Source organism: Pyrus communis, chromosome 3 (genome assembly GCF_041283825.1).
Source record: "Pyrus communis isolate YQ-2024b chromosome 3, ASM4128382v1, whole genome shotgun sequence".
Lineage (NCBI taxonomy): Eukaryota > Viridiplantae > Streptophyta > Magnoliopsida > Rosales > Rosaceae > Pyrus > Pyrus communis.
The window spans coordinates 2,531,080-2,673,814 of NC_142567.1; the positions used below are offsets into that span (position 1 = coordinate 2,531,080).

At 35.9% G+C, this 142,735-nt stretch overlaps 10 protein-coding genes, 2 long non-coding RNA genes and 2 pseudogenes across 49 annotated transcripts; 9 read left to right on the forward strand and 5 right to left on the reverse strand.

The window, feature by feature from the left end:
* Window positions 1-10,279: 10,279 nt before the first annotated feature.
* On the forward strand, window positions 10,280-13,982 carry LOC137715879 (heat stress transcription factor A-7a). Of its 8 annotated transcripts, none has more exons than XR_011065606.2 (5): window positions 10,323-10,665; window positions 10,855-11,150; window positions 12,160-13,323; window positions 13,434-13,527; window positions 13,638-13,982. XR_011065606.2 is itself a non-coding variant. In XM_068455237.2 (3 exons), exons 1-3 carry the CDS (start codon window positions 10,617-10,619, stop codon window positions 12,913-12,915), a joined length of 1,101 nt encoding a protein of 366 aa, XP_068311338.2. In that variant the 5' UTR covers window positions 10,280-10,616; the 3' UTR covers window positions 12,916-13,982. The 8 variants fall into 8 exon arrangements, 1 of the variants encoding a protein (XP_068311338.2); XR_015960451.1 differs by having other exon boundaries at window positions 10,350-10,665; window positions 13,430-13,538; XR_011065605.2 differs by having other exon boundaries at window positions 10,350-10,665; window positions 13,430-13,534.
* A 7,777-nt stretch (window positions 13,983-21,759) lies between these two features.
* LOC137716242 (protein indeterminate-domain 12) lies at window positions 21,760-25,519 on the forward strand. Its single transcript, XM_068455666.2, has 3 exons — window positions 21,760-22,100; window positions 22,361-22,760; window positions 24,414-25,519. The coding sequence occupies exons 1-3, from the start codon at window positions 21,926-21,928 to the stop codon at window positions 25,234-25,236; spliced, it is 1,398 nt and encodes a 465-aa protein (XP_068311767.2). The 5' UTR covers window positions 21,760-21,925; the 3' UTR covers window positions 25,237-25,519.
* Window positions 25,520-29,126: 3,607 nt separating this feature from the next.
* Window positions 29,127-35,186, reverse strand: LOC137715392 (lysine-specific demethylase JMJ31). 9 transcript variants are annotated; one of them, XM_068454707.2, is made up of 15 exons: window positions 35,027-35,186; window positions 34,832-34,909; window positions 34,327-34,410; window positions 34,060-34,224; window positions 33,818-33,886; window positions 33,592-33,718; window positions 33,175-33,247; window positions 32,895-33,011; window positions 32,667-32,786; window positions 32,537-32,555; window positions 32,141-32,225; window positions 31,683-32,011; window positions 30,766-30,881; window positions 30,583-30,676; window positions 29,127-29,602 (listed from the first exon to the last, which is right to left on the reverse strand). In XM_068454707.2, the coding sequence occupies exons 1-15, from the start codon at window positions 35,108-35,110 to the stop codon at window positions 29,525-29,527; spliced, it is 1,638 nt and encodes a 545-aa protein (XP_068310808.2). In that variant the 5' UTR covers window positions 35,111-35,186; the 3' UTR covers window positions 29,127-29,524. The 9 variants fall into 9 exon arrangements, with proteins under 9 accessions (XP_068310808.2, XP_088546719.1, XP_088546718.1 ...); XM_088690593.1 differs by having other exon boundaries at window positions 32,168-32,230; window positions 32,464-32,555; XM_088690592.1 differs by having other exon boundaries at window positions 32,141-32,230; window positions 32,464-32,555.
* Window positions 35,187-35,909: 723 nt separating this feature from the next.
* Window positions 35,910-37,309, forward strand: LOC137714709 (transmembrane emp24 domain-containing protein p24beta3-like). The gene is made up of 4 exons (XM_068453854.2): window positions 35,910-36,172; window positions 36,365-36,551; window positions 36,688-36,795; window positions 36,950-37,309. The coding sequence occupies exons 1-4, from the start codon at window positions 35,945-35,947 to the stop codon at window positions 37,081-37,083; spliced, it is 657 nt and encodes a 218-aa protein (XP_068309955.2). The 5' UTR covers window positions 35,910-35,944; the 3' UTR covers window positions 37,084-37,309.
* Window positions 37,310-43,328: 6,019 nt separating this feature from the next.
* On the forward strand, window positions 43,329-60,647 carry LOC137716159 (protein SPIRRIG). Of its 3 annotated transcripts, XM_068455566.2 has the most exons (19): window positions 43,329-43,922; window positions 45,055-45,124; window positions 45,502-45,587; window positions 46,222-46,357; window positions 46,438-46,494; window positions 46,619-46,795; window positions 47,238-47,429; window positions 47,568-47,633; window positions 47,909-48,023; window positions 48,153-49,309; window positions 49,581-50,280; window positions 50,363-50,465; window positions 50,675-51,780; window positions 51,944-53,594; window positions 53,707-56,754; window positions 57,121-57,429; window positions 57,634-57,940; window positions 58,254-58,400; window positions 58,886-60,647. In XM_068455566.2, exons 1-19 carry the CDS (start codon window positions 43,726-43,728, stop codon window positions 60,059-60,061), a joined length of 10,800 nt encoding a protein of 3,599 aa, XP_068311667.2. In that variant the 5' UTR covers window positions 43,329-43,725; the 3' UTR covers window positions 60,062-60,647. The 3 variants fall into 3 exon arrangements, with proteins under 3 accessions (XP_068311667.2, XP_088546725.1, XP_068311668.2); XM_088690599.1 differs by lacking the exon at window positions 45,502-45,587 and having other exon boundaries at window positions 43,351-43,922; XM_068455567.2 differs by lacking the exons at window positions 43,329-43,922; window positions 45,055-45,124; window positions 45,502-45,587; window positions 46,222-46,357; window positions 46,438-46,494 and having other exon boundaries at window positions 46,674-46,812.
* Window positions 60,648-73,565: 12,918 nt separating this feature from the next.
* LOC137715064 (uncharacterized) lies at window positions 73,566-81,253 on the forward strand. Its single transcript, XR_015960454.1, has 3 exons — window positions 73,566-73,746; window positions 74,163-74,350; window positions 80,787-81,253. It is a non-coding gene; the product is annotated as an uncharacterized LOC137715064 (long non-coding RNA).
* On the reverse strand, window positions 74,669-81,021 carry LOC137715063 (calcium-transporting ATPase 12, plasma membrane-type). The gene is made up of 2 exons (XM_068454286.2): window positions 80,777-81,021; window positions 74,669-78,311 (listed from the first exon to the last, which is right to left on the reverse strand). The coding sequence occupies exons 1-2, from the start codon at window positions 81,019-81,021 to the stop codon at window positions 75,185-75,187; spliced, it is 3,372 nt and encodes a 1,123-aa protein (XP_068310387.2). The 3' UTR covers window positions 74,669-75,184.
* On the forward strand, window positions 77,367-78,632 carry LOC148697740 (uncharacterized). The gene is made up of 2 exons (XR_015960453.1): window positions 77,367-77,508; window positions 77,658-78,632. It is a non-coding gene; the product is annotated as an uncharacterized LOC148697740 (long non-coding RNA).
* A 4,715-nt stretch (window positions 81,254-85,968) lies between the features above and the next one.
* LOC137715837 (uncharacterized) lies at window positions 85,969-90,651 on the reverse strand. 6 transcript variants are annotated; one of them, XM_088690604.1, is made up of 2 exons: window positions 89,798-90,651; window positions 85,969-86,616 (listed from the first exon to the last, which is right to left on the reverse strand). In XM_088690604.1, the coding sequence occupies exon 1, from the start codon at window positions 90,506-90,508 to the stop codon at window positions 89,885-89,887; it is 624 nt and encodes a 207-aa protein (XP_088546730.1). In that variant the 5' UTR covers window positions 90,509-90,651; the 3' UTR covers window positions 85,969-86,616; window positions 89,798-89,884. The 6 variants fall into 6 exon arrangements, with proteins under 6 accessions (XP_088546730.1, XP_088546727.1, XP_088546728.1 ...); XM_088690601.1 differs by having other exon boundaries at window positions 85,969-86,683; window positions 89,798-90,626; XM_088690602.1 differs by lacking the exon at window positions 85,969-86,616 and adding an exon at window positions 86,703-86,846 and having other exon boundaries at window positions 89,798-90,626.
* A 416-nt stretch (window positions 90,652-91,067) lies between these two features.
* Window positions 91,068-92,395, reverse strand: LOC137716433 (uncharacterized). The gene is made up of 4 exons (XM_068455892.2): window positions 92,175-92,395; window positions 91,831-91,988; window positions 91,656-91,733; window positions 91,068-91,407 (listed from the first exon to the last, which is right to left on the reverse strand). The coding sequence occupies exons 1-4, from the start codon at window positions 92,248-92,250 to the stop codon at window positions 91,273-91,275; spliced, it is 447 nt and encodes a 148-aa protein (XP_068311993.1). The 5' UTR covers window positions 92,251-92,395; the 3' UTR covers window positions 91,068-91,272.
* Window positions 92,396-108,027: 15,632 nt separating this feature from the next.
* On the forward strand, window positions 108,028-113,537 carry LOC137715696 (peptidyl-prolyl cis-trans isomerase CYP63). 15 transcript variants are annotated; one of them, XM_088690610.1, is made up of 15 exons: window positions 108,028-108,301; window positions 108,897-108,984; window positions 109,113-109,167; window positions 109,531-109,619; window positions 109,989-110,013; window positions 110,125-110,163; window positions 110,247-110,364; window positions 110,514-110,686; window positions 110,778-111,105; window positions 111,204-111,346; window positions 111,534-111,735; window positions 111,856-111,903; window positions 111,946-112,251; window positions 112,330-112,410; window positions 112,916-113,537. In XM_088690610.1, exons 2-15 carry the CDS (start codon window positions 108,907-108,909, stop codon window positions 113,262-113,264), a joined length of 2,034 nt encoding a protein of 677 aa, XP_088546736.1. In that variant the 5' UTR covers window positions 108,028-108,301; window positions 108,897-108,906; the 3' UTR covers window positions 113,265-113,537. The 15 variants fall into 15 exon arrangements, with proteins under 15 accessions (XP_088546736.1, XP_088546738.1, XP_088546740.1 ...); XM_088690612.1 differs by having other exon boundaries at window positions 112,922-113,537; XM_088690614.1 differs by having other exon boundaries at window positions 111,859-111,903; window positions 112,922-113,537.
* LOC137715698 (2-methyl-6-phytyl-1,4-hydroquinone methyltransferase, chloroplastic-like) lies at window positions 113,471-115,263 on the reverse strand (annotated as a pseudogene). The gene is made up of 3 exons (XR_015960456.1): window positions 114,715-115,263; window positions 114,128-114,434; window positions 113,471-113,732 (listed from the first exon to the last, which is right to left on the reverse strand). The product of XR_015960456.1 is annotated as a 2-methyl-6-phytyl-1,4-hydroquinone methyltransferase, chloroplastic-like (transcript).
* Window positions 115,264-128,710: 13,447 nt separating this feature from the next.
* On the forward strand, window positions 128,711-132,679 carry LOC137714627 (ammonium transporter 2 member 5 pseudogene; annotated as a pseudogene).
* Window positions 132,680-135,181: 2,502 nt separating this feature from the next.
* Window positions 135,182-137,722, forward strand: LOC137715847 (guanine nucleotide-binding protein subunit gamma 1). Its single transcript, XM_068455197.2, has 4 exons — window positions 135,182-135,481; window positions 137,098-137,150; window positions 137,347-137,391; window positions 137,491-137,722. Exons 1-4 carry the CDS (start codon window positions 135,320-135,322, stop codon window positions 137,573-137,575), a joined length of 345 nt encoding a protein of 114 aa, XP_068311298.2. The 5' UTR covers window positions 135,182-135,319; the 3' UTR covers window positions 137,576-137,722.
* The last annotated feature ends 5,013 nt before the right edge of the window (window positions 137,723-142,735 follow it).

The window sequence follows — 142,735 nt, forward strand, 5'->3', positions numbered from 1 at the left end:
CAACTGCCTCCGCAGTGGGGCTTTCCATATCACAATTGCAAATATTACTTGGATGCTTATGTCATGAATCATGGTACCCGATCTCAGTAATCGACATTCATTGCACAACATTAGTTTTCCGAAATAGTATACAACTTTTGGAACATTTATGATCATATCCTTCCATCATAGTACCTCGCAAGTCGAGAGCCGATCCCAACAAAAATAAAATCTTCCGAGCAATATGCGATGTTTGTACTGCCTGCCATTAGATTGCCACCAAAATTCTTCCTGCCAGCAAATTATGGATCAGTTTTCTTCATTCGGAAATCATCATTGCGATTGATATCCGGAAGAAGGTTCAAAATTAGAAAAACTAAAGAAAACGTTTTAAAAATTTTGAATTTTAACCAAAATGACAAAAATGTGTTGTAAGTAAATAGTACCGGAAGTAACTTTTTAGAGTAAAAAATTTATTAATGTTAAAAGTGAACAGTACCATAAGTGTTTCGTTAAGACTCCCTTTAAAATTCTCTTCACTTTAGAGCCTAACAGTGAAATTTTGAGCTTAAGAACATGCATAAACAGTAAAATTTCACTTTATTCGCTTTTGAAACGTGAGAATTGAGATGAGCAGAGAGGAATGGGGGAGTTGTGAGAGTAGATGTGGTGGGTTGGGTCTTTATAAAGATCAGATATGGACACGTGGTGTGACGTGAGTAGTTGAAAATCTTATTGGAAATTTGAGTAGAGATTCTTAATGGATAATCACACGTGGCTCAACGAGAGCCGTTAAAAATTTTATAGAAAATCTGAGACGATAATGACACGTGAAGAATAAAGGAAAGATTGCATAAAACATAGGGAAATAAAAGAAAAAGTTTCATCTCCCTGTTAAAAGCGCAACTTTAAGGCCTCGTTTGATGGATTGGATGAGATAGGTTGCGATTAATTAAAATGGGTTTGAGTCTAGTCCGTTATTTGTTGAATAAAAATGTGAGATGAACAAAACTAGATATGACGAGTTATGAATCTACAATAAAATGGATTATCTAATATATTCTTATACATAGATTACAAGTCTTGTATTACTAATATCTGTCAATCCAATCTTATTTCTAAAACTCAATCCTTCCCAGCCCACCAAACGGCCTTAGGGTTTTATACATTTTAATAAGAAAACCCTAGTAGCTGATGCTTAATAACCAAAGTGGGCCGGCACTAGATTGGGCTGGAGAACAAGAGAAGCCCATGAAACATCCTCTTGGAGTAGGCCAGCTCATTGAATTAACTAGTTGGTAGATGATCCATAATACCTGGGAGATTTTGATGTTTATAATTTTGTTCGTGTCTCCTTTACGTTGTCGTCTCACAAGGTGAAGTGAATGAGAGAGGACAAAGTTGCAAGTGGCCCTCTACTATAGCGGTAGAGATGAGTTTTGTCTTTACATTACTATGTGAATTCGAATTTTGTCAGTTCTTTAATCTAACATCTAATCTAACAAAATTATTATTTGACCCAAAAAAAATGAGAGGACAAAGTTGCAAAGAAAATTTGAAAATCCCTTTGATAATACTACTGTTGATAAATTATAGTAGAAAATGTGCAAAATCTAAAGAAGATGTAAAATTACATGATTTTATTATAATTATAGAAGATGTAAACTTACCACACACATTCCACCAAACAAAAAAAAACAAAAAACAAAAAAAAAAAAAAAAAAAAAAAAAAAAAAAAAAAAAAAAAAAACTTACCACACACTAGTATAATTATTAGTCTTACTATTCTCATCACACTCCCTTTAATTTTTCTTGAATACTTGCCTTTAGACGTCTTCTATTGGCCCTGTGTTTGTTTGTTGCAAAGCAGTGTATGTTTTAGCTGGTTCAATTATCAAGATGTCTCGAGTAGGTTCAACAACCCCAACAATTAAAGAAATAACGACGTGTTAGCTGGTTCACTGATTTTTATATATATATATTATTAACCATGTAAACCCAAATGGCATGATCTGTGCAGTGATGCATGATCATGCCATTTGGCTTTACATGATTAATATATGTGTGTACGTATTTAGGGGTTTAATTTGGTTTTTCTCTGTTTGGTTGTCCTTTTATTTTTGATCGTGGAAGATTATCCTATTTTTATGTTACTAGTGATAAAATTTTGTTGTTGTACATATATGGAAGCTAAGAGGAGTTAATCGTTATGAATAACGATTTTTGTTCGTTATTTCACATGATCGGTTTCAGTATATACACATGAAGGAGCTAATTAAGATTATTTTTGCATATGTTGAAATTAATTCGGTTAGTAGTGATACTACTTGGTGGTACCGTTGCAGGCATGCATCTTAAAAATTAAAAAAATTAAAAAAAAAAAAAATCTCCTTCACTAAAATCATGCTTTTCTTTGTTTTTGCAGCCCACAATTCAAATGAAACAATACTCGACTTCATGGCATAGTTGATAAACAACTCTTTGTATTGAAAGGCTTTGAAGGGTTGTGGATTGCTTGCACAAATGAGAGCTCCAGCAGGTTCTACAATGCAGTGATCAGAAGGCGTGATAAAAAAAACATCAGATGTCCGGGCATTACTTGAACTCGTCACTCCCCGATGTACCCTCTGGTTGGCTCTTGGCCGAACGATAGTGAACATGTTCAGTGGCACTCAACTGAAACATCTAGTGTTGCTTTGCCGAGCCATTGTTTTACGCATTCGGTGTTAGCTTTCCAAACAATTCACAAATTTAGAGTTTGTCAAAAGTGGAAAATTACGGATGATTTTGTTGCCATAGTTGCTTTTCCAGAGCTTGGTTTTTGTCCCCCGTCTTTGCACTACCTTTTTCTTCTTCAGCAATTTAATAAGCTTTTTCTTCTTGAGGGTTTGGAGGGGGTGAGTCGTGAGTCGTGAGTCTGCGTGCGAGGATGCAAACATCGATGCATAATTCAGATATTTATGTCTCATGTTGTAATTGTGAAGTTAATCAAGATGGAACTTCAAACTCGTGTAGGCAGAAGAAACACAAGACCAAATTAGGATGAAAAACTGTGGTGTTAGGCTAGTCAACTCATGAAACTCCTAAATGTCAGTCAGATTTGGACTTGGTACCTCAGATTTGGACTTGGTACCTAAAAACCTAGGACCAATATTGCCACCTGCCTGCTAGGTAGGTCAAATATGCAATCACAAGCCAGAAGGTCACATGGCCGGCCCTGAGATTCTGGTGTCCAAGGCGAGCTTCCGAGAGGGGTCCTTGAGTTTCCAAATACAATAAAAGAGAAAAAGCCTCTCAGACATCTATGAAACAAGGAGTCTCTTGACACTTGTCCCTAGTTGTAAAGCCAAATGCAATCACAACCCTAGCTAAATTCCTAATTATATGTGATTTGCATGATCTTCCTATGATCTTCGCTAAGTAACACGTGCGTTACGAGGCAATCAAGGAAACAATGTCTAACGTAAGGCAGGTGATTCACTCCTAGTTAACGCAATCGTTAGTCTAAAGTCTCCAACACTATGCATGATTGAAATGTAAACCCAATCCATAATTAGGGTATTCAACCTACCTATCATATTTGTACATTTCTCTATCAGTCATGTACTTAATTATCTTTTCATTATGTAATGTTGGATGATAATCGAGACTATTTATTTTCAACGTTATCTTACAATTGCTTCATGATAGAAAACAACAAAATGAAAAATTGTTCAAACTTTTATTAACAGTTCAATAATTCATTTTATAATCAAAGATATTGGATTTGTCTAATTAGTTGATTACAATAAGAAAATGACTAAATGATATCTGATTTACTTATTTGTAAATAAAATGACATAGATCAAAGTTTTCAAACCATGAATAATAATAATAATATGGTGGCAGACAATCTAAACAGAAGATAGCTAACACGTTTTGTATATGACCTAAATCAAAAACATCATACCATGCATGTTGAAAATAAGGGGGGGTCAAAAGTAGAAAAAACAAAGTTGCTATCATACACTCGTTGTAATTTTCGCCTGATTAAGACTCATTCTAAATTTGAATGATAAACCCATTCATTATTGGATCTCCCTAATTAATTTATCATTTTACTCAAAATATCTAGCAATGTGGTCCTATAGTTTCAACAAGACCGAGTGGAAAAGGATAATGCTAAATTTAAACTAAATTTTGTAAATCAAATGATGTAGTTGTTGATGATTAAATTATTAATTAAGTGCGGACTAACTTCCTTATATCATAATGGTGACACATCATTTAGTTTAAAATTTTGATCTTCCTAATAAATTTAAAAAAATGAAAACTAATAAAAATGGCTTAAAAACTTTAAGGTTAAATGAAAATGACAAAATAAATGGTAAAATAAATAGTATCATGATTGACTTCCCTTTTAAAAAATTGTTTGCATACCCAATTTTTGGTTTCTCTAAATGACCAATTCTTTAAAAAAAATTGTGTCAATTCAACAACAAACAAAAATCATTTCGACAAAAAAGAACAACAAACAAAATTGAATGTGGAAGAGGCTCCTGTGTCCTGTGGTCAAACAAACATCGATGCATAATGCAGATATATTTCCCATGTTGTAATTGTGAAGTCAATCAAGATGGACATTAGTACTGCAACTTCAAAATCGTGGAGGAAACAGAAGACCAAATTACGATGGAAAAGTGTTAAGACTTAGGCTGGTCAACTCATGAACTCCTAAATGGCAATCAGATATGGATTTGGTACCAAAAAACCAAGGACCAAATCGTGCCACCTGTCCACTAGGTAGGTCAAATGCAATCACTCAGGATCCTCGCCAGATCTTCGAATTCTAAGATCATCCGATCATATCTGTTCATCGTATATTATGCGGTCAATTTTCGTCAAGTACTATTTATATTTAATTTTCAATAAAAAAATTTACAATAATTTCTAACCGCACAATGTACAATGAATGAATGTGATTTAAGGATCATCGGGATCTTCACAAAGAGGATCCAGCAAGGATCCTCACTCAAATGCAATCACAAACCAGACTGGTCAAAACCCTAAACCTAAAATCCAAATGAGAATCCTCTCCGAATTCTCTTTGTGAGGATTTCGAAGATTCTTAAATTATGTATGTTTATCGTATATTGTGCAGTTAGTTTTCGTCAGGTACTATTCATGTTTAATTTTAAATAAAAATTACAAATAATTCATGATCACACAATATACGATGAACGGACACGATTTGAAGATTCTTAAAATCCTCACAAGAGGATCCGGAGAAAATCTTCATTCCTAAATTCCTAGTAAGTACCTGTACCAAGCACTGCGTACTTGCATTTGGGAAGTCTCTTAACTTGTCCCCTACTTGTAAAGCCAAATGTAATAAATTCCTAATTATATATCATTTGCATGATCTTCCTATAATCTTGTCTATGTAACACGTGCATTATGTGGCAATCAAGGAAACAACGGCCAACGTAAGGCAGATGATTCACTTCTAGAACCCAATCTTTAGTCTAAAGTCTCCATGCATGATTGAAATATAAACCCAATCCATAAATAGAGTATTTTGCCTACCTATCAATTGTACTTTTCTCAATCTGTCATGTACTTTCTTTAGTCTAAAGTCATGTTGCATAATAGTCGAAATCGTTTTCAATGTTATCTTACAATTGCTTCATGATATAAAACAACCAAATGGAAAATTGTCCAACCTTTTTATTAACAGTGGTAATTCATTTTATAATCAAAGATATTGGATTCCTCTAGTTAGTTGATTACAGTAAAAAAAAAATGACTTAAAGTTAACGATACTTGATTTAGTTAACATTTGTAAATAAGATAACTTGGGTTAAAAATTGCATACCATTCATAATAATAAGATGGTGGCAGACGAAATAAAGAAAAGATAGCTAACATGCCTTATGAATCATGATTTGTAACGGATGACATAAATCAAAATCATCGTTCCTTACATGATGCAAACATGTGATCAAAAATAAAAAAAGAAAACAACTAGCATACACTCAATCGTAATTTTCGCCTGATTAAGACTCAAACCTTATTTCAAAATCATAAACTCATTCATTATTGCATCTCCCTTATTAATTTATCATTTCACTCAAAATATCTAGCAATGTGGTCCTATAATTTCAACAAGACCGAGTGAGTGAGAATCAAAGAACAATTTGCATTATCTTACAAAAAAAAATATTGCCGACGCTTAACTTTTTATCGGATAATCAAATGCAACTTGTCCTTAGTGCGTGGCTTGCGATCATGCATATTATATTGTGCCGGGGAAAACTGTTGGCTCTGTGCTGCCTATCCCATGACCCCACTTTTCCTAGACTTGTGCCGAGATGGTGGTGTGTCGACTTCATGGGCCACCACGTATGACTATTCTCATGACTAATTAACCCTATTTTTTAATGTGGTTAAATTAGTTTGCACTAATGTATTATCCTAAGTATATTTTAACAGCTAAATAGTTGATACGTGTCAAGTAAGATTCATCCACGCACCATTTATTTGGAGACCCAAAGAGGATATTTTACTTGGCTAAAAATCAAAAGTTGGTGTCTTGGTGACTCGGTCATGCTCGATTGAGTGGGAGGGATTCTCTTTAGATTTAGAAGATTACTTCATTGACCACCAAAGTAAGAAATTATATAACTTTGAATTAAAACCTAATTGGGGAAAGGTGGATATTTAGCCATGTGAAAAGGGTTTAGAGTTATACTAATCTCGAAATAGCTCGAAACGTATACTAAGAGTACGAGATAGCTTGATATTTAAGTTAAAAAAGTTATTTTTATTTTAAGTTATACTACGAGTACGAGATAGCTCGAAACGTATTGATTAAGTGAAAAGGGTTTAGAGTTTATGATTTGATTTTTTCTATTTAAACACTCCATCTCATTTAAGTTCACCTCAATTTCTATCTACAGTTCATATAAAAACTTAAAATCTAACTTTTTTTAAGTTCATCACATTTGTTCAAAGGATACCCTTAAACACCCCACACCACACCCAACAACACAGCAACAGACGGCTACGGATCTGCTGTGCTGAGTTGAACAAGAATTTTGTATAAATCTATCATCTTCCTTTGAAAGATGATACAAAAACCTAGCAGCCACCCTGTAACCCCAAGTCTCCCAACCACCCAACCCTAGCACGCGTCACCACATGCCTCAACCTGCCTTCCCCACCGTATGCCACCATTGTCTGCCTCCCTCCATCACTTCACCCAACCCTGGTTCAAACTCAGGTGTGGATTAAAGTTCTACAACGAAGTAAAAGCAAAGCTCATATCAACCATGAAAATCAACCACCCGCCATCGAAACCAAAGTCCAATGACCAGTTCTTTATTGAAATCATTAACCATTAATCTATAAGTTTTAAGTTTATAAACTGAAATCATAAGAATATTGCTAGAGGAAAAGTATATTGTACGCAGAAAAATCGGAGAGAGAGATTAGGGTTTGTGAGGTGTAGGGAGAACATGTCCTCTTTTGTTCTCATACAATTAAAAATAAAAAAAAAAAATTAAGAGAGGAGGTGGAGTGAAATAAAAAAAAATAAAATAAAACTCTTACACTTAGTGAGGAAAAACATTATCTTTCAACATATAAGCTTATTTTCTTAATTGAACTATAATTATATCTTATTTTTCCATTATTTTGTTTGGGCTATTTAATGGAGTTTGTCCTCTTAGAGTCGACATCTATTTTATAAGAAGAAAAAAAAAACCACAACAAAGTTGATAAAACGAAAAACGACAAAATAACTTGAGAAGATAAGATTTGTTAATGTACAAAGTATAAATATTTAAATCAACGGCTAATGATACAAAACATTCTCAACGCAATTGCACATCACTAATCGTCCTACAAATAATTTAGAAGTGCTTCGTCGTCCCTAAGTAGTCCCTACACCCTACCAACCAATCCAACCGTATTTTTCATTTTTTCAACTCCAAAACCCTCTTTCGAGAATTATTTTATTTTGTGATATTTATCTTCGAATAATATTGGATATTCCACAGAGAGTATCCATTTTACTCACTCTTTTAGGTCGCCCATTAAAATCATGACATGTGCGTACTAATTTTTGCAATATTCTCTATTGTCCTATCATCCAAACATAAAATAAAACCAAAAAAAAAAAAAAAAAACAAACACATCTTCTTTCCCTTCAAATATATAAGAGCATTTTCAATGAGCTCCCTAGATCAGCTTTTAATTAAAATTTAGGGAGGATTTGAAAAATGGTGATGCTAGAAAGATCATCTTTTTTAACAATATTTGTAGACCACAAGTTGTGACTGTCGATGGCTGAATTCCTTCTTTAAATCATTAAAATCATCTCCAATTACACTCCCTATTCACCACCTAAATAGAGATCGTCTAATAGATCCTAAATCTAGAGAATGAGAAAGGATATTCTAAGACTCCTAGCATTAATTATTGTTGATTAATGTTTAATGCTATTTCAAAATTTTACTTTTATTCTTTTCTTATTTTTATTTGCAAACAAAATTTATAGAAAGTATAAGATTGAAGTAAAAGGGAATTAAGACATTTATTGCTTCTCTTAAACTAGAAAGTATGATTAGGGTAAAAAAATTTAGTGCTCCTAATTTTTTTTTTTTTAGTTTTTTTTTTTTAGCTAAATTTAACTAATAAAAACATGCAAGTGATCCTTTACCACAGTGATGAGAATGTGTTGTATCCTTGCATGACGGCGTAAGTTCGAATCTCGTCAGTGGCTAATCTAACATCTAACTTACTAATGCTATCGCTGGACTAAAAAAAACTACTAAAAACATGATTGGAGATGCTCTAACCAAATATCATCTCCTTCTTCCCCCGATCTAGTGTTGCCATGAAAAATACACCATGGCTAATGTCAGCCCTATCCTCATCCCCTCTCCAGCCTCTTGCCTCCTTTGCTTCCTCTCCAATCCCTGTCTTGTCCATTGTCCCCACCCCAAATCCCTATTTTCTCCAGCGACCCAACCTTCAATCCCTTTCTTCTTCTGTCAGCCCACCGACTATTAATCACTTTTTCCACTGATGAACCCAACCCCACTCTTATCCAGCGAGGCCACCCCAAACTCTCTTCTTTGGTGATGGTACTTGAAATCATTATCTTCGACGATGTCAGCTCGAAGGTGAACTGTCATGGGAGGGTGAACTGTCATGGGAGAGAGGGAGAGAACGATAGAGAGATAAGAGCATTTTCAAATAAGATGTCAAAATATTAAAATTAGCATTAGCAGTAAAAAAAATGTAGCAACAATGTTATTCAACCGAAAAGTCAAATATGATGTTTTCCAACGTAAAAACCAAACTTAATGTGATAATATGGATTGGCATCCCTTACTCCTACTCTCAAAATTGACAGCAACGTCAAAAAAAAAAAAAAAGTTATTAAATGCATTTTATTAATTTTATTATTGTTTTTGTTTTAAAAACATTTATTATAATTTATACTAGTTTTTCTTATTTTGTGTGTGTGTGTGTGTATATATATATATATATATATTTTTTTTTAAGATAAACCATAGTGGTTTTATTCATGATGAATTCAGGTTTTTCTTATCATTTGTATTTTACTTTTTGAAGATAAATGAAAGTGATTTTATTCATCGTGAATTCATAATAAAATAGTAGCAGTTTTATTTGACATATCATATGGTTTACATTTAATTTAGGGAAGTGTTATTGGCACTTCAAAAATCTCATTCTACACTCCTCATAAATATAATTTTCTTTCTTAATATAGAAAATTTGAAATGTAGAATGAAATTTGAAGTACTAATAACAATTCCCTTAATATATGAATCGTTTATCCTCCATCCAATAATGTTTTTCCCTGTGATGTCACCCAATTGTGGGTGGGGTCCATGATTCAACCAATGAGACTTCAGAAATGTACACAACCGATAGCTTATCGCTCGCCCATGGGGGCCATGCCTCCACCATACTCCATGGAACTTTCATTCCAGAACTTTCCTAAGGACCACTCTCTCTCTCTCTCTCCCGGTCTCCCCCCTCTCTCTCTCTCTCTCAAAACTTCTTGCCCAAATGGAGAAAGAGTTAATGTGCAAATCAGAAAAGAGTGTGCTATTTACACACATTTTAAATTTATTATTCATATATGTTTTTAATATGCGATTGTTGATTTGATTGAATTAAAAAAAATTAAAAGATGAAAATTAACAAGAGATACATAAAAAGTAAACAATACATGAAAAGTAAACAATAGTATTAAATAGAACACATCCATTAGAAATTTCATAACTTTCCCGAAACATTTTAAGATTTGATTAGATCACTATTTAACCCCATCAGTTTTCGCAGCAGCATCTTCTGTGACAAAACCTGCCAACTATATACAATGGCTTTCAACCACTTTCCCGAAGAAGAAAGAAGAAATCCAAAGTCTCAAACTTTGCAGCTCTCTCTCTCTGCCCCCCTATCTCCTCCCTCTCTCTCTCTCTCTCTCCCCCCTCTTTCTCTCTTCCTTCCACTTTCATAACTGATTCTTGCCCTGATTCAGCTCAAATCTTCCTTTCCCTGATCAGAAATCTCGAAAAGTGTCCGCCTTTGAGCTCCTCCTACTCGGAAGCAGGAATCTCATGACAACTGCAGCTCTGCCTTTTTTCTTGCATTTCAACAGCAAACCATGTCAGTTTTTAGACTCTTAATCTCTTTATTAATCTTCTTTCTTGCTTAATTGATTATCAAAATCGGATTTTGGATCCGACCCAGAATTCGATTTCGAAAAAAAGTAGTGGAAATTGGTGCGACATTCAAAACCCACCAAGATTTTGTTCGTATTTCTGCGATTTTTAGCCATGAATTATTTGTACCCAGTGAAGGAAGAGTACCCGGGATCGAGTTCGTCGCAACCAGGTCCGGGTTTCGACCAGATGGTGATGACGATCCCGCCGCCGCAGCCGATGGAGGGCCTGAACGACATGGGCCCTCCGCCGTTTCTGAACAAGACGTACGACATGGTGGACGACTCGGGGTCGAACGGGGTCGTCTCGTGGAGCAGAGGAGGGGCTAGCTTTGTTGTTTGGGATCCACATACTTTTGTGATGAGCCTCCTACCCAAGTACTTCAAGCACAATAATTTCTCAAGCTTTGTGAGGCAGCTCAACACTTACGTAAGTGTGTTTTCACCCCCAAGCTGAAATCTTTACAAATTGGTTAGTGAAAATTTCGATCCTTTTTCCATCAAGTTTTGCAGACCTTCAAAGTTTTAATGTGTGTGAAAATAATCGAAATGCGATGATTTTTAACACTCCTCTTTTAGCCTCGTGCAAAAAATTGTAAAATATTCAATTTAGAGCGCAGACGGCTAAGAAGTAAATGTGAAAATCGTGTGTGGATGATCATTGTTCTACTGAACGTCGTTCATCCGAGTCCCCTGTAATTTTCTTTCCCATATTTTTCAACCCAATTAAGAAAATCCTCCCCTAATCCTAAATGTTCTTGATCATCTGAGTTTTTTATTATTTTTATTTGATTATTTATTCTTGGAAAAAAAAAAAGAGTTTTTCCTTTTGAATCTGCTTAGAAGAAGAGCTACTTCATTTGGGTGTTATTGAAGTTTCACTGTACTGGTTGTTTTCATTTCTTCAATTTTCATATGGTCATGGATGTTACTTGCTGCTTTTCCCCCATCCCTCTCTTTACTTTTTCAATTTGTGCTCCTTTCCTCTGTGCTGTCCTTTTGGGTGGTGATTTTCTCTGTCCTTTTTCTCTTTCTGCACTCCTCTCTCGTTTTTCAGCCTTGGTATTGAATAAATCAAAGAAGAATCAAGTGACGAAAACAAGGAGAAGGAGTGCATGAGGAGACGGCGGGAGTATGAAAGTCGCTACCTTTTTTCTAATGTTTCTATGTTCTGTATTCTCATTAGTCGCCCATCTTTCTTGATTTCTACTGGTGTCAAATTTCAAAAAGTTAGTAATACAATACTCAGCACTATCTAAGCTCCTTGCGCAGTGCGCATATATAATATATATTTGGTGTGTATCAAATATTTGATAGGCATTGGTTGAAGGGGTTAAAGGAGAAGATTTAGTAGATTTATGAATCTGATTCGGCAAGTAGGGTTTGTAATGTCATTGGTTCTTGGTAATTTTGGTCCTAATGTAATTTAACTTCTGCAGGGTTTTAGAAAGGTTGATCCTAACAGATGGGAGTTTGCCAATGAAGGATTTGTAAGGGGTCAGAAGCATCTTTTGAAGAACATTAAAAGAAGGAAAGCACCTTCTCAGCCTTTTCCGGCACAGCAAGCTGTTGGACCTTGCATGGAATTAGGCCACTTTGGGATAGATGGAGAAGTTGATCGTTTGCGGCATGACAAGCAGGTTCTAATGATGGAACTAGTGAAGCTTAGGCAGCAGCAGCAGAGTACTAGAGCCTCCCTTCAGGCCATGGAGCAAAGGTTACAGGGGACAGAACTAAAGCAGCAGCAGATGATGTCTTTCTTGGCAAGGGCAATGCAGAACCCGGCTTTTATACAGCAGCTAGTCCAACAGAAGGAGAAAAAAAAGGAGCTTGAAGAGGCAATGACTAAGAAAAGGAGGAGGCCGATTGATCAAGGACTTAGTGGTGTTGGTGGTGGCGAATCAAACCAGGTTAAAAGGGAGCCTCCTGAATTAGGAGATTGTGAGTATGAAATGTCGGAGCTTGAAGCACTTGCGATGGAAATGCAAGGATTAGGTAAGGTGGGAAAGGAACAGGAGGAAGTGGTAGAGCCACTAGATAGCGGGGATAAAGAGCTTGATGAAGGATTTTGGGAAGAACTATTGAGTGAGAGGTTTGAGGGAGACTCAACCATTCCGAGTGCTGACGTAGGCGAAGATGAAGATGTTATTATCTTGGCTGATCGCTTAGGTTACTTTGGTTCATGGCCAAAGTAGACTAGCTAGCTGCACTTCTTTTGCATTGCTCTCTCTCTCTCTCTCTCTCTCTCTCTCTCTCCCCTCTTCAGTTTTCACTGCCTCATTGACCATTACTTTCAAAACAAGGCTAAAACCTTCAACAGTTGTTTTCATAGTCTCGCATTTTGTCTCTTGGGTCTCTCTTCATGTGCCATTAGGCCATAACTTTCTTCTGAATTTCTTGGTATTGACAGGATAGGGGGATTAGCAGCGGTTATTTGTGGAAAAGAAACCATCTTTGTTTCTGGTGTTTCTAACCCAGCACATGATAATTGATTGCCTCCTTTTCATCTTCTAATAATTTCCTCTCTTCTTTCTTTATCCTGGTTTAGGTTGCAGGCATTGATCGGACAGAATTCGGTAACTACGATCGTTATTTATCGCAAGGTTGTTGTTTATTAATCTATGAAAACCACTGTTCTATGTACCATAAATAAAATAATTATCTATCTCTTGCCTGTTGTAATCTATTTATGGCCTCTCTTAAATGAAGGTAGATTGTTGAGAAACTGTTGAACTTGAAAAGGAGTTGCTGCAAAAGCTCCAAGAAACCCTAACACATGTTGTTTTTGGGTCCAAGTGACTGCATTGGTAGTTTGTCAGTATGATATTTTCTGTTACTGAAATGTTGTTTTAATTAATTAGATGTAAAGAGAGCTAGGTAGCAATGAACTTCATAATGTTACGTTTGTACCGTGTAGATCGTAGATTGGTTCATGTCGGATACGGTTCTCTTCTCAGTCACTTCATCAGCTGTGGACTCTCAAAAACTGGTACAGTATGCTCTTTAAAACATCACCTTTAAAATGTGTTCCTTACCCCATTGGTGTCTTACAGATGAAGACAGATACAAGTACGAAAGTACTTCTACGAAAAGCACGAATTTGATCACTTTGTAAGACTAATGCAACTTTGATCTGAAAGATTTGTAATGTAGATGGCAGTGTCATCTCAACAGTTCAAGTATATTCTTGTAACATCCTGACTCTAACACATAAAAACCAGACTAACATTTTGACAGGGAATCTGAAGTTTGGATTACTTAAGAAGGATAGAAAGTTAAGTTCCATAACTTGTACTTGAAAGTTTCTATGGAACAAGATGGGAAGTTTGAAGTTTCTAACTTCTCCTCTGTGTTCCTATGTTAGTCCACGAGGCATGTTCTCGTGGACTGATCACCCTTAAAGCATGAAAATAAAAGCTTTTGCGCTCGATTTTTAATTTTGCTGGAAGGAGAAATAAAGTATTTTCCTGCTCTTGAAATTCCTAGGCCATCGCCAATTCATGAGATCTACATGCTTTCTCTAGTGCATGTCTAAGACTTCTTAGAAATGCTAAAAGTGTCTTTTGATGATCAAAGACATTTCTGACTACGTTGTACATAAAAATTTAAAGAGGTATTTTTTTGGTCTTGATAACACTTTGAGTGAGAGTGAGTCAAGTGTATTTTATAAAAAGCGGTAAAGCTGTGGGTGCTTTGTTCTATTTTCAAGTTTGGTGAAATACGTTAAGTGTGGACTACACGTGAAAAGTGAGCAAACACAATCTTAAACGAAAAACTTTACAAAATTGAGCAATTAGACCATCCTCAACCCATAAATACTAAACCCAACGTCCTTTTCCCCCGTAAGATGCAGTCTTTTTCACCTTCTACATACTCTCTTAGTTTTAATATGTTACAATCTAATAACTAAGAGTGTGCAAAAATCATTTTCCATTCCTCAAGCACTTACTCTAACACTATGTTTGGATGAAGAAATTTAAGATCACTAATGAATTTTCAAAATGACAAAATTGAAATGACGGGATTTTATTTTCTAAAATTTGTGAATTTTCTTTTTTGGTTAACCTAAAATAACTATGGAATTGAATACATAATTTGTTATATTTAAACGCTCAATCATAGAAATTGATAAATGACGCCTTTCTATATTCTAAAATCGATCTCCTTGAGCTTGGACAGTTGGGCAGCTTCTATGAGGAAGGCGGCGCAAAGGAGGCTCGAGGGCTTGTTAAGGAAGGCAGCAGGGGCCGACGAAGGGGGGGAAAACGAAAGGCGTTTTCTGGTTTTACATGAAATTTAAACTTGGGAATTGGAGGTCCCAAATTCCAAGTTTTTTTTTTTCACGCGAAAATTCTAAATTTTTATGGTCAATTTATAAATTCTGACTTTTACCCGAATTCTAAGCTTATTTACTTCATCCAAATATAGTGTAAAGCCTTCCATAAGATACAACTCCAATGGTATTATTGTCACTTCACCTTGGTTTCTCCATTTTTTTTTTTTCTCTCCTTTCATTGTTGAGGGGCCAACCATTAATTTCACAAAGGATGTCCATCACTCAAGCCCATGAATGATCGTTTGGGCCTGTAATTCAGTGAAGTTTCAGCCCATACTGTTAGGCCCAGAAATTCTTAGCGTTCTTGGGGCTTGAGGTCATCAATTTTCAGATTTCATTGTGTCTGGAATTTTAGGCATATCCCATATTCTGTTGGAGGCAAATCATGTAGGGCACGGCATTAGCTGTTATATGAGCAAGTCAGAAGTCAAAAATATGAGATACTTGCAAGTCTGGAGAAGATTAGTGAAATGCAAGCATGTAAATTTATGGATTTCTTCTCAACAGAAAAAAGAGTGTTAGAGGATTAAATCCAATATAATACATTGTTAAATATAATAAGCCATTTCATGTTCACTCCAAAACATGAATGAGTACTTTAGGGTTAATTTACTTGTTAGTCTGTTAGACCGACTCATAAATTATTAATTTATGTGTTATAAGTTTATTTTTTAGGGTTGCCCAATATATTTTTATTGTCCTTACATGTCTATCAATTTTGGATCAATTTTGGGATCGTTCATGCTGGGAAGTTTGTTCCTGGTTACTCTCAGGGTTTTGACACTCTATCATTTCTGCTATGGGATCGACCAATCCCTAGCAAGATGCATACTATTCTTCTTGTGCATTGGTCTCATATATACTTGGTTTCCTTGGATTAAACTTACTACCAATGGTTTGTCTAAAGGAAGTCCTGGTTCTGCTGCTTGTGAAGAAGTTTTTAGGGATTGCCATGGTCAACTTCTTGGTGGTTTCTGCCACGGGATTGATCATCACAAATAATTATTGGCAATTATTATTGGTGTAGAGTTTGCATATCAATGGAGTTGGCTTTACCTTTGATTGGAAAGTGGCTCTTCTAGTGTTATTTCTGCTCTCCAATCGCCTGATTATGATTATCATTGGCCTCTTCCTATGCAATGGTCTACTTGTTTAGACCACATTTGGAAGATGACTCCTCCCACATATATCACGAAGAAAATGTTGTTACGAATAATTTTACTAATATGGGCTTATCTTCTCCAACTTTGATATGGCATGATTCCCCTCCATTAGCGGCTCGTGCTACTTTGTATTCAGACTATGTTGACTTTCCTGGTTTCTGCTTCAAATTAATTTGCATCTCGGCATGCAAGTTTGTCTCACTTTTTTTTTTTTAATCATGTGATGTTGCTTGATCTATTTTGCAGGTTTAGACCCTTAGGTTTGGATGTAGAGGGTTAGGTTTCATGTCCCCCAACCCCCGCCAACTAGGTGTAACTTCTTACCGTTGAATATTAATAAAATTTTCTTAAAAAAAATTTCTTCGTACCGTTGAAGTTTTCTTTAAAAAAAAAAAAAAATAAAAAAAAAAAAAAAGAAAAGAAAAGAAAAGAATTCACATTCTATAACATTGATGGATATGGAGTAACTAAATAGATACAATATAATATATATATATTAAATAAATGCATGTTTTATAACATGAATAATTTGATAACACTGTCTAACAATTACACCGAAAAATTAGGGTTTAGTGAATCACTGATAAATTAGTTCGTCTAATTAGGATTGGATTGCTTAGCAGAGAAAGTAAAGTGTCATGTCAAATACACACACACACATTTATATATATTGAATAAGAATAAGATAGAGATATATAAGGCGTTCCTGCCAAAACTTGCATGTGAGAGTGAGAATCTGGTAACAGAAAGAACCCGTGAGCAAGGAATGGGCCCCACGGTGTTACCTTTCTTCCCCATTCATCAAAATTTGCCTTCTCTCTGCATGCAATGCAGAACAGAACAAAGTTATATAAAATAAATTCAAATTAGAATCAGCAAGATGATATATGATGAGCAACTCATATAAAATGAGTTATGAATTTACAGTTATGTTCGACTTAATTTAACAATACAATGTCAAGTGATAAGAAACTTATATATAATGTTGTTTTATTTGAACGTAAGATCACCATAGCAGTAAACTTATTTTATGTAAGTTCTTCTTCACAAGATATTGAGATTGCTATCTATCAGAATTTTATGTTTAATTCAATTACTTGAAAGGGTAGTTTTTTTTACGTCTCCACGCTTCTAGGGTTTCTGATTTCTCAAACTTGGCTCATTGCTTGTTATAAGTTCCATATCAATCAATAGTAGTTTTATGCTTAATTAGCAAAATCCCAATTTTAATTGAAGGGTTGTCCATATACTCTTTAGATGAAATAAATAATTAATTTTTCCTATGTTGGTAATTACCTTGACATGACAATTACTGAGTTATGTTTCTCTTACTTCTCTCAACTAGGGGAGACTCAAGGTCTCATTACATAATGAGTTTATAAGACGAGAGCTGTATACAAAGAGAGATATTCTTAATTGTATATATGAAAAGTAAAATAAAAAGTGTTTCAAACTTAACAGTATATTATCAGAGACTAAGACTAAACCCCATGAAACATTTTAATTTGTTAATTGATAAATTGCCACCAACTTCAAGAAGCCTAGCTGACCCTAAGGAAAAAAATTTGACCTGTATTTGTCGATCTCCCCTATTTGTCAAATGTCCAATTTTAATTTTCTGTTAAAACCAAGTTCAGAAACAGTAAGATCACAATCAACCCAAACACTAAACAACAACAAAGAGACCTCAAAAGCCAGAACACAGCCAAAGGCAAGGATCTTCAGTTAGCACCAAAACGATTAGATCAGTTCCTATTTCCCCCACCCCCTATAGTTTTACACAAACTTTGGTTAACTTGGTGAGGAGGGAAACTGGTAGGGAAATAATTTTGGGCAATGTGTTTACAGAGAATAGTGCCTTCTTTTTATCTAGGTTAAGAATTTTGCCTTCTTAGGTTATGATGATGTTACAGTGCTATACTGAAATGGCTTCTTCTTTTTTCCCCAACTTTGGTTATGATTTATTAAATTTTTTTATCTTTATGTTTGTTTGTTTTTTTTCAGCCAATTGTACATCGCACTGTTTTTTCCTAAAGGTGTTAATCAGTGAAGCATAAATCTCATCTTATCCCAAAAGAAAAGAACATGAATCTCACTAAAAAGGCCCTGCATATTCAAAAGATTTAAAGATCAAAAGAAAACCCACATAGGATTCCAATTTCCAAAGGATTTATATGTGCAAAAAAAAATTAGAACAACGTGCAGTTCACAAATGGGTCCTGTGCCCTACACGCCTGGGGCTTAAGGGATTGGTTTTGCATGGTTGCTGCCCATGTTATTTAAGACACGCATGGCTTCAAAAGGAACAGAATCCCTTGCCAAGGACACTTTTAACCATGTGTATTGTAAATGTACAGGCAAAGGGTTTGCTGATTTTGGTAAAATGAAGGGGACAGAATGGGCAATTTGCTTGTGGCTTTAGATTTGGGTTTGGAATAAAGAAAGTTATAAGAGAAAAAGAGAAAAGAAGGTAGAGAGGGCCTTCTAAATTCCCCTCTGGTGGGGTTTGCTTGGGCACTTTTATATACACTAGGATCTGAGAGAATATTAACAAAAGAAAGACACACAAATGGGCAAGAAAATTCCTCAACTATATAATGACCACCAACAATTGAGTTGAATCAAATTCTAAACCCCCCAAATAATTCAATCACAACTTTGATCGAGTAATTGCATGTAGAAAAAGTTGTGTGTTTAAATCAACAAAAATCATTATATTTCTAAATAATTATATGTGGTTTCAATAATAAACAATAGTATTGGCGCTTTCATTCTAATATCTCAATTTAATAATCAGATTTAGCATTTGCTAAATATTGTCAATCAAGTTTGTCACTTCATGCATGCTCTGCACTACCATTCTTCATCTCTCCATATTGTAAAATGCATTTTATAATATCAAAATAATTCTCTTGGCCTTGGCCTAAACATCAGTTCGGGACGATAACCACCTTCTTTGCATATATACTGATTGAGCTAGTTGTCCCAATAACGTGTAAAGTATTCAATTAAAGAGCAGATACCCTAAAGAGAACTAAAATGGCAACCCATAACCAATGTTTAGACTCTTCTTAACCAAACTATTCTTATTAGCGCTTATAATATTAGGAAAGGGATCGATTTGGGAAATTGGGAGGAATGATTGAATAAAGGTAATCAACTATTCAATAGATGATACATTAATTAAGTCTAGTTTTAATGCTTTGTAATGTGCATAATAATAATATATATAATGTGGCATTGTATATACTGTAGATATAGTTGTAGTCAGTCAGTCAGTGGATCAATCATGGAAGTAGTGGGGTATTATAAAATACAAAAAATAAAGTTGAGAAAGGTCGGTCCATGCATCTCTATACATCTCTTTGCCTTTTTACCACCCTTGTCCCTTGCTTTGACAAAGCTTTTTAAGCTGCTTCTTATTCTCCTATAAGTCTTCCTGTAAACAAATATATCCCTCCTTTCAATATTCAAATCAAGGTCCTTTCGGGGTTTGGGTGTTTTATTACAGCAACAAAGTAAAAGACAGAAAGTGCCAGCGTCATACTTCCAAAAGAAAAACAAGCATTACTCAAAAATTAACTCATAAAAAAGATAGTGAGAAACAGATAAAAAAAATTACCCAAAATATTTTGAGTGGATTTGTGGTTCTTCCTCGTCTTTGCCTTGGCTGACTTCCTTTGCAGAATTTCTAGCTTTTTCCCTAGCTAGCTAGAGTTTTTCCTCTACTTGTGTGTTATTTCTTTTTCAATAAATTAGACACGTAAAATTAATATATTTACTTATTACACATCAATATTCAATATACAAGTGGATTTTATATAAGGAATCTTAACGAAACATTATTGGTATTGTTTACTTTTAATGTTAAAAATATTTTTACCTTTAAAAGTCATTCCTGATAATATTTACTTAGACCTTTATTTTGTCATTTTGACTAAAACTAAATTTTTTAAAGACTTTTCATTAGTTTTTCCTTTTATATATCATTTGTGTCGGTTTGCGTGTTTAATAATACTATTCTTTTTTTTTTATCTAATACAAAAAATTAAAAGATAAGCGATATTAGTTCTTCGGAGTAAAACAATATAAAACACAGAGCGTCTCCTCTCAAACCAACTATAAACGAAGAAACCTACACTCTCTCAGAGTCCACCACCTCTTGGGCCCTCCTCTATTTTAAAATAGGGTAACGCTAGAAAGATCAAATTTTTAAATCAAATTTTTATAAAACAAATGATATGGTTGTTAATGATTTAATTATTACTTAAGTGTTGATTAACATACTTATTTTCTATTAGTGACACATCGTTTAGTTTGAAATTTTAATTTAAAATTTTAGTCTCCCTAACATTATACTTTAAAATAACACCATCCTTTCTTTTTCATCTTTTTAAAAAATTTATTTTATTCCAAGAAAATTTAGTTTGACAAAAAAAAAAAATTAGAAATTTCCAAATTTTCCTACCCCGACCCTTGTTTTCCTTAGTCTCCCACTATAATCATCACACTACTGCAGAAGTAGTACTGTACACTATAAGCCTACAACAACCAGCTGCTTCTGAGTAGTACTGAAATATCCTCTTCATAATTTCCCGTCACTCTCTAACTTCAAATTTATAGAATCATATAAAGAAAAAAAAAAAGCAGATCGTTGCTAGAGAGAGAGAGAGAGAGAGAGAGAGAATTGTCTGTATTCTTTCCATGTTGGATTTGCATGGACAACAGCTCTTGATGATGATCTGAGAGAGAGAGAGAGAGAGAGAGAGAGGTTTGTATTGGTGGTGTTGCAGAGTTGCTCAGGGAAGCAATCCATGCCATGGCCTAGTTCTCCTAGCTAAGATAGTGACTTGGAGGGGAGATCGAATAACCCATCATCATCAGAATCAGCATCATCACTACTTCACGAGATTGAAAATATTTATAATTTTCTTTTTGCTTTTTGCATCCTAAAAAATGAATATTTTTTATTCATTTCCCTGCTAATTGTGTGTTCAAAGACGCAAATAAAAAGTGAAGAGTAATGCTATTTATATGATATTTTTGTACCAAATTTTCATAACATTTTAGGTGGTATTTGATGTGGATAGTCACATCATTTGAATTAATTAGATTTTTAAATTTAATTCATTATTTAATAAATTAATAATTAAGAAAAACTAGTTAATTAAATAATGATTGTGATATACAAGAAGTCTTTTTTATTCATTTCCTTGGATTTTGAAAATTTTTCAAATGATATGGATGTCCACATCAAATGTCACCTAAGATGATATAGAAATGTGGTATAAAAATAGGAGGCAGATTATCTGCCCTCCCATTTCTCGTGCCCTTCTGTTTTGTGTAGTCACGGTTAAGCCACATCAACATTTTATATTGTTTTTTTTTATAAAGATAATAAGATAAAAAGCAATAGTTATATAAAATATTGATGTAATTTAACCGTAATCATATAAATAAAAGGGTACGAAAAATGAGAAGGCAAAAAATCTGTCTCTATAAAATTATAGTATGAATAGGATTACTCAAAAGCGAATGCTAAAGTGTAACAGAAGTTCTCTCAGATTCTCTTATATCTAAAGATCTCTCTCTCTCTCTCTCTCTCTCTCTCTCACAGTCTCATCTCTCAGCTTATCCAGCTAGCTTTAATTTGTTTTTTTCTCTCTTTGGAGTTTTCCTTAGTCCAAAGAAGCTTGGACGCTAACCATGTTTCCTATCTCCATGTCCAATTCAACTTCTTTGTCTGAGGAAGGTAATAGTGTTTCTTCAGACTTTGCTGCTGCCTTAAACCCTCTTCTCCTGTCCACCAATATTTCTCCTCATCAGTATGATCAGCCACCTAACAAAATAAAAAAGAAAAGAAGCCTCCCCGGAAACCCAGGTATGTAATAATCTCTGGTTGTTTGATTCCAGGAATTCTAGGATTTGACTCTTGTCGATCATTTTACCGGTGTTTTCAGTCGTGCCACAGTAACTTAGAGGCTCTTTAATTATTTTCATTTTTTAATACAAACGATATTATCCACTAAATTCATTCATATGACTATGGGGAGAGAGACTCGAAATTGCAGAGGAAAGCAGAGCTCTAGCCAACTTGACTGCTTTTAGATTAAACTAATATCTTTGTTTCATGTGTTCCAGACCCAGATGCTGAAGTGATTGCATTATCCCCCAAAACCCTACTTGCCACAAACAGATTTGTGTGTGAGATTTGCAACAAGGGTTTTCAGAGAGATCAGAACCTTCAGCTTCATAGGAGAGGCCACAACCTTCCATGGAAGCTGAAGCAAAGGAACAGCAAGGATCAGATCAGAAAGAGAGCCTATGTATGCCCTGAGCCCTCATGTGTTCATCACCACCCTTCAAGAGCACTTGGTGACCTCACAGGGATCAAAAAGCACTTTTGCAGGAAGCATGGGGAGAAGAAGTGGAAGTGTGACAAGTGCTCCAAGATCTATGCTGTTCAATCTGATTGGAAGGCTCACACCAAAACCTGTGGTACAAGAGAATATAGATGTGACTGTGGAACCCTTTTCTCCAGGTGATTGATTAATTTCCCTTTCTTTTCTTTAAACCTTCAAAGTAATTATAAATTGTGTTTTTTCTTGAATTTTCATGAGTTTGGAACCCAATGTGATTCATACAAAACATTGGCCTTTTGTTTAAATTGGGAAGTCTCGTGTGATAATTAATTACTAAGACATCGTATAATTGTTTTTCCATGGGTTTTTTTTTTTTTTTTTTTTTTTTTTTTTTTTTTAAGGTTGTTTTTACACAAGAATAGTAATAAATTATGCCTGGAATATATATATCTGAAGGTTTGAATGCAGTGTGGCAGGTTGCACCAAAATGTACAGCATTAATATAAGCGACTGTTGCCTGAAACCTGCCTTCTGTAGATAGTGCTCGTGCTTGAAAATTTAAATATGTAGACTTTTTTATAAAAAGAACAAAAAATATGTAACCTTTTTGGTTTATATATGTTGTGTCCTCAAGTTCTTAGATGAAAATAATCCCGCTAGTTTTTTGAGATGGAGTTCGTGTATTCTTCCTTTCTTTCCCTTCTGGCATTTTTGCAATGGAGTGTCTGCATATGGTCTTGAGAACAATGATGGAGAACCTAAGAAAAAGTTAAAGAAGTTCAATTACTTTTGGGATATATTTCATGGTTGGGGAAAACCCGTGACCTTTTGTTTTATTTTTATTTTTCATTGTTTTTTCCATTTAAGCATCAAGCGTGTGGTATATATCAATTACTTGCAGAAGGCAGAGAGTCATCATGAAAACTGATGAATCTGCAAAGAATATCTGCTGCTGTCCTCCTTCCTCAGTAGCTTTCTTTTTCCTCATCAATGTGATATCTGATCTCCTGAGTTTTGTGTCTTAGTTTCATGCACGAGTCCCTTTTTTCAATAATTTTTTTTGGGTCTTCGTAATTCTATCCAGATTTCCATTTATCCATGCTTAATTATGTTTGCATGCAATACTAAACCCATCATCGAAGTATGGCATGCATCTTATAATTATATTTTTCTTTGGATTTTTGACGTTTTAGTTTTAGGATGTAGGATTATCTATCCTCCAATTTCCATCTCCTTCTCTTTTCTCCTCTCACGTATTGTTTTTTGTCTTATTGTCTGTATAAAAAAAAATTAATATTAGATGTTGATGTGGCTAAATCGTAACCGTTCAAATAGAAAAGAAGAAAAAGAGAGAGAATCCTTCTTCTAGTTTTAGTCCCTGTGATAATCTTATTCACAATTCCACATGCAAGTGTAGTATACATGTCCCAACAACCTTTTCGTTGTCTTCCACCTATGCACAGGAGTGACATTAAACAAATGTAAAGACATATTTGCACCATCTATGAACAATGTGCTTCTATTCTTTGCATGTGTGGCTTTGATCTTCCTTTTGTTTTATTAAATCCCTCCATATATTTTGACTCTCATCATTTCACTTTTTAATTCAAAACGAATTTATAGTTCAATTAAAGTACATTAGTTTCTGATGATCTGTTATAACTTATGAACTTTGTGATACAACTAAAAGTTAACAGGTTTTGAGTTCAATCGTCTTTGATTAGACCAGCGTATCATATATATTTTATCCTAATACATTATGTTATATAGTTTTTTAAACTCTCATAACAATTGAAACTTGCTCCTTTGGCTTGTGATCAAACATTTTATAGGAAGGATAGCTTCATAACTCACAGGGCGTTCTGTGATGCTTTGGCTGAAGAAAGTGCGAGACTCTCAGCAAACCAATTTGCTACAGCCGCCATCACCACCGCCACAATTACACCTCAAATCTCCCTCTTCCCTTTTCCAACCCACGGACAACAACACTTCACAAACCCAAACCCACCATTGCCACCCTTCACTACCATCTCCCTCACCCAATGGGACCCCCCACAACCTCATCAAAACCCTAACCCTAGCCCGAATCCCACCCAAAACTCCCCACTCCATCACCTCATCAAGCCCGAATCTCATCACCATTTCCCACCACCACCACAACAACCCTACAAGGGTTTGATTATCTCACCCTTCCAAAACCTCCATGTCAGCACACAACCCAACTCCAACCCCACTACGTCATCTGCCCACCTTTCAGCTACTGCACTCCTCCAGAAGGCTGCAACCGTTGGTGCAGCAGTAGCCTCTGGAGCCCAACAGGGACAGTCGGCGGGCTTGACCGTGGGAGAGTTTGGGACCGCGAGCCACATGATATCCACAGAGTATCTAGGCGGGTTCGCGTTCGGAGAGCTCGCGACATGGCGCAAGACTGACAGTCTGACAAGAGACTTTCTAGGTCTGAACGGGGATGGCACGGGGCATGATAATAATAACGTTCGCGGTGTTCACGTCAAGGACATGCTAACGTACGTCGGTGGCGTAGGGTTCCATCAGCCGCCGTACGAGCGTCTTCGTGGCCATGATTCGCTGCTGAAGCCCCAGGGTTTCGGGTTCGCTGAGACTACTACTGCTTCGGAAACGTGGGGAGACCGTTGACTGTTTGGGCAGAAATTTGACCGCAAGGGTAAGAAGGTAATTTGGAGTTCTATTATGACGGAAATAGCCCTGCATCCTCTGTCCCGGAAACCTAAAAATGTCGAAATTAAAATGAAGGCCTCTTGAGAATACCTGCATTGTGTAATTGCACTACTTTCCCCCTAGATTATCACACTTAGTTCTATCTTCTTTGAGACTTATAATTTCTGCATTTTGTTACTTTATATTTCTTCAAATTTGTTTGTTATAGATGACTTAATTAATGGTTTTCTTTATTTTCTTATTTTCGTGGGGACCTTCGATGATAAAAACAAAAAAGCAAAAAACCCTAAATATGAAAAGTACGTGCCCATAAGTTTTGAGAAAATTACATGAGGGACAAAGAATGCATGCAGTGTGCCAGTACTACGTGCATCATTGCATGCACTGAAATTCCCATTGAGCCCTTGTAATGTTTACCCACTCACTACAAGTAAATGACCAAAATAAAAATAAAAGACAATAAACGAGTGCAAAATTAAGAAGAGACGAAATGTAAGGAAGAAATGAAGTATACATGTCGTTAGAGGGCCATAGAAATTGACGTATGTACCCTTCGACACTTCAAGTCGACCCACAACAACGTTGACACTTCGACAGTGGTAGTCCCGTATGCATGCATATATCATTTGATTGGAGTAGGGTTCTCTCCCCTCTTTTTTTTCCCTCCTCTTCCCTCCCCTTCTATTTGAATGGTAACTGTTAAGTCACGTCAAACGCTTATATTAATTTTTTATAGAAAGAGAAAGACAAAATAGAAAACGTGAGAAGAGGAGATGGAAAGAGGAGAAGAGAGAATCCTAGTCCGATTTGATTAACCATAGACAGAGATGGAAATTCAAACTTTAAACTTCTTTAAACATATAAGAGAAATTCTACTGAAGTAAGAGCGACTATACATTGTTCATTGTTCTGGGAAGCTTGTCGGTCGGAGTTTATTCATGGCTTTTCTTGTGAGTCTGTGACTGCCCCCACTGCATATAGCCTTGTATATTAATATCGTGAACTGGCTTGAATAATATATAGCTTCAATAGGCCAATTAGTCAAGCAATGAATTATTGAATTTAACAAGTTGGTAAAGTACGTAGATCCGTGAATCTCTAGAGAAATCTAGAACTAATAATTATCGTCCGACAAATGCATCAACAAGTGGAAGTTGTTCAAAACAATTAAACAAATAAATAATATTCCATGAAGATAATTTTAAGACGTCAAATCATTTGATCCATTCCATATATGTGATGAATTTTATCATGATTTATGGAGTGTGGATTTTGGACCAATGGGAACAATTGGGAGATGAATTTCATGATCTTTTTTAATTTTTCACACATTTCTTTTTATTTTGATCGTTGGGTTGAATAAATCAAAAGAAAACAACGAATGTGATTAAACATGAGTATGTGAGAGGCAAAAAAGAGTATGTGTTTACCATTTCCATATAAATAATTGAGATTTTCTTTTCTTTTTGAAAAAGCCTAATGGAGAATTTGAAGAGCTTTTTAAAGACACTTTTTTTTTTTTGGGGTTTTGGATTAGTGAAAAATTGGGGCATTGCAAAGAAACATAGCCTTTTCTAAAGAGAGATAAGTGAGCCCTAGACTGTATAACCTGTTGTAAGCGTGAGTAGAGAAAGGCAAGCTGGGTGTGACGGTTTGTGTGAATCTGTGCTGGGTGTGGTGGTGGTCCGGGGACATGCATATATACTAGCTAGCTATAGCTAGTGGTACAATAAACCCAGCTAAAGAGAGAAGAAAAAGAGACACTAATTAGCAGCAGATGAACAAAAAGAAATGAAAGTTTGTAAAATGTCAACGGTTATGAAAAAGATGCTAAGCTCGATAGAACTTTGAAAATAATTATGAGTCTTCTTTTTTAGGTGACGGACTTGCTCTTTATTAATTTCTGTGCAACATCCCCACAGCCTTTGATTTTGGCAGCTCAACCTTGCAGCAAACCCTAGCTACCATATATATAATTGCACTAGTCATGTTTTTTGTTCATGGACCCGTTTGCTTATCGTCACATCTTGACCATTCATCCTATCATATATGTATAATTGCAGTCATGTATTTTGTACATGAACTATAGGGTTTAGGGGTTTGAATGATAAGGTCTTAATTAATCCTAAAAGAGGTGTCACTAGCTAATTGGTTTGATTTGCTTAAAATGATGAACACAGTTTGAATAAAGACCAAATAATCACATCGGATTAGGACATTATTTGATCAAGTTTGGAAGCCCTACGCTGATTCGATAAGAGTTTCATGACGTATATTGAAGCATATGTCCTATATCGGAAACCTCATGAAGTTAATCTTTTCTTATATGGAGTGATTCTATTATTAATTACACCAAAGTATTTTGTATAAATTCTGCACATATTGAATTTCACAATAATTAAGTTAGAGACATTATCGGTATAATTAGTAGTAGGTCACTAAACTATCTCTAAAACTTATATGTGTGATTAACAGTGGGTCACTGGTTTTCTCTCACATAAAAATTATTTCGAACATTTTTGACCAGATAAGGAATGAATATATCCTTGTTACAACTCAGTATATCCATCAAGAGAGAGAGAAAGTCCTAGGGATTAATGAAAGGAAGGTTTGGGTGGTTATGGTATATCCAAGCTTTTAGAAAGTTTTATAAATAAGTTGCAGGGTTAAGGTACAATATATGCCATTTGTCTTGTAAAAGGGATTGCAACTTTTTTATCTCTTCCTCAGCTTCCACAACCAGACAAACTAAAAGCTTCTCTCTTCTCTTCTATTCCCTCTCTCCCTCTCTCTTTCTTTCTTTCTTTCTTTCTCAGCATCCTTGCATTTGTCATAGTCCACCAGGGAATCTCACCACAACAAAAACCCCTCCTTTTCCCCCTTTAATTTGTCCTTCCAACCCTAATAATTACCAAAACCCCTTTTCCATGCTTTTCCATCCTTTTAGTTTTCCCCCTTGTACTGCAAATTTATATACAAATGAAATTAAGAGTTGCATAATTTCCATGACTTCTCTAATCTTTAACTTCCATTTTTTTGCTTGTGCAAGAAAATAATAACTTCTCTGCAATGGGGATATATCCATTCTCTTCTTTAATTTTTCATAAATCACGTGATTCATACAGAAGGTGAAAAAAGGAAGAGAATGAGTATAATACGTGACGTGTGAAAATGAAGAGAATGAGTACACTCTTGTTTCAGGTAAGTTTCGCTCGTTCAAAAATGATTGATATAGGAATCACACATTGGTACTTTTATTTTAGAAACCTGGCCCAAATGGTTGCTTTTTAAATTTTAATTGTTAAAATGATTAGTTTTTAGTATGTTATCAGTATCGGTCATTGACATGTTATCATCAATTTGTGGTCGTTATGTCAATAATGATAATCAAGATCATTTCAGCAATTAAAATTTGATTTTTGATCATTGTAGCTAATTTTCTTTCTTTTCTTTATACAACAGTATCGGGAGATAGGATTTGTGCTAAACCAATCATTAAGCCCGTCATAATTAGATTTGAACTCGCCGTTTATGATTGTCCATAAAATCTCTCACTTACAAGTGAAAAAAATTATCACTAATGTCAATATGGCATCAAATAGATACCCCTGCCAATTGCTTCTTGTCTGAATAAGAGAATGCCATGTAAGTTGGGGGATATTATAAAAAAAATAAAATAAAGGCCTCAACAGATTGTCCCTTAGAATTTTGTTAACTGGCCTCTATATATTTGCTTCTCTGCACTTTACGGTTTGGATGACCAGTTTATTCATGTTTTCAGCACGCTTGTGGTCCTTAACTAGTAGGTGTTCTTTTTCAACAACAATATTAGGAGAATTATTGCGAGATAGCGAAACACTGTTACTGTATTTAATCAATCCACATGTCACAAGACGAGTGAATATTTATGAAGATTATACCCTTAGCTTACAACTCGCCATCCACCAATATTCCAACACTTGTACGGATTATACCAAGTTGTGGTGTTCCAGTACCACCCAATAATTTTCCAAATTAAGCTTCGTCTTGCTAGACGCCGTCGTTTTTCAAATGAGGTAACAAAGCACAAAGTTGCAGAGCATATCTAACTACACAGAGTGTACCACCAATCATACTCTCTTACGCTTAAAGTTAGTGATGACTTGAGTTCTAGGAGCCTCTAAATGAACACTTGTAAAAGAAAAGTTCTGGTGATGAAATATGCATCGATTTGCTCCCCTCAAGATACTGCCGGGGACCAATTTCTTTACGAAGTTTCATCAGACCCCGGTTTTGGCCCCCTCCAATCCACTCCCAAATACTTATCCAATACATTCTTGTATGCCTGCAACAAAGAATAAAGTAGTAAGAGTTTGGAACAATGAGTTCAGTATCCATTGAGGATTCTGAATCGTGTAAAAGTGCGTTAATTTGTTAATGAGCAGCTAGTAACATTTTACACCGTACATACAAGTAGGACAAGAATGAAGCTGCACCTCAACGAAAAGTCTACGAAGGTTGTTTAATAGGGGGAAATATGGTTGTCAAGGAGAACAGATCGAATAATTCATGAGTAGAACCTAAATTTCTCAAACGAAGCGGGATTCTGGCTGTACAACTCTAATTAAAGGGAAAATTTATACATCCAAAACAATCCAGAAAAATTGCATACATAAGCAAACTTACATGGCAATAATATTAGCATGATATGAAATGCCAATATATTAGCGTGATAAGGTTCACTGCCCATCGAAAAATTTACAGTAAAATTGCAAACTAGAAATGCTAAGGTGGTGCATGTAAACAAAACAAAGAACTCGTTACGAACTTATGATCTTTGTTCCCTGCCCAGCTCTAGTCAAGACTAGATAATCTTAACAAATATAGGGTAACAGCACAGTGGCCGTCTCCACCGGGAACCACGTGAATTGACTGTAGCAGTCTATGAGATCAAGACTAACTAATTTTTTACCAATCACAAATTTGTACCGTCTTTTGCAACTCATACATGCCTGGCTATTATTATGATCCTTAACAGCAAACTTCTAGGTTAATCATTTTTTCATGGTAGTTCATACCATCATACCAAAGAGATATTTTTCTTAGTACTTCATATGGTAGATGAGCCCGTGAACATCTTATTTCCGGAATTGTCCCAGACCCAATTTATTCTTACGAACATTATTGAGTACCCATCTACCTAACATGAAGATATGGGAACAAATCAAGAATAATCTCTTTGCACATTTACACCACAATTTGACACCAGAAATATATGTTATCATGAGTGCCAGAAGACACGTTTCAACAAGAGCACAGCATTACCTGGAGTGCAAACAATTCTTTCCCCTTCAAAATTGCATCCATTGCTGCAAATTGGTCGTCAAATGCCCCATAGAAAGCCTGGTAAAATCTGTCCCTGAAATGATAAATAAGGATAGAAGGTTGTAGGTGAATACAGGTCCTTACCTTTTTTTACTAAAGAATTAATGACAAATTAGCATTTACCGTTCTTCCTTAGTGATCTGTTGATCCATTCTATCAAATTTACGAGTAAGTACTTCGGCTCCCACTGGTGAAAGCAAGTGCAGTATTAAAGCCTCCAAAGTTCTTGGGAAATTTTCCTGCAAAAGATTATATAGCAGTTGCACAAAAGGATGAGACTTTTATTTTAAAAAAAAAAACAAAATAATAGTGGTCGGTCATTTGATTTACTAATATATAGTTATCCCAAAGTGGCTCTCGTACTTTCACATACGTCCTCAACCTATTCCAAAACAACCAATGCATATTTTGCTCCCATCCCCCTATCTCTTAAAGCTTGCTTACTCCCCTTTCCCCTCACTGCCACTCGCCTAAACGGAATCCGCGCACCGCTGCCATGAAGGCATTACTAAATGGGATTACTAAATGGTATGAGACTCACTAAAATTATAGAGCGTAAGAGGATTAAAAGACAAACAGGAAGAGGGGAGTATCCTGCCCAGCTGCATTTTCGTAAAGAAATACAGAAACAAGATAAAAGCAGTCAAGCCTTCAAACATACTGGATTTAATGAAAAGAGAAACTATCAAGGATCACTTTTCCTTAGATGGGGCAAATTTCACTGGTCAAAGCATAGAAACACAATTATAAACTACAAGGAACCAGAATAGTAGGCAAAAACAGGGAATAAAGATGGTCCTTTGAATCTAAAAGAAATGAAGCTCCTCTAGATGACAAATTTCCTCTATACAAGTAAGATAACCTGCTTGCGATTAAGCTGTTACTGGTTGGCATGGAAGACGCACCAAACATTAACAGAAAGACTGATATATCACTTTCCTTTGCTAGTAACGAACAACTCTCATGAGCCGAGAGTAGCGTCACCTATAATAGTCTACGAGTTTAAGTTTTATAGTGAAAGTAAAAATGTTCAAACTCACCACCATGGCAAGAAATACATTTTTCAAAGTGATGGGATGAAGAGTCCAAAAAATTTTAGCAACTGGATCATCTTCCAAGCCAAACGAACTCGGTCTGACGACTTTGATGCATTCATCTTTCACACTAGCTGCAGGAGCAGTTGTTGAAGCAGATTGCACTGGTTGTCTTTGCTCAGCAGCATTAACATGACCATGAACTAAAGAAACAAGTTCATGAAGAGCAAGGATGGCAAGGGGTTCCAGTGCATGTGACATAAATCTTTGTTCTACTTCCTTCCCTTTAAGATCGTTTCCCTCACATGCCTGGTCCAAACCGTTGTCATTGTGATCTGGGAATCATATCAAGTTAGGGATGTCAGTAAACAGAGAATTTACAGGGCCATAAAGATTCACTACAAGTTTCTTTCACCAAGTAATCTTAATACATGATGATCATCAGTGAGCTCATAGAAACTGACTTATCTGTCCTTTTTTAAGTACTATACCAGTATGCCTGTTCATGTTCTCCATTTGAGCTAAAGAAGCTATAGGTAGCACTCGGTCCTGTCCTAAAGTAAAAAATTGAAAAAATAAAAATACTCATAGTGCTCCATTGAAAACTTCTGATTCAAATATATAAAAGGGTGGAAGAAAACGCAGTAGATTTGACCACCAAGTTTTCAAATAAGATAAACATAAAATGATAAAACATAAAACAATATAGAACCATATGTTTACTTATATGTTTCCATATTATAACTTGTTATTATGAAAATATACGCACAAATATAAGGATGTCTACCTCTGTGTGTTTGCGTGTGTGTGTGTGTGTGTGTGTGTGTGTGTGTGTGTGAGAGAGAGAGAGAGGTACATACCATTTCTCTATCTGTCAGTCTTTTAATACAGATTGGATAAGTAAATGGTGCATGAGAGAGAAACAAAATCAGGTTAGTTTGTTCCGGAAATGCTTTGCTTACTAACTAAAAAGGAAACAATACCACAAACCTTCTTAATATTATGCGCAGATAATATGCATCCATGTGTTCTGACATGTTTAATGTTACATTGGACCGCCACCAAAAGTTCACGGCAATGGTCAGATCATCACTGTCCACCTGGTGGAACCTGTAGCAAAAATCAATAACCACTATAAATAAAAAGGTTGCGCTAAAATCATATATTATCAGAAGATAAAAAGACTCCTAATGAACACTAATGGATATTAAATCTTACCAGCCTTCAGGAATGAAAAGTGCGTCGCCTGCCTGAAGAATAACCTTCTGAGAGTGCTCCATTAAACATTGTGCTCTTGGATAATTTGAAAAGTTTGGGTTTTCTAAGGGAACAGAACTGCCAAGTGGGCGTAAATTATAAGATTGAAAGACTGCAATTCATTATCTTTGTCGATAGCACAATAGATACAAATAACTAATACAAGCATAAAATTTTCATAATTAAATAATTATAAAAGTTAATTTAATTTGAATTCATATTATTAATACAAGTACTGTACCTATGATTTGATGCCTCCCCATATATTGGCATAGGGTATAACATAGGACTTGCTGAAGGAGGCCATAAAACCACTGTGAAAGATGCAAGCTTCTATCAGACAAATCAGAAAGAAAAACTCTATTTAGACATATTTTACATACAAACATAGTTGGGAACACTGAACAAAGTTCAGTTCTAACTTCACTCCAAGTTGTTATACAAATCAAATCACCCTTAAATTGGTGGCCCTCCAAGAATAAAACTAAAATATTCACCTTTGCAGGAATGCAAGTTAACAATAAAAGATAAAACCATTTCACTTTCTTGGCAGCTAATCATTCAGTGATATTGAGGACCGGTAACATGAAACCTATCTAACCACTCTGTAGTTGGACAAAGCATTATGCACTCAGAGGGCCAGAGAAAATGATTCGACCTTGTTTGCAGCCAGAGACTACACAGAGAAGATTATGGTGTGGATCATAGTGAGTGCTTGATCTAGCTTGAGCATTGTTCATCCACAGGTTGATAGCAACTAGTACTTTATCCTCCAAAAATGCAGGCTACAAAAAACAAGAAGTGGTTATTGGAAATCAAGGATGAGAAAAAAGGGAGTGGAATGCTGTACGATAAACAACAACTGTAACAAGAAATTCACGAACCGTTTGGATGTCCTCCCTCAAAGATCCCAGTTGAACCCTCTCTTCAGTTTCAGTATTGATTATTGGGACCTGAATTACACATAATAAAAGTTACTTCCCAAACATGTGACCCTTCAAAGAAAACTAATAAGTCTAACATATTAAATAAAGTATATCCAAATAATGACTAATCAAGCCATTAACAACATTAAAGAGAATAAAATATATTATATCCATTATCTTAAAGCCTTTGAAGGTTAAACCTGTGCTAAATAGATTTGGTGAGGAGCATCCTCATAGGGCTTACTGTCATACTCAGATGAAGCGTCCGGTAGCCCATGCCGATCTGATTTAACACAGGAACCATCCTCCGAATGATGCATGCGTTTCTTACATAGACCAATAAATGCAGAAAATGGCAGCGGTACCTACAGACGGAAGGGGTAGTAAACTAGTTAGGGCTAATGAGATCCAGAAGAGAGTAAAATTCAAAGTTCGAGACCATTCACAATGGCCATACAAATGACTACCCTCTCATGGCTTCTAATATCACCATAGAAGACAGGTGCCGAATCAGATAGCATAGCCTCCACAACACACAATCCGACTCGTTCCTAATTTTCCATTCACAGAAACCATATCAAGCACAAACTTCAATTCAATGAAAGCAAAGAAATCGACGATCTACGCAACAATCAAATAAGTAAAGAATGAAACAAACTACTTGTTAATCCCTGAAAAACTACAGTCACCTCCCTGAGGCCTAATTCAGTAGCAGGAACGGATTAGCACACCAAAGGCTCGGAATTCGAAACAAAACTAGAATACATTATGCATAAGGACATCATTAAGCAAGCATTTGAGGTTGATCTTACTCACATAGTGTTGCTGCTGTGGTAAATTATTAAGAACTCGAAAGAAAGCAATTTAATTTTGACCAAATAATCCCTAATTTTCTCAAATTTACAACCAATCACTACACAGAACGAAGCGGAATTGACGAGAACAAAAAGGAAAAAATAAAGGGAAAAATACCTGCAAATAATCGAGACCGCCATTACATGGATTCCAATTGGAGAAAGCTTTCCAATCTTTGACGCAGCCGCTAAAAATCTAATGAGAAGAAGAGAGCAAGAACACGCAGAGCAAGCGAGAGTGAGCAATTGCTTGTGAATTAAGAAAGGCGGGAAGAAAATTGCAGCAAATTACGTGAAACTGTAACGAACTTACGGCGGGAACGTTCGTGGATTCGATCCCAGACGCGAAGTCTCTGGCCGAAGGAACTTCTTTCAAGCTTCGCAGAGACGACTCCATAGCTGTGCTGATTCGCTCTCCGACTCACTGAGCTAGGTGAACTAGTACAACATAGCAGGACAGGGAGAGAGAATGAATTTTTAGATAAATTGTAGCAAGGTCCTTAACTTTACTGAAATTAGAGCAATGATTCCTAAAGTAAAAATTCACAACAATTAGTCCCTTAATTCATCAAAATGTGCATCTATAGTCATTTTCGACAATTCCGTCAAAAGTTTCGTTAAAATAAGTCACGTGTCACGCACGTAAGGCTGAATCAAGAGGCAAATATGGAAACAAAATGAAAAAATTGTGCAATGCTCACTCAACTTTAACGTTATTGGAGCAATAGTTTCTAAATTTTTAACCAAATCGAAGAAATTGTCTTCCAACTTTAACCCAACTATAAGGATGGTCCTTCCACCATGACTTATTTTGACGAAAGTTCTAACGAAGGTGACAAAAATGATCATAGTTTCACGTTTTGAGGAATTAAGAAATTTATAATCATAGATTTTTAATTGATAGATCAACGCTCTAATTGGATTAAAATTGAAGAATGAATTTAAGTCGGGAAAGATTGCACGGTGGCGCTCAATGTTTCCACCTTTGCGCAAATACCCCATAAACCAAAATCCGTTACAATTAACAACGAAAACGTCAAGCCTTGTTGCAGATAGCGAACCTAGGCCCAATAGAAAGCCCAAACATGTGGTGATCAAAGTCATGGAGGGAACCAACGGACTTCATAACGAATTAACCGAATTTCAAGCCTCCTTATTTTCCCACTTCAGGAACACTCTCTCTCTCTCTCTCTCTCTCTCTCTCTCTCTCTCGATTCAGTGCAGATCAAACATGGAGAAACGAAAGCGATTTGAGACCGCCAAGATTTGCGTGGCGTACAGTTTTCTTATGAGCTTCATCGGCAATGGCAATGTTGCTACTGCTCTTTCAATCACCGTGACGGAGTTGGAATGCGTCTCGGAGCAAGTTCTGTACGAGGGAGACACGGTCTCCGGAAACTTTGTTGCAATCGACCACGACATCTTCTGGAGCTCCGACCACCCTGGTATCGATTTCACTGTACGCTTCTAATGCAGAACTTTTGTGTCAAACAATATGGCATGTTACGTTGTCAAACTGTAAATCAAAATGTGTCGAATAATTCACAAAAGATCTTTACATTTCCATTCGCGAAAATGATTAACTTTTAAGATTTGATTTGTGTTCGAATGGGAGGAGCAAGCAAATGCGACTTATGTGTGGTTTATGCAGGCCACAGCTCCAGGAGGCACTACTGTGTTTTCGCTGAAAGGAACGTCCGGGGATAAGTTCGCATTCAAGACACCGAAAAGCGGATTGTACAAGTTTTGTTTTCGCAATCCTGTTTCGACTCCTGAGACTGTTTCGTTCTACATTCATGTTGGCCACATCCCAAATGAGCATGACTTAGCCAAAGACGGTTAGTTCGTCGTGTTTTTTGTTCCGTTATAACGAAATATATACAGTATGAGTTCCTTGGCTGTTTTCGGTTTTTACCACATATGTAACAGGGAAAAACCGAGGTTATATTTTCATTTCTTGTAATTTTGGTGCAGAACATATGGACCCTTTGAATATTAAGATTGCTGAGCTGAGAGAAGCACTGGAAGCTGTCACAACAGAGCAAAAGTACCTTAAAGCACGAGATGCTAGGCATCGATATAGTATGTGTCATTTGCGCGAAAAACTTGCCTATCTCGGGATGTATATATACACATGTTTATATAGCACACATCACATGAAATTGAGCGCAACATTTTCTAACAACGTTTGTAATTGATCGTGTTATCTTCTGACGACGTTTTTGTGTGGTTGCAGCAAATGTTAGCACCAATAAACGAGTGATCTACTTCACACTTGCAGAGTACCTTGTGTTTGCTGGTGCAAGTGCTCTTCAAGTGTTGTACATCCGCAACCTGTTTAGCAAGTCTGTTGCCTATAACAGAGTTTGATTAGGTTTCCATTTTCCTTAATTGTCTTCTTATAAATTTATTATAGCGATTCAACGTAAGAAACAGAGTGCCGGCTGTCAACTACATGATGCCCTCTCCTCCTTCTTTATCCATGCTTGGGAGTGACAACGTACTACAAACTTACACAATTATCTACTTAAATAAGGCAACATTATTTATCTCTTTTTATTGGTAACTTTAATTAAACAAGGCAACATTACTAGCACTTCGAACACTTCTATCTGCAATTTTCCTTTTGTTTTCATGCTTAACTGATGGAATATGTGATACCAATTATAATCGAACCATATATTGTGTGTCGAAGTTCTATAAACGAGTTTTCATTCAGAGAAGTACAATAACTCACAATACAAAAATTAGGCGGTTCATTACTAATGGCACCGAGACATTTTGAAATCAAATTCTTCCACACTGGGATAGGTGTATCGAGCCTATGAACAATATGCTAGGTCAGATTTAGAAGCAGATGCAACAATCTATATATTGTAGATGGTCAAGTATTACGATAAGAGAACCTTGTAAATGTGAAACAGAGATGTTACGTGCAACGAGTGCATGCAAGTTTTTCTCCTATCTTAGACGCGAGATAACGATGCCTCAAATATTTATATTATGGATGCTAAACCAACTGCATTGTCCTGTGTACTTGTCATCTATTAGCAAATTAAGATCCAAGCATTTCCATTAGGCATGGATTAGTGGTGGTTTTATGCCATTTTCTCTTTGTTTCCATTGCGTTGGGAGAATTTTAGAACTCCAAAGGGGGGAGGCCCCACCCAACAGCTGAAAATTTTAAGCCCAATTCTAACCACTCTCCACATTATTTCTTACCAATCAGTCAACGGCCCAGATTTGTTTCATCAAGCAAATATTTTTAGTTTAGTGATATTGTATTGTGCAGGCAAAATTCCAAGGACTGAAACCTTATCCATTTATGATTTTTTTGGAGTCCAAATATTTGATATTCCAATATTATACCATACGAATTTCCAATTTAAAAACACAAAATTAAAAGTGAAATTATTATCAAATGGTCCTAAATATTAACTATATAACAATTTCTCGAACATGTTAAAATTAAAATTACAAAAATATGAGGTTTAGTTTCACTTGGAGTATTTCGACCTATAAAATGACATCATACATATTAGAAAGTAGACATATTCTAGCTAGTTTCACCTAACCAAAATAACATGTTTGAAAGAAAGAAAGAAAAAAATATGTTAACTACAATGTTGCAAATCGACCTGATCATGTTGGTTAGCATCAAATTCCTTTTAGTACGCTTGCCAAATATAATATTGATCATAAAAATCTCACACGATACATATTGCACTTGTAAGACGTGTGATTCTCACGTACTTCTAATATTATGCATCGCTCTTGTTTGAAAATTATTACGCATTATTTGAATTTAGTCTATTGTCTCTGATTTCCCACTTTTATGTATGCAAAATCTAAATACATATATTTAGGTATATGCAAGAAGAAGTGATAGTTTCTCCAGATCGAGATTTTGAGTCAGCAAACACAAAGATTCAGGCCGTTCAAGGAAGAGAAATACATGGATTCTTGATTTGTGTGAAGTGAGTAAGTGAGATGGGTTAATGGTGTCCATGGGACTTCAAATGAGTGATCCTCTAGATCTGCTGGCTCCAAACACTGAGAACCAGAAAGAAAAAAACTCAATTTAGTTTTTTCAATGGTATAATAAATAGATTTTGTTGTACCAATGTCATTGTAAATGTTGATTTTTATTGTTAGCTTATAGTTGACAACAGATATTAACATTTTATTATTATTATAACAAGATAGATTTTTATGTTGCGAACGTAATATTTGCATAATCAATGTAGAATGTTGTGTGTAACATCGTTCAACTAAATTATTACCGCTACCCTTTCAAAGCTTAAGGTTTTGATGTAAATATAAAGCTTCCACCTACTCTCTGTCAACATGGTAGTAGGAGCCGTAGGACATCATGCCTTCCTTAATTAACACTTTAAATCCGGTTTATTAAGTTGGAGACGTAAACATTTGATATGAACCGACATATATATTTAGTCACGCACTATTTAAAAGTGGCAAGTGTGGGGTCCACTTCAGTATTAATTTGGCAAAAGCATTAGTCTTCCCGAAATATACAAGCATATTGATCTTATTGCTTCACAAATTGGCGAGGTGAAGTTCTTGTTTGTTATGCGGAGTGATAATTTTGCTGCTCATTTGGTTGCTTCGTTTGTAGCTTACTCGGTTGCTTTATTTGTTGTTTTGTATGGTGACTCTTATTTATAAGACACTATTGGTCCTGTTTTTCCATTTAATATTCTTAGTGAACATGTAAACATTATTGTTAGAATTTAATAAAGTATATACTTCGACCAAAAAAAAAATAAAAAAAAAAAAGAAGAAAAGTATACAAGCATATTGTAATGGCCATATTAAGTTCCATGTACATGTGAGCATGAAACATGTCGGATCGATCTACTTTCCAACCTTATCATAAGTTGTTACAATATAATCATATATCGATTATAATGGTTTTACATTGTGACATCCCACATCGTTCAGGGGAGTGATCCTTATATGTATATTTCCATCTTTACCTTGCACGAGGCCTTTTGGGAGCTCACTGGCTTCGGGTTTCGTAGGAACTCCGAAGTTAAGCAAGAAAGGGGCTAGAGTTATCCCATGATGGGTGGTCACACTGGGAAGTTGCTTGTGAGTTCCCAAAAACAAAACCGTAAGGGAATGGTAAGTCCAAAGCCAACAATATCGTGCTACAGTGGTGGAGCGGGGCCGGGAAGTGGTCCCGCCCGGGCTGGGATGTGACAATTTGGTATCAGAGCCTAACCCTGGCCGCGTGTGTGCCGACGAGGATGTCGGGCCCCTAAGAGGGGTGGATTGTGACATCCCACATCGCCCAGGGGAATGATCCTTAAATGTATATTCTCATCCCTACCTAGCACGAGGCCTTTTGGGAGCTCACTGGCTTCGGGTTCCATCGGAACTCCGAAGTTAAGCGAGAAGGGGGCTAGAGTAATCCCATGATGGGTGACCTACTGGGAAGTTGCTCGCGAGTTCCCAAAAACAAAAGCGTGAGGGAATGGTAAGCCTAAAGCGGACAATATCGTGCTACGGTGGTGGAGCGGGCCCGAGAACTGATCCGCCCCGGGCGGGGATGTGACAAATTGGTATCAAAGCCTAACCCTGGCCATGGTATGCCAACGAGGACGTCGGGCCCCTAAGGGGGGTGGATTGTGACATCCCACATCGGGCAGGGGAGTGATCCTTATATGTATATTCCAATCTCTACCTTGCATGAAGCCTTTTGTGAGCTCACTGGCTTCGTGTTCCGTAAGAACTCCGAAGTTAAGCGAGAAAGGGGCTAGAGCAATCCTATGATGGGTGACCCACTGGGAAGTTGTTCATGAGTTCCCAAAAACAAAATCGTGAGGGAATGGTAAGCCCAAAGCAGACAATATCGTGCTACGGTGGTGGAGCGGGCCCAAGAACTGATCCGCCCTAGGGCGAGATGTGACATACATAGTATACCTCGAGTACTAAATAAAATTAGTAAGTTAATGTATAATGCATAATGTTAAAATTTAATGTCGACTTACCCCCAATGTAGTGTAATCGACTCGAAAAAGAAGCGATTTGATTATTATTGTGAATATTTTATTTTTTATATAAAAAAAAAAATAATAATAATATGTTCTTCGATTAATGTGGTCACAATCAAACAAGTAAATGAGTTTTGTTGTAAGTACAATTTTGTGTGAATTCTTTTCATTGAACACTTAAAACACGGTTGGTTATATGATGGGATATCTTATGTAATTGATCCAAACAAGTAATTTATCATCCACAAATAAATTGATATTATTTTTAAATTCCTTAAGATGACTTAGGTTCGATTATGGCCAAAGACGAAAGACTTAGGTTCGATTCTTGCCAAAGACGAATTTGAATCACACTATTGTTAGCTCATTGTGAGGCTAAACCCACCCCTCTCACTTAGTGTAGATAAGATTGTTTGTTCAAAAAAAAAAAATTATCTTTATAATTTTTATAACATCTTCTATGAAATTTCAAACCTATGGCCGGCTCGCCCCTTACTCATAGGGTTGGGTGACTGAGTTAGCACCTATTATCGCCTTTGTACACAACAAAGTTTTGTTGCGCTATCTAGCGTGTAAACTTGTCTCCTATCCCTCTTTTGGTTATTACAATTACTGGTCGTGTGTAACACATAGGCCAACCCCCTAACCTAATAAGAACAACTCTCCTTATGACGAAATGATGAACAAACAATTTGAGCATTTTATTAGTTATGGCTTTTGCCCTCACCAATACCCTTGCCTGTTATGCGCAAGGCCGGCCCTGAAAATGGGTCCTAGGCGAGCCTTCAAAGTGGGATCCTAGAGTTCTCTGACTCCCAACCCTTTGTACATAGAAATGTGTAAAAAAAAGTTACTAAATACATGAAAAATCTATTTCTACATCAAATATCATTAAAAATTAATATAAAAAAGAAAGAAAGATATACAAACATTACACAAATATTATCCGTCTCGCGTTTTTAGATGCAAATGCACTTATTAAGTTTACATAATCTAATTTTTCAACCAATTCAAATCGAAAGAGAAGTCCCTACCCAATATGCCAAATTCTAATCATTTTTCTATTGTTACAATGTTACTTATTATATTCAATAAGATATTCAATAAATGAATGTATAGTGGATTAGAGAGACACCATCTTACAACGAGGAAAAATACTAGAATGAAGAGGATAGTAATTTTCGCATACGAACTTAGGCGGATGAGACGGATTTGAATAATTTATTATATATTATATAAACTAATTAGTTTGAAAATTAAATAATGTCATTTTTCAAAAAGGTGGGAGTTTTAACCATTTATGTACATAATAAAGATATATGCGGTGTGATCTTAAAATAGGGTAATAAAACCTCATAAAAATAAACATAAAAGTGATATTTAAGAGAGAAGCAAAAAAGTAAAAATAAGATAGTGGGAACTTTTTAAAAGGGAGAATACGTGCAGCTATAAAAAAAAGATGATGGAACCATCTTAAGTAAAATCATGCAATTAAAATGATGTTGGGAACATGGTTGTCTTCTTCCTCACGCGAGGCTGACCTTACAACAAAAGATTTATAGATTCCGGCGTTTACATATAAACCAGCATAGCTCCCGTCTATCTCCATCCAGACCTGCCTAGTTCTGCCTAAAAATTGGGAGCCCTAGGCAGGCGCCTACTCCGGCTACCCTCAAGGCCCGCTCTAGATATGCGCCCTCCCTTACGTGCTAGTTCACCCCTTCTTAGACAATTAGTAATACAAGTTAACAATAGCAGTGGGGGATTGATATTGTAACCTCTTTCAACATTGAAAAGAGAAGTACTAGTAGACTAGTAATAGCTAATTGTTTTCATTTTGTGATTTGATGATTCTTTTTCTTTCGATAACAAAGTACCATATATGGGTGGGTATTTGAACCAACAAACAGCGAACACAATTAACAGAATGAAACAAAAAAACGAACCAAATTGATTGATTTTATTTGACTTAATTCTCAATTTAAAAGATGAATCGTACGAGAACGAACTGGACCCATCCATGATATATGCCTTTGCCATTAAGGCACAAACAATAGTGTTACATCAATAGTTAAATGCTTCCAACCATCAACAAAAGTATAATCGATCCTCCTTTTCCAAAAGCTCCCATTTGAACCTTTGATTTGCTTTAGCCGGAAGAGAGAGAGGCAGTCACGTCTGGCACGTTCATCTCATTACGCTACGTGGTAGCCTGGGAGACGTGGATCCCATGTTGACGTGGTCGATGATTGCATAGAAAAATTCAGGAGGAGTATCGTCGGATCTTGCAATATAGTTTAAAATTATTGTAATTTTTTTATATTTAAAATTGAATATAAACAGTAATTAATAAAAAATAACCACGTGATGTAAAATGAACAGATATAATTAGGAGATTCCAAAATCCTTACAAAGAAGATCCGATGAGGATTCTCTCTCTAGAAAAACAACATTATATTATTTTTAATTATTTTTTGAATATTGTATTCTAGAGAGAGAAAGTGTTAGAGAGAGAGAGAGAGAGTACGAACAAGGCCGTCCGAGAACAGGCACAGCCAACATTTTATATTTCATTTCAATTTGTCGCTTTTTCGCTTTTTCGCTTTTGTCCTCCAAAGTCCGCGACTCCGCGTTTTTCGCACACAAAATTTAAAAAAGAAAAAATCGGAAAAAAAATTGACCGAAATCCGGAAAAGAAAATCCGTCGCAGAGAAGAAAGAAACGCGCAAGAAACGAGCAGCGAAACGCCGAGGTCCATCGAGCTCGAAACGCCGGATCTTGCTGCTCCAATACGCGACCCGACTCCGAATCCGATCGCTCTCCGTTCGGGCGCATTGGTTTATTAGCTCCGTGGTTGTTTGATTTTTCCGGGAAAAATATATTTTCCTGGAACTTTTTTTGCGGTTTGGGAAAAATTGATTGCGAGGTTTCTGTGGCTGGATCAGATCCTTCTGGAGGAACTTGGATCTGGTGCGGCGGATGAGAGAGGAGGTGTATGTTTCAGGGATCGAAAAGGAAAACGATGAAATGGGGAACATTGCTTAAGGACTTAAGGGAGAAGGTCGGTCTCACTCATTCGCCGTCGTCTTCTTTATCTGCTTCAGCCTCCGCCGCCGCCGCTTCTTCGTCCTCGTCTCTCTCTGCCAATAACAATACTAATTCAGCTCTTCACGGCTCGTATTCTCCTTCAAGGTACTGCATTCCTTTTCTTTTTCTTTTTTTCGCTTGTTTAAATTATTGGGTTTTCGATTCTGGAGGTTAATATTGATAAAGTAGTAAGTTTCAGTGCGGCATTGGGTTTAATTTGTTTAGTAATTTCTTGTTAATTTGGGGTTTAATGGGTTTTAGGTGGGCGGTGGATTGAGTGTTTTGGTAATACTTCAATGGTGTTATGCACTCTAAGGAAGCTTTTAGTTTTTAATTTCTTTTTTTAATGAATGAGCTGTGATGGGGATTTGTTGACTAGCTTTGCAGCTTGGTGTATGATCAAATGCGAGATTGTTAGATTTGGCTCGTCTAGTCTCACCCAGTGGATGGTCTGTTGCCTCTGTCCATACAAATTTTGCGGCAACTGATGGTGTCAAAATGGATATATACGGCTTTTAATTCTATTGTGTTGGAGTGTTTTAGACTTTAGAGTGTAGCATGATGGTTGCATTGCCTTGGTACTGATTTCATTGACATCTCAGTCATGGCACTATGTTGGCAAGTCCCGAGTCATTATAGGTTATATGTGATCAGCTAACGCACCCGTCTTTGAATGTGTTCCTGTTTTAGCATATCCTGGTTTGGGTTAGATTTTAGTCATCAAACCTAGTGGCTTTAGCTCGTTTGTCTTTGATTGAAACCTTTGCATTCCAAACATTGTAATGCCTGAATGGTTTCAGAAAGGAAAATGCAATAGTCTAGGTCTGGCGGATAGAGAGGCTATCCTATTCATGCATGTATAATCTCTCTCTCTCTCTCTCTCTCTCTCTATATATATATATATATTATATTTATGCATGCAAATAGTTTGTACAAAACAATAGAGGTGAAGGATGTTGCTGTTAATTTCTGCTGGCGACTCAAAACGTGTTTGGATTAGCATAAGAAGTAGCAAAAAGTTAATGCAATCTTCTGGTACCAAAGTAAAGAGTTAATGCTATCTCTTTTAGCGGAATCATAACATAAATTTTGTAAGTGTCAACATCTAAATTTATGATTTGCGTTCTCATATAAATCTTCCACAAGGAAGCATGGTATTAGTTGTTTGTAGATTCTATATTTCAATTTGATACTGGAGCATTACAAGATCATTAACATCCAATGCCTGTGAAAGCAGAGACAAACATGAATTGGAATTGGACTTCAAGAGATTTTGGGAAGAGTTCCGGTCATCCAGCTCTGAAAAGGTTGTTTTCATTACTTATTCGATATATCATCTTTTTTAGTATTGTGATGCAGAATAAATAACGAAAAGTCCGGAGTTTCAAATGTATGATAGTCAATCCTCAAATAGGTTTTGAAAAAAATTTCCTCAAATAGTTACATCATGACCTATTTAAAAGCCTTTCCAGAAATCAGATCTGCAATTAACTTTCTAATAAACTGAAATCACCAGTGAATTCCCCAATAACCTCTCTAAATTAGGGTAAAACATTTCAAATCATTAACTTTTATTTTTAGGCAGGATCTTCATCATAGTGTATTTTTCTTTTATACATGTATGCAGTTATTTTTTGTAACTGGAAATCATGGGTTCTAATTTTTTTTTTAAATTATACTGCAGGAGAAAGAAGCAGCCTTGAATTTAACTGTAGATGTCTTTTGTAGATTAGTAAAGCAGCATGCCAATGTAGCTCAATTAGTTACCATGTATGAACGCTTCCCCTTTTCTGGTCTTCTGAATTGATTAGTACATAATTTCTTCGAAAAATGGGAAAAAATGTTGTTTTAATTTTACCTTGTAATATAGATGCAAGTTATGCATAAAATATTTCCTTTAAGAACAATTCATTATTCATTTGACGCTTATGTGTGTACCAAATTGGTTTTGTGGTGCCACTGCAAATCAAAATCGATCAGTTCCCAGCATAACCAGCCAACTTTGTGTTGCTAAAGCTGGGTTGGACAAGTATTGGTTGTTAACTCCACCTTATTTCTTCTGTCACTGGTGTCATTGAAAACATGTTTTTCCTCATATTATTTTTGTTGGATCCAATTACCAAAATCTGTTGTCATGTCGAGTTGGAGACGTTTATTTGATTTTAAATTTGAGTATGTACAGATGCATAATTTTGTTTTAATTTTTAAATTTTTATTTTTTTAACGTTAGAAAATGAATCCTGAAAAATGACTTTCGCTTGGTTTGGAACTTTTTGTATAAGTTAAACTCTGCCACTTCTACAACTGTTGGTTGCAATTTATCTTACCTTGAGTTTGTTGAGCTTATATCCTGGAAAGAGGGAAAAATTCCAGTTTGTTGACTAACAAGTTTTGATGAACACAGGTTAGTTGAAACACATATATTCTCATTTGTCCTGGGAAGGGCATTTGTAACAGATATTGAGAAGCTAAAAATCAGCAGCAGAAAAAGACATTTGGATGTGGAAAAAGTACTGCATTTTTTTTCAGAAGTCACGAAGGTTGGCTTTTATTTTAATGGGTGTCATCATTGTTTTCCTATCTGTTTCCTGAAGTCATAATCTTATTTACTTCTGTGCAGGATGGCATCACTCCTGGTTCAAATTTGTTAACTGCTTTACAAGTTCTAGCTTCTGGGGTAAAATTTTGTTAATTTCACATTTTCACTAGATTAGGATACCTCTTTGGTTGTGACGGACTTGAATGATTTTATCTTCTTCATTCGTACCCTGTTCATGCTTGTATCCTTATGCTGTTTGCAGCCTATTGATAAACAATCACTCCTTGATTCGGGTATATTTTGCTGTCTCATTCATATTCTCAATGCCCTTCTGGATCCTGATGAAGCCAATCAAAAGCAAAAGGCTACTGATCGTGATGAACTATTTTCAACTGAGAAAGATTATGACGGTGATGCTGGTCAAGTCCGTCGGCTTGAGGTAGCTTTTGCTTAATGGTATACAAAACCATAGATGTTTGTTGCACAAAGATGTATGCAAAGATTGATTTGAAAACACAATAGGCTTAATTGCTGTTATGTTGTGTTTGGTAGAAGGAGATGAAGTGTGACATTTTTTTAACATTGCCATGATTTGTGGGTATTCTAACATCTTTATTTTCCTTGTTTGAGGTGTATAGTTGACATATTTGAACTACAGCCAGTAGTGTGTGACATTTTTGTCATTCTGAACTTAGTCTTTGCTTGTACATTATTGCGCTGTTCATTATCACTTGCCCCATTAGGCCAAACCTCTCATTATTACTTTATCAGAAATTTTTTATTTATTTTTGATATTGATTTTCAAGCCTGTTGTAATTGCTATGTGATTGGTTCATGGCACGTTTTAAACTTTCTTTTGGTTTGTAACCTTTAAATTGCAGGTAGAGGGGGGTGTTGTGCATATTATGAAAGCGATGGCAAACCATCCCTTGGCAGCACAAAGTTTGATTGAGGATGATTCTCTTCAATTGCTCTTTCAGATGGTTGCGAATGGCTCTTTGACAGTCTTCTCTCGATATAAGGAGGGCCTGGTTCTGCTGCACAGCATCCAGCTTCACAGACATGCTATGCAGGTAGATACATTGCACGTATTGCCTGCCCTATTTGTAGAGACATAATTGGATAGCAACATTTTCCACAATCATAATATTAAATCAGTTTTAGAACCTGTAATTTGGATTTTTTTTGTGCTAACTTGTGGTTTTTTCCAGATTCTTGGTCTTCTTTTGGTCAATGACAATGGGAGCACAGCACAATATCTTCGTAAACATCATCTGGTATGGTGATATGTTATATGCGTGCACTGTAATGGTTAAATCCTAACTACACTGAATATGCGTGCTCAACTCACCATCATACCTCCCCCGCATACTCTTTAATGTTGTATAAGCATATAGTTTTATCAGGAACATAAGCTAGCCAATGATGACTACACAGGCTGTGCTGACTTTTTTAATATGTATTATTTTCAAATCATGGCTTGATCCATGGGTTTTTTGTTATCGTTTTAAAATTATTCTCACATTATGATTTTCTGTTCCCCCCTGTGCAGATCAAAGTTCTTTTAATGGCCGTCAAAGATTTCAATCCTGATTGTGGTGATCCTACATATACCATGGGCATTGTGGATTTGCTGCTTGAATGTGTGGAATTGTCATATAGACCTGGTAATTGGCTCGTCAGTTTTCCTTCTTTGGTTGAGCTAAACATCTCTTCCTTGTGGTGTATTCTTCTAATATGATTTTCTACAGCTTAAGTATGTGTTGGTTCTGATATGTTACATTTTTGTCATGTAGATGCTGGTGGTGTCAGGCTTAGGGAGGATATACATAATGCCCATGGTTATCAGTTTCTTGTACAGTTTGCTTTAACACTTTCCTCAATGCCAAAAAGTCAGGGGTTCCATTCTGTTCATTTTAAATCTTCAGACCAAAATTCTGCTTCAAGTGGTTCCCATGCACAGGACGTTGTAGACATGCAGGATTCCAGGGGAGAAGGACCCTTAGCTGAACAACTTTCTCCCACACTGTCTAGGTTGCTTGACGTTCTTGTTAATCTAGCTCAAACTGGCCCAACTGAATCGAAAGGTTCCAACTCTTCGCATACCAGGTCCAGTGGCCATAGCAGAAGTTGTACACCATCTTCAGACAGATTGGCTGATGAAGTTTGGGAAAAGGACAATAATAAAGTCAAAGACCTTGAAGCAGTTCAGATGTTGCAGGATATTTTCCTCAAAGCAAATAGCAGGGAGTTGCAAGCAGAAGTTCTGAATAGAATGTTCAAAATATTTTCAAGTCATCTTGAAAATTATAAGTTGTGCCAGCAGTTACGGACTGTTCCACTTTTCATCCTAAATATGGCTGGTTTTTCTCCATCTTCCCAAGAGATACTTCTAAAAATTCTTGAGTATGCTGTGACTGTTGTGAATTGCGTCCCTGAGCAAGAGTTACTGTCACTTTGTTGCTTATTGCAGCAACCAATATCATCAGAGTTAAAGCACACTGTACTTTCTTTTTTCGTAAAACTTCTATCTTTTGACCAGCAGTACAAAAAGGTCCTCCGAGAAGTTGGTGTCCTGGAGGTATTGTTGGATGACCTGAAGCAGCACAAGTTACTTTTGGGTTCAGAACATCAAAGTGGCAATAGTAATCAGTTGGAGAGAAAGTCCAGCTCAAGCAGCTTTAAAAAGCACTTGGACAGCAAGGATGTAATTATTTCATCACCCAGGTTAATGGAATCTGGTTCAGTGAAGCTTCCTATGTTTGAAGTTGACCGTACAATTACTATTGCATGGGATTGTATGGTCTCTTTATTAAAGAAAACCGAAACCAATCAATCATCTTTCCGTGTGGCTAATGGTGTAACTGCTGTTCTCCCATTTCTTGTGTCTGACACACACCGTGCAGGGGTGCTTAGGCTTTTGTCATGTTTGATCATTGAAGATAGTACCCAGGTTTGTTAGCTTTATTAGTCTTGTAACTCTGTAAATTTTTGAATTTCGATGGTTTTGCATTCAATTCTTGTCCCTTTATATTCCTCTTTAATTTTTCATTCATATATTTCTGAAATAAAAATGAGTGACAAATCCAGATCTTTCTTAACATAGAATCCGTGGATGTTTTGGCAGTTATTAGAAGCTTTTGTGCAGACTGCAATAGTATTTGAGTCATCGAGCTTTGCCATTGTTGATTGTCAAAATAACTTTGCTTCTCATTTTTGACCAGGCACATCCTGAAGAATTAGGTGTGATTGTTGAAATTCTAAAAAGTGGAATGGTTACCAGTGTTTTGGGATCTCAATACAGGCTTGAAAATGATGCAAAATGTGACACTATGGGGGCTTTATGGCGCATTCTGGGAGTTAACAACTCAGCTCAGAGGGTTTTTGGTGAAGCCACTGGTTTTTCTCTTCTGCTTACCACACTCCATAGTTTCCAAAGTGACGGAGAGCATTCAGATCAATCTTCTTTAGAGGTTTACATTAAGGTGTTTACGTATTTGTTGCGTCTAGTGACTGCTGGAGTGTGTGATAATGCTGTTAATAGGACAAAATTGCACACAGTTATATCATCCCAAACTTTCTATGATCTTCTGTCTGAGTCAGGCTTGCTTAGTGTGGACTGTGAAAAGCAAGTCATACAATTATTGTTTGAACTAGCTCTTGAAATTGTGCTTCCACCCTTCTTAACATCAGAAAGTGTTACATCCTCGGATGTGCTTGATAATGAGTCATCAAATTTTTCAATAATGACCACATCAGGTTCATTTCATCCTGATAAGGAACGGGTGTTTAACGCTGGTGCTGTCAGAGTTCTTATTCGGTCGTTACTGCTCTTTACTCCAAAGATGCAGCTTGAAGTTCTTAACCTTATTGAAAGGCTTGCTCGTGCTGGTCCCTTCAATCAGGAAAACCTCACCTCTATAGGTGTGAAAAACAATAATTATTTGCTTAAGTATCTAAATTTCTGACCAGTATTCTCACTTTCTACTTTGTCTAATGTATTTAGGTTGCATTGAACTTCTGCTGGAAACCATTCACCCCTTCCTTTTGGGGTCATCTCCATTACTTAAGTATGCTCTGGAGATTGTTGAAGTACTTGGGGCATACAGGTGGGACTTGCATACATCTATTTGAATTTATTTGTTTTCTCTGTTAGGTTCTCATTGTTGTTTCACTTTATTTGTATCTAAATTCTTTTCCTGTGCAATTATGTATGGATTTCTGGGAATTGAGGTGTCTCTCAGCAACTAAGAGTGGTGGTTTGACTTTATTCAATTTGAATAACAAGGTTTTTTTTTTTTTATGTATGTGGTGGCAGGCTATCTGCATCAGAACTTCGAGTGCTTATTAGATATGTGTTGCAAATGAGGTCAATGAAGTCAGGTCGTATACTTGTGCACATGATGGAAAGGTTAATTCTCATGGAGGATTCAGAAAATATTTCCCTTGCGCCATTTGTAGAGATGGACATGAGCAAGATTGGTCATGCTTCCATTCAGGTTTCTCTGGGAGAAAGATCATGGCCTCCAGCAGCTGGTTATTCATTTGTCTGTTGGTTTCAGTTTCAAAATCTCTTGAAGTTGCAAGCAAAAGAAACAGAGTCCAAAGCTGGTCCTTCTAAGAAGTGGAGCAGTTCTGCCGGGAAACATCATGAAAGGCATATTCTCCGGATATTTTCTGTTGGTGCAGCAAATAATGAAAATGCATTCTATGCAGAATTATATCTTGACGAGGATGGTGTTCTTACCCTTGCAACTAGCAATTCTTGCTCCTTATCGTTTTCAGGATTGGAACTTGAGGAAGGCAGGTGGCATCACCTTGCAGTTGTACATAGCAAGCCAAATGCTCTTGCTGGATTGTTCCAAGCCAGTGTTGCTTATGTGTATCTTGATGGAAAGCTTAGACACACAGGGAAACTAGGATATTCTCCATCTCCGATTGGAAAACCTTTGCAGGTAACCGTTGGGACTCCAGTTACTTGTGCAAGAGTTAGTGACTTGACCTGGAAGGTCCGTTCTTGCTACCTTTTTGAGGAGGTGCTCACCTCAGGTTGTATTTGTTTCATGTACATTCTTGGTAGAGGATATAGAGGGCTCTTCCAGGACACAGATCTTCTTCGTTTTGTCCCTAACCAGGCATGTGGTGGCGGTAGCATGGCTATCTTAGATACATTAGATGCTGACTTGACCTTGGCTTCTAGTACACAGAAGCTTGACATATCTAATAAGCAAGGAGACTCCAAGGCAGATGGCAGTGGAATTGTTTGGGATTTGGAGAGACTAGGTTCTCTCTCTTTACAGCTCTCTGGGAAGAAGCTTATATTTGCATTTGATGGAACCTGTGCAGAAGCTATTCGAGCATCAGGGGAGGTCTCCATGCTCAATCTAGTTGATCCATTGTCAGCGGCTGCTTCTCCTATTGGGGGTATGTTTAAGACAAAGGTTCACATATTGCATCCAAATTTTGACATTTATATGATATATACAATTATATGTATATATATGCATGCATGTATGTGAAAAACTGGTGGATCTAGATTTTTGAATTCTTCTCTATTTCCTTTGTTCTCATTTTTAGTTTTGTGCAGGTATACCACGATTTGGGCGTCTTCATGGGGATATTTACGTATGTAGGCAATGTGTAATTGGTGATACTGTCTGCCCGGTCGGTGGGATGACTGTTATCCTGGCTTTAGTTGAGGCTGCTGAGACTAGGGACATGCTACACATGGCCCTTACCTTACTGGCCTCTGCTCTTCATCAGAATCCTCAGAATGTGAGAGACATGCCGAAATGCCGGGGATACCATTTGCTGGCTGTCTTTTTGCGTCGTCGAATGTCATTGTTCGACATGCAATGTCTTGAGATATTTTTCCAGATTGCTGCCTGTGAAGCTTCATTTTCAGAACCAAGGAAGTTGAAATATAATCGAACTAATTTGTCACCAGCTACAACTATGCAAGAAACCAGTTTTGAGGAACTTAACTTGTCAAGGTTTCGTGATGAATTTTCTTCAGTCGGATCTCAAGGAGACATGGATGATTTTTCTGCCCAAAAAGATTCATTTAGTCATATTTCAGAGCTTGAAAGTGCTGATATTCCGGCTGAAACCTCAAATTGCATTGTCTTGTCAAATGAAGACATGGTTGAACATGTCTTGTTGGATTGGACATTGTGGGTAACTGCTCCAGTTGCAATTCAAATTGCACTTCTTGGTTTTCTAGAGCATCTAGTGTCCATGCACTGGTACAGAAACCATAACCTTACTGTTCTGCGCCGAATAAACCTTGTTCAACATTTGTTAGTTACGCTTCAGAGGGGTGATGTTGAAGTTCCCGTTTTGGAGAAATTGGTTGTATTGCTTGGTGTCATTTTGGAAGATGGGTTTCTCTCTTCTGAACTGGAACATGTGGTTAGGTTTGTGATTATGACATTTGATCCACCTGACTTGACACTCCGACATCCAATAATGCGTGAGGCCATGGGAAAGCATGTAATCGTGAGAAACATGCTGCTGGAGATGCTTATTGATCTACAAGTAACCATTAAATCCGAAGAGGTGCTTGAGCAGTGGCATAAGATTGTGTCTTCTAAATTGATTACATATTTTCTAGATGAATCTGTTCACCCAACAAGTATGAGATGGATCATGACTCTTCTTGGAGTTTGTCTTACTTCATCCCCTACATTTGCACTAAAATTTCGCACCAGTGGAGGTTATCAAGGCTTGACCCGGGTGCTTCCAAGCTTCTATGATTCCCCAGACATATATTACATTTTGTTCTGTCTGATATTTGGAAAGTCTGCTTATCCTAGATTGCCGGAAGTTCGTATGCTAGACTTTCATGCGCTTATGCCAAATGATGGAAGTTTTGTGGAACTGAAATTCGTAGAATTGTTGGAAGCTGTTATTGCCATGGCAAAATCTACATTTGATAGGCTGAGCGTTCAGTCAGTGCTTGCTTACCAATCTGGTAATCTTTCCCAGGTTGGTGCTGGCCTTGTGGCAGAACTTGTGAATGGAAATGCAGATATGGCTGGGGAGCTGCAAGGTGAAGCATTGATGCATAAAACATATGCGGCACGCTTAATGGGTGGGGAGGCATCGGCCCCTTTTGCTGCTACTTCGGTCTTGAGATTTATGGTTGATTTGGCAAAAATGTGTTCCCCTTTCACTGGTGTCTGCAAAAGAGCAGAGTTTCTTGAAAGCTGCATTGACCTATATTTTTCTTGTGTCAGGTTTGTCATGGGACAGTATTTCTGACGTTGGTACTATTTACTTGATCTAAATTTTACTGGTTTTATTTTGGAACTTTTCTTTTTACTCAACTCACTATCTGGTTTCTTACAGAGCGGCCCATGCTGTGAAGATGGCAAAGGAGCTATCTGTAAAGGCAGAAGAGAAGAGCTTGAATGATTGTGACGATTCCTGTAGTTCCCAGAACACATTTTCTAGCCTACCTCATGAACAGGATCAGTCTGCCAAAACCTCCATTAGTGTTGGAAGCTTCCCTCCTGGTCAGGTGAGTTCAAGTTCTGAAGACACGGCTGTTCCCCCAAATTCGGGGACTGATGATAAAGCAGAGGCCAAGGCTACTACAGCCCAGCAGGAATTACACAAATCAGTGCAAGACGATGTACAAGCTGTTCAGAGCTTAGAGAGTGTTAATGTTGACCAGGTTTCTGCCACCTCCAGCACAAATGATTATAATTTCCATAAGAAGGTCACCCTGGAGCCCATTAAACCAGTGGATTCTCAAAGTTCCACATCGTTTACCATGCTTGATTCTCCCAATTTATCAGAGAAGTCTAATTCTAGACTCCCACTTACACTCTCTCCTTCTCCTGTTTTAGCATTGACATCTTGGCTGGGAAGTACAGGCTATAATGAATCCAAATCTCCCTCAGTTGCCACTCCTTCCATTGATTCTTCTGTGACTACAACTGAATTTGATCCATCCTCAGACCTGAAGTCTCCTGAGCCTTCTACTGCAAGTACCTTTTTTTCAGCTAGTCCAAAGCTACTTCTTGAAATGGATGAATGTGGCTATGGAGGTGGTCCTTGTTCTGCTGGAGCCACTGCTGTTTTAGATTTTATTGCAGAAGTTCTGTCTGAGTTTGTGACTGAGCAAATTAAAGTATCACAAATTATAGAGGGAATCTTAGAAAGTGTTCCATTATATGTTGATGCAGATTCCATGTTGGTATTCCAGGGATTGTGCCTTAGTAGACTGATGAACTTTCTGGAAAGGCGTCTCTTGCGCGATGATGAAGAAAATGAGAAAAAGCTAGATAAATATCGTTGGTCCTCAAATTTAGATTCATTATGCTGGATGATAGTGGATCGTGCATATATGGGCGCTTTTCCTCAACCCTCTGGAATACTAAAGACACTCGAGTTCTTATTATCTATGCTACAATTGGCAAATAAAGATGGTCAAATTGAAGAAGCTACTCCTAGTGGGAAGAGCCTATTATCTATTGGAAGAGGGAGCAGACAACTTGATGCTTATATACATTCAATTCTTAAAAATACAAATCGTATCATACTGTATTGTTTTCTGCCATCATTCTTGTCTTCAGTAGGAGAAGATGATCTGCTTTTGTGCTTAGGTTTGCTAGTTGAATCAAAGAAGAGAGTTTCCTCCAACTCTTCACTTGATAATTCAGGAATTGATATCTGCACAGTCTTACAGTTATTAGTTGCTCACAGGCAAATTATATTCTGTCCCAGCAATATGGATACAGATATAAATTGTTGTCTTTGTGTCAATTTAATCTCTCTCCTCCGTGACCAACGACAGAATGTGCAGAACTTGGCTGTTGATATTGTCAAGTATCTCCTGGTGCATCGTCGGGTGGCTCTAGAAGATCTGCTGGTCTCAAAGCCAAACCAAGGACAGCAACTGGATGTGCTTCATGGGGGATTTGACAAGTTATTGACTGAAAATTTATCTGCTTTCTTTGAATGGCTTCAAAGTTCTGAAGTGATGGTGAATAAACTACTAGAGCAGTGTGCTTCCATTATGTGGGTACAGTATATTACTGGATCAGCAAAATTCCCAGGAGTGAGAATTAAAGCTATGGAGGGTCGTCGCAAGAGAGAAATGGGGAGAAAATCAAGGGATACATCAAAGTTAGATCTAAAGCACTGGGAGCAGGTGAATGAACGGAGATATGCACTAGAATTGGTGCGCGATGCAATGTCCACTGAGCTAAGAGTTGTGCGTCAAGACAAGTATGGATGGGTTCTTCATGCTGAGAGCAAGTGGCAAACCCATCTTCAACAACTTGTCCATGAGCGGGGAATATTCCCAATGCGAAAATCCTCTGTTAAACAGGATCCTGATTGGCAGCTTTGTCCAATTGAAGGTCCATACAGGATGCGCAAAAAACTTGAGCGCTGCAGATTGAAACTTGATACCATCCAAAATGTTCTTGATGGACAATTTGAAGTAGGGAAAGCAGAGCTGTCCAAAGAGAAAAATGAGAATGATCTGAATGCTTCTGATAACGATTCTGAACCATTCTTTCAACTTTTGACTGATAGTGCCAAACAGAATGGCCTTGATGGTGAGCTGTATGATGGATCATTTTTTAAAAAACCAGATAATGCCAAAGATGTTGCTTCTGTTAGGACTGAATGGAATGATGATAGAGCTAGTAGTCTCAATGAAGCAAGTTTGCACTCTGCACTCGAGTTTGGTGGCAAATCTAGTTCAGCATCTATCCCCATAGATGACAGTGTACAAGAAAGATCTGATCTAGGGTCTCCATGGCAATCTTCTTCTGCAAGAATTGATGACATCAAAGTCACAGATGATAAATCAGATAAGGAACTTCATGATAATGGTGAATACCTGATCAGACCTTATCTGGAACCTTTTGAAAAGATACGATTTCGGTACAATTGTGAACGAGTTATGGGTCTGGACAAGCATGATGGTATATTTTTAATCGGCGAGCTTTCTCTGTATGTGATTGAAAATTTCTATATCGATGACTCTGGGTGTATTTGTGAAAAGGAATGCGAAGATGAACTCTCTATCATTGATCAGGCTCTTGGTGTAAAGAAGGATGTTAATTTGGATTTCCAATCAAAGTCAACTTCATCGTGGGGAGCAACAGAAAAGTCAGGAGTTGGGGGAAGAGCGTGGGCCTATAATGGTGGTGCATGGGGAAAGGAGAAAGTCTGTACTAGTGGTAGTCTACCTCACCCTTGGAACATGTGGAAACTTAACAGTGTTCATGAGCTTTTGAAGCGTGATTACCAGCTGCGTCCTGTTGCTGTTGAAATTTTTAGCATGGATGGATGTAATGATCTCCTGGTGTTCCACAAAAAAGAAAGGGAAGAAGTTTTCAGAAATCTAGTAGCCATGAATCTTCCTAGAAATAGCATGTAAGCAATCAATTCCCAATTTCCTCAATTTTTTTTTTCCAGTAGTCCTTTTTGCGTTATAATTGTTGTATTTATATATTTATGCGTGATTTTTTTGGACTGCCAGAGTGTATGTGTGTGTGTGTGTGTGTCAGTGTGTCAGAGTGTGTGTGTGTGTGTTTCCGTGTTTGTGTGCCTTTGTTAGGGACTCAGGATGTTGAAACTATGCAAGTGTATATCGTGGAACATAGCATCTAAGATATGAACTGCAGATTTACCTATATTATTGTTTTACTTGTGTATTGATGGTTTCCTGCCTAATATCTTTTGCATCACCTTTCCGATTTTTGCTAGTAATTATTTAATTCATAATTGTATTCATATTAGGTTGGACACAACCATATCAGGATCAGCAAAACAAGAAGTCAATGAGGGTAGCCGACTATTTAAGTCAATGGCCAAGTCCTTTTCAAAGAGATGGCAAAATGGAGAAATAAGCAATTTCCAGTACCTCATGCATCTCAACACGTTGGCAGGACGGGGGTACAGTGATCTTACCCAATATCCAGTTTTTCCATGGGTTCTTGCAGATTACGAGAGTGAAAACCTGGACTTGTTAGATCCAAAAACATTTCGTGGACTTGACAAGCCGATGGGTTGTCAAATGTTAGAGGGCGAAGAAGAATTCAGGAAAAGGTAATATGAATTCCATTGTTTTATTCTTATTTCACTTTTAAGTTGTGTCTTTGATTGAAGTTTTTCCTGTTTCAGTTCTATATAGTTGTTTTAACCACATGAAGCACTTTCTCTATCATGGTTTTCTATATGCAGAAATGCATTTTTGGATGTATGTTATCAGTACTGTTTCTTTATTCATCTTATCTTTCATTCTCTACTCAGGTACGAGAGCTGGGATGATCCGGAGGTCCCAAAATTCCATTATGGTTCTCATTATTCCAGTGCTGGGATTGTCCTCTTCTATCTTCTACGCCTACCACCTTTCAGTGCAGAGAATCAAAAGCTACAAGGAGGGCAATTTGACCATGCTGATCGTCTTTTTAATAGTATTAGAGATACTTGGTTCAGTGCAGCTGGAAAGGGCAACACATCAGATGTGAAGGAGTTGATTCCCGAATTTTTCTACATGCCAGAATTCCTGGAAAATCGTTGCAATCTTGATTTGGGTGAGAAACAATCAGGAGAGAAGGTGAAACATCTTAATCCCTTTCCTAAGAAAAAAAAAAAAATTATTTGACGTTCAAGCCATTAACCATTCTTGAGGGCCCAAAGTGCATATACCATTCTCGTAGACGTGTACAGCTTTTAATTTTGCTTTCTAATAAAAGAAATTAGATATGCAAACAAAGGTTTTCTTCTGTTGTAATAGTTTAGGTAGAGGAAATGCGTTCTGTGCTCTGGGCCAATGCTATTTGAATCTTCTTTATCTTTTTATTTTATTTATTTTATTTTTTCCTACTATTTGAGAACTGAAACATTCTCTCTTTAATTTCTATCATTAGGTTGGTGATGTTGGCTTACCTCCATGGGCTAAAGGCAGTGCTAGAGAATTCATCAGGAAGCACAGGGAGGCCCTGGAATCTGATTACGTTTCAAAAAATTTGCATCATTGGATAGATCTCATTTTTGGATATAAACAGAGAGGAAAGGTTCGTATTGAGATTCATTTTTGGCACACTGCAACTCATTCATAAGCTTTTAATAGGCCTCATAAAGTTGTGCACCTGGAAGTTCTTCAATGAAATTTGTGGCATCATTTTAGTTTCATCTTTCAGCTCAATATTTACTCATCTAGAGACACATTGCCCACGCATATGTGATTGCATGAGATATACCCAAACCTAACTTGAACTGGTGAATAGTGAAGTCATCTTTGCGTGTGCTTATTTTTGCAACAAAACAGATGTTACATGCTCAATTTTTCTTGGTAACGTACTACATGCTCAATTTAATAAAGAAATTGTTGGTTGAAATTTTGCTGAGATATAATACTACCCGACTATTTTTTATTCTAGATCTCATTGTGCCAAACACTTGTGTTAATTGCACTTACTTCTGGTCCTGACTTTGTGTTCTACTTTACTCTTTCCATTTTGATCTGCTTTTCATTATAAATTTCCTTGAAAATTGACAGGCAGCTGAGGAAGCTGTGAATGTTTTCTATCACTACACGTACGAGGGGAGTGTAGACATAGACTCAGTGACAGATCCTGCAATGAAAGCCTCAATTCTAGCACAAATTAATCATTTTGGGCAGACACCCAAACAGTTATTTCTCAAACCCCATGTGGAAAGGCAGGTCAACAGAAGGGTTCCTCATCCACTCAAGTACTCAAACCATCTTGTTCAGCATGAGATACGCAAGACATCGTCTTCTATAACTCAGATTGTTACTGTCAACGAGAAAATCCTAGTGGCAGGAACAAATTGTTTGCTTAAGCCAAGAACGTATACCAAGTATGTTGCATGGGGTTTTCCAGATCGTAGCTTAAGATTTATGAACTATGATCAAGATCGACTCCTATCCACACACGAGAATCTTCATGGGGGCAACCAGATTCAGTGTACTGGCGTTAGCCATGATGGTCAGATTCTGGTCACTGGGGCTGATGATGGCTTAGTTTCTGTTTGGAGAATCAGTAATTACAGTCCTCGTGTTTTGAGACGCTTGCAGTTGGAGAAGGCACTTTGTGCCCACACATCCAAAATTACATGTCTTCATGTAAGCCAGCCTTACATGCTGATTGTGAGTGGATCAGATGACTGCACTGTTGTTGTATGGGATCTCAGCTCCTTGGTTTTTGTTAGGCAGCTCTCTGAGTTTCCAGCGCCAATTTCTGCAATTTATGTGAATGACTTGACAGGGGAAATTGTGACGGCAGCTGGAATTTTACTTGCAGTTTGGAGCGTTAATGGGGACTGTCTTGCAATGGTTAACACGTCTCAACTGCCTTCTGATTCAATTCTTTCTGTGACAAGTAGTTCATTTTCTGATTGGCTGGATACAAACTGGTTTGTAACCGGTCATCAGAGTGGGGCTGTTAAGGTTTGGCAAATGGTTCACCACACCAACCTCGAGAGTTCCCAACAGAAGTCAACGAGCAATGGATTGGGGGGTTTAAATCTCAATGATAAAGCACCAGAGTACAGGTTGGTCCTTCACAAGGTGCTCAAGTTTCATAAGCATCCCGTTACTGCCCTTCTCCTTACAAATGACCTCAAGCAGTTACTAAGCGGGGATTCTGGCGGGCATTTGCTGTCATGGACAGTGCCAGATGAGAGCTTGAGAGCTTCAATGAATCAGGGGTGATGATCCTAAAGTTTTGATTCAGGTATAATAACTTCAGCAAATGGGGGTAGCTTTTGGTTCTAAGACCCGGACCCTCATCATGAAAAGAATGGACGTGGTGCTAGTACTACATGGTAAAAGCAGGGACAATTCCAACAGCAGGACTGGCCTGGACCGGAACAAGGCAAAACTATACAGGATTGACAGGAAAGATGAATCCACTCATAAACCAATTGTTAAATGTGGAAACCCACGCAAGCGTGCTGCCCACCAGGATCTTTGCTAACCTGGGTTGAGCATCTGATTGGGAAGGCGATACTCAATGCTTTTGGGATGGATAGGAGGATGCTCTCCATTTCGGACGAGGAGCATCCAAGTCTTACAGTTTTTTTTGTTTGTTATTTTTTATGTAAATAGTTGGACTAACAGTGTGATGGAAGTTGTATAGCAGAGTAGTGTGCCAGGAATGGGGACGTTTGGGTGAAAAAATGATGGTTCCAGTGTGAATGTGGAACGCTTAATTTGGTCAATTGTGGGCATTTTTTGGCTACGATTCTTTTTGAAATAGTGCATTTGGGCACTTATTATTGCCCATTTCATTTTGTAAGACTCTCTCTCTCTCTCTCTCTCTCTCTCTCTCTAACAAAGGGTTGTGTATGTTTTCTTACACACAATCGGGTAGTTGAATTACTCTAATTCATAACTTGGTCGATTATTCATAACTTCTCGAGCATTTACTAAAACTCGTATTAGAATTATTTTGGTTCTTTACTTCGTTGTGTTTAGTGTTGAATAATAAATCAAAAGCTTGACAGTACTTTTCTCGTTTTAAGTAAACATATCATTTTATGGAATCATAACAACAAAACAAAATATAAGCAGTTTACATCTTTGGAAACAAAATTTAAGCTGATATTGGTTAGGTCAAGTTGTCCAATAGTATAGTGTTTGAGTTCGAATCTCCATCCCCCGTCTATTAGCTTACGATATAAAAATGCATGATCCCGCGCAGCGCTCACGTACTCTGCTAATGTAATGGCTACTCCAGCCCGACACTACCGCTCCTCCACTTCCTCCGCCGTGCACTGCACCCAATGTCGAAGAAAACTCTGCCAAACCCGTCTCTCCACTTCTCTAAACACCCTCAAAACGCCATTAAATCCCCTTCCCTGGAGGAGGTTTGCGACAGAGGAAGACTCGGAAGCTTTTCACTCACTGGGCACTTTGCTCACACATCCAAATGGATTCGATTCTGATTTGCAGCTTGCAATGATGGTAGAAAGCATTTTAGCGGCTTTTGGTGCGTTGACATGCGTTTCTTTGGACAGAGTTCGAAAGGGTCAATTCTTTGATGGTTCTATTATATACGATTGAGTTACGAAAACTTCTGAATAAGTATCTTACATTTGAACTAAATTATTTATGATTATAGAATCTCTTTTTAGTTGTTCAAGAATACTTAGGAGATTCTCTTGAATAAATATGAGCTTTTGGCAGCAACATACTATGGGGTGATGGTCCTACTCATGAGGTCAAATCAATACGTTCTAAGAAGAAATATTTGAATATTCAATCTGGTGTTACAAAATGCAGTTGTTAACCTTTATTGTGAGCGTGGATCCGTGAAATATGCAAAGCGGATGTTCGAATTGATTGACTCGAAGGATATTGTGTCTTGGACGAGCATGATCTCTTGTTGTGTTCACAATGGGTTTGCAAACTAGGTTCTTGAACTATGCCACTTTATGAAAGAAACAAATGTTGAGCCTGATGCCATAGCACTCTTTAGTATACTATCGGTTGTATAAAGCCTCCAGTACGATATATTTGTATCTGTTATCATGTGACAAGTTGCATAATAAAAAAGAGAGAGAGATGAGAAACCAATTTCCTAACTAACCCGATTGGCTGTGGCTAAATGATGGCATATATCTTGTGCAGTCAAATAAATGTAATGTTAGCATACCTAGAGAAATGAAAAGGTTAGTAAATATGCTGCAGGTTAACAGGGAAATATATGGGACCGCCCTACCCTATGGCGGATTTGGATCTTATTTGGATTCAAATTATAAAGATTCTAAGGATCCTCACATCTTAATCATTTATCGTGCATTGTGTAATAAAAAATTATTTAACTTTTTTTTAATTTAAAATTAAACACAAATAGTACTTGACGAAAGCTATATATAATGAACAATTAGGATATGAAGATTTCTACGATCCCTAGAAAGTGAATAAGAGAGGACCTCTTCCCCCTATAGCAACAGATCAGAGACTGCACTCTTTTACAGCCCAACTCATGCATTTACTTCTTATTTCAAAAACTATTTTAATAGGATGAGTCGATTTCAAGATTATATGTGATAAAAACTCTTTCGATAATTAAAATTTGTAGATTAATTATTTCAACCAATTTTTAAGTTTATTAGTGAATGGAAAGAAAAATCTAGTCCATTTCAAACTTTTCAATTTAAAGCATAAACTTCTCCATTAGAGAATTCCAAATGAGAGGAAATTGTAGTAATGATCTTTTAATTTTAACTCAATTGAAGTAATAGTCTCTTAATTAAAAATTTGTGATTATTGGTCCCTTAACTCATCAAAATATGTAACTGTAAACCTTTTCATCAACTTCGTTAAAATTTTCGTCAAAATGAGTCATGTGTCACTCACGTGAGGCTGAATAAAAGAGCAAATATGGAAAACCAAATGAGAAAAATTGTAACAATGCTCTCTCAATTTTAACCTAATTGGAGAAATGGTCCCTCAATTTTAACTCAATTGGAGCAATGGATTTTTAACTTCAACTTATTTGTAGCAATGGTCCTTGAAACATGACTTAGTTTGATAAATGTTCTGACGATGTTGAAGAAAAAAACCATAATTGCATGTTTTAAAGAGTTAGAAGATCAATAATTACAAATTTTTAGTTAAAAAGCTATTGCTTAAATTCAATTTAAAATAAAGATTATTGCTACAATTTTCTTCCCAAATTATACTTTGAAGGGCCGTATGGCCTTGAGAGCAAGTCCAGCCCAGCACATTTGACTGGCACCCAGTGAAGAAAATAGCCCGGCATGGCATTTTTGAGCTCCAGCCCGCACAATTGACTGGCACCCAGCCCGTGCCAGTCAACAGCCCAGCCCAAAATGGACAGACCCAGGAGCCGGTCAATTGCTTGGCGCGTGCAACACACGCGGGTGCCCAGGCGAGTAGCCGACAGGCTTTGCAGGCGCTGGGGCCCGCGTGCAGGTCCACTTGCAGTCATCCGGGTGAGGCCTACGTGGCCCTCCTCAGAGCCGTTGGATTTCCAACGGCTAGTTTTTTTAGGCCGTTGGATTTCCAACGGTAAAAAAAATTTAAATTTAAATTTTAAATTGGACCGTCCGATCACAGATCAACGGTCCACATTTATTTCACCAAAAATTTAAAAAAAAAAAAAAAAAAAGGCCCAACGGTCAGAAATTTGACCGTTGGCCACGTGGCATCGTGTTGGCTGTTGGATTTGATTATTTTTCAAATCCAACGGTCCAGATTAATTACAACATTAAAATTTATTAAAAATTAATTAAAAAATGTCAAATTTTTTTTAAAAAATACAGAAAAATTTTAAAAAATTAAAATTTTTTTTTCTATAAATACCTAACCCTCATCTTCCACCTTACACCACATTTCAATATTTTCTACACTTTCTACACTTTCTACATTTGAATATTTTGTACACTTCGAGAGAAAAAAATGACTTCGTGGAAGCTCAGTGAAGATGTTACGTTGTGTGAATGTTGGGTTCGCACTACTCATGACCCGATTACGGGTAATGAGATGGATAAGCGAGAAATCTTAGCGGAAATCTATTCAAAAAATAGTACGTTCGGATAATGACACGTGGCATGACGAGATTGGTTAAAAATCCTATCCGAAATTAAAACTATTTTTTTTTATTATTTTATAAAAAAATTATTTAATATTTTAAATGGACTGGGTGCCAGCGCATTTTGTAGGGGTGGAGATCGTTTGTGCCAGCGCATTTTTAGACTAGGTGCCAGCACATTTTTTTTGGGGTGAAGATGCTTTGGCCTATTACTGTTCATTGGGTCTATTACTGTTCAATTAAGTGGATAAATGGGCTGGGTACTGGCGCAAAGTGGATAGGGGTGGAGTTGCTCTGATAGACTTTCACAGGTAGCTAGCTAGCTAGCTAGCAAGGGCGTAAAAAAACGAACCGTCTGCAATGAGAAGGCACGCAGACGCAGGGCATGGATGGAAGCAAAGAGGATCAACTGTGATCTTCATCTCCATCGAAACACGCACTCATCCATCAGATCAGATCCCATGCCTTTAATTCTTCCCATTTATTTTCTGCCCTCCTCACTTCCACCACCTCCCTCCACCAAAATTAGACCAATGTCACAGCACAGCTGTACTCTACTAATAATCTAGGGCAGTCTCGTCTCACAGCTTCATTTTTATCCACCGTCCGATTCACTGACCATGGAGGTATGATCTTCACGATATGAGTCGTAACGGTTAAATGTTTTACTGCTAAAGTTATCGTTCCGTTGTTAATTTTGTTACTTTGTTAGTATATCTTGATAAATCCAACAAAATGTCTTTTTTTTTTTTTTTTTTTTTTCAATATTGACATGGTTAACTCGATCTTGATTCGTTTTGTTTATAAGAATTAAGGTTTAAGGACTCTTCAAGGAGGAGTGATTTCAAAAGGGTGGTGCCTATAAAACAAACAAACTCATACATTTCAATTTTCAACATTACAAACTTATGTTTCATGCATTTCAATTTTCAACTTTTAGAGAAGTGCATTTCAATTTTCAACATTGTGTGTGGTGCAATATCATAGTGTTAAGGTGTTGAGTTTCTATTCACGTGTTTCAATTTTGAAACTCCTCCAAAAACAGAACAGTGTCCTGTAATAACATAATGTTCATAGCATTTGCTGCTCAGTTATCATGCTATGCAGCAAAACTGACTACTCACTGTGATCAAACGAACGAAGAGACATCTTTATATAATTTTGATGCTCTTTCAGCCATAAGAAAATCCCAAATAAGTATAACATTCTTCTTCTATTTTCTTTGCTTTCTTTCTCATTATTCAATTATTGTAAGAAAATCTGAAACTACTATTTTTAAGCCACTCTTTAAAATTCAATTTAGTTAAAATCAATCAAATTTGAAAAGGTTAGCTATCTAACAGTTATCCACAAGTAAACAAACTAAAAAAAATATACCGTTTCAACCTTTACGAAATCTTACAAAACAAGAAGAAAGAGCCAAGAATGTAAAATAAAAAAAATCCATCTGAGAAGGTCGGTAATACCCCCTTACTTTTACTAAAATCAAATTTTTTGACAACCCAATAATTTAGGTATCGTGGCCTTTCTGCTCTGTAGCAACAGTGATTCTGAATTTTTGTTATGTACGTTTTAGAACAAATCCTATCGTATCTTCATCCATTCCTCCAGTCCACAGTCAAACAATTTTCTTAATTTTCTTTAGGGTTTTTAGAAAGAGAGAGACTCAGGGTTTTGGCCAGTGCAAAGCCGCCCTATATATCTTCCACCTGTGACACCCAAACACTGTTTTAGCACAGCTAGCTGTTACCTATACAGATTTATAGCTGCAATTTCTTTGCTTTCTTAGCTGTTATATATGTCCAGTCCTTTTAACTCTTGGCCTTTGTCCACACGATGATGCCTCTTTAATTCACTGCTTCACAGAGTGAAGGGGAGGGGGGTTAGGGCTTTTATGAACCTCTTTATCTACCTCTTTAACATCTGTCTCATTTCAGCCAATGCAAATGCAACATCTGTCTCAGTTTCCCCTATATAAATGTTAACACATGCCCTTAGGTTTCTGCATCTCTGGTGTTCTTCTTCTCCAGTCTATTATCTTTTATACACGCAGCTTCCTTATTTCTCCTTGAGCTTTCCCATATATATATATATATATATATATTTTTTTTTTAAATCATCTTCTTTCTTTCCGATAGAAAAAAAACACCCCTCTTTTTCTAGTTAGTTAATGGAGAAAGAATACCTTTTATCAAAGATCTGCTCTAGATTTAGTTTTTCCTTGGTCAATACTTTCCTTTAAAATTATATTTTCTTTATTTATTGAAGTTTATGCAATAATTTCATACACTTATTTTTTTTTCTTGTATATATGATTCAGCTTTATATATTTAACTTCGGGTCATTTTCCTAAACTTTGGTCTTTTTTTTTTTTATTACGGTATTTTCATTCTGTGCTCCAGTAACCCTAATTTGTAGTAGATTTCATCATTCTCCTTTTGTTCATCCACACAATCATGAGAGCTAGTACACCTAGTCTCTGCGTAAGGAAAGAAAGTTCACAAGGGAAAAAGTGAAGCTGCCAGCATGATCTAGCTTTGGCTAAAGATATATACAATCACACATATATGTGGGTATTAGTTCTATTAACCCTAGCTAGGTCATGCTCTGACAGCCTCACTCCTTCCTGTTTTGGGACCCAAAACACACAGAAAGCCAACCGTTCTCTCAGCCTTTGGAACAAGAAAAGCAGCAGAAAGTTATGAGAGATCACTGTAAGTATATCATAGTATATTCCTCTGGTCTTAGATTTATTTGTCATTCCTAGCATGCGTTCTAGATTCTATCTCTTTTTGCTCGCAGCTTTTCTTTGGTCTTACTTTTTAATAATTTATAAGCTGCTCAGTGATCTAATCTAACAATGTAAGATTGACACACACCTTGGTGATGTGTATATATATATGTAAATATAATTTTTTCTTGTCTTAATATTCCTGATGCTGATTATGTATCTATACAGAATTGGTGTGTTTAAGATTTTAATAAAGAAAACTTTAACGAAAAATTTTCGATATTGTTTACTTTAATAAAAAATATTATTTTTACATCCAATCTTAATACTATATACTTTTACCTTTTATTTTTCACAAATTTTTTATAACTTAAAGTTTTCAACTCTTTTTTATTAGTTTTCTTTTGATTCATATGGCTGCGTAGTAAGAATCCCAACTCTACCAGGTATTTACTATACATGTACTTTTATTTGTGTCAATGGGAGATTCGAACTTGAAATTTTTTGGTTGAAGCTACAATATTTGGAGAGTTCAATACTTCGTCACTTAGTTCCCTTAGATCCAATACAACTGTCCTATAGAGGATTGTAGGTTTTTCGATTTGATAAAGTTTGGTATTACACCAAGAGCTAGAAATCATATGTTTGTCATTTTCAACATGTATTTTTGAATTGGGATTTAGAGAATTCAAGACCAAGTTAATATGGAAATAAAAATGCTCAGCCAGATAAATTTATGCAGAAAATGGTGTGAAGCTAGGCCACAGAATATATGAATATAATAGCTTGTAGTATATATTCCCAAAAAAAAACTTGGTAGTGCATATAAACCACTCTTGTACCAACTGGAACTTGAAGAGAAGTGTTTTTGTGCTGACTAAATTTTCGTTATAAAGGTTTGAGACTACAGACTTATGGGGAGTGTTTGATTGACTTGACAGTCTGGACTAAGATTGGATGAATTATTTAACACCGATTCTAATCTGAACTAAACATAGGCTTAATTAACAACTGATTGACTGGCCTAAGATAGATAGGATGAGCTATTTAGCATCAATTCTAGCCTGAACTAACCGTAGGATTAATTAACAACTGACTAAGCGATGATGTGATTATTTTAGGCACAACTTTTTGCTTATTTCTCTACCCACATGAAATGTTATTTGAGTAGAGAAATAATCACAAAAATATGATCTAGTTGCATTTAAATTTAACTTCTTAATTATCTCATTAGCCTTCATGCACGTGCTTACCCACATGCATAAGGTTTTTTTGAATCACTGCGTGCTGCGCGTGATTTATACGTTTTAAATGTATATGCTTAAATTAACAAAAAGAAAGTCAAATAGTTGAAGTGAATGAATAATTTTAGATCATGTTAGAAAAATTCTTCGTAAACCAATTAAAGCAGTTGAATTCACATAATCAAATCGGTTTCTATAAAACAATAAGAATAGAGAAAATAATATTTAATAAACAAGTGATTGAATTATATTATTGCTAATTCATTGTGATGCTAAACCTTTTTTTTTAATGTAGATAATATCATTTGTTAAATAAAAAAAATTATTTGACAATTAATTTAATTACATTATTATTCGCGTGTGAAAGATCTTTTTTTATAACCGGCGTTAAACACATTTTAAGATGTTTTAATTGTGTTTAAAAATATAGAAAATAATATTAGATGAACAATTGATTGATTTACATTATTGCTAGTCTATTGTGAGGTTAAGTTCACATTCCTCTTTCTTAGTATAGATAATATTGTTTGTTAAAAAAAAATAATTATTTGACAACTAATTTATTCACATTATTATGTGAAAGATTTTTTTTATAATCGGCATTATACGATTCTTAAGATGTTTTGAACGTGTTTAAAAATAAAGAAGTTGAATCATATTATTGCTAGTCTATTGTGATGTATTATTAAAAAAAACAACGCAAAAAAATTAATTATTAAAAAAACATTGTTAAAATGAAAAAAATATCCATACTTTATTTGATGCATTATTTTAGGATGTTTTTGAAGTTTTTTGTTTTGAAGGTATTTTTATCCAAATATTTTTATTGAAGTTTGGTGACACCAAAAATACTACTCACCGTTCTTTTTATATATAGATGAGAAAGAGGCAAAAAGTGTATGCACTTGCACTTAAGTTTTTGCCCCAGGCCACAACGTGGGTGCCAATTTGGTGCATTGGTCGCTTTTCTAGCCTTCAATAAGATAGGGCAGATTTTGTATCTTTCACAATACAATGTATCTCTCCGCTTTCTACTATCTATGACATAAGGCAGATCAATCTTCGTCCATTGGGAAAAAAAAAGAGTAAGAAAATTAAAGGATGAAACATGTTATTAAACAATGAGTGACAGATAGAGTGAGCAATAATGCAACATAAGATTGGCAATATCTCATCACAAGCCAAAGAAAAAATTTGAACAATCTCTCGTCATGTTGTCGTATGTTAAATGTCTTATTCATGTGTCCACACTTGTTTTTTAGTATAAAACAAAAAATACAAAAAAATGAAAGTGCCTTGTATAAATTTATCACAACAAGAAAGATCCTTGTACCGACTGCAACGTCCAACTTAGCTTTATTTGCAGTAGAGTTTATTAAATTCCAGTTGCTCTTTTGAACAAGCAAGTAATATTTTTTATTTATAAATTCAAGGCCAATGAAAGCAGCTTCTTTGCAAATGACTCATATTTTTATATTTAAAATGTTGGTTTTCAAATAGAGCAATAGTTTTAAAGAGTTAAATAAACAACTAGAGGGAAGGAAATTAGTGGAGATCAGACATGCATTATAGTGCATAACATTATTGCTTTCCATTGCATATTCAAAATATAGTTAAAAAATAAGTTGGGCTTAGTCAAATTTAATAGAACATATGTCCTCTCATATGCACCTAGTGGTGGATTCATAAATTTTTCCTTTGGTGGGTAATTGATTAAAAGCTTGTTGGTGGTGTTTAATGATTGAAGAAGGAATTGTTGAGATGAAAGTGAAGTTGGTGAATTTGGGTGAAATAAGTTTTCCTCAATTTCTCATGCTCGCACAAGCAACTTTTGTCTATCGCAATATTGTGGCATCTGTGCACTCAAATTCGAATTTTTATCCTGATAATTTAAATAATTTAATATAAAAAAAATCATTTTTATTAAAAAAAATAAAATAAAATGGTAGTTAAATTAAAAATCATGAGTTTTGTATCCGAATCAAGCCAATATGTTTGGGAACTTTTATTTAGAATATTTTGTTTTCCACTTTTCGAAGCTTTCTCACCGGGATGACTCTGCATCCATCTATTGGTTCCATCTGCCCTTTAACCTACCAAAGGGATCGAAACAAATTCAAAGCCAACAGAATCTCAATATCAAAACCGATCGACTTTATCAAAATATATTACAAATCATTTTCCTATGTGATTGTATCAGATTGTTCACTTTACACATTGGACTCCCAAAAATTCGTTTTTAGATTGCTTTTATTGTGCAGCCGACACCAATTAGGTTCTCACGGATCAAGCATTCCACAAATCACATTCTGTTTCATAAAGGAAGGTTCATTTTCTTTTAGTTTTTAGGTATTGAGGGCAATATCACAATTAATACATGTCAACTACTCGCAATATTTCACGTGTAATTTTCTAGAAAGTCACAGCATGTATGAGGTGAATGAATTTGTGCTTCTAGAACTTTAAAATCTAAACATCTGAATACATATTTTTGTTGCTGGTCTAATGCTCACTTTAACTATCATTAAACAATTTGTGGGGTTTAAACTTTAAAGTGTATTGTTCTTATAAAACACAATAGGGTTCTCTACGATCAAGCATTTCAACGAATGACAACGAATGACGCACTTTCTATTTTTTTCTTTCTCTAAATTGGAGAAATTTTCAATCTACTTTACCATCAATAATTAATTCATGTAATCATCAGTAAGTTACATGTAATCATCTATACCGTGTCATTTATACATATATGATTTTGTAGTGCTCATGAACTTCAGAACTCAGAGCATCCAAATTTAATGTTTATTGCTGGTCCACATTTCATCGTCGAACTATTCGTGAGGATTGAGAATGCCTATTTTCTCCCTAACAAAATAACAAAGGGAGAGATCATTGATAATGCAGGAAACCAAGAAGGAGATGGAGGGAAGATTGTCACATGCATTTGTTTTGGTTGAGATGCTTCCCCTTTCCTTTTCTCCTAAATTTGCTAAGAAGCGTGCCAATGGTCCCCAACAAACTCATTGTGTTTTGAACTCTTTTTTGGTTCATGTATGGTGTGGAAGAAAGTTCCACTTAAAGTTGATTAAAGCTCAGGGCAAATTATAGAAGAGGTCACTACCATGTCTGCATGGTGGTGGCATAAGAGCCTGATAATATTCAATTTGTCTTACTTTGGACCACTGCCACCTGTTCTCTCCACAACTAATTGATCACTAATATACTATTTCTAACCTTTAATTAGCCCTTAATTATAACAAATTCACCACCACAGGGACTACTAACACACAGAAGAGTCTGAGATAGGAAGGCACTCTTTGGCTTCTATTTATATCGCCCTCTTCTCCTCTTCTCCAAACACATCCCACAGCTAAAGAAAAGTAGATATCTCTCTCTATCTCTCACATATGGATTAGGGTTTTGCTTTGGATGTCGTGGACCAATAGCAGTTGAAGCTGCCAGCATGATCTAAACTTCCCTCTTGGTCAGGGAAAGATCAGATCATGTGGTAGCTTCACCTGTTGATGGGGATCACGAAAAAGAACACTCCCTACTATCACGATTCTAGCCCTACACCATCTGGATAGCTTCTTTATGTGATTTTCTCATTTGGGGAATCATTAATTTGGCTACAATTTTCTTTCATTTCTGTGCCACATAGGGTACTGTTTCATCGTTTTTTCCCTTACACTTGTCCTTTTTTCCTCTCGTTTTTGTTTGGTTTCTAAATTCTTTTTGTGGTTCCACTTCTAGGATTTAACTTTGGAGTCTCTTTAACTTTGTGATGGATTTGGTTTTTATCAAGCACTACAACATAGCTGATCGTATGCCGTCTGACATTTCATTGTTTGGAGATGCTATTGGCGCTTTAAAAAGGTCATCCTCCACTCTTAGCTAATGAAATAAAGAAGGTAAAAGAGCATGGAGACTTCTTTAGAGTGCTAATATGAAATTTCATGATTTATGATATTTAATCCAATAAGGGCGAGCCTTCGCGCAATAGAAAGGTTACTCATGTTTTATCAAAAGGTCATGGGTTTGAGTTGTGAAACAATCTCTTTGCAAAGTAAAAGTAAGACTGCTTACGGTTACGTTTCCCCTCCCTCTCTGACCCTTGCAAAGAAGAGAACCTTATTGCCTTGGGATTGCCCTTTTTATCATATGCAATCCAGTATACACATGGTGGTCCATTTGCAGAACTTTATTTTGCAAAAGAAAGCCATGACTTGGCCAATGAGAGTAACATTGCGCTAAATATGTTCATATGGTATTCCGGAATCTTAGCTGCTTGGTGTAATATTCATACTACTGTTAGGGTTTTGAGTGACAGAATTTCTCCAGTCCAAAAATATTTGGTGCTTTTGAGATTCCATCTTATCAATTAACCCTTATACTTAAATTAAGCCTTTGATTATATTGCACTAATCCCTTTTAGATGTTGTTTAATATGTTGGTTTTGTTAAAGAACAATTTAATGGTGACATATGTCGTAAAAGAATGCATTAACAAGGGGGGAAAGCACTTGAATCTTTGTGCATGGCTGCACAGCCTGCAGTAGTATTATATAAGCTTTTAACCGTTCTATCATGTATATTGTTAATTAATTAAACCTCTTTGGATATCATTGTTTAAACGTTGGAATTGTTGGAAAAATAGTCGTATTTAGTTTTTTAGTGTTTGGTTTCTTGGGCCTAAGTCCGTTTAGGTTTAGAGTTTGCTAGTTTGCCATATGTACGAGTCTTTATTCGTTTATTTTCGTCAAGTTAATCTCGATGTACTCGTATAAATTTTGTAACCGTTTCGGTATTTTTATTTATTTTAATAATATTTTTACTTTCATATTACGTTGTTCGTCCATTTTTTGTTCATTCATATGTGGACTGATTTGCAACTAATGAAAGTACTTGTGAAATTTCTGCTATTGAATTTGAGAAATCAAGTTTATTGTAAAGTATGAGGTTCACTATTGTAAGGTCAATTCGTTTTTATGCAATTTTTCATATTGGCAGTCATTATTCGATCACAATGTTTCATTTACAATGTTGAAAGTGTAGCGAAAATCTCTACACCTATAATAATATAGTAGGGCTTGCAGTTTCTAGGACTTGTAAATTTATCTACGTACGGAAGATCTTGTGTTTGATTTTTCTCTCTTATAAGATCACGAGTTCGTTTCTTCTCTCTCTTAAGATGGTTTTATTTATTTATTTTTATTTAGTTTTTAATTTTTTTTTCATATACCCTTGATATCTTAATGGAGTTAAGGCCCTACAAAAACTAAAGAAGGTGTCCAATTAAGTTCAACCACTAGGTCCATTGTGATGTTGATATATTTAGGTGAATGATATTATGTTGAAATATTTAGATGAACGATATTTGTGAAAATTTGCTATGTTGAAATATTTAGATGAACGATATTTGTGAAAATTTGCTCCCGAATTGAACGATACGATACAAGTGAAACTTGTGGGTTCCATTCATTGCGTTGGTGATCACATGTGAGTGCCCAAAAATGGTTGAAACGCTTCTATGAATTTTTCCAACTTCGAAAAAATTAGACTGGCGTGACTTTGCCACAAGGTGGCCCCTTAAAAAAAAATGAAAAAAACTGCGCGGCCAATTTGTGACGAATGCAAAATAGACAGTGTCGCTTCTGCCCTACATCATGATTAAAAATGAAAGGACATTATTGGCCGTTTGTGTTCTGTTTGCTTTCAAATCACTCAATTTCTCAAGACCAAAGAGCATCCTGCAAAATTACAGGTACAATCTGTTCATTTGGCGCGCCTAATCTCTCTCTCTGCTGTACCAAAGAAGAATACTTGGCAGTTCACAAGCAACATGTAACTGTGCAGTACCAGTGAGTTTTCAAAAAACTTATACTTTACTCTCTGTTTTTGCCTTTGCCTTTCCTTTTCTTACTGTTCAGTTTGGTAAGTAATCTGATTCAAAAAATCAGTAAATTTGAACTTTTTTCCATGTGAATTCGATGAGAGAATTAGATTTTAGAGGATGATGATGGGTTTTCTGTATCTGCAAAATGAAAAAAGCATGCAAATTAAAAGGGTGCTCCTTTACTCCTTCACTTAATTGTAACAGGTGATGGAGGTGATTGATTGATTGATTCATCTTCTTAATTGGATTTTCTGGAGTTTCTGTGTGTAATTGGTTTTTTTTTCCCCCTAAAAGTTTGTTGAAAATGATTAAATGGGTTGTCTTAAGGGAAGCAGCTTGATTTTGTTCAATCTCAGATATTAACTGGAAATTTTGCTGCAGCCTGCAGGTAATAATGTGAGGGGAAGGCTGTGAAAGGGCAAGATCTTGGGTGTAACCGTCGTAATGTCCCCCCAACTCTCTATCGTGAGGTGATGAGAAAGAGGGAGGGAGAGACATTACAACGGTCACACGGTCAAATCTCTCCTGTGAAAGGGATTGTTGCCATGTTCCACCAGTAGTTGGTTTATGTAAGTAATCTCCAATTACTATTCCTGCTCAGTTCATACTTGCTGATGTTTGTCTTTGTAATTAAAGAGTCTTAAACCATGATTAGGGTTTAGCAATCTTCAATAGCTCTTACAATAATCAAAAGAAATGTCACTGTCAGATTGTTTTACATGTTATTCACTGAAATGATGCAGAAGTCGGGATTAGAGTTCATATACTACATCCTTTCGGTTTCTGCTCTTTCGAGTCTTTTGTTTTAGCCTATTCTTGAATGTACACATGTATATAACTGATCTTATCTAATCTCCGTCTTGCTTCTGTGCTTTATAAACAATGAATTAATCTTATCTAAGTTAGAAAATGATTAAATTCGGCTTATGCACTCTTTTACATCTCCTTCAAACATCACACTTACAAGTTCAGATACAAGGAATCTTATCTTGGAACTTATTATTTTACACCATAATAATCCGTATCTCAGGTAACGTTTGGATTATTAGGGTTTATGCATCCTTATGGAATGGTCATTCCGTTGTTTTGGTTCGCATATATAGTTTGGGAATGAGCATTCCAAATTTACAAATTCACTTGAGCTTAAGACTCCAAGCCGTAGGCATTGACTCCGAGCATCAAATACTCAAACCTAGACTCCAAGCTAGGGATGTAGGACATGAACCCCGAGAGTGAACCCCGAGCGCTGAGTCCCAAACCTAGAGCTCCACTTTGGACCTTGAGCCCTGAGCTCACGCCTTTGAGCTTTGAGCTCAGGTATCCGGCATCTTGTCCCGGCCCCTGAACTCCGGAACCTGGACCTTGGTTCTCGAGCCAAACCCAAGACTTGGAGTCCAAGATGCTCACACATTTCTTTTGATTGTAAGTAACCTCTTGATAGTTTCGAAGAACGGTTCATCTGGAACTGGTATGCACTTCACGATCCAACCAATTGGCCATGAAACAGCTGCAATTGCGACACAAGTTGCCCATTGCCGCAAAGTCAACCTCTCTGTGCTTGCAAACTTCTTCAGGAACTCCACCATCACAACTTGAAGAACGATAGTTATCCCCACAATTCCAATAAACAATTTGTTCCTGTGAATTCCTTTGAATACATTCTGCTTCTCCATGCTCCTCGAGTTGAACTCGTTGAAAATTTGACAGAGTACAAACGTGTTGAAAATCAAAGTATCATTCACCACAGCAGTGACATTGAAGATGGACTCGCCACTGAACTGCAAGGTTAAGAGGATGGCTATTTGATATAGAGCTTGACATAAAAGGTTTCTCCACATAATATTGGTTATGAGCGGTGCAGTTCGACCTACAGGTTTCTTCTGCATTAGCTCATCTGTTGGCCGCTCAGTAGCAAGGGCGAGAGCGCCTAGTGTATCCATGATGAGATTCACCCACAGCAACTGAACTGCTGTTAGGGGAACTTCACCAGCTGAAACTGCGGCGATAAAGTTGATTACTAGAGCTGCAACATTAACAGTTAGTTGAAACTGGATGAACTTCTGTATATTGTTATAAACACATCTCCCCCACCTCAAAACTGTGGCCACAGAATTGAAGTTGTCGTCCAAGATGATGATGTCTGAGCTTTCTTTTGCCACCTCCGTCCCTTGGATTCCCATGGAAAGTCCTATATCAGCTTCTTTCAATGCAGGTGCATCATTTGTGCCATCTCCTGTGACTGCAACCACATGTCCCTTCTGCTTCAAACACTGCACCATCAATAGCTTGTCGAACGGGGAGGATCTTGCCATCACGCAAATTCTATCGACCTTTTTCATTCTCTCTTCCGGTGTGTAGTTTCGGAATTCTGCTCCTTCTATCACTTGATCACCATTTTCCACATCCTCAGTATTTAGTATTCCACATTCTGTAGCTATAGCTTTAGCTGTGAAAACATTGTCTCCGGTAATCATTTTAATTTGCACGCCTGCAGACATGCATGTTCTCACAGCTTTGGTGACCCCTGGCCGACATGGATCTTTGAGACCAACTATCCCTAGCAAGATTAATCCATCTTCTTTTAGCCTTGGATGGGCCTTGTTGTCGTTGCTGTATTCAATTTCTTTCTCTGAAATTTGAGCATGAGCAAAAGCAATGCACCGGAGGCTACTAGCTGCCATGCCTTGGATTGTTTTCTCAATATTTGACCTACCATCTTCATCCAAGGACTTTATAGTCCCGTTGGTTTCATAATAACTCGAGCACATTGCAACGATCATCTCAGCAGCTCCTTTCCAGTGCACATGGATGGTGTTATTCTTCTTCTTTATAAGAACCCCGCTTCGTTTCTTATCTGAGTTAAACGTTTCAACATGAAGAATGTCATAACTAGGCTTCAACTTTTCCAGGTCCATACCCAAATCTGAAACAGCCCAATGGAGAATCGCTTTCTCTGTTGGACTACCAGAAATTTCGGGTTTTGATCCCAATAAAGGCATGTAAACACTTCCGGTCGTGTTCAAGCCAACTCCTTGATGGAATAATTCACAAACATTTGGTGTGATTGAATTATCTTTCTCAATGAGATCTTGGCCAACAAAAAATTGAGTCACTTCCATTTCATTTTTTGTCAAAGTTCCTGTTTTGTCAGTACAAATAACGGTTGCTGATCCCATTGTCTCACAAGCTTGTAGTTTTCTGACCATAGCCTGATCATTCATCATTCTTTTCATTGAGTAAGCAAGTGTTAGTGTGACGGCCAATGGCAGACCTTCTGGGATTGCCACAACCACAATAGTGACTGCAGCGGAAACAATGCGAACTACTCCGCTCAACACACTATCTATGCTTTTGTTGCTACCACTGTACTCCTTTTTTCCCTCATCATCTTTTGTGTTACCAGTGAAAAAACGAATCAACAAGACTACAAGAACTAGGAAGGCAACTGCAAGGCCTACCTTTCCAATAGAAGAGGTTAGTTTGTCAAGCCTTTCTTGTAATGGTGTTCTTTCATTTGAGTCCTGCGATATTGAGCTCATCATTTCTCCCCACGCAGTGTTCATCCCAACTGATGTGATGAGCATTCGAGCATGGCCATCTACCACCTTTGCACCGGAGAACAGGAAGGGGTTCTTGGCGGAATCAACTTCAACATGATCACTCTCTCCCGTCATGCTTGACTCGTCCACTTGTAAGGAATACCCATCTAGGAACAATCCATCTGCAGGTATTTGATCTCCCATATTCAGAACCACAACATCTCCAACTACAATATTGAAGATGGAGATTTCTTGTCTCTGTTTGTCTCTAAATACCTCAACTTTGATGTTGCTACTGATTTTAGACAATTTGTCGAACTGTAATTCTTGTCTAAAGTTACTGAGAGCTGAGACAACAATGACAATGAATACAGCAACAAAGATGCTTCCTCCCTCGTACCAGCCTTCCTTCGCTCCATGCTCTTTGATTCCAAATCCGAGAGAAAGCGCCGCACAGACACAGAGAATCAGAATTGTTGTATCTTTCAAAGCGTCCAGCACAAAATAGGACAACCCTTTTGGAGGCTGCTTGTGGTAGGTATTTGAACCAAAGATTTCACGCCTTTGGTTGACTTCTGGCTCATTTCCAGGGATGCCATTTTCAGGGTTTGTTCCGAGAAAAGTGCTGACGCCGTTAACTCCTCCAAACTGGTTCAGAGCACACAAGTCCTTATCCTGCACCACTCGTACAAGTCCTGCATGATCAAATTCAGTGTTGGGGAGAAAACTGCGCCAATCAGTTTCAGTAATGATTTCTTGGTGGGAAGTGCTTGGTTTCACATCCAGTGCAGTGTAAGAATAAGAGTGCAAGATCTCGGAGTCCTTTTTGTAGTTGTTTCTCTTGTTTAGAAGCTCTTTGGGAAGCGAAAGCATGGCCCGAACAGCATATATTGTTGCGTATGCCATGCGCCATCTCATCTTGGCTCTGGTGAGGGTGGTGGTGGTGGTGATGTCGAGGAGCAATTTGCCATAACCATAAGGCGAATCGCGGCTGCTTAACATGGTTTGTCAACGGTTAGAACTTTGAAGAGTTCACACAGTTAAGAAAATAAAGTCGCAAAAGAGAGCCTAGTTGAAACAAATTAAGAACTCCATTGTCATGTGTATTTTGCTCTGTTTTATAGCCAAATTCAGTCGGTGATTGCAAAAGAGGCAATGTGTGACACGACACGACTTGAATGACATGAACCGAACACAATACAAGTATAGGACTTGATGTGTACACGAGCAACGTTGTGATAGCATTGTATTTGTATTTCTCTTGTGAAATGGAAAGCTACTCCCTCCAAACTTTAGGTTGGATTTTTTTTAAGGTCTACCATTCAATTGTGTGGTCAATCACCCTAAACCAAAAGGTTTCTTGCGCTACATGCAATGGAGAAATTTCCTCTCTTGTGGTGGTCCTCCTACTATGTATGAAATGACATTTTTTTATCATGCTTCAATTACTCGATATACGGAAGGAAAACTTTACAATAATGGTTGTACCATTGTCTCACTCTACAATTCTTTATTAAAAGTAGGCTTTACCATTCTTTATAAAAAGCAGGCTCTGCCATAGATTTTTTTAACGAAAATGATCTTAAGATTTAAAATTTTTATAAAAGTGGTATTTGAGATTATTCATTGTCAACCATTTTTGTTTGTTTGTGAAAATTTTCCCTTTGAATTGAAGAAACCAATGGTTCAAGTGGAAGGGATGATTTGATAAAATTACCCTTAATTTAATGAAGGTTTTTCATAGAATAACCAAAATGATTAACAGTGTACAGTCTCATGGACTACTTCTATAGATTTCAAATCTCAAAGATCAAAGTAAGAATTTATACCAATTTTAGAGATCATTTTGGCTGAAAAGCCTTAAAAGTATGATAGTACAATAATGGTTCTAGGTTTAAAATTGTAAATTTTTTGAGGGTGAAATTAAATTATAGGAAACTTCATTCTAATCCTTGACAAATATGACTTTTAGACAAAAACATGATTAAGATCAAAATTTAATTATAGTCCCTTGATACATTAATCACCTCATTTATTAATTATATTTTGATGTTTAATTATTTCTCTCTTTCCTCCAGTTCTAATGTATTAATTTTATTTCATTATATCATAACACATGTTGTTGTAAACATTTAGATAACTAATTTATGTTATACAAGATCTTTCGATATACTTTGTCTTTTTCATTTAGGTATATTAAATTCATTATAATACATTTTTGTGCATACATTTCGTTACATACATTTCAGTACATACATTTCGATACAAACATTTAGGTATATTTATTCAATATAAATACATTTTGGTATTAACATTTCAAGTATTTAGTCACATTAGTTCAATATAATAGATTTCAGTGTATACATTTTAGTACTAATATTTAGGTACATTAATTGAGTCCTTTTAAGTTTGAAGAATGCTAAACAAAACTAATGAATTAAAAAACTTTTTTTGGTCAAAAAAATAAATTAAAATGTGTATATTAATAAATTTAAATATTTAATTGGAGACATTGAATAAAATACATATTAGTAAATTTGAATTAGTGATAAGGAGATTATAACCAATATGTAATCTAACACCAAATTTTTATTAAAATTTCAATCTTCTTACAGAACGTTTGTGTTAGGTGCACACTTGCGGTTTAAGCACGTAGTTAACAATTTGGTCCCTAAAGTTTGGCACCTTGTTTGTCCAATATAAATTTTGTGAAGGGTGCCTGATCTTTTACATAAATTACATTAGATGTATTCATTTACTTGAGTGTTTACTAACAATCTGAAATCGAAATCTACCTAAATATGTGCAAGTGTTTACTTACTTTCTAAGTTGAAATGAGAATGAAGCCATTTTGATTATTGACTCATTCCAACCAAAGGTAATATAAAAAAGTGAAAGATAACTTTAGTACAAATTATTGGAACTCGTTTAGAAGTGTTTGCAAAATGAATGAGAGTACTTCAAGTGTTTTTTATTTAAAAGAAGCACTAGATATTTGATGTTTGTAGGAAACACTTAAAGTACTTTTGCAAGATTCAGTTGGATTTTTATTAAAAATTAATTTCACAAATATTTTCACTAAAAGTATTTTCGATCATTTTAAAAGTATTTTCGAGTGAACCCTTAGTGATATCCTGTACTTTCACAAGCAGCCTCAGAAGTCTCTGTCTTGCAAAATTCTAAAATAGAATTATTGACTTTATATTAGGTCCACTTGACTTTTGATTCCCTTGTTAGTGCAATTAATCAATGAAATGACTTGGATTGAAATTCCAATAACACAACTCTCATTCATTTCTCGTTCCAAATAAATAAACACGTTGCGGACAATGATACACCACCCATTAAATAAGTTTAATATTTAGGTCAATAGGAAAAGCGTGTTGAAAATTCAGCTTAGTTGTACTTATCATTCTTCTTATGAAAATATTAGGTTTACTGTTTGAATGCAAGTACCTTTTTGCAGCAGCTAAGTTCTTTTCCTTCACAGTTTCTGCAAGACCAGCATCTTCATGATGATCAACGTCGGACACTAAACTGTAGTGATTGGATACTATCTCTCTGGGACGCTCAAGCATGACACGGACAACACGTAACGCCAAAAAGGCCATCCGCCACCTCCTCTTAGCTCGGAGGGCGGTGTCAAGGTCGTCAAGGAGCGATGGGCCACAATTGTAGGCCGTGTCGCTGCTGCTTACCATGTTTCTTTTTAGGTCTAAAGAGTTTAAGAGTGAAAGAGATTAGTGGTTAGTAAGGAGGAGGAGGATGACCTAGCTAACAATGGTTGAGTTGTATTTATAGGCAAAAAAGGGTAGCTAACAATGAGATGAAAGCATATGTACCCTGTCGGCAAAATTGTCAAGCAGCAATAGCACGTTTATTGGTCAATACAAAGTTCTTGCTCAGGCCATAAAAAATAGAGCAGGTTTTTAATACTTTTTGGCCTACAATTGATAGAAAGAGAGTTCATCCTAAAGAGTTGTATTTATAGGCAAAAAATGGTAGCTAACAAAGAGATGAAAGCATATGTACCACGTCGGCAAAAATTGTCAAGCAGCAATAGCACGTTTATGTAGTCAATACAAAGTTCTTGCTCAGGCCATAAAAAATAGAGCAGGTTTTTAATACTGTTTGGCTCTTTACAAGAAATTTTGGTAGTGACCGGAGAAGTTGTTATGTTGGGTGGGACTAGTACGCAGTCGAGTGCGACCAAACTATCCTTTTGTGAAAAGTCGTCTTAAGGATGACATATTCGGCTGCTCCAACACAAGCTTTTCTATCAGTATGCATGGTTAGGACAACTCTCAGGAAGAGTAAAATACATGGAGTCTTATGTTTTTTTTTTTTTTTTTTTTTTTTTTTTTTGAGAGAGAGAGATGTCTTATTACGAGTATGTAAGGAGTCAATCCTTATTGCCTTCACAAACTGACGCATACTGAAGTGATTTATTCAAAAAAAAAAAAAAAAAAAAAGTTTAGACCTACGTGTTAAACTGTAATAAACTTGTATTGTAAAGAGAAATATCATTAGAGTCGGTAGGCTTTTTAGATAAAATGTTCTTTGAGATTAGCATAACTTCTGACTGTGGTGTTTGGGATCTAAATCGATAGAAATGGTCACTGATGTTGTCCATTGTAATCATTTTGGTTATTCAGTGAAAAATCTTGGTTAAAGTGAGGGTGTTTTGTTAAATCAACCCCTCCACTGGACTTGGTGGTTTTTCAATTTAATCGAGATTTTTCACAAAATCACTAAAATGATTGACGGTGGACAGTCTCAAGAACAATTTATACCGATTTTAAAAATCAGAAATCAAAATGAAAAGTTGTGTTAAACTCAAAGGACATTTTGGCTAAAAGCCGAGTCGATCTTCTTCTTTTGTAATTGCTCCGTGAAATGTAAAGCACTCCATTCAACTTAAATGACAGAACTGCTAGTTTTGCCTTGGGGAAATTGAAGAAAAATCAACTATTAAACAATGACTTGGGTCTCCACTAAAATCATCGACAAAAATTTCCAGCTCGATGTAAACGAAATGACTAAGATTATTATCTCAGAGAAATATATCAAATAGAAATAGAGAGGGAAATAACTGGAAATAACTGGAAAGATTGTTGGAAATATTGTGTTATGAACAGAGTCACATTGAGACATGGAAGTTGACATAGATATTTATTTATTTATATCTTTTGTGAATATTTGAAAGGTCCGCAACGTGGGTTGTCTTTTTTTTCTCACTACTTTATTAATTACTTTACCCCATAAAATGGAAAATGTGGAGAATTTTTCAGTATATTCGGAACACGGAATAGTACATCAGTTATTATGAAGAAAATTTTTATTTCTCGAATATCTTTTCACTTGTATAACGACTTGTGTTTCGAGCACCCTAAAAAAAATTCTCAAAAATATGACTTTGCCTATTCTCATCTTAGTTGTTCTCAATATCCGTTGATTCATTTCCAAACTCATAATTGTTCTTTTTTTCTTTTTTCTTTTTTCTTTTTTTTCTTCTTTTAACAGCAAAATAAGGACAACTGGTAGTAAATCACAGTTATCCACTTCTTCCGGGTCTAAAGAGACTATGAGAAATTTCATCCTATCCGTGATCACAATTAAGCAGACTCACCCACTCAAAACATTAAATCCAGAACCTCTCTTATTTTTTGTTTATTGGGAAGCCACAATTCGCACTGGCCACTTGTTAACATTCAAAAATCAACATTGTTAGCTCTTATCAATTAATGTGTACGGATTTGCCGGATGCTAAAATTTGAAGCCTCCTTTTGGCCAGAGATGACCCACAAGTTTGCATTGCATGTCTTGAATAATTGAATTTTAAGGAGCTCAACTTGAAAGAACACAATAGCAAATAGATAGCCAAATTTCATCGTTTTTTTGTTTTTTAGTTTTTTGTTTTTTGTTTTTATTTTTATTTTTTCATTACCAAACATCTCATGTCTAATAGTGCGCTCGGATTTGCCAAATACTTAAGTTTGAAACCTCATACCTTTAAACGATTCATAAGTATACATTGAACTTTAATCAACACAAATCAAAACAAAATGATGCCGATTTATGGTATTTTATTTCCTAGCCAACCTTTTGTTCAAATATTTCAAATTATGACACCCAAATGGAAAGGTTCAAGTCCAACATTAAGGGCTGGTTTGGTATTGCTGTGCTTTGAAAAAAAGTTACTTCTGTTGTGCTGTGAGAATAAGCAGCTGTGAAATAAAGCAGCAGAGTGTTTGATAAACTTTTTTGTAAAAGTGCTTTTGAAAAAAAAAAAACAGTATTATAATGTTTGGTAAACTTTTATATAAAACATATATGAAAAAAAACCGGTTTTTCAAAGTTAGGTTTTGCAGCTTCTTGTTTTTGGCTTTTTTTAACCCAAAACTGTGGAAAAAAAAACTGAAGCTGAATGTTTATCAAACACAAAAACAGCACCCGACTTTTTTTTATACCAATTTTTTTCAAAATCACCTCAGTACTAAACCATGTCTAAATATTAAGTGTTTAATTAAGCTAACGACAGTTTCAAATTAAAGGAGCCGCTGCAAGTCGTAACAACCAACATTTGTCCGTACATTTTTGTACGGTTTTTTAAAAGAATTGCCGCCAGGGCGGACTTGGATCATTCCACCTATGCTTTTATTTAGTTACATTAGATTCATTTATTTTTCTTCCTTTTGCAATATGCATAAAATACAACAACCCAATAAAATAAACGAATTGGACTAACTGAGTTAATTTATCACACATTTTACCACAGTGGTGAAAATGTGTTCAGCTTTTGCATGACGACGTGGGTTCAAATCTCATCAGTAGCTAATCTAACATCAAATTTAATAAAATCTATCGTTTGACACAAAAAAATAAAAAAATAAAAAAAATAAAAAAACTAGTCATTTTTTTCTATGTTTGTTATAATTGTTTATATTTCTTCTGAAATCATATTGCTAAGGCGGTTGATTACGATTGGCTTCGACGTCCGACTGGTAATGTGACGGCGACAAAGCAACGTCATTTGTTTTTAAATAATCGTTATTGGCCTTAAAATAGAACCTGGCTTCTCTGCCCTCCCAGTTCCTATACATTCTCATCCTCTTCTATTTGTGCGGTTACGGTTAAATCACGTCAACATTTTATATTACTATTGCTTTTTGTCTTATTATCTCTATAAAAAATCAATATAAAATGTTGACGTGGCTTAACTGTGACTGCACAAAATAAGAAGAGATAGAAGGGTATGGAAACTGGGAGGGCAGAGAAGCCGGGTCCTTAAAAGAGTTAGCAAACTCGATGTATCTCACGACAATATTAAAGAGAAAATGTCTTTTGAAAAATATATAATGACTTTTCTATGCCAATAGGCTTTTTATAGCAGCTTCTTTTCTTTTGCTAATGCATTTTTCACATCTTTGAGCACATATTTTTTAATTAAAGGCCGGTTTGCGGTTAGTTCTGGAAAAGATAAAAGTGTTTTTTAATCATAAAAACGTTTCCAATTATGTTTAATAGATAAAGCTACTTCTAGAAAGGATTAAAATGTTTTCTAACAATAAAAAACGCTTCCAACTACGTTTAACATGTAAAGCTAGATGCATTTTTGGATCGTAAAAACACTTTAGGAGAAGCGCATTCATATGCTTCTTAAGAAAGCACTTCCAATTGTTTTCTTTAGGAAGCACTTAATATTTCAACAAACACTTCTACATGTTTCTAATACAAATGGTTAGCCCTTGCCAGTAAAAGCGTTTAGTTGCAGTCTTAAACGAACCTTAAAAGCTAAAGGCATAAAAGCAGAAAGACAAGAATAACACGTGCAGTGGTGTGGGATAAAACTTTAAAATTGATGCCAGAAAATTTTAAGCCATAAATCAGAAACAGTTTTTCTCCTTTAGTAATTTTGAACCAAGATTATTAAATAATGATTTCAGCCTAAATTGTTTTCATGGTAACTTTTTAATAATAAAATCCATGTAGATCATCCTAATTTGTTTTTATGGACATTTTAACTAAAAATAGTTAAATTTGGATATATAATGAAAAATCACATTAGCTACCCCATTCTTAAACACAAGTTCATAACATATGCATCACATGAAACATGAAATTCATGGAACAACATAAAAAAACCCTTGTACCCATACGAAACACATGAAAATATTTGCATTGTATATATGTTTGAACAAATACATAGGTATTTGTAGAAAATTTCGGTAAAATTTTATTTAAATAATTTGTTAATTGTTTTAGCTATTTGATTTAATTTTGGACCATCAGATCTTCTTTTACCATTAGATTTGCTGATGTTCAATCTCTGTTGTTTGATGTAATGGAATTATAACTTTGATTTAAAAACCAGTTCGAATTTGAACCGTTGTATCAACCAACTACCCAATTTTTATAGTTGTCAAATTAAAAAGAAAAAGTCATTGGGCTCATTGCACATGGCCAACAAAGGCGTCAGCTCCTGGGGGCCAGTGCTGACGCTTTGTCTCGTGTCATGCACGTCGAAGCTATGTGGATGCGAACAAATTGGGCACGTTCGCTCACACTGGTAGGCCCGCCATTATACCTGGCTCAATTTCTTGAGGAAATTTGGCCCAAAACGAATTTTCTCCTTTTAGACCACCATGTTTATTTATGTCCCTTAACTCTCATTTTATTTAATTTAATTCAATAGCCAGAAACATAAGTGTGTGAAAGAAGAAAATAAGTATACAGAAATCGCTACAATTTCCTCAAACAAACTCTCATCCATCGGATTCCACTTTCTCCAACTTGCCATTTCCACATCGAATCCTATCTTCAGTCTCTACAGATGGTCCAGAAAAATCATTTTCTTTTCAGAAAAAAAGGCAGTACTAGATCACAAGAATCACCACTTGGACAAATTACATGACAAATGCAATTTCCTGGTGGTTTCCCTCGTCAATGGTGGAAGAGCTTTCCACGACTAAATGGCCTACCTCATTAATCACGACATTGACCAAAACCAAGTTGATCTTACTTTAAAGGCAGAAATCCCCCTAAAGGCCGTGCTGCAACTTCCTAGCAACTTCCATTCACTAAATGCTTCTCTGTTTTTACATTACGTCCTTGCCGCGACCGAACCGTGTGCCTCGGTTACACCGACGATGACAGCAACATCCGTGACGTCAATGCAGAGTTTTGTACGTATAATATTCCACGCACAGCTTATGATATTGTTTTTAACCATATGCGTACTGTAAAGGGAACGCAATTTGCGCTACCGGTCCCATGCACAAATAGCACTCCCTTTACTACGTATTTGATCACGAGATAAGATATCACTACGACAAATTTTGATCACGAGATGAGATATCATTACTACAAAATTGATCACAAGACAAGATATCGTTAATACAAATGTATGCACAACTTATGATGTTGATTTTAACCATGAGTATTGTAAAGGGAGCGCAACTTGCGCTACCGGTCACCATCAAAGCTCTGGAGATATTTGTCCGTTGCGCAAATAGCGCTCCCTTTACTGCGTATTTGATCACGAGATAAGATATTACTACGACAAATTTTGATCACAAGATGAGACATCATTACTACAAAATTGATCACAGATTCACAAGACAAGATAGCATTGATACAAATGTGCTCACAAGATAAGATAACGACACACTACTTTTCCACATTTTTGTGTGTATGAACTTGTGTAACACTCTACTGCCATTTTCTTTTATTATTTCGGAGACCATAACAAATCCAGTTTGACATTGTGTCAGCATGTAAATGAAGCAGAAATTTCCTAATTAAATAGCTTGTACGAATTTCTGCGTTTCATATGAATCCACCAAACCTAGCGGTGCAGAAATGCAAGGAAACAACCACAGCTAAGTTGACTAAATTATATTTTTCAAAGCATTTAAGTTATACATTTTGGTGAAGCATGTAAGATCGAAGAAGTTCTTGGCTTTATAAATATTTTCATATATTTTTAATGTCAAACATACCAAAACCAAATAAGTTTCTAAAATACGTAGCTAAGTTTATTTTTAAAAACAAAATAATTGTTTGTATAACTATCCTGCATACATTGAAGTTTAAAATCCTACGTATGCCGAAAATCAACGTAGTTAATTTATTTTATAGATGAAAATGATGCTTTCAAGAAACTATTTGCCTATATCCAAGGTAAACCCTTATAAACAAAATAAAGTCTATTGATCTTGATTAATTTACAAAAGAAATTGATTCTTTTCAGATATGTGCAACGTTACAAAGATAAAAAAATTCATAAGCAGAAAGTCTATGCAGAATGACTTCACAAGGATAGTCCAAAATCATATATCCCCTAGAACATGTAGTTATGAGGTACAAGATGCCTTAAACCGTTTAATGTTTGGGTCTAAAGTTGTTGGTCTGTATTGATGTTCAACCTATGTCAAAGTTAGAACTTAAAATGAGGGTTTACTTTGGGCTCTTCCGGCAACGAGCCCCGAGTGCTTTCCGTGTAAACTGAACGCAGTAACACCCTAAGAACATTGTGCATTCAAGCTCGATTAAATCAATTACAAAGTAAGGATGCAGTCAAGAGAAGGTCAAGCTAGATTTAAATCAAACAAGGACACCCATTAACCTGTTCAGTTCTACATGCACAAGTCACAGTAAGGCAAATGTAGAGTTTTATACGTATAATATTCCATGCACAACTTATGATGTTGGTTTTTGTCATATGCCTATTGTAAGAGGAGTGCAATTTGCGCCAGCGGTCACCATCAAAGCTCTAGTGATATTCGTCCGTTGCACAAATAGCACTTCCCTTTACTAAATATTTGATCACGAGATAAGATATCATTATGAAAAATTTGATTACAAGACGAGAAATCATTACTACGAAATTGATCACAAGATGAAATATCATTAGTACAAACTTGGTCACAAGATAAGAAATCGACAGTATGTTTCCATATATTATTGTGTGATGAAATTGTGTGAACACTCTACTGCCATTTTTATTAATATTTCGGAGACCATAACAAATCCAGTTTGATATTGTGTCCGCACATAAACAAAGCAGAAATTTCCTCGCTAAATAGCTTGTATGAATTCTCTACTGCCATTTTCTTTTATTATTTCGGAGACCATAACAAATCCAGTTCGATATTGTGTCAGCACATAAATGAAGCAGAAATTTCCTCGCCAAACAGCTTGTAGTTATTTCTGTGTTTCATGTGAATCCACCAAACTTAGTGGTGCAGAAACACAAGGAAAAAAACCACAACATCAAGTAGCAAATTAGATAGTGTAAGTTGACAGTTATATTTTTAAAAGCATTAAGTTATATATTTTGGTGAAGCATGTAATATCAAAGAAGTTCTGGGCTTTATAAATATTTTCATAAATTTTATATGTCAAACATACCAAAACCAAATAAGTTTCTAAAATACATAGCTAAGTTTATTTTTAAAAACAAAATAATTGTTTGTATAACTATCCTGCATATGTTAAGGTTTAAAATCCTACGTGTGCCAAAAATCAACGTAGTTAATTTATTTTATAAATGAAAATGATACTTTCAAGAAACTATTTGCCTATATCAAAGGTAAACCCTTATAAACAAAAAAAGTCTATAGAGTTAAATTAAGAAATTGATTCTTTTCAGATAGCTATGTGCAATGTTAAAGATAAAAATTCAGAAAGTCTATGCAGAATAACTTCACAAGGATAGTCCAAAATCATATATCCCCAAAAACATGCAGTTATGAAGTACAAGATGCCCTAAACTGTTTAATATTTGGGCCTAAAGTTTTTTGTTTGTATTGATGTTCAACCAAGGTCAAAGTTAGTACTAAAAATGAAGGTTTAATTTCGGCTCTTTCGGCCCAACGAACCCCGAGTGCCATCCATGTAAACTGAATGCAGTAGCACCCTAAGGACATTGTGCATTCAAGCTCAATTAAATCAATTACAAAGTAAGGATGCAGTCAAGAGAAGGGCAAAGATGGATTTAAATCCACCAAGATCGCCCATTAACTTGTTCAGTTCTACACGCACAAGTCACAGTGAATCACTAATGACGATGGATGCATTCGCCTGTAGTTTTAGCATTGCAGCAAACCCATATCAGATATATAGCAGATTTGACAATCTAAACAAAATATATCAATCAAAGCGAAAACTGCAGTACGAGGCGAACTTTACCACATAGTTGCACAACCAAATGTTTCTTAACACAATGAACAATCAGATTAACATATGCTTTCTATCACTCAAATGACTGCCATTGAATTCTTACAAGTTATAACTAAATAGAACTTGAACCTGTACAAAAATTCCTATCCGAAACCAAAATCATACGAAGCTCATCCGATACTATAACACAATTATATTATACTCCCAAGTTTCGAACACTGAATTCAGAAATGCATTGAAACTTTTCTACTTTTTCCATGTTAAATCAAAGAAGCAGAGTTCAACCGAACATACCTTTTGCACAATCCCACTTCATCAGCAACAATTTCGTCCAAAATTTCATCACAAATGCACCAACTTTCACCTCCATTTTCCAAAATCTCACACCTTCAGTGTCAAATTCTCACCGCCCAAAACTCCATCAACCTCACTATCCGAACCAAACAACTCACCAGCCCTATAATTCGTGGTAGAACCCGAAATCCCCAATTTGTCCAATCCAATCAAATTGACCCACGTACTCCGATCCGCCACAGCCCCCCAGCACACCAATCTCTCAGCCTGTTTCACGTTCACGCCTGCAATCCTCGCTTCTCTGAAGGGCTTGATGCACTTCTCCTTCGCAAACCCGCCGCACTTCTCTTTTGCCGCCGTCAAACAACCCTCCATTTCTCTCTCCTCGCACTGCTCCCTCTGTTTGAAATCCGGCGCTTTCTGACCAATCAGAGCTCGCCACCACGGGGGCTTACACTTTTCGGATCCGCTGATGGCGCAACCGATCCTTGCGCCGGCCTCGCACTGCTCCACCATCTTGGACTTGCAGGCTCTGTACGCGTTTGCCCAAGCCTTTGGGTCTCGAAACGCCAGGACGTACGGACCGCAGGACGGGTCGTCGGTTCGGCTTGCCCGAACCGGTCCGCGGAGTAATGGGACCGGACGGTCGAATTGTATGGTTGTTGCAGCGGCTGAATGCTCGTCGATATGGTTCGATTCCGAAGCCGCCATTTTTAGGGTTGTGAGAGAAGAAAAGAAGGCGCCAGCGGAGGTTAGAGATTTGGCGCAAAGCCGTTGTATTCCGACATGTGTGAATTTCTCTTTTTAGAAGCCGCACGTGAGAAAGCGAAAAAATGATACTGTTTGTGATGTGAGTTCCAACCAAAAAAGATATATATATATATATATATATCTATATAGACTCCTTTGAAAATATTTTTTATTTAAAATGTTTCATGAAGATCTTCATAAAAACGTTTTTATAATTTAAAAACGCTTTTAACCATCTAAAAACAATTTTAGCAACGAGGGAGCTCAGCTTATTTACAACTAAACAAATTATCCCGAATTCGAATTGGGTTGGGCTTAAGAGGAAAAAGGAGCTTCATTTTCTTAAAGCCCAATTATGCTTGGATTGAAGGTCCAATTACACAATGCAGGTTTTTTTTTAATAAATAAATTATCTTCTTTTTATTTTATTTATTTTTAGGCATACATTTTTTAATAGAATTGATATTACGATCTAAATCTAAATTAAGGGAAATTCAAACTTAGGTGCGAATACGCCGGATACCAAATAATACAGCTATAATTTAAAAAATTCTAAACAAATTAAGTTGTGAACAATAAAAGTGAAATGGCACCTCTCATATAATACAACCATAATTGCACAATTTGCATTGCTTCCTAATCAATGAGTATAAGGATTAAACACATGATTTAATTTTGATCAATTTTTCTATTTCTAGTAACATGATTAAGAAAGGAGGAAAAGATCAACTGAGCATCATCATCCTTGCAAATTCTTCATAGCTAACTAGACCATCACCATCTAAATCAGCTTCTTTAATCATTTGTTCTGCCTCTTCATCAGTCAGTCTTTCTCCTAAATTTATCATCACTTGTCTCAGCTATAAAAGAACAAAACAAGTACATAGAGACATGAGTAACATTTCAAGCATCATCTGTTATCCCAAATTTTTTATACCAACTGATGTGATACATAACATGACAGTTGTTTACTGATCGTAAATAAACGAAGTTTAAAGTAAATCCGAACACGAAGAAACCCTAATTCTGACACATCAGTTGGGATTTAAAAGGTCGGGTCGCCAATTAGGCCAAATGAAACTAAAGTAAACTATAATTTAATGTGTACCTCAGAGGCTGAAATGTAGCCATCTTGGTCTCTGTCAAATACTTTGAAGGCTTCTTTGAGCTCCTCAGCAACATTTTCCTGCAAGATTAAATACAATCTTCTTCAATTAAACTGGTTCCAAAAGCTTAATTAACAGAATTATGTCTAACAGTTTGATATTATAGAGCTTAATTACCTTCATCTTTCTTGACATAATATTCAAAAACTCTTCAAAATCTATGGTCCCATTTCCATCAGCACCAATCTCACTTATCATGTCTTGGATTTCTTCTTTTGTAGGACGTTGATCCAGTGACTGGATCACTGTTGCTAGTTCTTCCAATCTAATAAGTCCTGCAAATAAAGACTCAATCAAAAACCCTAGCAACTCATCAAATTCAGCACGAAAGCACGTGATGGATGAACGCGAGAGGAATCGATGTATACGATTGTAGGAACTCCCGTCCCCAGTCGAGAAGAATCACTTAACGAAAACATACGTAAAGTAATATGATTAAACGTGAACTGATAAGAACTTACCATCTGAATCCTTGTCAATGAGGCAAAAGGCTTCCTGGAACTCAGAAATTTGACCTTCTGTCAATGCATCTGCCATTTTTTGGGATCAAAAGCTGAGAGAAAAACAAGTTGGCTTTCTGTTTGGCAGCTGAGAAAGTTGTATTGCTAATGTGGAACAAAGAATGGTAAGTTGTATTGCTAATGTGGAACAAAGAATGGTATTTTGGAGCTGGCCTTGAGTGTTGGAATTGTCTGCGTCGCTTTCACGTTATAAGTAGGCGACGAAAGTAGCTAAATAATTCTTTTTTAATTTAATTGAAATAGTCAAACGCGCAGCATGCATGTGAATATTTTCTCCATTCAAAACATGGAAATTTTCTAGAAGTGAGGCCTCGAGTCTTGAATCAACGGTTGAAATTGAAAACTTTGATTATAAGAATTTTCCAATTACTTACTCTCGCTTTCTCCTGTTGACGATTTTTTCAATATCACAGAGTCATATGATATTTTATTACTAATTTACTTCCCTTATAGTGCATAGTTTTATATATCAACATTATATCCTTAGTACATTATATATTAACTATATTGTCTACCCATATTGCAACGCCCAGATTGGTAACAACCATTGTTCTACAAATTCCTGACTAACATTGTAACAACCCGTCCCTAATTTTACAATTTTATTAATTTTAAAAGTATGAATTAACGAAAATGCCCCTTGAGGCTAGATTGTTGACTTTTGTTGACCGTCATTTCGTGACGTGTATGAATTACTATTTTACTGTATACTTGAAGTACTCGACGGTACGAACGCGTAAGTGCAAGTGGAATTGAAATCGGAACTACGATGGAGGTTTTACAGAACTACGAATTCGAAAAATACTTTTGTATAGAATTACTATTTTATATCTTATATATTTTTCATATTTATTATATTGTTATTTTAATGAGATTTTATATATTATTATTATTATATTATTTGGAGGATATTTCTAATAATTTAATAATTTATTTTGGCCGAGGGGCCCACATCTCGCAAGTCTCCACTTCTCTCTTGCCATGTGTCTTCCTCCCGGCTCTCTGGAAACCTCTCTCGTTTTCATCTCTCCCAGTTCTCTTTCTCACTCACTCTCTCTCTCTCGAATATGTTCATCCCTCTGCAACATTTATCGGCCGTGAGGTTGAGATCACCACCACCACCTAATCTTAACACCACCAACTTGCACACCTTGTCCCCCTTCTCGATTTAAACCAAAAAATAAAAAATGAAGCTTCGATATCGAACCCACGCCATACACCCGAGCCCAATTTTGGTGGGTTAATTTTTTGATGATGGTGAGTCTCGAAAACAACTTAAAACTTAGTGGATCGTGTTTTGGTATGTAATTCTAGCTTTTCTAAGGTTTTTGGTGGGGGTTTTGGTACATAAACAGTGTGAGGGGGAAATTTCTCAGTTTTTCGATAGTTTTGAGCAGTTTTCGAGCCAACTCCAACCACGGTCGAGGAATCCAATGGTATATTTCGACTCCTTGTTTCTTTGGCTTCATTTTGACATAATGGATGACTAGATTTAGTGAAGTTTTGTGGCTGATCGAAGCCGGGGGAATTTCGGATTTCTTCTTCTTCGAACTCGCGACCAGACCAGTGATGGAGACCAGGTCGACCCGACCAGAAAAAAAAAAAAAAAAAAAAAAAGGTCTTAAGCCCAAACCCCGCCCAAGCCTTTGGGCCGATGTTTCCAGCTTAGCCAAAATTCGAAATGGGCTTAGAATTTCCCTTGGGAATATTCTTGGAAATGAATGAATATTCCTTGTGTTGACTTTTTCGGAATTTTCTCAAAAACTCTCATAGGCTAATTTTGATGCTCCGAGTCCATTTTTGACATTCATTTATTGAAATTCCAAAGATTTGGCGTAGTTGGCTGGCTCGACATTTCGGTTGACTTTTTAGGGTTGACCGTTGACTTCTTACAAAATTTGCCTGAGACCCCTCTTAGCGTATTTCGACGCTTTGATTCTGAATCTGAACTCTGTTTTCTCAAATTTAATCATTTAAGTTGAGTTTTACTAATGGGTTCCAATATTTTGTTTAGGTGCGATTACTGTCGGAGACTCCGACTTTCCCAGCTCAAATCGATGTGACATTGCAAGTACCTGTGAATAGGTTTTTTCTTTTATATAGTATATATATTTAATAAAGAATTTTCTGCGTTACACCTAGATTAGGGTAACGTATATAAAATTACCTTATTGACAGAAGTCATGCAATCATACTACGTCATATGGGATGCACATGCATGCGTATTAGTACGGATGCTTTAATAGTATTTACGGTTATGAATAGTATTTCATTGACTAGGGTTATTGAATTATCGAATTATCGATTTACCATTGCATGATCATAGTATTTACCATTGCGTTATCTGTTCATTGTGTGCTGCACTGGTGTTAGTACTCGCCCATGCTAGGGCTAGTCTTTCACGTGTATGTTCACATCGCACCGTACGCTCACTTTGGATCTTTTGTAAGTACCAGTTCTATCCTAGATTGCTATAGACAATTAGGACTCGTATGTGATGTAGATAGCGCCAGTCTTCACGTGATTGTAGTACTAGAGAGTAAGTCATTGTTACACCCAGTCCTGTTCATGTTAGAATATCTCTGCATGAGCTCGTGTGTCAGCATATGTCGATGAGCACTCAATATGATATGTTTGTTTATGCGATAATATGTGATTACGAACGTCATGTGTTTATTTACAAAAGTTTGTGACATATTGCATTCTTGAGATCTGGCTATGGTAAGTATTTCATATTATATGTGGTATATCTATTTTAGAAACTATAATTGTTTTACGGTGAGGGGTTATTATGTTTCGAAAAGGTTTTTACAAAGCTTTATTTTTAGGCCCACTTATCCTTATTTTTTGCCCCTCCGAGTATTAGTGACAGAGCTTTCGTGTTGACGAGGATTTCTGGCAAAATGTTGTCGTGGGAATACCATCGACGGTAAAATTCCTCTTTTACCTTTACTGTAGTTTACTTATGCTTTGACATCACTTGTGAAATAGGTTCATTCCCGCTCACATGAGCACTCTTACGTTTAGGCACTTTAGGTTTAAATTTACTCACATTTTCCACATCACTACACTTTATGTCTTCGTCACCTTCCTGGTGTTGGCCAGCACATCTTGATTCGAAGTCCAGGTGGACACTCCGAGTCGGGGTGTGTTAAACGTTGCTTAGACCCCCGTTTAAGCGGTAGGTGGCCACCTTCCCTATTAATCTCTAGGTGTTTGAAAATTAAAAAATGGTGCCTAAACCTGCTTAGGCGCCCGCCTCACCCGTCTAGTTCGCGAGTCTTACTTAGACAGTAGATAACTTTTATTTTGGATTTTTTTTTCATAAATTGTAAAAGACTTGTTGAATACTTGGATCAACACTCGTTATATGATTTCTCTGATGTTTTCAATACGTTCTTATATTTTATAATCTATATGTCATTCTATTTTTGCAATTTATTTATTATTGTTTTAAAAGACGCTAAGCGCTAGTCGGGCGATGGGCTGGGGCCTAGCGCCTAGGCGTGTCGCGCCCCAATCCCGACATACGTCCAGAATTGACACGTGACGTCACCAAAAATCCGTATCTATCATATCTCACCTCCGAGATATGGGCAAGCACAACACAATAATCGAATCACATAGTTATTTTCGTATGCTTTATGGCTGCATCTAACCTCCTCGTTAGACTGCCTACGTACCCTAAACAGGGATCAAGCCATTCGTAGTTCGTCATGCACAATAATTGACATATAACACACTCCAATTAAGTCGAAAGGTATAACGTTTCTCAATCAATCAATAGAACTCGACAAGCATGAAATTACTTGACTCTGGGTTACATAACAACCCATATGAAAATCATGATTTCCCCTCCAACAATATATAGGCAATTATGTCACCACATGATACCGCAATTCACAACATATATCATTTTCAAGAACCAACGATGTACAATACCATTCTCTAGCCACATTTATCAACGAGTCTAGTCATAACCATATCCATGGTATCCAACATATCAACCCACATGACGATTTACTTTTTCCACTTCAACCATCACATAATTCATCACGTTTTCCACATACAATCGCATTTCATAGTGTGTAACATAGTTGAGAATTAACAAAGCACACATTAATCTCTAGAAGTATTAATCAACTAAAATACTTATGATGACCCCACTCATATCCAACGTCATTCCATAATCACCTCAATCAATAATGTCAACCATCACATCATCAATAACACATACAACAAGTCGAAACGCAAGGCTAGAGCAACACAATTCAGTTGAAGACTACATCTTTGGAAAAGGGGATTTTGGACCACCCAACGGACCAAGGCTCCAAAGGGGATTCCGGACCATCACTCAACGGAATCCAAATAGAACTCAGTTCCAATCCACCCAACCGAATTGAACGGAAGTCCAAGAAACATAACAACGGCTCGAAGGAACAAGACATGATTCAAGTTACCCAATTCACGAAACTCAACGAACGAAGCAATATTGAGCAAAATCCACATCACAATGGGTTATCGGCCAATTACTAGACCTCACATCTCCCAAGCAATTCAATATGCGTTTCAATCACATGTCACAACCATTTCCAATACACAAGTCAAATCACATTTCACTTCATCATACTAATCACTATACTTCCAACCTTATTTTTCAATACATAGCTTGTAACATGTCAAGGAATCACGAAGTACAATATTAACATTTAATTACGTTAAGCAATCAGTGAGATAACCTATCATTTCACGAATTTAATTTAAGAACTCTAAATAATTCCCAATTTGGGTTAAGAATAATAACATGGTAATCTAATTTATTTTCACAATATCTATTGTGGGTAATTCCCATCTACTCGAATTTAGGATTCTAAATCACCTTACGGAATGAACTAGAATAAGGATTCCGGACCACTCAACGGAATCCAACAACATTGGGTTCCGAACCACTCAACGGAACCAAAATATCAAGCGGTTTCTCATAATCTACCCATACCTGTCATATGTAAAGTCAATGTCAATATTATGGAATTGGTGCACTAGCAACTCAAGCACTCAAATAAGCTGAGAGGCTCGAGTGAGGGACAATAAAATAAGCATGTGATACAATAATAAAACCAGTCGTCAATCATAATTTATAAACCTTGAATATAAATCTTGAATAAGAAATCAATACCAAACTTTTGACAACACCGAGGGAGTCACCCAAACATCCAAAAGTTCATTCCAAACAACCATAGCATCTCACATCCATATTCACATACACACAATGAAAGTAGAAGTAGGGCGACATAGTTCATCCAAAGCCTACACCTTTGCAACCATCTCAAACTAAACTCAATGAACTGAGGTGGATACAATCCCGGACCATCGCTCGACGGGATCACAGAGTAAGAGGGATTCCGGACCATCACTCAACGGAACCCAAACCAAGATACGATTCCTGACCATCACTCAACAGAATCGCAAAGTGGAGTAGGAAGGATTCCGGACCATCACTCAACGGAATCGCGGAGTACATTGCATAACCACCAATCGATGAAACAACACATGAATCAAGTTACTCAAGTTATAAAGGCTCAACGAAACAAGAAATGAAATAATGAAACGAGCATTGACACGTTTCAAAGCAACAAACCCCATGACAATGGGTTAACGGTCCACCACTAGCCCTCACCTCATCAAATCAAGCCATTCATACAAAACAAACCATGTTTCCAATATGCACGTCAAATCCCACTTCATATAACTATATCATTGGCTAAATATGAAAATTAACAATTTATAGGAAAAATGATTATAAAGCCATTTCATATTCACACATATTAAAGTCACTCACATTTCATCATAACATACCATCTATGTAATTCAAACACCTTTCGAATATGCACGTCAATTCACATACCACGATCATCATCAGTACACAAGCCAAATCATGTTTGATAAACCTAGGTCTATGGCTAAATATATATATATATATATATATATATATAATCACATTTCAATAGAATCACATTATAAGACCAAGTCAAATTCACAGATGATACCAATATAAGAAATCAAGGTAATAACCATATCACGCATGTTCAAGTCACTCTCTAACCAATGTAGGCCCACTAGACTTCACTTAAGTCTCCCATGGTACTAATTTTATTATTTAGAACATTCCGATACATGTTGACCAAAAATCAACTCTCGGTCAACGATGAGGTCCACAACAATCCGCAAATCCGATTTATGATCCATAACTTTCCAAAGTCCACATTATGCTTCGAGGATAACATACTAAAATTTCATTATGATCCAATGGTCGAATTGTCGTCAATCACACAAACAAGTGGCGGTCCAAATTGATCACCACACCCAACAATTGAATCTTTGGCAACCAAGCTAGACATAGGTTCACATGATCACTAGAAGGTATTTAAAACCTAGACAACACTCGTGAACGATCTCACGCACCTCCACACGCGGTGGAAGTCAAGGTGGAGGGTTTACAAACCCCGAATTTCAACATTAACTAGAGGAGCTCAAATTTACGTGGTAGCTAGAGCTCAACAAGGGAAACACTTTTCACAGCTAGGCCGACGATAAATTCTAACCGGAAACCGTCCAATTTCACCGGAGAAAACCGGATTTCTAGGTGTTCTAAACACCCAACTCTAAAACGAATACGAAAGCACAAACTAAGCATACCTACTCGAAGATTATGAAGAGTAGATGAAGTTTCATACCTCACTCGAAGGAAATCATTGCCGGAATCGCCGGAAAAATGATAAAACCGCCGGAAAAGTCGTGGACTTTGCGACCTCGAGCTGCAAAGATGGAAAGGAAATGGGGAAATCTAAAATCACAGAAATGTAGGGCTCGCCAAGAGCTTTCCATGGACACCAAGATCATCTAAAACGGAGTTCGGATGAAAAAGATACAAGCGGGTCAAGTTTGGTGGGTTTATGGGTCAATTTCTCCCTAAAAACGGGTTAGGCAGCTCTTCCCCCCATTTTTCCGAAAAACTCTCCTCTTTTTTTTCTGGAGGTTTCCCTCCCATTTAATGTATAGCAATTTGGTAATATTACCAAAATGCCACCAACTTCAAATGACTCTAACTTCTCCGTTCGGACTCGGAAATAAGATCTGTTTACGCCTACGCGCTCATGGAATCGAACTCTACCTAACCAATTCAAGAGTTGACCGAAAAGGTCGAGAAAATTAGAAATGACTAAAGTAACCCTCACTTCGTTTTTCTCAAATTTGGAGAAATAAAGAACTAGTTCCAATCAAATCTTCGAAATACGTCAAGAATAAAATAAAATAATAATTTTAGGGACGGGATATCACAAGGCGGTTAGGCGGGGTCTAGGCGGACTAGACGGATTTAATTAAATCTATTATATTTCGTGTAAATAAGTGTTTGTTTATACTTAAAATATATATGATTTCATCATAAACTACAAAATGGAATGACATATATGTTATGACCTATTGAAACATAATGAAAACATGCAGAACAAATATATAATGTGTGTTCCTTTAAGTATTCAACAAGTCTCTTACAATTTATTGAAAAAATAAAATGCAAAATGAAGTTATCTATTTTATGTCTAAGTGAGTCACAACCTAGACGGGTGTCTAGGCCGGTTTGGGGGGTTAGGCAGGCGCCTCAGTAGGTCTAGGCCCCCTTTCTTAATTTTCAAAGCCTAAGTATTAATCGGGGTGATGGCCAACCGCCTAGCGCCTAGGCAGGGATTTTTAGAACAGTGTATTTTTCCAAGTATAAATAGACATTTAATTATATGTAATATAATAAATTTAATTAAAAAAAAAATCCATACACTAGACGTCTAGGCGCTAGATCCCTACTCGTCGCCTAACTAGCACCTAACACATTTTAGAATCTTAGTAATAGCACGTGACGTTTTCTCTAGAAATTCAACAATTTTTAGAGTCAAGAAGGACATGACTTTGATGTTCATTTTCAGCTTATTTTTAACTCGCCGCTGTTGACTTTGTGACCTAAAAATGTAACCAATCGAGTTTCAAGGACACCCTTAATATAATACATCTTTGTGAACGACTACAAATATTCAGCAGGAGCATGCGGTTTGACAAAATTCCGGAAGAAACGGCATTGCTTAATTAACCTAGCTACCTAATGCGATCGTCTGAAAAATGGTGGCATAAAGATTGTCTCGTGTTGAACAATATGAATTGAGAGGACCTAATGTTTGTTTGAGAATGCTTCCGCAAAAAACACTTAATGGTTATAAGCGCTTACGTTAGAAATAATTTTTAATTAAAGAGTAAGTGGAAGTGGTATATTGATAAAAGGTTACGATATACTGTACATCAAATTCCAATACGTCGCAGGTTAACAAGTTAATCACAGAATGATACATAATTCTTAAGAAAAATTAGTATCTGGTCTCTAGTTCATTGATTGAGATCTTATCAATTTTCAAATTTTAAACCAAGTCTCTAGCATTAATATTTTAATGAGTTTACAAGTTAGTTACATATTTTTCTTTAAATAAAAATTAGTAATTGATTTAGTGTTTGGAAACTTGATATAAGTCCAATTTTTTTAGCCAATAGTAGGAATAGTCCAATTTATTAAAATAAGTCAAATTCCTTAAATCTTATTATTTTATTATCAATAATTATCTCTTAAATGATAAGATTTATTATAAAAATCAAATTTCTTCCTAATTATATCTTTGATTATTTATTATTTATTTTTGTTCTTTCTTGTTCTTTATCCCTTTTTAAACCCCATTTATAGATTTTATTTTTTATTTTTATAATCAACCTATATCACATGTTAATTATATTTATCTACCTATATGACAGATTCTTTTTTATAATCAAATAAGATTCATGTGTCTTGCTTGTAGATATATTATGTTTTTTCTACTTTTTAGTTAAGTTTCATATCTTACTTATAGGTATGATATACATTCATATATTTGTTACTTGAGTTAGGGTAGAATGATTTATAGATAGATTTATGTCAATATATTATTTTTTTTGTTATAAGATATTAATTATATTTTTTTGGGGTTGAAAATTCATAATATTAGAAGATTTTAATTGATTTTTAATATTTTTAGAAAATATAAAATGAGCATTAAAAAAATAAATACATAAAATTAGGTAATTGGACTCACTCCTAAAAACCATCTATGTTTTTGGATCTAGATCTAAAAGCCCCTTAGTGTTTTAACACTCACACCCTTCTTAAACTTCTAATTAATTTTCAATTCAAAACATTTCTAAAATATATATTAATATTAATTTGTACCCATTAATTTTTTTTATTAAAAAAACTTTCAATTTTTTAATCGTAAGTGTACTTATTTGACACACCACGAACCGGAATGTCCACCTGGACTCTGAATCGAACTGTGATGGCCGACATCAAGAAGGTGACGAAACCGTAAAGTGTAGTGATGTGAAAAATGTGAGTAAATTTAAACCTAGAAGTGCCTAAATGGAAGAGTGTGCATGTGAGTGGGAATGAACCCATTTCACATGTGATGCTAGCGCATAAGTAAAGTACAGTAAAAGTAAAATGAGAATTATACCATCAAAGGTAACCTCCAATACCAAGATTTGCCAAGAATCCTTGTCGATACAAAAGCTCAGCTACTAAAACCTAGAGTGTCACATCCCCGCCCAGGGCGGATCACTTCCCGGGCCCGCTTCACCATTGTAGCACGATATTGTCCGATTTGGGCTTACCATTCCCTCACGGTTTTGTTTTTGGGAACTCACGAGCAATTTCCCTGTGGGTCACCCATCATGGGATTGCTCTAGCCCCCTTCTCTCTTAACTTCAGAGTTCCTACGGAACCCGAAGCTAGGAACTCCCAAAAGGCCTCGTGCTAGGTAGGGATGAGAATATACATATAAGGATCACTCCCATATGCGATGTGGGAAGTCACATAGAGGGGCGAAAAAACAAAGGTGAGTGGGCCTGAAAATAAAGTTTTGTAAAAATCTTTTCAAAATGTAATAATCTCTCGCCGTAAAACAAATATAGTTCCAAAATATACATACTATGTATAGTATGAAAATACTTACCGTAACCTGTAATATTTCAAGAATTCAATACGTCACAATATTTCGTAAATAAACATCTAACGTCCGGAAATCACATAATCTCGCATAAACAAATATATCATATAGGGTGCTCATCGATATATGCTAACACACGAGTTCATGTAGACATATTCTGACATGAACAGGTCTAGGTGTAATAATGAATTATGCTCTAATACTACAATCACGTGAAGACTGACACTATGCGCATCATATACGAGTCCTAATTGTCTATAGTAATCTAGGACAGAATTGGCACCTACAATTGATCCATAGTGAGCGTACGGTGCAATGTGAACATACACATGAAAGACTGGCCCTGACCTCGGACGAGTATTAACACCGGTGCAGCAACGATGAGCAGATAACATAAATATGATCATGCCATGGTAAATTGATAATTAGATAATTCTAATCAATGCAATGTTATTCATGATCATAAATCCAATCAAGGCACCAATAATAATACGCATACATGTGCATCCCGTATGATGTAGCATAATTTCATAAATTTCGTTAATATGCTAATTCTTATAAACATTAATCTAATCTAAGCGTAACGTGGAAGGTTCTTTATCAAATATATAAATGGAAAATAAACAAACATATATACTATATAAAAGAAAAAACCCACTCATAGATACTTACGAGGTCGCAGTTGTTCAAACTAGGAAAGCCAGAGTCTCCGACAGTAATCGCATCTAAGCATAATATTAGTACCCATTAGTAAAACTCAACTAAGACGATTAAATTTGGGAAAACGGAGTGCAGATTTAGAATTAGGGCATTGAAATACACTAAGAAGGGTCTTGGTCAATTTTCGTAAAAAGTCAACGAAAAGTCAACGATCAACCCCAAAAGTCAACATTGTCGCCGAGGCGGTCAACTATGTTAAAACTTCAAAATTTGACTAAATGGATGTCAAAAATGGATTCGAGGTGTCGAAATTAGCCTGGGTTTCCAAGAAAATTCCAAAAAAGTCAACTGATTGTCAACAGTTAACTTTAACGGAATATTTCATCCTCAGACGAAATATTTCATATTCAGACGGAATATTCTGTTAAAGTTAACATAATATCCTCCTGAAATATTCCCTCCAAATTCTTAAATGGATCTAGGTTAGGGTTAACGGGTCATGGGCTTAGGTCGGTTCTTGGATCCGGTTAGGGCTTTTTTTTATTCCACATCGGATAGGGTTGACCCATTTCGGCTTGCGGATTGCACCTGCCAAACACGATGAAAGAGAAGGCCAAAATTCGTAGGATTTGGCTGGGAAATTTCCCAAGCTCTGATTTGGGTTCAGAACTCAACTATTCTCGTAAATCCTTATGTCAAATTGAAGCTAAGGGAAATGAGAACAAAGATTTACCAACAGAAGACCTAGCGGTGGCCGAAAAAAGTATACAATTTTGCGGCCCCATTGCTGGAGAATAAACAAGGGGTCCCCGAGGTATTTTCTGCACCAAAACATCACCAACTCGCACAAATAATCCAGAAAACAACCCAAAATGACGATAATAAGGTGATTTAAGGGTGCTCGATCCCTACCTTGTCGGAAAAGTCAATAAATCGTCGGAAATTATGGAGATCGAGGTCTGGGTTTGAGTTCGTAACCTAGGGGTCTCGGTTTCAATTCTGAAATGTTGGTGAACCTCGTTAAAGTGATAAGGAATAAGTGGTGGCATCCAACTATGGTGGTCAGTGACTGATTAAGGTTAGGCCTCTTTGCTGTAAGCAGCGAAAGAACGTGGAGGAGAGACAAACTAAAGGAGAGGGAGTGCAAGAGAGTTAGAGATAAAGGGAGAGTGACAAGAGAAGGATATTGTGATTGAGAGTGTAGCTCGCGCATAATTGTTAGCCTGTGGTGGTGGTGATTTTGGTTTGCAAAGAAAAAGAATATTTGGGAAGAGCAAAGAGGATAGAGAGTTAGAAGGAGAGAAGTGAGGTGGCAACAAGATAGAGGTTGAGAGAGTCTGGAAGGGGACAGAGGAGTGAGGGAAAATAGTGGGGTGTGGGCCCCACTCAGCTCACACTCCAATCCCATAAAGGACAAAAATCAAAAATATCTTATGTGACGTGAAATTACCGAAATGCCCATCACGTTCGTAGTTTCGTAAAATTTTTGTTGTAATTCCAAATTTGATTCCGCTTGCGCCTACACGTTCGTACCGTCGAGTACTTCGAGAATACAGTAAAATAATAGCTCATACGCATCACAAAATGACGGTCAATGAAAATCAACACTCTCACAACTAGCGCATTTTCGTAAAATCACACTTTTAAAATTTATAAAACTATAAAATCGGGGATGGGTTATTACATATTCATATAGCTTTTTTAATTTTTTTTTTTTTTTTAAAATCTTAAATGTTGTCACATCTCGACCCGGGCCTCCACCATATCCCGGGCTCGACTCCACCGTAACACGATATTGTCCGCTTTGGGCCCTGACCATGCCCTCACGGTTTTGTTTCTGGGAACTCACACGAAAACTTGCCAGTGGGTCACCCATCATAGGATTGCTCTCGCGCGAACTCGCTTAACTTCAGAGTTCTTACAGAACCCGAAACCAGCGAGCTCCTAAAAGGTCTCGTGTTATGTAAAGATGAGAATATACATATAAGGCTTACAGGATCCACTCTCATGGGCGATGTGGGATATTACAATCCACCCATCTTAGGTGCCCGACGTCCTCATCGGCACACATTCGCCCAAGGATTAGCTCCATTGTAGCACAATATTGTCCGCTTTGGGCCCCAACCACGCCCTCACGATTTTGTTTCTAGGAACTTACACGAGAACTTCCCGGTGGGTTACCCATCATGGGATTGCTCTCGTGGGAACTCGTTTAACTTCGGAGTTCCTTCGGAACCCGACGCCAGTGAGCTCCCAAAAGGCTTCGTGCTAGGTAGAGATGAGAATATACATATAAGGCTTACAGGATCTACTCCCTTGGGCGATGTGGGATGTTACAAATGTACCCATTCTTAAATATACCAATTTATTATATATAAAATGCACTATTTTAAATATAAAATGTACCCATTTTTTTTATATAAAATCCATTCAGTTTTTTCCTAATCCATTTTTTAAACTTATATGGGTACATTCTTTTTCGTTGATTTGAGAATGTATCTATGTTAAGTTTAGTCGAATAAATTTAATAATGTTATTAAGCCTAATATCTATTTTTGTTTTCTGGTTTTGAAGAATGTACCCATGTTGTGGTACAATAATTTTTTAGTTAATTTTGATGATTGTACGTACAATATATTGGAGAGTATAATTATTTAATATTTCTCTCCCATAAATAATGAGTTTTATTTAAAATCTCAGTAATATAAACAAATACAACTACAAATTTTAAGTTTTAATTTAAAAATATAATAACTACATAAAAATACATTATTACATTAATGTCAGAGATTTTGATAAAAAAAATAAAAAACCAACAAGATTCAGTCAAATAAAATTGGTAGTTAGAGACTGCATCCAAAGTCTCCCTAATTGTTAACAATGGCAACTAAACAAATTTCAGTAACAAAGTCTTCAAGGCTAAGATTTTGTTAAGTTCATGATTCGAAGATCAATTACATCTAATGTGTAGCGTTTCACCATAAAGTTGTTGAATATTGTTGCTCACATTTTACATAGTGTATCTTAATGGACAACAGAAAAGGAAAATGGGAGAAAATAGATGAGACTTGACCCCAAAAAGAATTAAAGTGCAGTCAAATTTGGATTTTGGAAGATTTTAAAAGACTTTTTGAATTCATGGATTTGATTGGATTTGTAGAATTCTGGGGATTTCATGAGGATTTTTGGGGATTTTTATGAATTTTGTTTATAGATTTGGATGGATTTCCAAAGATTTTTTTTTAATTTTTTTATTAAGGATTTCCAAAGACTAAGAATATGACACATCTAAACGTTTTTATTCAATTTAAAAATAAATTAAAAAAATAGAAAAATAGCATGAAAAAAGAAAAAAAAAAAACAAAAGCCACTGAAGTCCCCCACCACAGAGACGCCGTGGGGTTTAGGGTTCTTGCAAAATCCCTCACATTCTCAGAAGCTGCATCGACCCAGTCTTGCTTGCACGTCATCCTACTCTTCCTAGTAAGCATAATCTGGTATGTTCTTGTTTACTGTAAAAAATAAAAAAACCGTTATCTTTCCTTTGGTTCAGTGTTGAAATTTGATAAACTTTATACGCCCATTCAAGTCCCTCATTTTCTAAAAGCCATCATCTTGGATTTTTATTTTTGCATGCAGGGAAAGGTGCCTCTGTCCACCACGAATATCATTGACATTGTTACAACTTAATCACCTATTACTAGGTGTTAAGTTCTATCATAGAAGACGTTCGAAATATTAGGAGTTGAAACTTTCATACATTAATTGTATATTATTTTGTTATACGACCGATGTGAGATTTGTTCTCTAACAAAATGAACGCATTGATGTTCTAGTTTATGGGTAATTTTTTTATTTATTTTTAAATGAAAGAGGTGTTTCCAGATTCTTTTGTTTCTAGGCAATTAAAAAAAAAGGCAATTTTCATTTTCTTGAGAGTAATTTTCATTCATTCTTGCAGTGTCTATTACAAATTTACGGGCGCATATATTCGTCCTCATTGAGCTTTATTGGACTGAACTAACTTAACTAGAATTACTAGTCGTGTTTAGTGCGAGTAAGGACTGACTTTAATGACACTAAGTCAGACTCATGTCGACTAAATACCTTACTACCTGATCTTAGAGAGACCTTGAAAAGTTGCGGATTGCCAAGCTAATCCAATCAAGCTCCATCTCTGTACCCAGTGGCGGATCCAGGATTTCAAGATCGGGGGGTCCCAAGATAAAAGTTCAAAAAAAATATATTAGACTAGTTTGGTTCCATAGTACTATTTTTTATTGAATTTGGTTCATTGAATAATCAAAATTAATCAACCACATCAAGTGGTCAAGTGGTAAGGGCGCGGATTTTGGCTCTTAAAATACAAAAAACAGGGAGGTCCCGGGTTCGAGGCTCCAAGTTAGTGAGTCTGCTTGACTATGACCATAGAAAGCTTAAATGCCTCTGTGAGTCTTCTAGGCAGTGGCTTACCACTAGTTGTCCCGCTTTAAAAATAATAATAATAATAATAATCAAGATTAATCTCAAAGATGAAATTTGTTAATTTAACATATATATTACAATTGGGAGTTAAGACTAGAGTCTAGGATTAAAAAACTTAAATGAATTTGGAAGAAATAAAATTAGGCAGCTAGAGGTGGTGGAACAGCAAATGGTGCTAGGGAATGGGATAACTTGAGATTAAAGTTGGGAGGTTACGACGATTTGGAGGATTAAAACAAAAATTAGAAACTTCTTCTTCTTCTTTGCAAGCACTGTTGCATGCACATCCATAGAGGCAACAAGCCTCTCCGCTGTACCTACCCAAATTGTTGGAGGGTCCCGAAGGTCGATCACAAGTGTTTCTTCGGACTTCCGGAGGGTCCTGAGACCTCCCGGGTCCCTATATGTATCCGTCCATGTCTGTACCTAGTCCAGTATAAAATAATCCGATACAATAAATACACTCTAATTACTTACCCTAAAAGTTTTTAAAAATTTACAATCCTTTAAAATCCTATTTTAACCACTCCCCTTTACAACTTTTGTTTCTTGGTCAGGGGAGAGAAATAAAGTTTAGGAATTTTTAATTTATTTATTTTCAGTGAGAAAATAAAGGGTAGAGATCTACCGCAAAACCATCTACCGCGTAGCAGGCGATTTCCGCTCAGACCAAGATGGGTAAGAATCGTAAAGATCTTTCTCGGGGGTTTTAGCGGAAGCGCCAGCAACAGCAAAGCAGCGGCGAACCATCGTCTCTTCACTCTCTCCTCCCTCGCCACCGTCGCCGCCGTATTTTGTTTCCGATTCCGGAACTGAGTTCACTTAGCCCGAGTCGAGCTCAACCAACAGGTACTCTTCAATTTCACCTACAGATTTATAATTCCTGTACTGCAACACTCTGTTTCACAGTAACGGATGCAATCCGAGAGTTTAGAATTAGGGTTTTCAGATTGATAAGAAACGTAATTGGACCTTTAGGTTTTAGGTTTTGCGATTCCTCTTGAGGGTATGTAGATTTTGGTTCTGATGATTACCTGAAAGAACTAAACTTGGAGTAGCTGTGATCTGGGGCACGTTTTGCATTCGAATGTAATGCCGATGGAAAACCATGGATTGGAATCTGAATTATGTGTTTGGCATGGAAAAGGATCAATGTCAAGATGCCAAACCCTTGGAACTAAATAGAACCTTGCATTTCCTTTTTCTGATTTCTAGGGTTCTCAGATTCAGTGATTGGTTTTTTCTAGCTGTGCTTATTGTTTCGCTGTATCTTTTTCAGAAAAAGTTCCTTCAATTTGTGTATTTTTGCTGAATTACATGCAAAGATGCTTTCTTGAGCTAAATAGTACGTAGATTTTACTTTTATCTATGCGTGATTGTTACCCAGGCTTACGCTGTAAAACGGTATGTGTTTATTTACTTCTGTTGCTCTGATGTTCTTGAGACAGGAAAATATGAGCAAGAAAAAGAACCCTCGCGTCTTCTTAGAGGTATCAATTGATAGGGACCCTGTGGAACAAATTGTTATTGAGGTAAGTAAAAATCGTGACACTCTCCCTTGTTGGATTTTGTAGCTTGCTTTACCTGTTTCAAAAGGAAACTTTTATCTTGCATTTTGATATAAAGTTATGCTAAACTTGTTTCTCCTGAAAATTTGCAGCTTTTTGCTGATGTTGTTCCTAAGACGGCAGAGAATTTCAGGGCTCTCTGTACAGGTATATGGGAAAGTTGATTTTTATTTTTAGTATAATTTGTTTGTTGTGTTTGTTGGATAAGTATCCAGTTTTGATTCTTTAAAAGTTTTAGGAAGGCAGATTTGGTTTTATTGTAGATGTCTGGAAAGAAAAAATATGAAAACATATCAGATATAGGATTGGTGAGCATGGGAACCACATTGGTGTTGCTGAAATAAATCAGTTTGTAAACCCATCTACTGTTACCTTTATTGGATGTGTAAATCTGGTTATAGTGTTCGATTCCATACTTTTTGTTTTTCTTGGTATCAATTTTCTTCTGCCTACATTCGTCATTGGTTAAATGACCTATAATGTGACATTTTATGCTGTCTTCTGTTATAGGTGAGAAGGGCATTGGAAAGTCTACAGGAAAACCTCTCCATTACAAAGGATCAACATTTCATCGAGTAATAAAAGGATTTATGGCCCAGGTATGTGGCCTCTTTTCTAGTGAACCATCATCATCAAATATTACTTATCTTCCTGAAAGGACAAATCACTCTGTTGCATGGAACAGTTGTGTCTTATGACTCTTATTGACTTCGGCTTTCCTGAATGTTCATTTTCTTCTTTTAAATGGTCAGTACATAAACTTTGCAATGTCAATACCTATTCTTGCATTGCAAATGCAAAGCTTGTACTCGAAATACCTAAAATTTAAAATTGTGTAGATGTGGAGATGATGTTGTTAGAGGTAGAGATGACAACCTTTTCCGCTCATTTCTCTCTGATTTAGGGCTGAATTATTTATTTATCTTGTATGTACTAATATGTCATAACCTCGTCTCTCTTTTATACAGGGCGGTGATTTTTCAAATGGAAATGGTATGAATTTCTTCCTGTAAATCAATTATTTGTTTGATGAATGCAAATTTTATGTTTTACTTGTAAATTCATGCCCAGACGTGTAAGGATGGACCTTTGATTGGTTTGCAGGCACTGGTGGAGAAAGTATTTATGGAGGAAAGTTTGCAGGTAGATTTTTTTTCTTGTGCGTGTAGGAACTTGCATGCGTCATAACTGTTTAGTTGTGGTCATGATTTTCATTCCCCTTGCAGATGAAAATTTTAAATTGAAGCATGATAGGCCTGGTCTTCTGTCCATGGCAAATGCGGGTCCAAACACAAATGGTTCCCAGTTCTTTATAATCTTCAGGCGCCAGCCTCATCTGGATGGGTAATTTAAATTGCTTTTTTATTCATACTTTTATCTGAAATGCCATTTATACTCATTACCTACAGCCATAGATCTTCTTTATTTCCATTGTTCACCACTTTAAGAGACAATGTTTTATGTAAAAATGATTTAGTCATTATCTTTGTCAGGAAACATGTTGTTTTTGGAAAAGTTGTGAAGGGAATGGATGTCGTTGAGAAAATTGAGAAAGTGGGAACTGCTGATGGAAAACCTTTAGAAACCGTGAAAATTGTGGATTGTGGTGAATTCTCAGAAATTAAAATCCCTGTTGCAACAGAGAAAGAGAAAGAGAAAGAGAAAGGTAATGTGTGCATACATAAGTAATGACACAAGAATTATGTGCCTTGTAAATACTTTATTTTGGCAGCATATATGATCAGTTTTTCGTCCAGGTAAAAAGAGGAAATCAGGAAAGGTTCCATCCTCTGAGGATAGTTCTGATGAGGAAGCTAGAGGAAGGCATAACAAATCCTTGAAGGAAAGAACTAAGAGAAGAAGATATTCTTCATCTGACTCCCACAGCTCAGAGTCTGAGTCGGATTCTTCAGATTCTGATTCTGATTCTTCTATATCTGACTCAAGTTCGTCTAGTGATGGAAGGCGCAGGAAGAGGAAATCTGTTAAAAAAGGTAAGCACCAGCGTTCAAGGAAAAGAAGAGATGGAAAAAAAAAGAGGAAGAGCGGGCGGCATTCCAAACGGTCAAGGCACAAGTCAAAACGGTATGTTTCCTAGTTACTTTAACTGCCACTTCTTTTTCTGTTTTCTGCCTGGGCCTCCTTTTATTTTCCATGCATGTTTATTATAACCTTGTTTTCAGGAGATCGGAAAGTTCAAGTGACACAGAAAGTGAGAGTCCTAGAAGCAGCAGAAGCAGTTCTGATGATGATAAAGATGGTCGTCGTGTTTCTTCTCGTAAAACCAGCAACTTAAAGCATGCAGAAAAAAAACTTCCAACCAATGGTATCTCATCTATATTATTACAAGATGTCCTCTGTTACCTGATAATAGTTTATGTGAATTATTTGTTATTAACATTTATGTGCACGCGCCTGCTTGTGCAAGATGGAATGTTCTTAAGTGGCTTTGTTTAATAGCTTTCTTCATCTAATAATGCATTTTGAACTCGTGGTTTATTGTGATGTTCCAGACGTGGGAAAAGAACCCCCTCTAGTGAAAAAAATTGTTGTTGAACAGAGGCATAATCATGGTAGGAAGAAAACTGAGGGCAACTCATCCCAAGAAGAAGGTGAATTATCTCCAAAAAATGATGCACCTTTCAACAACGGGCATAATGCAGAAGCTAAAACTGCTAATCAGAACTCGGACTCAGATGATTCGAACATCTCCAGGTTTCTACTGTTGACTTGCGTTTCTTCTATCTTTTTTACTGCTATTGGTTTATTTAGACTGGTTCATGTACAGCTGATAGTTCTTTGATTGCTTGACAATTTCTGTGCATATTTTATCAGCAGAAGTCCGACTCGCAAAAGGAGGTCAAGAAACAGCCCTAGGAGCAGGCCAAGTCCAAGTCCTGATAGAATTCCTAGTGGAAGGAGCAGGCCAAGCCCAAGTCCTGATAGAATTCCTAGTGGAAGTCCTCTGAGGAGTACTGGCGAGAAAAACAGAGCTAGGAGTCAATCGCGTAGCCCTGTCCGCAGAGCTCCTGAACCTTCTACCACCAATCATGAAGGGGGTTTGTCAAGAAGCACTTCACCAAATGGAAATTCAAAGCGCGTTAGAAAAGGGCGTGGCTTCACTGACCGCTTTGCCTTTGCACGTCGTTACCGTACTCCATCTCCAGAGCGTTCACTCCGTAATTCCTATCGTAATAATGGAAGAGACACTTATAGAAATAACCGTGATAGGTAATTTCAGTATCATGTTAGTAAATTATGAGTAAGAAAGTATGAGCTTAAAATGAATTATCTTTTGCATGTCTGAAGGTACTCAAGCTATAGAAATTTTTCTGAGCGCTCACCTCGTAGACGTTTGCGAAGCCCACCAAAAGGCGGAAGCCCTCCCAGGTTCTCTCTCTCTCTCTCTCTCTCTCTCTCAACAAGCCTGAATGCATATGCTTAGCCATTGTATGCACAAAACATACGAGGTGAGAAAAAGTAAAGTCAGAACATAAATGATCTTGTTGTTAGAGACGAAAGAAATACAAACATTTCGATCATGGTAGACCGACATGTCTTTTTTCTTTTGTTTATACACATGCAGAGAGCTAGACTCATTTTATTTCAAACCCATTAATTAATAAGGAAAACCATGTCGCACCATCCCAGAGTCCTCTCAGAGAAAGATAAATTGTAATGCTTCTTATAAATCAGAAGCAATTATCCTACCCATCAATACATGAAGCCCAGTGGATGAAATTAATAGTAATAGATTTTTGAAATTTTGATGACTAGGGACCAACATCATCTTATATTACCTGGTGATTTCAAATACTGGAAGAGGATTTTGTCAAATTTCACTTAATTAACCAGAATGTATCATGCTGTTGATTGGTTTTTTTCGTATATGGAGATACAGGAGCAGGAGAAGTCGAAGTAGGAGCATTTCCCGCAGTCCTGGTGGTTATCGTGTCCGTAATAGGGACCGCAGCCGCAGCCGCAGCTGTAGTCTGAGTCCAGTTGACCGACCTCCTGTAAGTGATAGACTAAAATCCCGCCTTGGACCCCGAATTGGTGATCAGCACTCTCCAGACAGAGGTAGGCTTAAGTCCAGGTCGAGGAGCCCAAGGCCCTCTTATTCCAGATCTCCAGATGCTACTCCTAAGCGTCGTAATAGAACTCCAAGGTCTCCGAGAAGGTCAAGATCAAGCTCCCCGCCTGCACAAAGGGGGTTGGTTTCATACGACGATATAAGTCCTTAAATCTTTTTCTTGGTTCCGGCACAAGACCAGTGGCATCTTGAGTTTATGTATATCTACGCAGAATGGATCCGTCGGCGTTCTAGGCTTATCTGTCTCGTTATATTTTGCTTTTGCATTGCAATGTAATTTGAATGTAATCGACTTTGTTATAGGATGATGTTTGGGGATTTTGATTCGGTTTTTTTCCGTGCAGTTGTTCAAGAGACTAAACAAAGCTTTAATTACAATTGAAAAATCTGATGGGATTTCATTAGCGATGGCGATCATCGACAATTCTGTCTACTTGTTCAAGTAGTAAAACCAGAAAGGCAACAACTCTCTCTCAGATTGGCTGGCCTTTGGGTACAATTTGATCTTTGAGCCACATGTATACAGGCACCAGCACATAGTATGTTGCTGCCACGACACCCAACATGAACCGCACGAAGAACGACCACGGTTTGTCACGTCCTCTGCTTTCGGACCAAGCTGCATCGGAACACAACGACAGATGAAGAGTAAATACGATAGAAATTAGGATTAAAAGGAACCGCACATCATAAAACAAGAACAAAATGGTAAAGCCACCATCTGCTCTAGGAATTGACAGCAATAGCATTCGAGTTCAATGATCTATAGTGACCGGAACTTCCGCGATTTATACGGCAAATCATAACGTTTCTCCGTTTCTATAAACAGTAGTAGCATGGCCAATGTATATACTAATCGAACTACTACACAATTAGAATCCACTCGTTTCATCGAAGAGATTCGAAGTGCTTGAATCTCAATCAACTCTAAATGCTGAACTGATAAGAAATCGAACATGGAAGAGCATTAACCATCAAGAAACAGGTCAACCAGAGTTCTCCAGAAGAAATTACCTGTAAAGGAGAATCCCCAGATGCAGGTTTAATGCCTGTTACAGAACATCCCATGATCAATCCATGGCGGCGAACCCCACGATACCATTTTGGGCCAATTCTTTTCAGCTGGACATCTTTAAACCCTGCCTTCTGGAACCACTCAACGTACTCTTCCTCCTTTGGGAAAAGCATCCATACATCGGAAAAGAAGCGAGATAACCAAAATGTTGGGTACACAGGACCAATTACGCATGCTTTTCCTCCGAGTTTTAGGACCCTGTATGCTTCCTTGATGCCACGCTGCGGGTCTGGCCAGTACTCGATACTGAGAAAATGCAATCATACAGTCCCATTAGAAAGACTACCTAAGTTAGCATGTGTGACTGAAAATTCTAAACTACTGAAACCTACGAGGATGGGGATTTGAACACTGTCTTAGCCAACTAGACTAACTCACGTTTGCGTTTAATAGCATCCAAAATAGGCAAACACTACTTTCCAGCCCTTAAATCGACACAAAATCAACACATTACATAACAAATTTGCAACTTGAAATCATGCAAAGCTAGAAAGCGCACCAAATGAAAAGTGTACGTGCAATGTACCTCCCAGCAGACACATATCAATCAGCATAATCAGTTCGAAAAGGGAGGTCCTCAGCATCACCCTCAATAATCCTGCACTCCTTCAAGGGCTCCTTCTGCTTAGCCTTGGCAAGCTGATGAGGTGACTGGTCAAGAATGGTGACATTCTTGGCATCCACATGCTTCACAATCCCCAGAGTGGTGAACCCTGTGCCGCCACCAACATCCACCACAATCATTCTCCGATCAGTGAGCTCCGCCGGCTCAAGCGCCTCGTCCCTCATGTCCTCAGTCCAATGCCCGGGGTTTATAACATGATCATACACAATTGAGAGGAATCTGTAAAACCAGAAAGCCTCCTTCTTGTGCCGAATAAACCTCGGCTGGGAAGCTGGCCGAGGAGCCGAGATGCTGCTGCTGCTGCATCTGGGCACATTGATTCTAGCGCAAGATTTGGGTATTCTTGCGGTTGAAGCAAAACCCGTTTTCAGAAACTGCTTCCCGTGAAGATCCGACACGTGAAACTTAACACATTTGGGGTTATTGCTCTGATAAGGGTGAGATTCTCAGCCCCATTTAGAAAGAACCCAGATAGAAAAGCTACTGACTTTCACTCGGGTTTTCAGTTAACTGAATAACATCAATGGAAATTCAAAATTCCGCATGCAAATGGTCGCAGTTTTCTGGGGTTTTAAAGTTCCTCTGTTCACTTATATCTCTCTCTCTCTCTCTCGAAATGGAAATTTTACAGTTGAGAGAGAGAGAGAGAGAGAGATTACTGGTTGAGGGAGCTTTGAGCTTGAGAGGGAGAAGCTTTTCTCTGAGGGTTGAAGGAGCACCACAGGTTCTGGCGAGGAGGGATACGAACAAAATGCTTGTGAGTCAACTGTGACGCAGCGTTCTTGTGGTGGTACTTGCAGCGACGGCAACATGATCATATTCCCGAGGAAATTTCAGTAATGGCCGATCTTTAATTAAATTTGAGTAATGATTCCTTAACTAAAAATTTATTATTATTGGTATGTTAACTCATCAAAACATGTAGCTATGATATTTTTCATCAACTTCGTTAGAATTTTGTCAAAATAAGTTATGTTGGAAGTACCGTTGCTACAATTATGTTAAAGTTAAAGATCATTTCTAAAATTGAGTTAAAGTTAAGGCACCATTTCTCCAGTTAGATTAAAGTTGAGGGATTATTGGTAGTGAATTTTTAGTTGAGGGACCATAGTTGCAAGTTTTGATGAGTTAAGAAACTAATGGTAATGAATTTTTAATTAAGGGATCATTGCTCCAATTGAATCAAAATTAATGGACAATTATTACAATTTACTTTATTCTCTTCTCTTCTTTATATTTGTTTAATTCCTACTTTTGATCCTACTTTTGAAGGCCACATTAAAATTCCAAAACATTTTATTAAGACAAATGATTGTCTACATTAAATTAATTTTACTTTATATTACAATGAGCAAAATTCAAGACGAGCGTAAATGATGGAGTACAATGTTTTAACTAACTTAATTAAAATTGAAGTTAAAATAATGCTTTAAGTTTAACCAAATTGGTTATAGAAGTGTGCTTCTCTCTTTGTAGACAAATTCGAAATTCCCTCCAAATAAATTAGACAATTTATTGTAAAACATAATTTGTATAAAAAATAAAACATAAAAACTAAAACGTGCGAATAGCTTATAACTATTATGAGCATTCACTTTTACATTCGAAATCTCTTGTTTAATTATTCACTCTTCTAATATCGTTTATATCCCAAAAGAAAAACCATCAACTAAAACTTATTTATGCAAAAACGAAAATCATCTCTTAGTCGTTTCACTTTTGGAGTTGTAGTGAACAATGCAAAATCGATCTCTTGCTGCAAGATGTGATGCTCATGCATGGTACTCCATCCCATATGAATTCTGTCAGCAGTTGGTAGGATGATTAGGCCTTTATGTAAAGGGATTTTTATTTTTTTTCAGCAGTTGGTAGGATGATTAGGCCTTTATGTAAAGGGATTTTTATTTTTTTTTCAAAAAATAGGGATTAGATGTGGGGTCTACTTGACATCGAATTTCAACGATCCAAAACATCTATTTTGTAAGTCTCAATTCATAGATCATCATTGCAAAAATTCAATTTAATCCGAAATCATTTGCCTATTTAATTATCAAGATAAAATTTTATTGTTTCTTGTATAACAAAATATTTGTTAATTTCTTTGAACCCAATTAAATGTCTTAAACATTTTCGATTTTGCTAATATTTTGCAAGGATGATCTATAAGGTGTAACTTGAAAAATAAACGGTTCGGATCGTTAAAATTTGATGTATTGTGGACCCCACACCTAATCTCCATTTTTATTAAAAAAAAAAAAGAATTCCTTCCTTTAAATGTTTCCGATAAATATAGCGGACAACTTTTGGTGGGATCTAATTGTATAAGAGCTTTTTTTTTTTTTCTTTTTTTTTTTTTGAAAAACCATGTAACACTGAAATTTGTTGGCTGTTTGCCAAAAAATGTGCTCCTTTCATTTGTTTCACTTGCTGCCCGATTTAGGCCTTTTAACTTGATCTTCAATTTATTTCATCATCTTATCTACATCAAATTAGTCTCAAACTGGTTTTATTCTTGTTTTTTTTTTTTTTAAGTATTAAATTGCGAATTTGAACGTGTAACTTACAATTGGTATAATTTCCTATGTGTTAGTAAAGTACAAAGGAAGTCATCTAGTGAAATAATTTAAACACCATATTTTAGTAAATGCAAAAAAATTAAGAATAAAAATAATTCAAAAATTTGTTTCATTTAAGTACACATGTTATATATTGGATTGAAAGTGACAAGTATTATTGAATGGCGCCGGTGTCATGATTCCAAGTCTCAAGACCTTAGTTTCACAGTAACGTTTAGGTGTATCTGAAACACATCGGTATGGTGTTATTATTTCATTCAAATTCTAATAAATTTTGTTATATTATTATATTCTAAAAATTAGACATATCAGTATATCAGTATTATTACACTTAGGGGGTGTAGTCAAACTAAGATTTTAAAGAATTTTAAAGAATTTTAAAAGTGATAGATTTGATAGGATTTAAGAGGATTAAAGACTCTTACAAAATTCATATGGATTTTTAAAGAATTTGAATGGATTGTGGTGGAAGGATTTGAAATCCTAGGGGGTGAGGTTTGATTCTTTTTAATCTTGGTTATATATACTTTTAGCTCTCAAATCCCACAAAATCCACAACTTATTGAAATCCTCCAAAATCTTAATTTTTTTAATACACTTGGATTTCGATGAATTTTAAAATCCTTTCAAATCTTTTAATTGACTACATCTAGATTTTAAAGGATTCTAAAATCTTTTAATTGACTGCACCTAGATTTGAATGGATTTCAAAATCCTTTAAAATCTTTTAATCGACTACACTAGGATTTCAAAATCTTTTAAAATCCTCTCAAATCCTAGTTTGACTACACCCCCTTAGATTAATTATATGCATGTAAATTAGTGTCCAGCTATCTTATTCCTAATTTTTTAAGTATTGAATTACGAATTTGAATGTGTAACCTACACTTTATATAAATCTTTACGTGTTAGTATGTACAAAAGAAGTCGTGTGGTAGTGTAACTTTAACACCATAAATTAGTAAACAGAAAAGAAATAAGAATCAAAATGGTTCCAAGACCTGTTTCATTTAAGTACGCATGTTATACATTGGTTCAAAATGATAAGTAAAATGATAACTATTTCATTTTAGTTGTACCCGCAACAATACCACGTGGTGTTACAATTTCTTAATAGTGTACTAACAGATGCCTACACACACTGTGTGTGAACAATTTCATTTCATTTTGTTTTTATTATGAAGTGGGATTAGTATTTAAAATTCTAAGAAAAAAAATCAGTTATGAAAATTAGGACAATGATGAGTGGTTTCTTCTAACGTGGGGATACTTTTTATTTTATATTTTATTTTATTTTTAATTTTTAAATATGGTATGTCATACTAACCTGGCTATGAGGTTGCTATAAAAAACAGCAAAATTTAGTTTTGGTGAAAGGGTTAAAATGATAATTTTCTGGAGTTTTGATTAACAACCAAGATTTTATTAATAAGTAGTTTAAATTATTATTATTATTATTACTAGCATTTGTCTACACAATTTGTGTGTATGAACACATTTTTTTAGAAAATGAGAATGAGAGAAGGAGAGAGGGAGAGAGAGAGAGAGGAAACTTGGGAGGAGTGGGAGATTTTTGTTTTCGGATTTTTTTTTAATTTTTTTTTTAATATTGGAGGTATTTTAATATCATCTATAGATGAGGGTTCAATAAAAAACAGTAAAATTTGGACATGTGAAATTAAATTATTGCCCATCATTTTTCTGTGTGATAGAAAACTAATTTATCTTTTCACCCTCTTTTGATTGACAATGAAAGTTTTATTAATTAGTAGAGATATGTATACGTAGGTTACTTATATTAATCACTGAATTTGCACAAACGTACAAATACCCTTGCCAAATAACCTGTTAATTAAACAAAAGTTACTTTAATACTCTGCTCTAGGCCTAGCAATTCCTGACACGACCCAATAACCCGATACGACACGACACGAAATTAACAGGTGTTCGGGTCGACACGATAACGAATCGGGTCGTTATCGGGTAACCCGATAAGCACCTGTACGGGTTGATTCGGGTATACACGTGGGTAACACGATACACGATAAGCATAATATTATTTTTATAATTTTATAACCCTAAAAAAAATGCTGTAATAATTATATACATTAATTTAACAATTTTATACCCCTAAAAACTATAATAAATATATATATATATATATTAAATTAACTATAAAGTCTATAATAATTATATATACTATAATAATTATACCCCCAAAATATTAACTATCTATAATAATTATATAATTATATATATATATATAATTTTGAATTAAATTTTATAAAAACTATAATAATTATTAATTAATATGCATGATGCATCCATTGATTTGATTCCATTCCATTCCTACCGCCCTTTTTGAAGAAAAATAGAGGGAAAATGATAATGATAAGAAAAGTTGAAAATGAAACAAAAAAATGAGGGAATTAGGGAAAGATGTTGGAGGGAAAAGTGAAAATTATAAGAAAAGTTGAAAAGGAAACAAAAAAGAGAGGGAAAAATGAAAATTAATAGAAGTGGTGAGAAATTTTTTTTTTTTTTTTTTTTTTAAGTTATTAACTTTTTATCACACATATGACATATCTCACTATTTTTATAATGATACATGTGATATACTACTCCGTGTACCAGTCAATTATACGTACAAAATATATAGATTTAAATCTACTTAATAAATAAATAAATATATATATGTGTATATATATATATACACACACCATTGGAACTTGATGGGATACGAATTCTTCGAAACTAATTTGAACGATCCCAACATTCAAACTTGTTTGTATATGCTTTGAGATCACATCAGCAAAAAATAGCAAAAAACAAACATTCAGAGATCAAGTAACGTGACAAAACTTTTTGACGCTTATAAACGAAAAATCACGATTTAACAGTTATTTTAACTTCAATTTTGATGATTTTTTATAGCTACACTCCTTGACCCTATATGAATACAATGAATGAATTTGATCTTCAATTTAAAATATTTACACAAGTGGATACTACAAAATCTTATGTTATACTTGATGAAAGTATAAATAAATTCTAAGTGTTAGTTAATCTATTATTTTTATGGGATACGAATTCTCCTAAACTAATTTCAACGATCCCAACCATCAAACTTGTTTGTATATGCTTTGAGATCACATCAGCAAAAAATCACAAAAAACAAACATTCAGAGATCAAGTAACGGGACAAACCTTTTCGACGGTTATAAACGAAAAAATACGATCTAACGGTTATTTTAACTCCGATTTTGATGATTTTTTACAGGTACACTCCTTGACCCTATATGAATACAATGAATGAATTCGATCTTCAATTTAAAATATTTACACAAGTGGATACCACAAAATCTTATGTTATACTTAATGAAAATATAAATAAACTCTTAAGTGTTAGTCAATCTATCGTTTTGTTGGGATACGAATTCTATAAAAATAATTTTAACGATCCAAACCGTCAAACTTGTTTGTATATGCTTGGAGATCAATAAAAAAAATCACAAAAAACAAACATTCAGAGATCAAGTAATGGGACAAAGTTTTTCGACGGTTATAAACAAAAAATTACGATTACCGGTTATTTTAACTCCGATTTTGATGATTTTTTACAGGTACATTCCTTGAACCTATATGAATACAATGAATGAATTCGATCTTCAATTTAAAATATTTACACAAGTGGATACCACAAAATCTATTGTTCTACTTAATGAAAGTATAAATAAACTCTAAGTGTTAGTCAATCTATTGTTTTGTTGGGATACGAATTCTACAAAACTAATTTCAACGATCCAAACAGTCAAACTTTTTTGTATATGCTTGGAGATCACATTAACAAAAAATCACAAAAAACAAACATTCAGAGATCAAGTAACTGGACAAAACTTTTCGACAGTTATAAACAAAAAATCACGATTTAACGGTTATTTTAACTCCGTACATTCCTTGACCCTATATGAATACAATAAATGAATTCGATCTTCAATTTAAAATATTTACACAAGTGGATACCACAAAATCTTATGTTATACTTAATGAAAGTATAAATAAACTCTAAGTGTTAGTCAATCTATCGTTTTGATGGGATACGAATTCTCCAAAACTAATTTCAACGATCCAAACCGTTAAACTTGTTTGTATATGCTTGGAGATCACATTAACAAAAAATCACAAAAAAAAAAATATTCAGAGATCAAGTAACGGGACAAAACTTTTCGACGGTTATAAACGAAAAATCACGATTTAACGGTTATTTTAACTCCGATTTTGATGATTTTTTACAGGTACACTCCTTGACCATATATGAATACAATGAATGAATACGATATTCAATTTAAAATATTTACACAAGTGGATACCACAAAATCTTATATTCTACTTAATGAAAGTATAAATAAACTCTAAGTGTTAGTCAATCTATCGTTTTGTTGGGATACGAATTTTCCAAAACTAATTTCAACGATCTAAACCGTCAAACTTGTTTGTATATGCTTGGAGATCACATCAAAAAAAATCAAAAAAAACAAACATTCAGAGATCAAGTAACGGGAAAAAGCTTTTCGACGGTTATAAACGAAAAAGCACGATTTACCGGTTATTTTCACTCTGATTTTGATGATTTTTTACAGGTACATTCCTTGACCATATATGAATACAATGAATGAATTCGATCTTCAATTTAAAATATTTATACAATTGGATACCATAAAATCTTATTTATACTTAATGAAAGTATAAATAAACTCTAAGTGTTAGTCAATCTATCGTTTTGATGGGATACGAATTCTCCAAAACTAATTTCAACGATCCAAACCGTCAAACTTGTTTGTATATGCTTGGAGATCACATCAGCAAAAAATTATAAAAAACAAACATTCAGAGATCAAGTAACGGGACAAAGCTTTTCGACGGTTATAAACAAAAAATCACGATTTAACGGTTATTTTAACTCCGATATTGATGATTTTTTACAGGTACACTCATTGACCCTATACGAATACAATGAACGAATTCGATCTTCAATTTAAAATATTTACACAAGTGGATACCACAAAATCTTATGTTTTACTTAATGAAAGTATAAATAAACTCTAAGTGTTAGTCAATCCATCGTTTTGTTGGGATAAGAATTCTCCAAAACTAATTTCAACGATCCAAACCGTCAAACTTGTTTGTATATGCTTGGAGATCACATCAGCAAAAAATCACAAAAAACAAACATTCAGAGATCAAGTAACGGGACAAAACTTTTCAACGGTTATAAACAAAAAATCACGATTTAACGGTTATTTTAACTCTGATTTTGATGATTTTTTACAGCTACACTCCTTGACCATGTATGAATACAATGAATGAATTCGATCTTCAATTTAAAATATTTACACAAGTGGATACCACAAAATCTTATATTATACTTAATGAAAGTATAAATAAACTCTTAAGTGTTAGTCAATCTATCGTTTTGATGGGATACGAATTCTCCAAAACTAATTTCAACGATCCAAACCGTCAAACTTGTTTGTATATGCTTGGAGATAACATCAACAAAAAATCACAAAAAACAAACATTCAGAGATCAAGTAACGGGACAAACCTTTTCGACGGTTACAAACGAAAAATCACGATTTAACGGTTATTTTAACTCCGATTTTGATGATTTTTAACAGGTACACTCCTTGACCCTATATGAATACAATGAATGAATTCGATATTCAATTTAAAATATTTACACAAGTGGATACCACAAAATCTTATATTCTACTTAATTAAAGTATAAATAAACTTAAGTGTTAGTCAATCTATCGTTTTGATGGGATACGAATTCTCCAAAACTAATTTCAACGATCCAAACCGTTAAACTTGTTTGTATATGCTTGGAGATCACATTAACAAAAAATCACAAAAAAAAAATATTCAGAGATTAAGTAACGGGACAAAACTTTTCGACGGTTATAAACGAAAAATCACGATTTAACGGTTATTTTAACTCCGATTTTGATGATTTTTTACAGGTACACTCCTTGACCATATATGAATACAATGAATGAATACGATATTCAATTTAAAATATTTACACAAGTGGATACCACAAAATCTTATGTTCTACTTAATGAAAGTATAAATAAACTCTAAGTGTTAGTCAATCTATCGTTTTGTTGGGATACGAATTCTCCAAAACTAATTTCAACGATCCAAACCGTCAAACTTGTTTGTATATGCTTGGAGATCACATAAAAAAAAATCACAAAAAACAAACATTCAAAGATCAAGTAACGGGAAAAAGCTTCGACGGTTATAAACGAAAAAGCACGATTTAACGGTTATTTTAACTCTGATTTTGATGATTTTTTACAGGTACATTCCTTGACCATATATGAATACAATGAATGAATTCGATCTTCAATTTAAAATATTTATACAATTGGATACCATAAAATCTTATTTATACTTAATGAAAGTATAAATAAACTCTAAGTGTTAGTCAATCTATCGTTTTGATGGGATACGAATTCTCCAAAACTAATTTCAACGATCCAAACTGTCAAACTTGTTTGTATATGCTTGGAGATCACATCAGCAAAAAATTATAAAAAACAAACATTCAGAGATCAAGTAACGGGACAAAGCTTTTCGACGGTTATAAACAAAAAATCACGATTTAACGGTTATTTTAACTCCGATTTTGATGATTTTTTACAGGTACACTCCTTGACCCTATATGAATACAATGAATGAATTCGATCTTCAATTTAAAATATTTACACAAGTGGATACCACAAAATCTTATGTTTTACTTAATGAAAGTATAAATAAACTCTAAGTGTTAGTCAATCCATCGTTTTGTTGGGATAAGAATTCTCCAAAACTAATTTCAACGATCCAAACCGTCAAACTTGTTTGTATATGTTTGGAGATCACATCAGCAAAAAAACACAAAAAAAAAACATTCAGAGATCAAGTAACGGGACAAAACTTTTCGACGGTTATAAACAAAAAATCACGATTTAACGGTTATTTTAACTCTGATTTTGATGATTTTTTACAGCTACACTCCTTGACCATGTATGAATACAATGAATGAATTCGATCTTCAATTTAAAATATTTACACAAGTGGATACCACAAAATCTTATATTATACTTAATGAAAGTATAAATAAACTCTTAAGTGTTAGTCAATCTATCGTTTTGATGGGATACGAATTCTCCAAAACTAATTTCAACGATCCAAACCATCAAACTTGTTTGTATATGCTTGGAGATAACATCAACAAAAAATCACAAAAAACAAACATTCAGAGATCAAGTAACGGGACAAACCTTTTCGACGGTTATAAACGAAAAATCACGATTTAACGGTTATTTTAACTCCGATTTTGATGATTTTTTACAGGTACACTCCTTGACCCTATATGAATACAATGAATGAATTCGATCTTCAATTTAAAATATTTACACAAGTAGATACCACAAAATCTTATGTTATACTTAATGAAAATATAAATAAACTCTTAAGGTTAGTCAATCTATCGTTTTGATGGGATACGAATTCTCCAAAACTAATTTCAACGATCCAAACCGTCAAACTTGTTTGTATATGCTTGGAGATAACATCAACAAAAAATCACAAAAAACAAACATTCAGAGATCAAGTAACGGGACAAACCTTTTCGACGGTTAGAAACGAAAAATCACGATTTAACGGTTATTTTAACTCCGATTGTGATGATTTTTAACAGGTACACTCCTTGACCCTATATGAATACAATGAATGAATTCGATATTCAATTTAAAATATTTACACAAGTGGATACCACAAAATCTTATATTCTACTTAATGAAAGTATAAATAAACTCTAAGTGTTAGTCAATCTATCGTTTTGTTGGGATACGAATTCTCCAAAACTAATTTCAACGATCCAAACCGTCAAACTTGTTTGTATATGTTTGGAGATCACATCAAAGAAAAAAAATCACAAAAAACAAACATTCAGAGATCAAGTAACGGGAAAAAGCTTTTCGACGGTTATAAAAGAAAAATCACGATTGAACGGTTATTTTAACTCCGATTTTGATGATTTTTTACAGGTACATTCCTTGACCATATATGAATACAATGAATGAATTCGATCTTCAATTTAAAATATTTACACAAGTAGATACCACAAAATCTTATGTTATATCTAATGAAAGTATAAATAAACTCTAAGTGTTAGTCAATCTATCGTTTTGATGGGATACGAATTCTCCAAAACTAATTTCAACGATCCAAACGTCAAACTTTTTTGTATATGCTTGGAGATCACATCAGCAAAAAATCATAAAAAACAAACATTCAGAGATCAAGTAACGGGACAAAGCTTTTCGACGGTTATAAACAAAAAATCACGATTTAATGGTTATTTTAACTCTGATTTTGATGATTTTTTACAGGTACACTCCTTGACCCTATATGAATACAATGAATGAATTCGATCTTCAATTTAAAATATTTACACAAGTAGATACCACAAAATCTTATGTTATACTTAATGAAAGTATAAATAAACTCTTAAGGTTAGTCAATCTATCGTTTTGATGGGATACGAATTCTCCAAAACTAATTTCAACGATCCAAACCGTCAAACTTGTTTGTATATGCTTGGAGATCACATCAACAAAAAATCACAAAAAACAAACATTCAGAGATCAAGCAACGGGACAAACCTTTCGACGGTTATAAACGAAAAATCACGATTTAACGGTTATTTTAACTCCGATTTTGATGATTTTTTACAGGTACACTCCTTGACCCTATATGAATACAATGAATGAATTCGATCTTCAATTTAAAATATTTACACAAGTGGATACCACAAAATCTTATGTTGTACTTAATGAAAGTATAAATAAACTCTAAGTGTTAGTTAATCTATCGTTTTGTTGGGATACGAATTCTCCAAAACTAATTTCAACGATCTAAACCGTCAAACTTGTTTGTATATGCTTGGAGATCACATCAAAAAAAAATCACAAAAAACAAACATTCAGAGATCAAGTAACGGGACAAAACTTTTCGACGGTTATAAACAAAAAATCACGATTTAACGGTTATTTTAACTCTGATTTTGATGATTTTTTACAGCTACATTCCTTGACCCTGTATGAATACAATGAATGAATTCGATCTTCAATTTAAAATATTTACACAAGTGGATATCACAAAATCTTATGTTATACTTAATGAAAGTATAAATAAACTCTAAGTGTTAGTCAATCTATCATTTTGTTGGGATACGAATTCTCCAAAACTAATTTCAACGATCCAAACTGTCAAACTTGTTTGTATATGCTTGGAGATCACATTAACAAAAAATCACAAAAAACAAACATTCAGAGATCAAGTAAAAGGACAAAGCTTTTCGACGGTTATAAACGAAAAATCACGATCTAACGGTTATTTTAACTCTGATTTTGATGATTTTTTACAGGTACACTCCTTGACCCTATATGAATACAATGAATGAATTTGATCTTCAATTTAAAATATTTATACAAGTGGATACCACAAAATCTTATGTTGTGCTTAATGAAAGTATAAATAAACTCTAAGTGTTAGGTAATCTATCGTTTTGTTGGGATACAAATTCTCCAAAACTAATTTCAACGATCCAAACGGTCAAACTTGTTTATGTATGCTTGGAGATCACATCAACAAAAAATCACAAAAAACAAACATTCAAAGATCAAGTAACGGGACAAAGCTTTTCGACGGTTATAAACGAAAAATCACGATTTAACGGTTATTTTAACTCTGATTTTGATGATTTTTTACAGGTACACTCCTTGACCCTATATGAATACAATGAATGAATTCGATCTTCAATTTAAAATATTTACACAAGTGGATACCACAAAATCTTATGTTGTACTTAATGAAAGTATAAATAAACTCTAAGTGTTAGTCAATCTATCATTTTGTTGGGATACGAATTCTCCAAAACTAATTTCAACGATCCAAACCGTCAAACTTGTTTATATATGCTTGGAGATCACATCAACAAAAAATCACAAAAAACAAACATTCAGAGATCAAGGAATGGAACAAAGCTTTTCGATGGCTATATACGAAAAATCACGATTTAACGGTTATTTTAATATATTTTTATATGGTATAGTATTATTATTTTATTTCTTTTCATAATTATTTTGGTAAACTTCTCATAATTTGAATGATTTTTAATGTTTGGTTTTTCTATACTTAGTTTATACGGAAGAGAGTTTTGACGTGGAAAACCTTATTGAAAACATCTTCAACATAACTCTTGAAGGCAATAGATGAAGCCAAAGTTTCAATACAATTTCGTGATGATCAATGTAAATTGAAGATTTTGTAGATAGATGTGTAAACTTTTGACAAAGACTTACAATCTTGAAAACAGAAACTCTTTCATTTTGCATATCCTAGCACATTTAATATTTGTAATAGATTAGTAGTGTATGTATTATTTTTTTATTAGGCTCTTATTTTCGAATGTAGATATAGTACTTAAACAACAAATGTTTTAATGTTTTGAAGTAATATTTATGTGGCAATGTGTGATATGTGCAAATTTAAAAAAAAAATATTTTTTTCTTAACGGGTCATAACGGATGTGACACGACACGACCCGTTAAGATAACAGGTGTTACACGAAAACGACACGAACACGACAGACACGACCCGTTTGCCAGGCCTACCCTGCTCCTTCGAAACCATCAATCCATTGAACAGAGGAAGCCCCCATGCGAATGGTGGGAATTCCTGTGCCGTAAGTTTTACCGTTTAGGAAAACGAGAAATTTTTTAGTGTGACCGGCACACGAGGTGGTATATCACGTGTTATTGTACAAATTGTGGAATATGTGTGTTAAAAAAATTAATAACTTAAAAAATAAAATTTCTCACCATTTACATAAAAACACGTGGTATACCACCCATGTTCCCGTCACAATGAAAAATTTCTCATGGAATGAAGCAATGAACGAGGAATCTTGGTCCAGTTACAGTTTTAGCCATCAAACATGCAAATATCTAGTTATCAACCTACAAAGTCAAGGGGGCATATGAGTAACTTCACATGAACCAAAACCTTAAACCCTGAACTCCTCTGTCGGACAGCTTTCATATTCATTAATCATGACAAAAAATCAGGTAGAACTAAAAAAGATCCAGGCAAGCGACAGCAAAGCCCCGGTGATCCAAATTCACAATATAAAGCATTCATTGGCATCCCATCCATAATTCAGCGTACAATCATCATCTAATTCTAAGCCGGAAGCTCGTTCGTCAATCAATAGCAATGGAGTCCCAAAAAACCTCCCTCCTGATCAGGCGAGCCCTGACTGGCTCAACAAGGGTGACAATGTGTGGCAATTAACGGCCGCCACACTTGTTGGCATGCAGAGCGTGCTAGGGCTTGTCATCCTCTACGGAAGCATCGTGAAAAAGAAGTGGGCAGTGAACTCGATTGGTATTCATGGCCCTGTATGCCTTCGTGGCAGTCTTGGTCTATTGGGTCGGCTAGGGCTACCAAATGTCTTTTGGGGACGAACTCTTCAGGTTTCTCGACCGACCCAATGTGGCCATGGACCAAGGCTTCCTTCTTGAAGGAACACCCAGTAGGTTTATTCCAACTGCAACCATGATTTATTTTCAGTTTTCGTTTGCGGCCATTACGTTGATTTTGATCGCTGGGGCTTTGTTGGGGAAGATGAACTTTTATGCATGGATGTTATTTGTACCCCTTTGGTTGACATTTTCTTACACAATTACTTGCTATAGTATTTTTAACTCCAATGGTTGGTTGTTTAAGATGGGGCTTATTGACTACTCTGGTGGCTATGTCATTCATCTCTCTTCTGGTGTTGCTGGTTTCACTGCTGCTTACTGGGTAAGTAAACACAATTTTACAACGTCAGTCGTTTATGCTCTACGTGGATGAAATTTGACCATTGATGTATTATGGCCTCTCGTGCATCACTGGCCAAAAATTAACCATTAGAACTTAGAGCAACTGATTGCAAAATACCTCAAAAATTTTAGCTCAGCCAAAGTTTACTCTTTAGTGGCCCACACTGCCTACATTGTTCTGTACATAATATTGATCGAATAATGCTACACTTAGCACATATTTGTATCATCCCTCTATCAGAGGTAACGCCCACAAACATATGTGGGTTTCATCTCTATGAGAGAAATAATACAAATAATGGTACAAATGTGTGGTAAAAGTATCATTTTTTTTATATTGATCATTTTACTCTAGCCTATCAGTCGCGCTTTCTGTGAAATCTAGGCCCTAGTGAAATCAAACTCTGATAATAATTGTTAAGAGTTCATAAATAAAATTTGCCCTTAAAAACTGGTTTGTAAGAAGAAGGGTGCATAAAAACTCTTAAACAACCACTAGATATGAAGATTTTTCGATGTTAGATCGTTCGGTTATAACAAGAACCACATGTCTAAGGTACAACATTTCTAGTATGTCTCACATATCTACTAGAAAATTGACATAAGCGTGAAAGATCAAACTTGAATACAAAAGAATGAGCACATTATCCTATCCAAATCAATTAACTTAACACACATCTAGCACATAAGTTTATTTTTTGGGTTAAAATTAGGGAGTTTTAATGAAAAGCTTACGGTACTGTTCACTTTAACGAAAAACCACATTTTTACACTAAAAAATCAATCATGATACTATTCACTTTACCCTTTATTTTGTCCTTATTATTAAAACTCAAAGTTTACAAACTCTTTTCATTAGTTTTTCTTTAAAATTAAGCTGGTTTAGATTACAAATACTGTTTTCCTTGTGGATGCTGGTTGGGCCAAGGGCAACCAATGACAGGGAGAGATTTCCACGAAACAACATTCTGCTGATGTTTGCAGGGGCGGGCATACTTTGGATGGGGTGGGCTGGATTCAACAGTGGAGGTCCTTACATGGTGAACAGAGACGCATCTCTCGCCGTCCTCAACACCCACGTGTGCACTGCCACTAGCTTGCTGACGTGGCTCTTGCTTGATATTACTTTCTTTGGGAAACCCTCTGTGATTGGCGCAACTCAGGGCATGATCACTGGCTTAGTTTGCATTACACCTGCTGCAGGTATAAATTAGCCAATTCACATAGCTTTAGAAAGGATTGTCGCTGGTATTGGGTTCCGAGATCGGCCAATATGGTGGCGTATCGGTTGGTGTTGAGGAGTAATCCGGAGATGTGCGGTATAACTTGGGTTAATCACCCTCCATCTTCGCTAGTCCATGTTCTAAACAAAGATGAGTTACCCTGTCCCCCTTAATTTTTGGTTTGGTAGGGGAGGGGGCGACGCCTTTGCACTAGGTGCAGTGTCGTTTGCTTATGTACCCTCCTCTTCTGCTTGTTGCTTGTTGCTTTCTTTGTAGCTTGCCTTCTGTGGGCTTCTTTGTTCGTTTGACTTCGGCCCTGGTTTTATGCTATCCAGTTCTTCATAAAAAAAATAAAAAAAAAATAAAAAAGAAGAAAAAGCCAATTCACATAAACAACATCAACAACAAATCATTATCCTACTAATTGGAACCGACTATATGAATTCTAGAACTTTATTGTGCTTGATTTTGCACCAAATCTTTCATTAGCTCTAAGTACTCCAAGTCTTTTTCTAAAGTCTTTTTCTAAGTCTTCCTAGGTATTCCTCTAACTGTTTTGCCTTGATCACCTCTGTCTCATAATCGCATCTTCTAACTGAAGCATTTGTAGATCTTCAGATCAGATAAACATACTATCTTTTATTATTTCTACAAACTCCTGCTTGTTTATGTTTCATAATTTTTTTTAAATTTGTTTGATTTAAAGCTTAGAAAACTTCATTTTAATAACCTCATTTATTAATTATATTTTTATTTTTTAATTATTTCTCTTTTTCTCCCTAATTTTTAATGTATTGATTTTATTTCATTATAATTATAATTTTTATTTCATTTATCATAATATATTTTGTTGTGAACATTTAGATAAATTAATTTTTTTTAAACAATATATTTTGATGTACTTTGTCTTCTTCATTTAGGTACATTAAATTCATTATAATACATTTCGGTGCATACATTTAGGTACACACATTTCGGTACATATATTTCGATACAAACATTTAGGTACATTAATTCAATATAATACATTTTGGTACTAACATTTTGGTATACACATTTAGGTACATTAATTTAATATAATACATTTTGGTGCATATATTTTGGTACATACATTTGGGTACTAACATTTAAATACATTAGTTCAATATATTACATTTCGGTAATAATATTTAGGTACATTAATTGAGTTTTTCAAGTTTGAAGAATGTTAAATAAAATTAATAAATTAAAAAACTCTTTTTTGGTCAAAAATAAATTAAAATTTGTGTATTAATAAATTTAAATATTTAATGGGAGATTAAATAAAATGCACATTAATTATTTTGAATTAAGGACACATCAAGGGATTATAATCAATATGTAATCTAACACCAGGTTTATTTTAAATTTCAATTTTCTTAAATAAATATGAGATTTATTTTCTATTGCTTTAATTTGAAAGCCGAATAATCAGGCCTACTCAAAATGATACATTTCTTGGTGCAATCGTAAATTGTCACGACATATTACATAACCGGTATGCCGTTTTTATTTGAGTTGTACATGATCACTTTTTTTTTTTTTCATAATTTTTTTGAGCGTAGGAGTGGTACAAGGTTGGGTAGCAATCATAATAGGAGTGATGTCAGGAAGCATCCCATGGTATACTATGATGGTCCTCCACAAGAAAATCGGCATCCTAAATCATGTAGATGACACCATGGCCGTGTTCCACACCCACGCCGTGGCCGGAAGCCTAGGAGGCATTCTTGCCGGCTTCTTTGCCCACCCGAAGCTCTGCCGTATATTCTTCTTAACCGAAAATTGGCAACACTACATTGGCCTTGCCCATGGAATCCATAGTGGCCAAGTCAGTGCAGGGTTTAAGCAAATGGGAATCCAATTCCTAGGACTAGGGTTTGTGGTTGCTGTCAATGTGATCATCACTAGCATCATTTGCTTGTTCTTGAGGCAATTCATTCCGCTCAGGCTCACCGGCGAGCAGTTGCAGCTCGGTGACGACGCCATCCACGGAGAGGAGGCCTATGCAGTGTGGGGAGATGGAGAGAAGTATGATGGCTCCAAGCATAACTCAGTTTATGGAATGGAAGAGTTTCCTGTGAAGGCGCCTAAAGCTGAGCCATGAAGTTGATATGCCTTTTTTTTTTTTTTTTTCTTTTTCTTTTCTTTTTTAATTTTGGTTGTGTGTTTCTTGCAAGAAACGTAATATACTCCAAATCTAATGTAATAAGAACTGAAAAATATGGACAAACTAGTTTGTTATTGTGATTGGAAGTTGACATGAAAAGCTCTACTGAAAAATATGGACAAACTAGTTTGTTATTGTGATTGGAAGTTGACATGAAAAGCTCTACTTTCTTTCTATTTTTGAGAAATGATAAGGAGACTCTTTCAAAGAACGATACTCTCTATAAACCCTCTGTCACCTCATGGTTTATGACACAATATTTTATAATATTGATATGAGAATTGATGTTAAACTGTGAGCTGATAGAGAGTCAATGAAGTGTTCTATTTTTAAGAGAGTTTTCTTAATATTTTCTCTAAAAGCATTTAGCTCAAAAATCTTGGCCCTCAAAACCCTTTTTTGCACCCCAAGTGATACTAGAAAGATCATTTTTCTAGACTATATTTGTAGGATACAATGATGTGACGGTTGACGGTTAGATTTTTTTGTTCAAACCACGAAATGGAATGTAACTGTTAACTGCACAGTATTTTATTAAAAAATATTATGAACAAAGTCCTCCTAGCATTTTCCGTTGCACAATCGAGCTTTTGGTAAATCCAATCTACATCTGGTAATTTATTTTAGTTTTAGTTATTTTTAAAACACGTGGCATGTATACAAGTAGAAACATAGGAATCAAGATTTTCTCCGGATTTTCTTTTTGAGAATTTCAGGAATTCGTAAATTATGTCCGTTCATTGTACATCGTACGATTAGTTTTCGTCAGGTAATGTTTGTATTCAATTTAAAATAAAAAAATTTAAAATAAAAACTAACTTCAGGATATACGATAAATAGACACAATTTACGATTATCCGAGATTCTCCATCCACATTTGAAACATACAAGATGCCTATTCATTACATCAAAAAGCAGAAAGAGACAGACACCCAAAGGCAAGTGGGAGATAGCCAACACGGACCAGGATCCTCTCCTAATCTAAGGATGAGGATCCTCATGACCAAAAGATGTGGGCCGTTGGATGAAAATCTAACGGCTACAAACAGGAAGATTCCTTTAAAGTTATAATAATTATAATTGTTGGATTTTCATCCAACGACTCACATCTCTTAGTCATAAGAATCCTCATCCTTAGATTAGGAGACAATCCTGATCCCGCCAACACAAAGAAAAAGCACTTTTTAATAAAGCCAGAGCCGCATCTTAGCTGCTGTTGTTGTGCCACTTGAAACACATTATCTAGTTTAAAACAGGGATTAAATACTAATGGAGAATAATCAACAGAAACACTCTTTCCACGAGTCTTCAAACTTGTTCATTATTTATGGTATGAAATGAATGAAGAAAACGGCTTACCTTCCAGACTCCATTAGTCCGTGGAAGTTAGGTCATGCGGGTTTACTTATATACATTTGTGTCGTGTTCGTGCCTATTCATGAGGCAAGTAGTATGAATCACAATACAATAAATAAGGGGCGGCTGGAAATAGGGACTAAAGTGGTCTTAAGACCATTTGAATTCGAAAATATACATGTAAAGGTCTTCCGATGATCCTTCGAATATTGTTACGAGTCTCTTTTGTGCTTACTAATTTTTAATGTAATCCATGCTAGGTATATCTCGACAGGTACGTCGACATCACTCCAAATTCTCTCCATATCACATTATCACTCATCATATTGTTTCGGTATATATCGATATCTGACATATGCACAACAAACCCACGAATAGACTGATTATTTTTTTGCTCGCTTCGTGCTCTGTTCCTTTTTAAAAAAACTTGTATTTAACATTGAGATCCCCGAGGTTCAAATCCTAGATCAGCCACTGCAATAAATAATAACATAATAATACAAATCCCGTACTATTCGTATGAATTTTTTTTTTTTTCTAGGGAAGTAATGCTTATGCATAATTCATTTTTCTTTTTCAAATATAAATATTATCAGAGTTTTAACATAATATTAGTTGAACAATATTAATGATGTACACATCGAATTTCGCTTATATCACAAATGAGTTACTCAGTAACATACATTATTCATTTGAAATATCGTTACGACAATACGTAATTAATTTAAAACACCGTTACGATGATACGTGAGTAATTTGAAATACATTGACGATTGTTTTATCTCCCAAAGGACAAACTAGGAAGTGGGAAAGCAAAATGAAGCCAAAAAGTCTTGATATTTATTTTTCAGTTACTCAATAACATACATTATTCATTTGAAATATCGTTACGACAATACGTAATTAATTTAAAAATCCATTATGATATTACGTATGTAATTTAAAATACCGTTACGATTGATTTATCTCCCAAAGGACAAGCTAGGAAGTGGGAAAGCAAAATGAAGCCAAGAAGTCTTGATATTTATTTTTTGTTTTTTCTTTTCCGTTTTTGGTGTAAGCTTGTTGCTTGTAAATATTAAGTCGATAGAGATAAAGAAAAGTCGAACTTGTACGAAAATTCTCTTTTTCTTCACCCAACTCTCCGAAACACCACCAACCAGATCTGTGTGCTGATATATTACGTGGGTTTGTAATGTGTGCGTGAGCTGGCGGAGAAGAATGGCGTCCGATACGGCGTCGTCTGTGGACGAACAGGCGCAGCAGCGGGTGGCTCCGGTTGTTTCAGTCGGAGGAGGAGGAGGAGGCTCCACTGATAACAGAGGAAGGCATCGGATTCTTGCCGAACTCAGCCGCCTCGAGCAAGAACTCAAATTCTTGGAGGTTTCTTCTTTTTCATTTTCCCACTTGCTTGTTTTCATTTTCCCACTTGCTTGTTTTCTCTGAATGCTGTTTGTTTCCCGGGAAAATTCTTGTAAAACATTTCCCACTTCTTATTTTTGCCCTTTTGATGTTGCAATTCTAGTTTTGTGTTAAAAAAGTTTGCAGCTTTGGGTGTTAAAGTCAAGAAAGTAACTTTCTTTACAGAAAAAGGGAAAGGTGAAAGAAAATGGGATGAGGGTTATTTTTGCCAAGATATGTTTTCTTGGCATTGGTTATATGAGGAAGAAAAGTTTTCTAGGTTTTGGAAAATGGGTTTTTACTGCATATTGTGATTGGGGCTTTGGTGTTGAAGAATGTGAGAACTGGAACGGGTCGCTTGTCCGTCTCTCTAAAATCTTGACATTTGAGTGGTCAAAACATTGAGAAGTTCCACTTTTGAGGGAAATGTGGGATTTAGGATGCAATTTCTCTGACTGTTTTTTGGTATTAATTTAGGGAAATTGTTAATGGAGAGGTGATGATTTTCTACAACTGGTGAGGTTAGCAAATTGGCTGCAGACTTGGTCAACAACACATTTGACTGGAAAACTGAAAAATGTAGCTTAATTCTTAAGTAGATTTATCATCATGGTAAACAGAAAGTTGCTCTCTTTCATATGGGTGGATTAAGAGTTGTTTTAGGGGAAAATCACACTGCATGAACTCACTAGATATAACTCGTTGTAGATCAACGTGGTGAATGGTAATGCAGTCGAAAAGATCATTGTTACCCGAACAGACAATCATTTAGCCCTCGACGTGGGATGTGTTGAACCACCACTTTTTGGCTCTGTGAAAATATATTTGATGATTAGATTGCAAAAAACACACTGCAAGCAGCAGTTGTTCTATGTTTTGAGTATATACATTCCTTCGTATGCTTAATTTAATCAAGGTATGAAAGGAACATCGTCATAGCTCAACTTTAGAAAATGCTAACCACATTTCTCGTATCTAGGCTTCCAAGTTAACCTGATGTCCAGTTTTATTTTCTAAGAACTAGGAACAAAGTTGCTTGAATTGTATATGCATATGAATTGTCTGCTCTGCTTGTTTTATTTCTCTTGTGGAATTTCTTATGTTCCATATCCCTTGCATTGTTCTAGGTTTTGTTGTAACAATTGAGCATTTCTCCATAGATTTCTATATACATAGCTTATCCGAAACAGTGCTAAATTTGGCATCGATATATAAGCAGAAAACAGTCTTTCTGGTCCATGGACCATAGCTACACCCCTTTAGACAGATTAAGTGCTCTCTGTGATTAAGTACTTGAATAAACTGTGTATTTCACGGCTTTAATTTAACAAATACGCGTTTTACATTTATTCTGCACATGAGGTAGATGAGTGTTTTTCGTACTTGTGTTTAATGTTGTCTATATATAGTCTTTTAATTCTCCTTCTTTTAGTTAATGCAAACCTTGTAACTTTGATGCACATTCAAACTTGTGTCGATTGACATTATATTATCTGCATTTTTATCATATTTAAAGTAGTGCAGAAGGTCATAGTTGTGTGAGTATTTGTAGTCAGTCAATCTCATTTTGATGTTACTTTATTTCTTTGCATATCCAGGAGGAGTTGGAAGAGCTCGAAAGAACCGAAAATGTTTCAACCATATGTTCAGAGTAAGTATGAGTACCATATATAAAGTATCCTGTCCCAAGTCTTAAGTTCCTAACATGAGAAATCTGATAAACTCGATCGAAAGTAGGAGCCATATATAAAGTATCCGGTCCCAAATCTTAAGTTCCTAACATGATAAATCTGATAAACTCGATCACAAGTGATGAGCAATGCTCTGTTTTTGTTAATATTCCATAGGTTGCTGCCCTACATCGAAGGCAGGCCGGATCCTCTACTCCCAGTGTTCGTTCCATAACCAATCTCTTCACTTGGCAATAATACAATTGGCTTGCTACAATCTCTAAATTTCTAATGCTCCATCTTGATTTGTTCTGGCTGCAGAACAAATGGACCTGTAAATCTGGTATGGGATCGATGGTTTGAAGGGCCGCAGGATTCACAAAGTTGCAGCTGCTGGATACTCTGATGATTTGAATCTGATGCAATCTAACATTTGTTGCCATGGTTTACAAGACAGGTTATAGCTATCACCATCGTTAACCATATTGAATGTAGATTGACCATTAACTTCATATGAAGTTTGTACATTAAATTCACTAGTTTCGCTTCTTCAGTGATCTCTTATACTTTTTTTTCTTTTTCCTTTTTTGTCGTTTTTTTCTAATTATAGTAGGTTAGAATATCGCTTTGTCAAAAAAAAAAAAAAAAAAACGATGAGGATTCGGCTTCTCCTTTGATCTTGTCTGGGCTTTTAATCCCAAGCGTCGTCCATGTTCATCCTACGATCAGAATTTAGGCTTGTTTCTTGGGCCTTTCTTAGCCCAAAATTTTCACACCATTTCGATGTGTGAGCTCACGTTAACTCTCTGAAGGTTGATAGCTATCATAGATTTCCATCAAATTAGAACAACTGCCAAAGCATCATCAGGAGCAAGGGAAATGGCCTACAAGGATGGAAATTTGTTTGGGTGGTGCTATCCACAGAAATTGGATTCTCTCTGAATTTTACTGTTTGAAGTCTGAGTCCATAAAATTTGTGTCCTTGGTATGTGTGAAAGAGAGATCGGAGTCTTTGTGAATGAGTTAATGTGGGCTGTCAGACTTAATTTGATTGGTCCGGATTGTCTGGTGCTCTTTTATCTTCCACACCCATCTTAATTTTCGGTAATTGGATCGAGCGAACTGAAGAAAATCAAATAATAGAAATAAACAAGGTGTGTGGATAGCGGTAGCACTAGCCATTTGGAAAACAAATTCTTTTTTATTTCTTATCAACTAATTGATGTATTATGATTATATATACAGCTTAATATTAAGGAGACGGTTTCCTTGTGTGATAGTGATACAGTATTCTTAGCACAAAGAAAAAAGGAGTCCATAAACCAAGGGGATTTTAACTTGAGGGACAAGTAATCTAAAGAAACCAACAAAAGTACACACAGATCATATCTTCGACTTCGAGCGGTCGACTTTACATGTTGACTGTAAATTAAACCCCATAAAACCACCTCCAAAATGTATATTGACGATCTTCCTCATCATCTCTTGGTTGAAATTCTTTGTCGACTTCCATATAAAATTGTTATTCAGTGCAAGTGCGTGTCCAAGCAATGGCTCTCTGTCATCTCCGATCCATCTTTTATTCACCGCTTTGTACGTCAACAAGGACATACCGATTCAGATACGATATTATTAGATATCAGGACACAGGTCCTTAGGGATGTATTATACACCGTGACGTCGATTTCGGACGAGTTCAAAACGTGCGAGATTTCTTTCACTTGGGGACAATGTTCTCTAAGTTTATTCCCTTGGATGCAACGTGTTGTAGCGACGCATAACGATTTAATCTTGTGCTGTCGATTCCGAAGCTTTGAGCGTAGATATGAGCGTGATTACTGTATCTGCAATCCGTACACCAAGTAGTCGATAAAGCTTCCTCCCCCCCCCCCCCCCCCCCCACGAGTTCATGACTTAACAGTACGCGCAGGGCTCATATGCGACAATCCTTACTATAACCCTACTGAAGATGGCTGCACTACGGTCAAATTTAATACGGAGTACAGGTACAGGGTTGTGCGAATCCTTCGAAAATGTGACGACCTAAGCTCATTCACAGTTGAGATGTTCTCGTCTGAGACTGGTGAATGGAGAGAGATAGTTATATTATGCTCCCCAGGCTTCGTTTGTGTCCATCACCCGTGTATTGCTTTAAATGGAATGTTGTATTGGATGGACCACAATGGCAGGCTTTTCGGGTTTGATCCATTCAATAACATGAACAGCACAATCCGTGCTGCCGCTAAATTTGTTGACGACAACGAATTATGTCGTTTCATTGAATTTGGTGATTCCCCTTACATTATGGACGCGTTATGTTCTTGTACTCTAGGGGTGTGTCGAGGGCGTCTGCGGCTGTTCATTCAAGATGAGTCCGGCGAAAATTTGTTTATTTGGGAGTGGAAAGAAGTAGAAAAACAGCAGGGCAATATTAATGGAGTCAAACTGATGGAGTGGTGTTTGATAAAAAGGATTTCCTGGGAAGAAATGGTTCCAAAAGATAAACCAGCGATTGCGAAATGGCTAAAGGAAGAGAAGTGGTCTTGGACTAGGGTGCTGGTTGGTGATCCAAACGATGGGGATGTTTTATATCTGCATCGTAAGCATGATATTTTACCATGCAACGTTCGTACAAAAACTTGGCCATGGAGAACGGAGCCGCAAAGTCCCAATAATTACAGATCGTTTCAATTTTCACTTGATGTTGGCCGACACCAATTCCTAGACTACATTATAGTTGATTTATTAACATGTTTTTTGGATGATATTTGTTTTCTAAGTTATCTTAGTAGTTGTTATCTCATCATAATTGAAGAACAAGATAGCTTGTTGAATTATGATGGACTTATTTCATGTGTTTAAGTTTGCTTTGTTGTTTGTTTTTCTATATATGTGTGTGTGTGTGTGTGTGTGTGGAGTTGGATAAATAGCAGACGATTTTTTGCTTGTCGTTCAATTACTATGAGCAGAATCTCAATTTATATATACCATAAACATGTTCGGATAGGGTCTACGGTGGTTTATGACGAATGACCCCAGAAGTTGGAGCCGCACCGTCCATGCACATTGCCGGCCCTGCGATGGAGGCTGCCATTGGACCCTCCAACCACCATTGCAACTGCACTTTCAACCGTGCATAGGATAGCCATTTGCTTCCTGAAATTCATGCGGCAAACCTCGATTCAAGGTAGCAGCTAGAAGCATCGGTTTTGCTCTGTTAAAACACAAAGTATATCGAGATTACCATAAATTGAAGTATCATTTATTGGCTCTGCTGGATAATCTGATGATCTGAATCATCTGATGCAATCTAACATCTGTTACCATGGTTGCAGAACAGGGTTTAAATTACTTCAATGTTGCACATGCTATGGGCCGATAGCACCATTGTTGACCGCATTGAATGTGGAATTGACCATTGATTAACTTCATATGAAGTTTTCGTACATTCAATTCATTTTGCACATATTCCTCTTAATTTTTTATCATTAGATTGAATAAATCAAATAGAACAAATGGACATGATTAAATAGGAGTGTGTAAAAGGCTAAAAATATTGTGTTTATCATGCATATTCGAGCTAGGTCAGTTATTAGGGTGAGATATCTGCCCTTCCGCCCTTAAGTTTGAGTCTCTTTTTTTTCTTTACATTAGAGTAGATTAGAATATTGTTTTGTCTAAAATAAAATTGACGAGGATTTGGCTTCTGTCCAATTGTTGCCTGAGCTTTTGGTCACAACCGCTCATGTTCATCCTACCATCAAAATTCGTTTTTGTTCTTGGGCCTTTCTCGGTCCTTGTAAGCGTTTTATTGTAAGGAACGTCAAATTGAACTCATCCCAATTAATCAAAGCCTAAAACATCCTCTCTTGGCATTGTCTTGATGTTTTTTCTGTGTAAGAAAGAAAAACAAGATTACAGCACAAAGCCCCACGGGCAACTAGAACCACTAATATCCCAAAACCAAGCCAAACGAGCCTCCGAGGGAAGAGAGTCCAACCAAATGCGAAACTTGGAAGAATTTTGACTCATCTTAGAGAGAGCAACCGCCACCAAGTTTGCTTCATGAAAGACATGCCGAATAATAATATCAGAAAACGACAAGCCAATTTCTGGATATTAGCCACCAAGGTCTTGAGGTTTCAGGGAATCAAAATGCTTCCATAATTGCATCAATAAGAAACTTGGAATCCCCTTCCACAATTAGACGAGCATGACCTTTTGATAACGTAGTACGCAATATTCCATCCTCAAGAGCCTGACCTTCAGCAATAAGAATGTTTGAGGAGAACTCACAGAAGAGCCCCAAGAGCCTGAATTGTTCAATAGCTTTAGCCGTCTTTGGAGGACATGGAAAACAAGATAAAACTTGAGATGGTGGATTTAAGGAGAGTAATTAACTTAGCCGCTCTTGAAGAGAATTACTTTTTCAACCGGCTAACCTTTGTTGGACCTTGAGAATAAGCTCCTTACCATTCACAGGGTCCTTACAAAACACAACATTGTGAACACCAAGATACTTGCCAATAGAGGCACGGTGTTGAATCCGCTTACCAAATGAGCTACAAACCCCGACTCTCTTCATATCTATTATGATCAAAGGGAGTTTTCATCAATATATTATAAGCAGTATGCAAAACTTGGGAAAATTGACGGAAATCTACTTCCCGTCACATTCAACGTGAAGCAAATGTTGTGGTGGCTGCTCTTGCTAGGGTTGGTCAGTCCTCTTCTGACAACCGGTCATGTTGCCAAACTCTTCCTATCGAGGCGCGGTCTACTTGGTTTTGAGATTTCTATAACTTTGCTTGCCCTAGGAGCTTCTCCTTGTAACTGTTCTTTTCCTATTGAAAAGACACTAATCCAAGACTACAAAACTAATAACTAAGCTTTAAATGAAGATTCTACACCCTAAATAACCAGCAATGCCGATAAATTAAATCAAAACTAAAGAAAACCAAGTAAAAATGAGATTTTCTAAACACTCGCCCATTTTCTAAGAAGGAGTTTAGACATATAAATCTAGTTTGGTAAAAGAACCGAAAATAATGTCAAGAGAAGAACTAAACCCTAAACCCTAATGCGGTTGAGTAATTTGTAAGTAATGTTACATTACATCACTCAACTATTGGATATACAAAACTATTAACCAGTCATTTGCCGTTTAACTAACATGCATGTTACAATAAACATATACATAGACTGTCTTGGTCTAACACAAAGTCTAGAATCATAGACTCTATAGAGTCTAAGAATATAAATTGATTTTGGTGCTATAGTATAGCAAGGGGAGATGATTATAAAAACATAGAAAGAATATATAATTTGCCATCAACTTGATTACGCTTGAGTTTAATAATTTTTCTCTCTTTTCTCTCTCTCGCCCAACCACCTTAACTTACAAACCCTAGCTCTTTGCTGCGGGCCCCTCCTCTTGGGTGGGATCAATGGCAACCCCTTAACGTTTATTAATTTGCAATTTCTTCTTACCTTACTCTCTTTGATTTCCCGTCAACCCTTCATTTTAGGTGATTTTGTTCTTTGAGCCGAGTTTCGCATTTCTTTG

Coding starts and splice junctions, on each gene's coding strand:
- LOC137715879 (XM_068455237.2), top strand. CDS start 10,617: ATGACAACTGCAGCTCTGCCTTTTTTCTTGCATTTCAACAGCAAACCA. Junction 10,666..10,854: donor GCATTTCAACAGCAAACCAT/GTCAGTTTTTAG, acceptor ATTTGTACCCAG/TGAAGGAAGAGTACCCGGGA. Junction 11,151..12,159: donor TGAGGCAGCTCAACACTTAC/GTAAGTGTGTTT, acceptor TAACTTCTGCAG/GGTTTTAGAAAGGTTGATCC.
- LOC137716242 (XM_068455666.2), top strand. CDS start 21,926: ATGTTTCCTATCTCCATGTCCAATTCAACTTCTTTGTCTGAGGAAGGT. Junction 22,101..22,360: donor AAGCCTCCCCGGAAACCCAG/GTATGTAATAAT, acceptor CATGTGTTCCAG/ACCCAGATGCTGAAGTGATT. Junction 22,761..24,413: donor TGTGGAACCCTTTTCTCCAG/GTGATTGATTAA, acceptor AACATTTTATAG/GAAGGATAGCTTCATAACTC.
- LOC137715392 (XM_088690592.1), bottom strand. CDS start 35,110: ATGGAGTCGTCTCTGCGAAGCTTGAAAGAAGTTCCTTCGGCCAGAGAC. Junction 34,411..34,831: donor GCGGTCTCGATTATTTGCAG/GTATTTTTCCCT, acceptor ATGGAAAATTAG/GAACGAGTCGGATTGTGTGT. Junction 30,882..31,682: donor ATGTATTTCTTGCCATGGTG/GTGAGTTTGAAC, acceptor AATCTTTTGCAG/GAAAATTTCCCAAGAACTTT.
- LOC137714709 (XM_068453854.2), top strand. CDS start 35,945: ATGGAGAAACGAAAGCGATTTGAGACCGCCAAGATTTGCGTGGCGTAC. Junction 36,173..36,364: donor ACCCTGGTATCGATTTCACT/GTACGCTTCTAA, acceptor TGGTTTATGCAG/GCCACAGCTCCAGGAGGCAC. Junction 36,796..36,949: donor AGATGCTAGGCATCGATATA/GTATGTGTCATT, acceptor GTGTGGTTGCAG/CAAATGTTAGCACCAATAAA.
- LOC137716159 (XM_068455566.2), top strand. CDS start 43,726: ATGTTTCAGGGATCGAAAAGGAAAACGATGAAATGGGGAACATTGCTT. Junction 46,796..47,237: donor GTCAAGTCCGTCGGCTTGAG/GTAGCTTTTGCT, acceptor TTTAAATTGCAG/GTAGAGGGGGGTGTTGTGCA. Junction 56,755..57,120: donor AATCTTCCTAGAAATAGCAT/GTAAGCAATCAA, acceptor TATTCATATTAG/GTTGGACACAACCATATCAG.
- LOC137715063 (XM_068454286.2), bottom strand. CDS start 81,021: ATGGTAAGCAGCAGCGACACGGCCTACAATTGTGGCCCATCGCTCCTT. Junction 78,312..80,776: donor AACTTAGCTGCTGCAAAAAG/GTACTTGCATTC, acceptor CATGTTAAGCAG/CCGCGATTCGCCTTATGGTT.
- LOC137715837 (XM_088690604.1), bottom strand. CDS start 90,508: ATGGCGGCTTCGGAATCGAACCATATCGACGAGCATTCAGCCGCTGCA.
- LOC137716433 (XM_068455892.2), bottom strand. CDS start 92,250: ATGGCAGATGCATTGACAGAAGGTCAAATTTCTGAGTTCCAGGAAGCC. Junction 91,989..92,174: donor CATTGACAAGGATTCAGATG/GTAAGTTCTTAT, acceptor CTTTATTTGCAG/GACTTATTAGATTGGAAGAA. Junction 91,734..91,830: donor TTATGTCAAGAAAGATGAAG/GTAATTAAGCTC, acceptor TTAATCTTGCAG/GAAAATGTTGCTGAGGAGCT.
- LOC137715696 (XM_068455034.2), top strand. CDS start 108,907: ATGAGCAAGAAAAAGAACCCTCGCGTCTTCTTAGAGGTATCAATTGAT. Junction 108,985..109,112: donor TGGAACAAATTGTTATTGAG/GTAAGTAAAAAT, acceptor GAAAATTTGCAG/CTTTTTGCTGATGTTGTTCC. Junction 110,687..110,777: donor AGAGAAAGAGAAAGAGAAAG/GTAATGTGTGCA, acceptor TTTTTCGTCCAG/GTAAAAAGAGGAAATCAGGA.
- LOC137715847 (XM_068455197.2), top strand. CDS start 135,320: ATGGCGTCCGATACGGCGTCGTCTGTGGACGAACAGGCGCAGCAGCGG. Junction 135,482..137,097: donor AAGAACTCAAATTCTTGGAG/GTTTCTTCTTTT, acceptor TTGCATATCCAG/GAGGAGTTGGAAGAGCTCGA. Junction 137,151..137,346: donor GTTTCAACCATATGTTCAGA/GTAAGTATGAGT, acceptor AATATTCCATAG/GTTGCTGCCCTACATCGAAG.